At 41.1% G+C, this 144,179-nt stretch overlaps 1 protein-coding gene across 2 annotated transcripts; it reads right to left on the minus strand.

Moving 5' to 3' along the window:
* Window positions 1-49,649: 49,649 nt before the first annotated feature.
* ALKAL1 (ALK and LTK ligand 1) lies at window positions 49,650-103,562 on the minus strand. Of its 2 annotated transcripts, XM_030549563.1 has the most exons (6): window positions 103,364-103,562; window positions 101,436-101,786; window positions 62,536-62,589; window positions 55,122-55,202; window positions 53,412-53,488; window positions 49,650-50,268 (listed from the first exon to the last, which is right to left on the minus strand). In XM_030549563.1, exons 2-5 carry the CDS (start codon window positions 101,773-101,775, stop codon window positions 53,424-53,426), a joined length of 540 nt encoding a protein of 179 aa, XP_030405423.1. In that variant the 5' UTR covers window positions 101,776-101,786; window positions 103,364-103,562; the 3' UTR covers window positions 49,650-50,268; window positions 53,412-53,423. The 2 variants fall into 2 exon arrangements, with proteins under 2 accessions (XP_030405423.1, XP_030405422.1); XM_030549562.1 differs by lacking the exon at window positions 103,364-103,562 and having other exon boundaries at window positions 101,436-102,017.
* Between the last annotated feature and the right edge of the window lie 40,617 nt (window positions 103,563-144,179).

Genomic DNA, 144,179 nt, shown 5'->3' on the forward strand with positions numbered 1-144,179 from the left:
CTTCAGTCACTGCTCATCATCTCAAGCCTGCATTGCAATGTAATTTCACCAGTCAGTGCTCATTTCTCAGGCCCAGAAGTGGCACTCCACCATTTGCAGCTGCTCTGTGCACACACCGCCAACCTTGTATTGGTTCTTGCTGTGTCCCACAGCCATCTGTCCTCCAAGATATTATCATGTTCCCTTCTGATTCAGTTCTTCGTGTGGTTCTACAAATACCAGAAGATCGTGCATCAGAGATGGCGGACAGTGATAAGGGCTGTGTGAGTTTGTGGGATTTTTAAAAAACGTGAAAATTATGGGATATAGATATAGATGATAATATGGGATGGAAACACTTGCACACCTGGAAGTTGACCCTTGCTCCCAGTCTCCCCTGTGTAACTCATTTCTGCCCTACCATGCATTGGCAAAACTTCAAGAGACAGTGTGTTGGAAGGTGGTGGGTTGCACAGTGGGATAACTACAAGTGGTGCACCACACTGTGCATCAATACAAGCATTCCTGGTGAGTACATGCACCATCAACAGAAGGTGCCAAGTGTGCATGCACACAAGCAATATACTATCTGCAGTGGCTTTATGCTGATGTAATTTTGCCTCAGCCAAAGTTGGTAGTGTAGACATGGCCTTAGATCCCTGGACTCACCTCCACGGAGACAATGAGTTTGCCCTCTACAGACTGTGAAGGCTTGCAAGCCATCCACATAACATCAGGCAGCAGCTGCCTTCCTTCACTGATTTTCAGGGGGTGGCAGATGGCCATTCTACCCATCAGCTGTTTTCAGGAACCACCAAATCTGTTTATCTACATTTTATACCACATTCATGTTAGCATTTATTTTATGTGTTTTCTGCCTGCGGTGAACCCAAAATCCTGAGAAGATTCTTCTTTGCAAGCTGCCCATACTGCAACAGGAGCAAGAGATCTTCCTGTTATCTTTCCACTGCTTTAGCAAGTTATCAAGAGCCAAATATTTTCCAGTTATTTGGATAATCTTAGCTCCCTCAGATAGTCTTATGTAAGGGCCTTTCGGGAATGATATTTTCTCAGAATTCATATCACTACTAGATATTCTGTCATACTCTAGATGCCAGAATATATTCAGGATAGGACATTCATGAAATCTAAAGGTTTGAAATGCCTGTGAGTAAGGCTGCAATTTAGTCACGGACGTCACGGATTCTGTGACTTCCAAAGACCTCTGTGACTTAAGCCAGTGCCAGCTGAAAGCTGCAAGGTCCCCTGCCATCTGCACAGTCAGTCCACAGTACCCAGGGTCCTCATTTTGTCACAGATATTTTTAGTAAAAGTCAGGGGCAGATCATGGTGTCACAATCCTGTGGAACCCTCCCTCAGGGTGTCCACTGAGCAGTCAGATCGGCATTTTATGTTGCTAACGCTGTTGCAAGCATAGCAAAGCATTTTGGGAAGGGTTAGAGGGTTAAAAGTGTGAGTGTGGAGTAGAAGATTCCTTTGCAAGTTGCAAGAGGCCAAAAGGGGAGGAAGAGAGAGGAGCACGGGGGACAGAGGTCCCTGAATGAAACGCCCCCAAATACCCCAGAACTTAATACTCTCCTGGGAGGTGAAGCAAGTCAGAGATCAACAGCGGACCCTGGACGGCCTGTGCACAGGACAGAACTCTCGTCCACCCTTCCCCCTCTTCTTCTTACGTTACACTCAGGCTTGGCCAGCATCGTATTCTGTGTGTATGAGTATGAAAGTGAGTTAGGGTACTGGTACTAATGCTTTTTCCTTCCCCTGACTGATGGGGGGAGCACCCAGCACCCACCGCTATTATTTTATTAATAAAGCTTTAAAACTTGAACCCATGGTGTGCTCCTTCATATCCTTCCCTAATGATCCTGCGGCCTCAGCCTGAGCACCTGATGCCTCAGACAGATTGGTGACAGAAATCTGTCACAATGGGCTTCCATGAATTTTTCATTATTGCCATGACCTGTTCATGACTTTTATTAAAAATATCTGTGACAAAATCTCCATGCGAATGTGGGCTTCTTCCCTAAAGTGCACACTTGAGGGTTTTGTTTTTTAAGAGTATTATTAGTCTCAATTAATATCCATACCTATTATAAACCACTAAAAATCCACCATACAAAGAAGAGTAGGAGGGTTATTCTAAAATGTACTACAAGATTCTGCCATTAGAGTAACCCTGCCTAAAGCTACATTAAATGCATTTGACTATCTGGGAAGTTAACTCAAGGTTACATAGCCATGGAAGTAAAACTTTCACAGCTTCTGAACTTTGCATTTGGCTGTTGCTGAGCTTTCCAGATAAACATGTCTGCAAAATAAGTTCTGTGTTTAACTTACATACATGCATTATAGAGGCCCTATTAATCCTTTGGCCCCTCTTTGCTGCCCTAGCCGTAAAACTAGAGGATACCACCACCAGTAAATATACCTGCTGTGGGGCAATTCTCATGGTAATATCTCTATGTGACCTCCTCTCATATCCCTCAGCACTTGAAACATGGCAAAGAAGAAGCAGCAGTGGTGGGAATTGACTCTTCTTAGCTGTCAGAATGTCTCATTAAGGCAGCTGAGCTTAATTTAGAAGAACCCTGAGAGCAGAGCAGGCTCCTAGCCAGTTATGTGACTTGGCATTTTTAAGGGCCAGATTCACAAAACTTGCAGAGGAAGACATGGTGCTGCTCCTCCTTACACCCAATATTTCAGTGGGGAGGTCCCTCTGGATCAGGAGCTTGAACACAGCTGTCCCACATCGCAGGCAAGCTCCCTAACTCCCAGGCTAATGAGTAATCTGAGGCATGGAGACCCCTCAATCTCTCCTTTTGAAACTGTTTCACTCCATATGAAATATCTGAAGAGTCACTGGGCCAAAGAACAAGCCCAGTGTGAATGACTGTATAGCCTGGTGGTTAAGGTACTCCCTTAAAAGGAAGAAAGACCTACCATCAAGTCCTGGCTCAGCTGTGAGGATTTGAACCGGAGTCTCCCCTAGCCCCAGTGAGTGCCCTGGATACGGCATTTAAGTTTCCTGCAAATCTAGTGTCTCCGCCTTTTTCCCCCAAAGCTATTCTCCAAATTCACAAATAGTTGCAAGTGACCTGAAACTGCATTTTTCAGTGAATAAACTATTAGTCTGAAAATGTTTGCCCATTTATAATGGCCAGGCACCTAAGTGAAATAAAGTCACATTTGTCCCCACTACTCAGTTCCCGCACTGAGCAAAGCTCATCCAGAAGTGAAAAACCAGGCCTCACTCTAGAGTGACCAAATGTCCCGATTTTATAGGGACAGTCCCGATATTTGGGGCTGTGTCTTATATAGGTGCCTATTACCCTCAACCCCTCCCCAATTTTTCACACTTCCTGTCTGGTCACCCTACCCCACTTGCTACTTAAGGCACATGATAGACACAAACATACTTATTCCAGCTATCTAATCCAGAACAGGCTGCCACCTTATGTTTTTATTGTACACAACTCTGCCTGCGAAGAGCTGTAGTTAGTACATGAGGAGTAAACAATAACCGTCTGAAGTCAAAAACATCTTCTCTGGGAGATTATTTCACTTTCTAATAGATCTAGAAATAAAGAGTGTATCTACTGTGCTATAGATTTATGGCCCAGCTTGTTGTGCATAAACTCTCCGTGTAAACAAGCCCATGACATTTAACCAAAATTTTTTATTTTCTTAATTCTGATTACCCCTACTTGCATCCTCAGATATTATTTCCAGTAATTCCTCTTGATCCTTGATATTTACTAGAAATGGTTAAAAAACAAAAATTGAAAAGCTTTGCCCAAGATAGGGTTGGGGAGGTGGAAAGGAGAGAATAAATTTGTCATGTAAGTATGTCCCAAATTGGAGCAGCTCTCGTGATTACATCTTTCAAATACTTACAGATTGTTCTGTCCCTTCAACAGCTGTCACTTAGTCAACAAAATGCATTTAATTCTTTTACTGATTTAGGGTGGGATTTTTCAAAAGAACCCAGCTGGCCTAACTTCACTCTGATTTCAGTCAATGGGAGCAAAAATTAGACTACGCATTCTTGAAAATTCCAGTGTATGACTTTGAATTTAAGAATTCCATGCAAAAGCTAAAGATACACATGCAAAAGTGAGGTTGTACTTCCCATGCAACTTTGGATGTGTACCGCTTCCAAGGCATCTCAGTGTTGGTATATATGTACCACTTGTGTTACTGTGTATATACAATAATTGCAGACAAACATCTTATAGGACCCAATCAGTTAGAATCAGCAATAAATTTGCCAGGATGTTATTTAATTGGTTGCTAATGATTTGTCATTACACTTACTTAGGTTGACCAGATAGCAAATGTGAAAAATCGGGATGGGGGTGGGGGTAATAGGAGCCTATATAAGAAAAAGACCCAAAAATGGAGGCTGTTCCTATAAAATCGGACATCTGGTCACCCTACACTTACTGCATTGGGTGGATTATCACTTTTTATTGCTCCTTGAAAACAGAACTGTGTTTTTGATTTTCTTCATTTTCTTCAGTGGTTGGGTTCTACTCACTTGTCTATTTTAATAAAAGTCAAGAGATTAGATATACTATTTGCTTTTGTGGATTCTAGATTCATCCAGCTAAGTTATGAAAGGAATTAGATGAAAGCTTGCCAACTGTCTATCATGGTTTTCCTTGTGACACATGGATTCTTTTTAGATCGGACAGTAAATTCCACATGTCACACTCTTTCCCATGACTACATGTTCTGTTTTTCCAGTGGCTGCTGGATTTTGCTGCTTTGAGTCATCCAAACTGCTCTACTGTTTATTAGATTCCTAAATTTTAATCTTTTGGAAAACAAAAAACAAACAGGCTCTGTATTTATAATGATTTCAGAAGTTCCATATAAATAAATAGAGAAAACATATGGTATCTGTTTGTGTGTTACTGCTTTGTTAGGCCCAGATTGTGACCTGTCCTGTGCATCTGAGCAGAGGAGTGAGGCTCTGTGCTGCTTACCCATATGATGGGTACCTATGAAAGGAGAAATGTCATCTCCACAAGTTTACATGGCCAGGAGGGAAGAGTGAAAGGACAGAGCCTTGTTTCCTTCAATAACATGCCAGCCCTCACTGCACCTATACCCTGGGGAATATGTGTGTGTGTGTGTGTGTGTGTGTGTGTGTGTAGGGGGGGCACACACTGCTTAGATACAGGGTTGGTGAAGGATACATCCCCACTCTGGAGCAGAAGGAAAATAGGGAGCAAATTATGACTGAGTCATAGCTTGCTTCTGGGCAGTGCAACTACATACTCACTCATACATGGGGCTTTCAGCAAAGCCACCCTTTGTACAGCATTATTCATGTATTTATGTTTTAATATGCATGCTCTGATTTATTTTTATGTGGATATCTTGTACTATTTACCTGGGAAATGGTAATGTCAAAAATTTATTAAAATCACCATCTTGAATGGTGACTAGTTGTTGTTTGACAGCCATGTTGGCTATCCATCTCTTTGAAACTTTGGTGCCCTTTTGTATGAGTTTGGCGCTCTTTTGTGGAAAGGTGGCAAAAGGACTAGTTAGGTGGTCCCTAATCTGCCTAGAGGATATAAAACCCCCACTCACAGGCTCTAGGGTGCTGTCCTCCCTAGCGGCAGCCCACACTCGCGTCATCAGATCTAGAACCACTGGAAGATCTCGGAGAGAAACCACCACAGCTACTTGCCTGAGAAGTAATCCTAATACTGATCCTGATCCTAATCCTGGTTCAGCAGTCAAAGGTCCGAGTCCCTCCTGTGCCACCTGTCATCCCCAAGCACAGTGGTAGGTCCAGATCATACATCTCAAAGCCGAGGCAGACAATCAGACAAACTTTGATCTGTAAAGTATAAACATCTTTGTCTGTCATTTGTAGAGGGAGAGGGTTCTGGGCTTCATGCCCATGCAAGCCACTGAGATAGTTTGTCCATATACTTTCCTTAGGTTAAAAAAGCACCTTTCTAGTTTACCTTTTTCTTGTCCCTTATCCTTGTTTGCACTGAGATCAATTAGGTGATAGATCCTAATTCAGGGGAGCCATACCTGAGACTTCTTAGCAGGGGTCCATAACGTCCTTAATTTCTTCTCCCACATTGATACATGGTAACACTTTGACCCCTTAAACAAATGCTTCTGACTTTGCCCATCCCAAAACTGGAGAGGCATAGCACCCTATCTTCCCCATGGAACAGGGAGCCAAGGATCAAACTGTGACTGAGTCATACTTCATTCCCTGGTCTGCTCCTGGAGCAGTGTAGCTACATGCTGGTCCTTACTTGGGGCTTATGGTATTGTGAGTCTCTAGCCCTTAGAAAAGTAATTGCTGCCAGGGAAGCAACACAGTCTACTGCTAGAGCATTGTTCTGGAATAAGGATAGCTGTACTGGACCCTAGCTCTGACAATGACTCATGTGCCAGTAGGCTAAGCATTTAACCTCTTTGTGTCTCAGCTTCCCCACTGGTAACATGGTGAAAATACCACCATATGGACTTGACAGGAGTATTAAGACACTTATTCAGTTAGTGTCTGTGACGCACTTGAAGATCCTCAGGTGGAAGGTAACACATAGGGCTAAATGTTAATATATTTTACACAATTGTATAGACAATCATTGAACTACCATATTTTAGTTAAACTAATTAAATGTTCGATTTTCTCTTTTTGCAGATTGGAAGAGATTGTTGACTTGAAACACAAGAAAAACAGCTTCCAACTAATTTGTGTATAATTACTGCATTTGTGTTATAAATATAGTACAGAACCAATCATTGGCAGAAATATATTTGGCACTCAGATACCATTCATACATAATGGACATGACATTTCCAAATGGATTCTGAACACACCACACAGACAGTGTTTTTTAAAAAATGAGAACCTTAAAAAACCCCAGAAACAAATGTGTACCATCCTAGTAACACAACTGACAGATGAAATGTTCAGTTGTTCTGCCTGTGATGGTACTTTCATTCTGAGCTTCCAATTTTAACTTGTCAATGACTAATTTCCTGTAAACATTAGAAAACTATTTGCTCACATCCTGGGGGCACTGATGAAAGCAAAGATTGATGCCTTCAGCCATCTGAGTAGTGCACTAATAGTTTACTAATTCATCCCTTGGCATTGCCTATTACTATTAGAAGATAATATAAACTTTCATCCGTTGGTAAGGAGCTGAATCTAAATTCCCAAGTGACCATCAGTACATATATTTACCATGCAATTCATCACCAAAAACTGTCATTCAATATCTATTTAAGTTGATAGGGGAACTTGTGGTAATATCAGTCAGATTTTTATGAAGAAGGGTACAGGGAGATACATGAATTTGGGGCCTACCAAATTCACAGCCATGAAAAACTCAATCATTGACCATGAAATCTGGTCTCCCCACCCCATGAAATCTGTGTGCTTTTACCCTGTACAATACAGATTTCACGGGGAGAGAGGCCAGCATGTGTCAAATTGCAGGTCCTGAACCAAAAGGGATTTGCTGGGGGAGCGGTCTCAAGGTTATCTTGCGGGGGGGTCATGGTATTCCCACCCTTATTTCTATGCTGCCTTCAGAGCAGGCAGCTGGAGAGCGGCGGCTGTTGGCCAGGCACCCAGTTCTGCAGGCAGTGCCCTGCCAGCAGTAGCACACAAGTAAGGGTGGCAATACCATGCCAGACTACCCTTACTTCTGCACTGCTGCCTTCAGAGCTGGGCGATCGGAGAGTGGTGGCTGCTGACTGAGGGCCCAGCATTGCAGGCAGCAGCACAGATGTAAGAATGGCAATACCATACCATGCCGTCCTTCTGCGCTGCTGCTGGTGGTAGTGGCGCTGCTTTCAGAGCTGGGTTACCGGCCAGCAGCTGCCACACTCCAGCTGCCCAGCTCTGAAGGTAGCACCACCGCCAGTAGCAGTGCAGAAGTAAAGGTAGCAGTGCTGCAACCCCCACCACAATAACCTTGTGATCCCTGAACTCCTTTTTGTATCAAGACCCCTACAATTACAACACTGAAATTTCAGATTTAAATAGCTGAAGTCATGAAATTTACAATTTTTTAAATCGTATGACCATGAAATTGACCAAAATAAACTGCAAATTTGGCAGGCCCGATACATGATCTAGTCTACTGGCGCTCAACCTTTCCAGATTATTGTTCCTCTTTCAGAAGTCTGATTTGTCTTGTGTACCTCGAAGTTTCACCTCACTTAAAAACTACTTGCTCACAAAATCTGACATAAAAATACAAAGGTGTCACAGCACACTATTACTGAAAAATTGCTTAAAGTTCTCATTTTTACCATATAATTATAAAATAAATCTTGGAATATAAATATTGTACTTACATTTCAGTGTATTGAGGCGTATAAACAAATCATTGTCTGTCTGAAATTTCAGTTTGTACTGACTTCACTAGTACTTTTTCAGTAGCCTATTGTAGAACTAGTCAAATATGTAGATGAGTTGGTGTGACCACTGGAAAACTTTTGCTTACCCTCGGGGGTGCACGTACTCATTTGAGAACCACTGATTTATTCCACAGAATGTTATGTAACTAAAAATTGTGAGTTGGGCAGAGAAAAACCTATAGGATTACAGTAGAAAGGCAAATTACTTCTACTGTAGAGACTAATGCAGCCTCTGCAGCCCCCATTAACTTCATGGAGTTTGTGGGCACTTCTGAAAAATCAGGTTCATTAATAAACTTATTGCTGAGGTTATCCCCTCACTATTCACAGTAAACTTTAAGATATCATTGGACATAGAGTACCATTTTCATATTTTGCATGTACTATGAGGTGCATAGATGAGCCAGGGAGATTTAGATTGCATATGCAATCTAACCATTCTGCACGCAAATAAATATGATTTCTCTCCCCTAGCTGATTGGGACATAGAAATTTTATAGTGACTAAGGTTGAGATTGCCTAACTCAGCTGGACTGCCTCCATTATATGTAGTATTTTATTGTGTGATGGTTATACATACAAGCACTGCATTTGTGTGTATTGTTTAGAGAGTTAATACTGAACAGCCTACTGCACAGAAGTTATTTTCGAGTGTCTATAGCTGCATGTCCAGGATACTATCTGAAAATGAAGTTATCTTTTAATTATCTGAGTGCAAAACTGGTGATAGTCATTGTTTCATTCTTTGATTGCACAAAAAAGCGACCAAAGAGAATTTTATAAAATATTGCATCTGTTTCCTTGGAGGGAAAGGGGGGTGGCAGAGGGAGCCAAAAAGGAGAGCGTAAATTCTGTGTTGAAGACAAGACTCTTAATTCAAAGGGGTGGCTACATTTAAGTTTAAAAAAAACAAACACACATGCTCTTGTAACAGAATTGCCTTCTCGGTGATAACTATTGTGTACTGATGTTATAATAGGGTATGTCTACACTACGGGATTATTCCGATTTTACAGAAACTGATTTTGTAAAACAGATTGTATAAAGTCGAGTGCACACGGTCCACTAAGCACATTAATTCGGTGGTGTGCGTCCATGTACCGAGGCTAGCGTTGATTTCTGGAGCGTTGCTATCCTGTAGCTATCCCATAGTTCCCACAGTCTCCCCCACCCACTGGAATTCTAGGTTGAGATCCCAATGCATGATGATGCAAAAACAGTATTGTGGGTGTGTCAAGGTTTTTTTCCCACTTTGAACTTTATTGGGGACCTGCATGATTACTTTTAAGCTTAATTACTAGCTTAAATTTGGTATGCTGCCACCAGCCAGAAGTTAGCATCTGGCACACTTTTTGTTCCCCCAAAACCTTCCCTGGGGAACCCAGGACCCAACCCCCTTGGGTCTTAAAACAAGGAGAAATTAACCATCCCCCTCCTTTTCCCCCCAGACTCTCCCTTCCCTGGGTTGCCTTGAGAGGTTTACACAGATCCAAACTCTTTGGATCTTAAAACAAAGAGGAATTAACCATCCCCCTTCTTTCCCCCCACCAATCCCTGGTGAGTTCAGACTCAATCCCTTGGATTTTAAAACAAGGAAAAATCAATCAAGTTCTTAAAAAGAAAGCTTTTAATTAAAGAAAGAAGAGGTAAAAATTATCTCTGTAAAATCAGGATGGAAAATGCTTTACAGGGTACTCAGATTCATATAGACTAGAGGGACCACCCCTAAGCCTGAGATTCAAAGTTACAGCAAACAGAGGTAAAAATCCTTCCAGCAAAAACACCATTTACAAGTTGAGGAACCAAACATAAGACTAATCCGCCTTGCTTGGCTATTACTTACTATTTTGAGACATGAAAGACTGATTCAGAAAGATTGAGAAAGCCTGGATGTACGTCTGGTCCTTCTTAACCTCAAGAGCAAACAACAAACAAAAAACAAAAAGCACAAACAAAGACTTCCCTCCACCAAGATTTGCAAGTATCTTGTCCCCCTATTGGTCCTGTGGTCAAGTGTCAGCCAGGTTCACTGAGCTTCTTAACCCTTTATAGGTAAAAGAGACATTAACCTTTAACTATCTGTTTATGACAGGGTGATTCTGGGTAAATGTCGTCATTCAATCCTTCCTCCATGAAAGCAACGGCAGACAAACATTTTGCACCCTTTTTCCCTGGATTTCCCTGGCATACGCCATAGCATGGCAACCATGGAGCCTGTTTTGCCTTTTGTCACTGTCACCGTATGTGTACAGAGGCGGTACTGCAGCAGTACAGAGCAGCATTCATTTGCCTTTGCAAGTTAACAGAGACAGTTACCATCCATATTGCACTGTCTGCCATTGTAAATTGGCAATGAGATGACAGTTATCAATTATTTTGTACCGTTTGCAATTGGAAATTGAAGATGATGGTTATCAATCATTTGGTACCATCTGCTTCTGTCATGGATGCTCCTGGCTCTCCTCGCTGAAGTTGGCCGGGGGCGCATGGACAAAAATGTTTTGTCTAAAAATAGAGTCAGTCCTGCTCAGAATATGGGGCAAGTCTACTAGAGAGCCAGAGAGCACAGCTGTTCCATGCCAGAGCCCCAGAGATCTTGCAGAAATGATGAGCTGCATACCATTCTAGGGGGTGCCCCTGCAGCAACCCCACCCGTTGCTTCCCTCCTACCCCAACCCTCCCGGGCTACCGTGGCAGTGTCCCCCCATTTTGTGTGATGAAGTAATAAAGAATGCAGGAATAAGGAACACTGACATTTTAGTGAGATAACATGAGGGGGAGGAAGCCTCCCACTGCTATTATAGTCCAGGGCAGTACAGAATCTTTTCTTTAGACATGAAAGGGGGGGGGCTGATAGAGCTCAGCCTCCAGTTGCTAGTCCAAGAGATACAGGAGGAGGTGGCTAGGCTGAGGAACATCCGTATCCATAAGCAATTCCTGGACAGTATCCATGTGGAGACAGCTGACCTAGCTGTCCCAGTTCACAGGACTACTGACACACGAATGGAGGAGGAGATGGCTCAGGGTGTATCTGACACACCAGTGGAGGAGGAGATGGCTCAGGGTGGACACTGGCAGATGGTTACTTCTGGCAGCAGGCATTGCTCCACCCCTGCTGCGAACCCTCCTGCTGTGGTAATAGATAACCATTATGCTCGTCTTGATACAGGAGAGAAGGAATCACCCCCAACAGTTAAGGAGGGGAAGCCTCGTAACCCTAAGGCTGGGAGGTCTGCTGCCACCACTGATAATAAGAAACATAGGGTAGTGGTGGTTGGAGACTCTCTGCTGAGGGGGACGGAGACACCCATCTGTCGCTCTGACCGTTCATCCCGGGAGGTATGCTGCCTGCCAGGGGCCCGTATCCGAGATGTTACAGAGGCATTGTCGAGGATTATCCGGCCTTCTGACTACTACCCCATGCTACTCATCCATGTGGGCACAAATGATACTGTGAGGTGTGACACTGAGCAGATCAAGAGTGACTACAGGGCTCTGGGAGTACGGGTTAAGGAGTTTGGAGCGCAGGTGGTATTCTCTTCAATTCTTCCTGTCAAAGGTAGGGGCCCGGGCAGAGACAGATGCATCGTGGAGGTGAATGCCTGGCTGCGAGGATGGTGTCGCCAGGAGGGCTTTGGCTTCCTCGACCACGGGATGCTATTCGAGGAAGGACTGCTAGGCACAGATGGCGCTCACCTTTCGAGGAGGGGAAAGGCCTTATTTGCTCACAGACTGGCTAACCTAGTAAGGAGGGCTTTAAACTAGGTTCGACGGGGACAGGTGAGCAAACCCCACAGGTAAGTGGGGAACAAGACCTGGGAGATGGGTTGGAAACAGGAGGGAGCATGGGCTATAATGGCAGAGAGAAAGGAGGGTCAGAACAAAGCTGGGAGGCAAGATCAAACCAGTATCTTAGATGCCTATATACAAATGCAAGAAGTATGGGTAATAAGCAGGAAGAACTGGAAGTGCTAATAAATAAATACAACTATGACATTGTTGGCATTACTGAAACTTGGTGCGATAATACACATGACTGGAATGTTGGTGTGGATGAGTATAGTTTGCTCAGGAAGGATAGACAGGGGAAAAAGGGAGGAGGTGTTGCCTTAAATATTAAAATGTACACACTTGGACTGAGGTGGAGATGGACATAGGAGATGGAAGTGTTGAGAGTCTCTGGGTTAGGCTAAAAGGGGTAAAAAACACGGGTGATGTCGTGCTGGGAGTCTACTACAGGCCACCTAATCAGGTGGAAGAGGTGGATGAGGCTTTTTTCAAATAACTAACAAAATCATCCAAAGCCCAAGATTTGGTGGTGATGGGGGACTTCAACTATCCAGATATATGTTGGGAAAATAACACCGCGGGGCACAGACTATCCAATAAGTTCCTGGACTGCACTGCAGACAACTTTTTATTTCAGAAAGTTGAAAAAGCTACTAGGGGGGAAGCTGTTCTAGACTTGATTTTAACAAATAGGGAGGAACTTGTTGAGAATTTGAAAGTAGAAGGAAGCTTGGGTGAAAGTGATCATGAAATCATAGAGTTTGCAATTCTAAGGAAGGGTAGAAGGAAGTACAGCAAAATAGAGACAATGGATTTCAGGAAGGCGGATTTTGGTAAGCTCAGAGAGCTGATAGGTAAGGTCCCATGGGAATCAAGACTGAGGGGAAAACAACTGAGGAGAGTTGGCAGTTTTTCAAAGGGATGCTATTAAGGGCCCAAAAGCAAGTTATTCCGATGGTTAGGAAAGATAGAAAATGTGGCAAAAGACCACCTTGGCTTAACCACAAGATCTTGCATGACGTACAAAATAAAAAGGCGTCATATAAAAAATGGAAACTAGGTCAGATCAAAAAGGACGAATATAGGCAAATAACACAGGAATGCAGAGGCAAGATTAGAAAGGCAAAGGCACAAAATGAGCTCAAACTAGCTATGGGAATAAAGGGAAACAAGAAGACTTTTTATCAATACATTAGAAGCAAGAGGAAGACTAAGGACAGGGTAGGCGCACTGCTCAGTGAGGAGGGGGAAACAGTAATGGGAGACTTGGAAATGGCAGAGATGCTTAATGACTTCTTTGTTTCGGTCTTCACTGAGAAGTCTGAAGGAATGTCTAGTATAGTGAATGCTTACGGGAAGAGGGTAGGTTTAGAAGATAAAATAAAAAAAGAGCAAGTAAAAAATCACTTAGAAAAGTTAGATGCCTGCAAGTCATGAGGGCCTGATGAAATGCATCCTAGAATACTCAAGGAGTTAATAGAGGAGGTATCTGAGCCTCTAGCTATTATCTTTGGGAAATCATGGGAGACGGGGGAGATTCCAGAAGACTGGAAGGGGGCAAATATAGTGCCCATCTATAAAAAGGGAAATAAAAACAACCCAGGAAACTACAGACCAGTTAGTTTAACTTCTGTGCCAGGGAAGATAATGGAGCAGGTAATTAAAGAAATCATCTGCAAACACTTGGAAGGTGGTAAGGTGATCGGGAATAGCCAGCATGGATTTGTAAAGAACAAATCGTGTCAAACTAATCTGATAACATTCTTTGATAGGATAACGAGCCTTGTGGATAAGGGAGAAGCGGTGGATGTGATATACCTAGACTTTAGTAAGGCATTTGATACGGTCTCGCATGATATCCTTATCGATAAACTAGGCAAATACAATTTAGATGGGGCTACTATAAGGTGGGTGCATAACTGACTGGATAACCATACTCAGAGAGTAGTTATTAATGGCTCCCAATCCTGCTGGAAAGATATAAGAAGTGGGGTTCCGCAGGGGTCTGTTTTGGGACCGGTTCTGTTCAATATCTTCATCAACGATTTACATGTTGGCATAGAAAGTACGCTTATTAAGTTTGCGGACGATACCAAACTGGGAGGGATTGCAACTGCTTTGGAGGACAGGGTCAAAATTCAAAATGATCTGGACAAATTGGAGAAATGGTCTGAGGTAAACAGGATGAAGTTCAATAACGATAAATGCAAAGTGCTCCACTTAGGAAGGAATAATCAGTTTCACACATACAGAATGGGAAGAGACTGTCTAGGAAGAGATCTAGGGGTCATAGTAGACCAGAGATAGCAGAAAGAGATCTAGGGGTCATAGTAGACCACAAGCTTAATATGAGTCAACAGTGTGATACTGTTGCAAAAAAAGCAAACGTGATTCTGGGATGCATTAACAGGTGTGTTGTAAACAAGACACGAGAAGTCATTCTTCCGCTTTACTCTGCGCTGGTTAGGCCTCAACTGGAGTATTGTGTCCAGTTCTGGGCACCGCATTTCAAGAAAGATGTGGAGAAATTGGAGAGGGTCCAGAGAAGAGCAACAAGAATGATTAAAGGTCTTGAGAACATGACCTATGAAGGAAGGCTGAAGGAACTGGGTTTGTTTAGTTTGGAAAAGAGAAGACTGAGAGGGGACATGATAGCAGTTTTCAGGTATCTAAAAGGGTGTCATCAGGAGGAGGGAGAAAACTTGTTCACCTTAGCCTCCAATGATAGAACAAGAAGCAATGGGCTTAAATTGCAGCAAGGCGGTGGGCCAACTCTTCTTCTGCTTGTTTCTTTCGGTGGGCCACCTCTTCTTCTTCTAGTTTTCTTTTGTGTGCTGTCTCTTTGGCTGCCTGTTCTCTTTGGTAGGCTGCCAATTTGATGCTTTCTTCCTTTTCTTTCAGCTCCATCTCTTTTTGTTTTATTTCTAGTTCCTGTTTGTGTTTTTCCATCTCTCGCCTGTGTTCAGCTTCTTTGATTTGTTCTTCGGCCTCAATTTTTGCCTTAGAAGTCATGGTTCCTGTTTTCTTGTGGTGGGGTGCCCTCCGGTGTTTATCTTCTGAACTGCAGGCTCTGTTGCCTCCTGGGGTCTGCCTAGCAACAGGGGTTTTGCCCTTTGTTTTCAATGTAAAGCAAACCAGAAAAACCACTTTATTTGCATGTATATAGTGCTGATAATGACTCTCAATGGGAGTGCTATTGTGTGACAAAAGACTCTTAATAGCACCTTAATGGTTTCTTGCTTATTATGCAAGCCACAAACTGCCAGAGAGAGCAGAAAAAAAATTCTCTCTGGTTCCCTTTTTAAAACCAAACTGTTTCTCTCTGCTAAAAAGCCCCTAGCAGAGAAAAGAAAAATAAAATATTTCTACTGGCTTCTGGATTCTGTCTATCCCGTAACCGCTGCACACCATGTCATAACTCTAGTCCCAGATTTGGACCTTAGTGTCCAAAATATGGGGGTTAGCATTAAAACCTCCAAGCTTAGTTACCAGCTTGGACCTGGTACTTGCTGCCACCACCCAAAAAATTAGAGTGTTTTGGGGCACTCTGGTCCCCCTGAAAAACCTTCCCTGGGGACCCCAAGACCCAAATCCCTTGAGTCTCACAACAAAGGGAAATAATCCTTTTTCCCTTCCCCCCTCCAGGTGCTCCTGGAGAGATACACAGACACAAGCTCTGTGAATCCAAACAGAGTGACTCCCCCTCTCCGTTCCCAGTCCTGGAAACAAAAGCACTTTCCTCTTCACCCAGAGGGAATGCAAAATCAGGCTAGCAAATCCAACACACACCGATCTCCCCCTGATTTCTTCCTCCCACCAATTCCCTGGTGAGTACAGACTCAATTTCCCTGAAATTTCCCAGAAAAGAAAACTCCAACAGGTCTCAAAAAGAAAGCTTTATATAAAAAAGAAAGAAAAATACATACAATGGTCTCTCTGTATTAAGGTGACAAAATACAGGGTCAATTGTTTAAAAGAAATATGAATAAACAGCCTTATTTAAAAAGAATACAAATTAAAGCACTCCAGCACTTATATTTATGCAAATACCAAAGAAAAGAAACCATATAACTTACTATCTGATCTTTTTGTTCTTACACTTAGAAACAGAAGATTAGAAAGCAGAAACTACTTTTCCAAAGCTCAGAGAAAGCAGGCAGACAGAAAACAAAGACCTCAGACACAAAATTCCCTCCACCCAAAGTTGAAAAAATCCGGTTTCCTGATTGGTCCTCTGGTCAGGTGCTTCAGGTGAAAGAGACATTAACCCTTAGCTATCTGTTTATGACAGGGAGATTTAGGTTGGACATTAGGAAAAAGTTCCTAACTGTCAGGATAGTTAAACACTGGAATAGATTGCCTAGGGAAGTTGTAGAATCTCCATCTCTGGAGATATTTAAGAGTAGGTTAGATAAATGTCTATTAGGGATGGTCTAGACAGTATTTGGTCCTGCCATGTGGGCAGGGGACTGGACTCGATGACCTCTCAAGGTCGCTTCCAGTCCTAGAGTCTATGAGTCTATGATGAGGATGGTTACCAGCCGTTCTGTACCATCTGCCGGGGATGACCAGAAGTCATTTCCATTCTTACCCAGGCACTCCCAGCCGACCTCACCGAGGCCAGCCAGGATCACTCACAGGATGATGACAGTTTTCCACCATTTTGTACCGCCTGCCATCAGGAAAAGAAGGGGAGGGGATGCTGCTGTTCAGTGCCACAGCACTGCGTCTACCAGCAGCATGCAGTGACATTGAAAAATGGCAAGAAACAATTTTTTTTCCCTTTTCTTTCACGGGGGAAGAAGGGGTGGTAAATTGACGAGATATACCCTGAACTACCCCGGACAATGTGTTTGACCCTTCAGGCATTGGGAGCTCAGCCAAGAATGCAAATGCTTTTTGGAGAATGCGGGGACTGTGGGATAGCTGGAGTCCTCAGTCCCCCCTCCCTCCCTCCATGAGCGTCCATTTGATTCTTTGGCTTTCCGTTACGCAGCACTGTGCTGAGTCCCTACTGTGGCCTCTTTCTATCATAGCCTGAAGATTTTTTCAAATGCTTTGTCATTTCGTCTTCTGTAATGGAGCTCTGATAGAACAGATTTGTCTCCCCATACAGCGATCAGATCCAGTATCTCCCGTACAGTCCATGCTGGGGCTCTTTTTGGATTTGGAACTGCCTCACCACCCGTGCTGATCAGAGTTCCATGCTGGGCAAACAGGAAATGAAAGTCAAACGTTTGCGGGGCTTTTCCTGTCTACCTGGCCAGTGCATACCGTCGATTTGTGGCCACACTAACCCTAATCTGACATGGCAATACCGATTTCAGCGCTACTCCTCTCGTCAGGGAGGAGTACAGAAACCAGTTTAAAGAGCCTTTTATATTGATATAAAGGGCCTCATTGTGTGGATGGGTGCAGGGTTAATTCGGTTTAATGCTACTGAATTCGGTTTAAACGCATAGTGTAAACCAGGCCATAGACTCAAAGAATCTGACCTAGCAAAATTGTAGTACCTCTTGGTACCCAAGCAGTACAGTTTTTCCATGTGGTGAAAAAAAACAGAATTAATATGGAAGGCAAATTGTATTTTAAATTTTAAAAATTGTATGATTTGCAGGTGGACAATATAAATGTTCAAATATTAAGGCTGGACAGTACAGCAGCAATGTTGTCCAATAAAGCAGTAAGACCCAGGTCAGAGGTTTTTCTTTAAAAATATGCCAAGATTTATTTTAAATAATAGTAATTCTAAAAATTACCTTCCATAACACAACTCCAGCATATCCAGATTCCTCCATGTGACTTTTCCTTCTGTGACTCTGACTCCATACTGGGCACTAGAGAGTTTTATAGAGTGTTATACCCAGAATCCTTTGCAGGGAAGAAAAATCCCTCTTCTGTCTAACTAGGTGATTGATAGCCAATTAGTTCTCTTTCCCTCACTCCTGGTACACACAACTGTATATAATATAAAAATCAGATACATTAATATTTAGCTTGAAAAAATAATGTAATATGGCCCAGTTTTGAGCTTGATTACATCGGTGCAAATCCAAATCACTTCTCTAAAATAAAGCAGTTTAAATGAAACCAGCTTCTAGTCCCAAGTTCTTAATACTGACTAGAAAATGTTCTAAATATCTTCACACTGTACAATGTAAGGCTGAACAGTAATGATATTTTAAAATATATAAAAAACTAAATAATTACAATATCTGGAAATTAGCTCAAAATAGATCAATATGACATTGATGTAACCAAAACTGACAAGATAAATAGAAATAGCTAATTAGTTTTTCTAATAACATTTTACTATTTATCAGGTTTTCCAAATGTAGCTTTGTCATAGGTTTCACCTCCACTCAGAACTTTAGGGTACAGATGTGAGGACCTGCATAAGAACCCTTAAGCTTAATTACCAGCTTAGGTCTGGTTGCTGCCACCACCCAGATCATTTAAAACAGCTGTTTATGAGTCATTTGGGAAACTCTGTCTTCCCACCCCCCCAAATCTCTCCCTCCCAGGTACTATAACCCTTCCCTGGGTAACCTTGAGAGACTTCTCCACCAATTTTCTGGTGAACACTGATCCAAACCCCTTGGATCTTAAAACAAGGGAAAAAATCAATCAGGTTCTTAAAAAGAAGACTTTTAATTAAAGAAAAGGGGTAAAAGAAATACCTCTGTGAGATTAGCATACAAGCTACTCTCACAGTCAACAGATTCAAAACACAGAAGATGTTCCCCTGGGCAAAAACCTTAGTTACACAAAAGAAAACCCAATTTGATTATCCCTCTAATGCAAAAAGACAAAGTCACAAAAGGAAACAAACATAAGCTAATTCATTCCTTCTCTAATACTCACTACTCTGTTAGGAGGCTGATTCCTAGCTCTTTTCTCTCCAGCACACAACTTAACAAACAGAACAAAGGAAGAACTTACCTCCTTCATCTTGAAAAAGCTTGTCCATGCATTAGTTCCTCTGGTCAGGTGTCATCTAGGATACCCTTTACCATCTGTTTATGACAACCTTAAAAGCAAAAATCTGTCAAGAAACAATGGGTGATATCCTGGCTCCACTGAAATCAATGGAAATTTTGTCATTGACTTTGGTGGGGTCAGAATTTCACCTTAGCCCTACAACAGTGATAATAAACAGTTACTGTATGCTTGATTCACCATACAGCCAAGTGAAATGAAGGTATTTGCTCTTCCTGGTCACATGCATGTCTATACATTTTAAATAGATGAACTAATTACAAACTGCTGGATAGCTAATTTTAACATTTCCACTGTTGATGTTTTGTTTCTCTCTGTCTCTCTCTCAATTTAAGTGTTAATTCTTACTGTCGCTTTTTAATAGTCCTTAATTATAGATGTGCTGCAAGGATTCCGAACACATTTTTCCTTAGTGACTTCATCTGATACAGGTCTTCTGCACAGTTGGTGCCCTTTAATTCACATATACCCCTCATAGAATCATAGAATAGCAGGGTTGGAAGGGACCTCAGGAGGTCATCTAGTCCAACCCCCTGCTCAAAGCAGGACCAATCCCCAACTTAAATAGTCATAGTTATGTTCCTGCTACTGAAAACTTTTCAATGCCATCTTACCCTTACTAGTCTATTGTAACATTTGTCATATCAACCATTTAAGATCTGGAGGATCTGTTTAATGCAAATCCAGTGGGCTCATTTGTAAAACCTTCTACTTTGTTGGCGAGTGGCTACTTACACATAGAGTCTGATGATTTCCACAATGGGGCACTAAAAGTTCTACATTAAAATGACCTGATTCATCAGCAAATTATCCCTAAGATTGCAAGAATTTAATGTGATGAACGATTCACAGTAGAAGAGTGATGGTAAAATGTTGTGGAAAAGCTTTCAATTTCAGAAACATAACTTTGTGTGGGTGTATGTGAAATGCAATAAATTGCTGGATCCTAAAAGATACTGAGTAATAAATACGAGTGCTGTAAAGACTTGATTTCTACTGCACCACATCTGTTCTGGGAATTGCTGTCTTACTGTTCCCAATTTCCCCATGCTGTCATCAGCTTAAAAGAGAAGGATAGATTTTAAATGAGAACAGGCTAATTTTGGAAGAGTGGGATGCAGCAACACTTTCATTTAGAGAGCATTTACTTGTTTCCATATATTTTAGAGTTTTATATTGCACTCACCACTACAGCTGGTTGGAACATTTTCAAGAAAATGAAATGTTATCATGGAGATGGATCAGTTTCAATAAAGTTTTCAGCCAGAAAATGTGTTGAGAGAAAGAGACTCCGTTCTATAGCCAGGTGGTTAGGGCACTAGTATCAGACGTGGGAGACCCACATACAAGTGGGTGAGCAAAGCCCACAGGTAAGTGGGGAACAAGACCTGGGAGATGGGTTGGAAACAGGAGGGAGCACGGGCTATAATGGCAGAGAGGAAGGAGGGTCAGGGCAAAGCTGGGAGGCAAGATCAAACCAGTATCTTAGATGCCTTTATACAAATGCAAGAAGTATGGGTAATAAGCAGGAAGAACTGGAAGTGCTAATAAATAAATACAACTATGACATTATTGGCATTACTGAAACTTGGTGGGATAATACACACGACTGGAATGTTGGTGTGGATGGGTATAGTTTGCTCAGGAAGGATAGACAGGGGAAAAAGGGAGGAGGTGTTGCCTTATATATTAAAAATGTACACACTTGGTCTGAGGTGGAGATGGACGTAGGAGACAGAAGGGTGGAGAGTCTCTGGGTTAGGCTAAAAGGGGTAAAAAACACCGGTGATGTCATGCTGGGAGTCTACTACAGGCCACCTAATCAGGTGGAAGAGGTGGATGAGGCTTTTTTCAAACAATTAACAAAATCATCCAAAGCCCAAGATTTGGTGGTGATGGGGGACTTCAACTACCCAGATATATGTTGGGAAAATAACACCGCGGGGCACAGACTATCCAATAAGTTCCTGGACTGCATTGCAGACAACTTTTTATTTCAGAAAGTTGAAAAAGCTACTAGGGGGGAAGCTGTTCTAGACTTGATCTTAACTAATAGGGAGGAACTTGTTGAGAATTTGAAAGTAGAAGGAAGCTTGGGTGAAAGTGATCATGAACTCATAGAATTTGCAATTCTAAGGAAAGGTAGAAGGGAGTACAGCAGAATAGAGACCATGGATTTCAAGAAGGCGGATTTTGGTAAGCTCAGAGAGCTGATAGGCAAGGTCCCATGGGAATTAAGACTGAGGGGAAAAACAACTGAGGAAAGTTGGCAGTTTTTCAAAGGGACGCTATTAAGGGCCCAAAAGCAAGTTATTCCGATGGTTAGGAAAGATAGAAAATGTGGCAAAAGACCACCTTGGCTTACCCTTGAGATCTTGCGTGACCTACAAAATAAAAAGGCGTCATATAAAAAATGGAAACTAGGTCAGATCACAAAGGATGAATATAGGCAAATAACACAGGAATGCAGAGGCAAGATTAGACAAGCAAAGGCACAAAATGAGCTCAAACTAGCTATGGGAATAAAGGGAAACAAGAAGACTTTTTATCAATACATTAGAAGCAAGAGGAAGACTAAGGACAGGGTAGGCCCACTGCTCAATGAGGAGGGGGTAACAGTAACGGGAGACTTGGAAATGGCAGAGATGCTTAATGACTTCTTTGTTTCGGTCTTCACGGAGAAGTCTGAAGGAATGTCTAGTATAGTGAATGCTTACGAGAAGAGGGTAGGTTTAGAAGAGAAAATAACGAAAGAGCAAGTAAAAAATCACTTAGAAAAGTTAGATGCCTGCAAGTCACCAGGGCCTGATGAAATGCATCCTAGAATACTCAAGGAGTTAATAGAAGAGGTATCTGAGCCTCTAGCTATTATCTTTGGGAAATCATGGGAGACGGGGGAGATTCCAGAAGACTGGAAGGGGGCAAATATAGTGCCCATCTATAAAAAGGGAAATAAAAACAACCCAGGAAACTACAGACCAGTTAGTTTAACTTCTGTGCCAGGGAAGATAATGGAGCAGGTAATCAAAGGCATCATCTGCAAACACTTGGAAGGTGGTAAGGTAATAGGGAATAGCCAGCATGGATTTGTAAAGAACAAATCGTGTCAAACTAATCTGATAGCGTTCTTTGATAGGATAACGAGCCTTGTGGATAAGGGAGAAGCGGTGGATGTGGTATACCTAGACTTTAGTAAGGCATTTGATACGGTCTCGCATGATATTCTTATAGATAAGCTAGGAAAGTACAATTTAGATGGGGCTACTATAAGGTGGGTGCATAACTGGCTGGATAACCGTACTCAGAGAGTAGTTGTTAATGGCTCCCAATCCTGCTGGAAAGGTATAACAAGTGGGGTTCCGCAGGGGTCTGTTTTGGGGCCGGTTCTGTTCAATATCTTCATCAATGATTTAGATGTTGGCATAGAAAGTACGCTTATTAAGTTTGCGGACGATACCAAACTGGGAGGGATTGCAACTGCTTTGGAGGACAGGGTCAAAATTCAAAATGATCTGGACAAGTTGGAGAAATGGTCTGAGGTAAACAGGATGAAGTTCAATAAAGATAAATGCAAAGTGCTCCACTTAGGAAGGAACAATCAGTTTCACACATACAGAATGGGAAGAGACTGTCTAGGAAGAAGTGTGGCAGAAAGAGATCTAGGGGTCATAGTGGACCACAAGCTTAATATGAGTCAACAGTGTGATACTGTTGCAAAAAAAGCAAACATGATTCTGGGATGCATAAACAGGTGTGTTGTAAACAAGACACGAGAAGTCATTCTTCCGCTTTACTCTGCGCTGGTTAGGCCTCAACTGGAGTATTGTGTCCAGTTCTGGGCACCGCATTTCAAGAAAGATGTGGAGAAATTGGAGAGGGTCCAGAGAAGAGCAACAAGAATGATTAAAGGTCTTGAGAACATGACCTATGAAGGAAGGCTGAAGGAATTGGGTTTGTTTAGTTTGGAAAAGAGAAGACTGAGAGGGGACATGATAGCAGTTTTCAGGTATCTAAAAGGGTGTCATCAGGAGGAGGGAGAAAACTTGTTCACCTTAGCCTCCAATGATAGAACAAGAAACAATGGGCTTAAACTGCAGCAAGGGAGATTTAGGTTGGACATTAGGAAAAAGTTCCTAACTGTCAGGGTAGTTAAACACTGGAATAGATTGCCTAGGGAAGTTGTGGAATCTCCATCGCTGGAGATATTTAAGAGTAAGTTAGATAAATGTCTATCAGGGATGGTCTAGACAGTAGTTGGTCCTGCCATGAGGGCAGGGGACTGGACTCGATGACCTCTCGAGGTCCCTTCCAGTCCTAGAGTCTATGAGTCTATGAGTCTGCCTGAGTAGAGAAAAGTTTTTAAACCTCCAATCTCTCTGAATCAGAATTGGACTTGAACCTGGGTCTCTCACATCTTAGGTCAGTGCCCAAATGGACAGTAGTTCACACACACAGTTTGATCCCAAAATGGACATTTCTACACAAGTCTCTTGTCGCAAAAATGTTCAAAAGGATTTGTTTTCTTTCCAATACTGAATGCAAACAAATTTGGAAACCTCAAAAGTTGTTGGAAAATGGAATTGTCATCCTCTAGTCAGCTCTACTCATCACTAAAGCTTTGAAATCAATGGAAATCAGGAACCTAGGTGCTTATGAAACTCTCACCAGCCACCTTACTTAGAGGCCTAAAGCTAAAAATCTTCACAAATCCAGCCCCAGGTGTGTCTAGAGAGACTGACACTAATGTCACCAAGTTCTAGCTCTCTAATGAAAATCAGGATTAAAACCATGAACCAACGACAGAAGCAGACAGTGAGCCCACTGTGGGACTGAAGCACAGGGGAAATAGGCTCACAACAGCCCATCCCATTATGGAGCCATTTGGCACAAACCTGAGCTTCTATATTGAAGCCACCTTCAGACATTGGCACAATGAGTTACAATAATTGAGTCTGGAGGTGCTGAATGTGTAAATTGCTGTGGCCAGAACCCTGTTAGGGAAGAAGGGACAAATCTCCTAGTAAGATAGAGGAAGAAGACGACATCTGTGTCACTGATGCGACATGGTGTCTATGTCACCTCACTGTGAATAGTATTTTTCTGAGAAGAGCAGCTGTGCTTTGCCACTTTCAAGGTCCTGTTGGATCAGAATGACAGGTCCTACTGTAATGCTATGCAGTCTCCTCCAGCTATGTGATGTAAGTGAACCAAAACAAAAACACCCTCTCACCTGTGGGATAACCCTTTTCACAAAGTGATCACTCTATATCTGACCTCTCAGTCCTCATCTTCAAAGGAAACCTGCACAATGTCTTCAAAAGATGAGCCTGGGAGCTTAAATTCATAACTCTGCCAGACACTAAAAATCATGGACTTAATGGAGACAGGATTTATGGCTTATTTCAACAGTCTGTAACCCACTAATCCCCTCTTTTTGTCCTATGACTAGAGGGGTATTAGTGGGCCACTCTACTTGAATGTGTGCTACTTATGCTAAACAGTCTCTTCCACCTTGCACTGAGCTGTGATGCTAGTCCTAAGCTGTTATCCACCTGTAGAGTTTCAGCACTTTTATGCTTTTCCCACTCCCTTCTCTCTCAGTTCCAAAAAGGTTGCTCTCATTTTGGTTCAATTATGTGCAGTTGGCTCCTTTGGATCACTCATGTGCTTCAGACTCTTTTGCCCCAGCTCATGGGACACCTGTTTTGAAGTTCACCTGATTTAAATGCAAATGATTCTGGATTGCTTCAGGAAAACAAAGATGGACACTGCAAAAACTGTAAGGGGAAAGACACCAGTAGGAGACTAACTGGAAAGAAGAGAGCAGTGAGTGATTTTTTTCCTCAAAAGGAGGCACCAAATCTTGTCTTTGCCTAGGGTTCAAACAAACATAGGGCTGTTCTAGCTACATATTCATTGTTTGTCTTCTTTTACTCTCACTATGTTTGCAAGAAGCATTTTACCAGGGATCTATGTACTCATGAGATGAAAAGGAAGCATGAAGTCTCCCAGTGGTTACTGACTGGCATTTGGAGAGTTCGTTGTTTGTAGGTTTGGTATCCCTGAAACCAAGTGATTCCTGGCTGCACTAATGGCCTCTCAGGGCCCTTGGAAACTGGTGCCATTTAAAATAGCTTTAACCCTGATCCAACTTGTGAGGAAAGGAGTGTGGGAAGGGAACAGACTAGTGCAGAGCTGTTCAGGGTCAGGGAAGGGCAAAGGGCATCTTTCTGCCTCTTTGATGACAGATACAGATCTGGCCTACTGTATTTATGAGCTTAATTTTGTCAGTCTTGTAGATTTCTCATTTAATCAAATTAAGCTCTGCAAGGGTTTGTGTGGACTTGGCGAGCTTATTAAACAAAAATGGAGACCTTGCTTGCCAACTGGGTTTTTCCAATTTCTCATAATAATATTTGTACCATCTGTCTGCAAATCATAAATATACTAATCATGAAATTTATCATTATAAACCCTAATCTCACAGCTCAGTGAGCTCATATTATCTTTAATTATTTTTCCAGACACTGTTTGCCACCTACTCATCAGCTGTTGTAAGACTTTGAGAGTGAGAGCATCCCCAAAAATAATCCTGAGACTTGACTTAGGTCATGTACTTAAAAGATTCTCTTTGAAACATTTGTTATTGGCAATTTGTCAATTCATTTTATACACACACTCAGAAAAAAGGCCCTCAAGCCATTGACAGGAGCACAAGTTCGGTGTGGTGACTAGATGCAGTATCAGAATCAGTGTCAATTGTGCAGGAGTAAATTTGTATGGGAGATATTGAGGGCAAAAATTGGCCCGTTGAAGTTAGAAATATAAGAGATCCATTGGTCATTAATCCATCTTCCTTCCTTTTAGGAATTATTCCTGCAATATATTTTTTCCTAGTGATTTGTGCAGTCAACTTTTAAATTTTCCACATGAAATGGCTTCTACCACATTCCTGGCAAGTTTTTTCCATAAAGGTCTTCTTGAAATTGAGATTTTTCTGATTTCAGTCTTCATTTGTCTTTTTCTTTTGTTAAATGTCATGGAATATCTCTGCCTCTAAAACTGCACCAGCAATTTCTATTACAAATTCTAAAATGCTTCTTGGGCAAGCACACCACCAGATTGCTTGAATATTACATATTTATAATGCTTTTAAACCTCTTTTCACTATAGCCCCCAATCAGCTTTTCACATTGTTAAGGTTTCTCCCCCACTTTGAACTTTAGGGTACAAAAAGTGGGGACCTGCATGAACACTTTTAAGCTTAATTACTAGATTAAATCTGGTACCCTGCCACCAGCCAGAATTTAGTGTCTGGCACACTTTCTGTTCCCCCAAAACCTTTCCTGGGGAACCCAGACCCAAACCCCTTGGGTCTTAAAACAAGGAGAAATTAACCATCCCCCTCCTTTTCCCCCCAGACTTTCCCCTCCCTGAGTTGCCTTGAGAGGCTTCACATCTATCCAAACTCCTTGGATCTTAAAACAAAGAGGAATTAACCATCTCCCTCCTTTTCCCCCAACCAATCCCTAGTAAGTTCAGGTCCAATTCCCTTGGTTCTTAAAACAAGGAAAAATCAATCAGGTTCTTAAAAAGAAAGCTCTTAATTAAAGAAAGAAAAGATAAAAATTATCTCTGTAAAATCAGGATGGAAAATGCTTTACAGGGTACTCAGATTCATATAGGCCAGAGGGACCTCCCCCCAGCCTTAGATTAAAAGTTACAGCAAACAGAGGTAAAAATCCTTCCAACAAAAAGACACATTCACAAGTTAAGAAAACAAACATAAGACTAATCCGCCTTACTTACAATTTTGAAACATAAAAGACTGATTCAGAAAGATTGGGAAAGCTTGGGTGTATGTCTGGTCCCTCTTAGACCTAAGAGCGAACAACGAACAAAAAACAAAAAGCACAAACAAAGACTTTCCTCCACCAAGATTTGAAAGTATCTTGTCCCCCTATTGGTCCTCTGGTCAGGTGTCAGCCAGGTTTACTGAGCTTCTTAACCCTTTACAGGTAAAAGAGATATTAACCCTTAACAATCTGTTTATGACACACATAACTGAGGAGTAGAGAAGGGTAAGATAAACAAGCCTCCTTGTGCCTGTAGTCTGGATTATATCCATTTTGCACAGGTGCAAAACAGGGGAAAATATGTTACATGAAGTGGAAATCTTGAAGATTGTTTAGAAGGAAGAGTTCAGCGGAGACAGAGAAACCGGAAAACTTGAGAAAAAGTGAAACCGGAAGGCTAGGGAAAGAATGGGCCAAGACCTAGAGCAGGTAGAATGTAGCTACATATCTGCATTCACCTCTTTGCAGATGTAAGCAGAGTCAGGATAAGCTCTACACTGACATCTGGTGAAAAGAAGTTCAGAGAGTGTATTTGCATAGGCACGCCCACCCTATCCCAGACTCCCAAGCTGTGGGATTGCTTGGTGACAAATTGCTCACCCTCAGTTGGGTGGTACTGGCTAGACATGGGACATGGGTTCCAAAACCGAGAGAATTGAGAGAGGTTGGGAACAGGTGTCTGTGCCTGGTGATGCAGTCTCCTTGTGGAGCTAGAAGCACCAATTGCACCCCCTCCTCTCTCCACTGTGGAATGTCAGAGTTGATTTTTTTTATTCTCTCAAAAATCTAAATACAGGTTACTGAGCTGAACTCCCTTTGGGCTAATGGTGCACTAGCACTGGGGCTCCTCCACTAAGAGCTGAGATCACTAAGAGTGGAAATCACAAAAAAGCTGAAATGACTGAGCTGAGCATTGTGCTAACTAGTGGGGGAGCCTGAAGATATGCTGTGGAACAGAGCAGCTGGTGGAGTGGAGCAGTTGCGGGGACGGCTGGTTGCAGCAGAGTGGAGTAACTATGGGATGGGTGGAAGCGGCCCACAGAGTGAGCAGAGCCGAGCAGTTTTGCAGAGCAGCTCATGGAGCAGAGCAGTTCCTGAGGATGGCTGGAGGAGCAGAGTGGAGCAGCTGGTAAAGCGGAGCAGTTTGTGGAGAAGGCGGAAGCAGAACCCATGGAGAGGCAGGGCAGTTGGCCCCGGACCACGTAAGGTGCCCCTTTCTACCCAGGCTGGGGGGGGGGACCTCTACAGATAGACTCTCGAACTCTGGGGTGGCATTGACCAGAGACTTTTGGGTTGTTGGACTTTGGGGTGATTGGACTTAAAACCCTAAGCAGAAAAAGGACAGTGGCAAACGTACTTGGAGGTGGGTTTTTGTTTATGGTTTGTGTTATAACCCTGTTTGTGGTGTTTCTCCAATGGGATGCCGCATTGATTCCTTCCTTTATTAAAAGAGATTTTGCTACACTCAGACTCCGTGCTTGCGAGAGGGGAAGTATTGCCTCCTAGAGGCGCCCAGGGGGGTGTGGTATGTGAGTGTCCCAGGTCACTGGGTGGGGGCTCGAGCCGGTTATGCATTGTGTTACTGAAACGGAACCCCTGGATACTGAACCCGGCCCTTGTTGCTGCCAACTAGAGGGGCAGAAGGGTTACACAGGTATAACCTTTGCAAAGAAACAATGTACGCACCATTCTTTGCCCAATTCACAGTGCAGCAACTATACACCTTTCAGTGACAGAGCATATTGATCACCTCCAAATTAGTCTGGAGACAAAAAAAAGTAAAGGTACTACAATACGGTGATTCACAATTTTTTTTGTTTTTTTAAATAAAGAAATTAACACCCCCGCACACACAAAAATAAAACCCCTCTGACCTGACAACAGTGCTCATTCACCTCGGAAGTGTGGTTTTATGTCAGCTTTCTTTTCCCAATCCTGGAGGCTGTAGGAGACCAACCCAACCTCTGGTGCAAAAGAGAACAGTCCCAGGGCTTCTTTAATGTGTGCTGGTGGCTAAGACCTCAGTATAAACATGGCAAAACTGAAGGATGTATAAGTGACTTGCCCACTGCTAAGTGTCTGTGGCAGAGAAAGGTAGATCATGTCCCTACTGTGTTGTTATACAGTAAATCTCTGAGTATATTTGTTTTGGGGACAACATTTTATTTGCATCTAAATGAACTGAAAGTTTTTAGTTAAAGCATGAAATAAATGACAAATACTGATTTTTAAACTTAAAGAGTGCAAGTATTTTCCTTCATGTAAGAAAAATAAACTCAGATTGGTTTTGCTTTTGAAATAAGACAAAACTTTCTTCATCTTCCATGCTGCTAACTTATTCCAAGAGAAAATATTTACTGTAATACCCTTTATCCCTTCAAATGTTCGGAAAGCCTACAGTAATGATAAAGTTTTGTATCCTTTCCATTATAGGCTAACTAGGACAAGATTTGTTGTAAATGCATGAAAGGGAAAAGAAAGCAGGAAACTATGTAACTGGTGGTTTAGCTCCCGGTGTTACATTATGTATATATGCTGTATCATGTATCAAAGTGATTATTGTTTTAGTTTAGGCGAATTTTAGTATTTTTGGTTCCCTGTGCTATTCCCTGCCACCCCCCACCACACTGTGAAAATAGATTCAAGACAATCAAACTTCAGCTTAAAACATTATCCTTTACTAATGAAATTGTAAGTGCTGAGCAATTTGGACCAAAATTATTCTTGCGATGAAATCAGATAAATTCCATTCAGCTTCCCTTGATGATACCTTCTAGCAAGTTTTTTTTAAAGTAAGAAGATCGTTTGTGCCCTTAATTATCCACATGTGGATTAAGTGGATCACAAGCTAAATATGAGTGAACAGTGTAACATTGTTGCAAAAAAAGCAAACATCATTCTGGGATGTATTAGCTGGAGTGTGGTAAGCAAGACGTGAGAAGAAATTCTTCCAGTCTACTCCATGCTGATTAGGCTTCAACTGGAGTATTGTGTCCAGTTCTGGGAGCCACATTTCAGGAAAGATGTGAACAAATTAGGGAAAGTTCAGAGAAGAGCAACAAAAATGATTAAAGTTCTAGAAAGCATGATCTATGAGGAAAGATAGAAAAAAATGGGTTTGTTTACTCTGGAGAAGAGGAGACTGAGAAGGGATATGATAACAGTTTTCAAGTACATAAAAGGTCGTTACAAGGAGGATGGAGAAAAATTGTTCTCCTTAACCTCTGAGGCTAGGACAAGAAGCAATGGGCTTAAATTGCAGCAAGGACAGTTTAGGTTGGACATCAGGAAAACTTCCTAGCAGTCAGAGTGATTAAAATTGCCTAGGGAGGTTGTGGAATCTCCATTGCTGGAGATTTTTCAGAGCAGGTTAGAAAAACATCTGTCAGGGATGGTCTACATCAGTGCTTCTCAAAGTCGGTCCACCGCTTGTTCAGGGAAAGCCCCTGGCAGGCTGGGCTGCTTCGTTTACCTGCCGCATCCACAGGTTCAGCCGACTGCGGCTCCCATTGGCTGCGGTTCACCGCTCCAGGCCAATGGGGGCTGCGGGAAGCAGTGCAGGCAGAGGGATGTGCTGGCCACCCTTCCTGCAGCCCCCATAGGGCTGGAGCGGTGAACCGCGGCCAGTGGGAGCCGCAATCAGCTGAACCTGTGTTTGCTCTTGCCCATGAGAGCTGGGATTGTGGAAGGAGTATTGGATGAGGCATGCACCAGATAACATGAGAACTCCAGAGCTGCTCAAGGCACTGGGTTGTGTTGTGGTTAAAAGCAGAATTTCAGAATAATGGTTTATTTAGCTTCTTTTAACACATCCATCACTGTGGTGTGTGAATGACACTCACTAGTGCATTAAATGAGTGACTATCAGTCATGTGTTTTTCTTTCTTCCTTTCCCTATCACCAAAGGGCAAATTTGTGTGTATTTTTTTAAATGCTTATTACTGATAATATCTGTGGGTAGGTGGAGGAACACCAGGGAGGGCCCTATTTTAATCCCAGAAGTTGGAATTGAACCCAGGCCTCACAAACCCTGTATGAGTGCTCTAATTACTGAGCGGGCCACAGCCACCTCCTCCTCTGGTGGCATTGTTTGTGAAGTGACTGATCTGTCAGGTGGCCTCTGACAATACTTATCAGATTGTGCCCACAGATGAGATAGGCAGGAGAACACCCTAGTTTGAGCACTCCACCGAGAGAGGTGCTTACTGCTCATGCTTACTGGCAGAAACTTAGGTGCCTACGGTAATTTAATGCTGGAAATGTAGGCATCTATAGCTTTAGGTGGCATCTGAGCAGAGAGTTTGAGGATCTTAGTGATATTTAAATGTCGGCCTTAGGTACCTAAACTGGCAATTTTTCCTTTTGTGAATCTAGCCACTCCTGTCTCTGTGCCTCAGATCTGTAAACCTGGGATTATAGTACTTCCAGCTGGTGTGGTGAGGCTAACTATAGCAAAGTTTATGAGACAGTCAGGTGTTATGGTAATGGAGGCCATCAGAGTACCTAAGATAAATAGAAGATGGAAGAACTCCATCAGGTAGTAACTATAGGAGACAACAATACTGAATCAGAGGATGCTGAACACATGTATAGACAGTGCGTAATTTGAGACCCAGTGTCTCTAGGCTTGGCAATTCATAGCTCCGGTATTTCTGGGCTTGCTGTATCAGTTATGAATGTAAAAAATGTTGCTTGAGCCCCAGCACCTAATAGCTTGAGCCATGACACTCTTTCATTACAAATTAAGCACTGTCTATAGATTATATATGGTGGAGTGAGGCAGAGTGGCCTCCCTCCAGACTGAATAGTGAGGGATCAATCCTCTCCCCCTGATGGGCAGAGCCAACCCTACTCCATCCCCCCTCACTGGAAGTTCCAGGGCAGGACGGGAAGTATAAGAGGAGAGCCCTGGAGCTTAGTTTGTGCTAGACCACCGAAGGCAGCAGTCATCTCTTCCTGGGAGCTGAAGAATCCCAGACTGAGCCAAACAGCGCCCTACTGAACAGAGGATGCAGAGAAGTGGCTGAAGTGGCCATTGCCCAGCTGTTAGATGGAGCCCCCATTCAAACTAAGTGGGATAGGAAGTAGCCCAGGGGAACCAGACTTCAGTCCAGTTGTGCTGCTGGGAAACAAGGCAGCATATTTCAGTGATTTCTCCGCTGACCCCATGGCAGGACTTAGAGTGACCAGAAGCAAGTGTGAAAAATTGGGACAGGGGTGGGGGATAATAGGATTCTATATAAGAAAAAGCCTCAAATATCTGGACTGTCCCTATAAAATTGGGTCATCTTGTCACCATGATAGGGCCTTGGGCTGGGACCCAGTGAAGCAGGGTGAACCCAAGTCTCCCCATGCCCTGCTGCCAACCACACTCCTGGGTTGGCGGCCTACTCACCTGAGGCCAGAAGGCCGTACTATAGACTGTTATATTGCTGTCTGCCCTATCCAGAAGGCTTGGGCTAAAGCTCATTTCTCTGCCCAGCCCAGAGGGCTAGAGTCCTAGACGGTTGCTTGTTGTCAGCCCTAGTCAGGAGATTCAGGGTTAACAATTACTTATTGATCTGTCCTGCCCAGGGGTCAGAGTTCCAGACTGTTAATTGCGGTTTGCCCTGCCAGGAGGCTGCAAACCATAGACTGCTGATTGCTAGGCCCTGACCAGCAGAGTATGAGCCCCAATATCATTGCCTGACACATTGAGGAGGAGTGGCCTCCCTCCCCACTGGATAGCGAGAGACCACTATGTACGGCCTGTCAGAACTGCAAGAAAATTGGATTCTGTTTCCAGCTCTTCAGTGACTTATCTGTGATCTTGGACAGGTCACCTCAGGTTTCATTTTTTTTTCATCTGAAAAACTGAGATTGTGGTAAATACTGTTATGTGTAGAGTGCTTTAATATAAACAAGTGAAAAATCCTGGTATACTAACTCATTAATTAGTATTATACTCCTGCCTTCCATTCCAGCTCATTCAGAAACACTAGAAACCTGAATAAACAAGTTCTTTGAAGCAGAAAATGTTGCATAAACCCATAAAGAATCCAAGGAGACTGTTGGTGAAATGACTGCAATGAGATAAATTTACTAAAAACTTCTGAAGAGCAGATCTCAAGAATAGAATGCCAAATCCAGATGCAAAAAACATCTTCTGAATGTGACCAGTATAAAACTAGGAAATAAAGTCTTTAGGACTGTGTTTGTTAGCAACTGTGCTTTTGATAAGAATAAGGAGGAGAAGGCTACAGAGGTTTGTGTTCATTAGTCCTTGAACAGTTTGTGTAGCACTGAGGGAGGGGTGTAGTAACACGTCTATTTGAAAGAGAGGCAGGATTATCTAGTGGTTAGGGTGGCAGCCTGGGAGCTGGGATCTTGATTCAGATCCCTGTTCTGCGACAAGCTTCCTGTGACATTTTGGGCAAGGTCCCAATCTCTCTTTGCCTCAATCCCCCAACTGTAAAATGGGGATAATAGCACTGCCCTACCCTGGGGAAGTTGTGATGATAAATACGTTAAAGATTCTGAAGTGATCAGGTACTATGATAAAGGGGCCATAGATGTATGTAAAGGTTTTAAGACCACTATTGTAATCTGAAATGCCCAGTAGTACTGGATTTGGATTTGGTCTAGTATGTGGGCGTTAATGGGGCAGAGCACATTGTTAATAAGAAGAGCATTAACCCTGTGCCTGGGTATGTGCTTGAATTTACATCCACAAGGCACTACACAAAGTGCCCCGAGGGACATGAAAACTGTGAATAGAAATAAAAAATAAAGTTTAAAATGATCTTGAGTTTTTCCCATACAGCCAATGACTATTGTATCAAATAATGAAACCTGGATTTCCAGAAATCTTTAAAGATTTTCCTTAAGGAAAACTTGGGATCATTTCTCACATAAGAGATACTGGTGTTCATTAGTAATTATTATGGAGGCCAAGCAAATAGGAAAGTCTGTAAACAGGGAGGTGTGTGACCAGAGCAGCAAGGTTATACAAGAGGTAAGGCTGGCCAATCTACCCCTCCCGCCCGAAGATATATTACAATGCTAAGCTGAAATTCAGCATAAGAGAGTTACTTAATGCTCTTGTCACTTATAATTCTATGTTTCAGGTAACTAACGCATGTCTTTCAGCTAAGGGCTTCCATGCCTCTAAAAGATTCCCGATGCAAAGCAAACAGTAGGCAGCCGAAAGCCCTGCATGCTGTGGAGCCATATTTCTGCAGGAACAACACTGATCCTACCATAAACTAGCAACTTCAGGTGGAGGCTGAGGATTCCATCACTCAGCTCTGAGCTTTTCTATGCATATTCTTATTTTTAGAATTTAATGCTTCCAGAATTTGAATGTTGTGCTTCTAATATGCTGTGCATTTGGTGTATAACATTGCACAAGGGGTGATTCTGAGGAGAGTTAAAAATTTTGTACTTGTGTTATTTCAACAGAGGCCATTTTTAAAACATTTTTAGTTCTAAAAGTAAAATCTGAGGAATGTTGAAAATAAGTTTAATATTTGCTATATAAATAACTCAAGCTGCTGTTACCCAAATCTAACACAAACCATTTGTTTTTAACTAGTTTCACTGAAACCTACTGTATTTTGTAGTAAACAAAAGACAGCCACTAAACTAGCCTTTGAGGTTTGTTTTCATTTTAAAATATACATAACTATAGATTTTAAACAAGTGGTGATAGCTATGCCTAAATAAAACATTAAAAAAAATTTAACAGTGTAATAAAATAACAAGAATAAAACTATAAGAGTCCAGGTCCTAGATTCTATTTATCTTGAGATCCATGGCAAAATTCTCACTGACGTGGGTGGATCCATCTTTTGGTTACATAGCATCGTTACTACTATAGGAACTTAAGAGGTTCTTTCCTTCTGTTTTCCAACAGGAAATTGTCCAGTCTTCACTGGTTATAAAAGACGAAAAAGTTTTTAAGAAGGGGTTATGTCCTATATTTACATTAATAAAGTTCTTTATGTCTCCTAGGAAGAAGAGTTTAAATGACTTTTCTTATATTAGAATAGGGTTACAAGGGACAGCAAGGATCATCTAGCCTAACCCCCTGATGAGATGCAGGATTTGTTGTGTCTGAATCATTCAAAACAGAAAGTTATCAAGTCTCTTTTTGAAATCCTCCAGTGAAAGAGCTTTTCTATGCATAATCATATGCATATTGATAATGTTAAACCAGAAATTCCAATAAACCACTAGTAAAATAAATAAACTGATGACTTTTTGCTCTTAAAGATGATTGAAAGGAAATTAACTATCTGTGTAAAGTTGTTGAGCACGGAGAAGATACTTCCCTTTGCCCCATCAGTGTCTTCAGTGACCTTTCCTCCAGTGAGGAGGAGGTTCCCTACTGAGCCTAGAAAAGCAATGTCTTCGTTCTGCCAGGGGTTGCCTTTATAGTGATATGAAACGTTCTCCTTCAGTGGGTCAAAGTGCTATCTTTTGACTAACCATCCTGAGAGCTATGGCAAAGATTTCAGAATTAGTGCATGATGCTGTCACTAGGCCACAGGGTCGATCTCCAATAGAGCATCTTTCAAAGATTATGGGAGCGCTATTATTTGTATTGTAATAGCATCTTGAAATCTCCATTGACACTGGATTCCCACTGAGCTAAGAGCTGTGCATATAACAGCTTGTCTACACTTAAAACTCTACAGTGGCACCACTGCATTTGTGACACTGCGGCACTTCAGTGTAGACACTAAATACATAAAACCAAAAATCAAGGCCTGACTCATTGATCTCAGTTCCATTTTAAATATTTCACTGTGCTGCCAGTGGTGCCATTGGACAGAAGTTGTAGACTTCCAAATAGATTACAGTCTTCGAGTTAAAAGGCAGCGTAGACAACTTTAAGACAGACCCTCTTGTCATGTTATTCCCTACAGCAGATTCTGGTCATAATTAAGTGTGAAATAAAACAGAACCACATCCTTCAAACATATCAGTTTATTCATATCCAAGAATTATTTGAAAGTAACTAAGTTTTGACTCAGAGAAGCAAACATTGGACAGATAGCTTTGCTAAAGTGCAGGAATGATCATTTGAAGAAACTTAAATGACTGTTTATTTTAAGGGAGGCATCAGACAGACAGCCACACACATAATGTAAACACAGATTAGCATCTCACTGTTTTGTCAGTGGAATCCACCAGGTGTCAGCAAAGTTTATGGCTGAATTTTTAGCATACACAAGCTATGCGCTACAACAAAATTAACCAGATGGTTGGGCAGCAGTCACCTGAATCGGCTGCACTTGGACCACAAACCAAAATAGCATAAGGTCTCCTCATGCAACTATGCTTGGCTATTAGAGGAACCAAAACAATTTTTGCTGTGATTTTCATGTCCCTTACCTACCTATATGTTGGTTTTCAGCTACTTGCTCATAGGATACCATTTTAACTTAAGTAAGTCTATATTCAAATATTTCCCAAATTTTCATTCCCATTTTACCAGTTGTTCTAGTACTTATCGATATTATTACTGGCTGTTACAGTACAGCAAAATGTTATCTTATGAAACTACCTCTAGGTGTCAGTAGTGAACTTTTCACTCAGTGGAAAGATAAATCAAAGGTGTGGCTAAAGCTAGCTATTCATTTTCTGGGTTGTTCCCCTACAAGTGTTTAGAGTGCTTTTCCAGCATCACTAGAGGGGTAGGAACCCAGTTACAGAATATCCCTACTGCCTCAAAATGGAGGAACTCCCTTCATAACAATGAATTAAATCAGGAAACCTGCACTCTGTTGAAACACAGCTTTAGGGGCAAGGACAAAAAGATCATGAACTGGAAAGAACCCTTCATTCAAACTTGGTAAGTAACATCTAGTTTAAAAAAGGAATAGTTTATTTTTAAATTATTAAAATAAAACAATATTCAGTTCTGTGTAACTACTTTTGGTACACTTGTTAGTATACATAAAAAAGGTGTGTTACACACAGATCAAGTCTGTGTAGCCATTATTTAAAGCAATTGGGTAATGGGCTATTGCAGCCTGCTCAAATCAAGACAGTTTTATGCTGTATGTTACATTTCCCAAAAACTTATTGACAGCTGTCATGTGACACGGGAATTTGGGTCAGAGCTCTAATCCAAGCTGTGCCGAGGACCTAGCTTTGAAATGTGGTTCTTGTTTGCACACCTGTGTCAGATCCCTATATCAGATGATACCAGCGAGTGACCCTCAGGCCACAAATGATCTACAGACCATAGCTGGGAGATACTTAGTGAGCTGGATGTATGTTTCATAGAAGATGGCACTGTGTATCAGTTAACTGGATTGTCCAGTTTAGCTTCTGTAGAGGTAGTTGTTGGCCTTGATGTAGGGGAAAAATATGGTTGGCATGAATCCATTTCAAATATAGTGGTTAAAAACGGGAAAAAGTGGCATTGCACATAGAACAAGCAGTACCTGTAAAAATGATGGTAGTACGCTTGAACAGAAATAATATGTAAAGTGTTCACCCATCAGTATAAAAGGCTTTGATCTAAAAACTGTAACTCCAAATGTAATATCAGTTGCGGGGTTAGTTTTGGATTTAACACTGTTGCCCCTGTACAAGGGAGCTGTAAATCTAGAAACTCTTTCCCCCAGCTGGATCAGCAACACTCAGGTCTGAGGGGCAGGCAAAAGACTTTGAAAAATGAGTTCTGCTTTCTCACTGATCTGAAGAGATGCACAAGAAATGGGGTTACTCTCATAGCTCAGTGAGTGTAGTTATTTTTGATCAACCACTAATGTGTTTCATTTACAGTGGAAAATGAACCATAAACCAATTTACCTCAAATGAAGATATTTCTAATCTGACACTGTACAACAGACATGTATATATCTTAAAATTATCTCTACAGTATTTCTTGTTATAATATCACATAAGAAATGATCATTCTGTTGAAAAGCATTTCTAAACAACCAATAAATATTGCTGGAGGGAGATAGGAAAGTCCTTTTCGTGGAAGATTTCAGAATTTGTGTCCTGATTAGGAACAAATCTGCTCACACCCCCATCCTCCATTGAAATCTTTCATGCTAGTACATTTCAGGGGGGAAATGTTTGGGGTTGACCTGCTTATTTTGACTTTGATATTTTTAATATCATTGTGATGGGGTAGACTCCCCACACTAGCCCAGAAAGAGCTGAATTAGGACAGTTGGGCCCAATCAGCTAATTAGGCTGCAAGCAGGGAAGATTTAGTTTGGAGGCAGCTAATTAAGGACAAGCTTACCAGTGCAAGAACAGGCAGACCATGTATAAAGCCAGGTAAGTAAGCTGTAGACATCTCTTCAGTGGAGGGTGTTGAATGCTGGCAAACCCAGAGAGTGAGGAAGCCAAATATGTAGGAAGAAGCCCAGGGAAACAGCAGCAAGTGGAAGGACTATATAGGGACTGGGGCTGCTTGTTATAGGGTCCCTGAGCTAGAACCTAGAGTAGTTAATGGGCCTGGGTTCCCCTACTAGCCACTGGGGAGTGGCAAGGGCATTGGAGGTGCCAGACAGACAGCAGGTCTGGAAAGACTGTTGAATTCCCCAGAAGGGGAGGACTTTAGTGACCTGGCTGTAGGGCCAAGAACATAGAGAGGAAGCTGCAGACCTGGGAGTGAACAGGGCAGCAGAGCAGGACAAGATGGGAGAAGACAACATCAGAGGGAGAGCACAAGCTGGAAGAGCTGATCCTCAGGATGGCCAGCAGGAGGTGCTGCTCCCGGAAAGTGAACCCCATGACAATAATAAAAAATAACATTTCAGAACAACAAAAACCCCTTTTGAAAGGAAATACTGAAATGTTGTTCCAAAAAAATATCAAAACTGTACACTTCAATGGGGTCAGAAACTTCCTTGACCCCCAAATTTCAGCAAACTTCACAAAGCATTCTGATTTCAGTGGAGCTGCATTTTGACAGAAAATGATTCCAACAAAATGTTTCCAACGAGCTCTACCAGTAACACTCATCCCAGTATGTTCACAATTATCAGGCACAAATAATGTCGTTCGACCATTAGTTTCACTGAGAAAGCAACAGCAAGGCTAAGATTCATAAATTCAGAAATGACCATTAGACATATAGTCTGAAATTCTCTATCATAAGCCATTAAGCTTCACCCACTAACTTCTTTTTGGCTAAAGCATATCTTCCAGAAAGGCACCTAGGCTTGATCTGAAGACATCAAGAGATGGAGAATCCATTACTTCCCTGGTTAACTGGTTCCAAAGGTTAATCACCCTAACTTTAAAAAAAAAAAAAAAGTTGTGCCTTATTTGTCTGGTTTCAACTTCCAGTCACTGGTTTTCATTATGCCATTCTCTGCTAGATTGAAGAGCTCTTTAATATCCAGTATTTCCTCTCCTTGAAGGTAACTGGACACTAATCAAGTCACCTCTCAGTCTGCTTTTACAGCTCAATCTGTTTAGTTTATTCAAAGTCTTTCACTATAAGGCATTTTTCTCTAGCTCTTTTCTGCATCTGCTCCAATTTTATACCAGAATTGTATGCAATATTCCAATGTCAGTCTCACCAATGCCATATTCTGAAGTCAAAATCACTTCTCTACTTCTGTTCCCCTGGTTTATATAGCTGTGAATCACATTAGCCCTTTTTTGCCACAGCACTGTACTGTATAACATATTTGAGTTGCTTTCCAATATGGCCCCTAAATCCTTCTCAGAGTCACTGTTTTCCAAGATATAGTTCCTCATTCTGTGGGTGTGGCCTGCATTCCCTATTCATCATGTTTTGGGGAATGATTGTTTTACTAGTCGATCTCATAACGGCTAAATTAAAAGAGAAAGATGCATAGTACATCTTTTTCCAGCCAGAGCTGGCTGAATTCACTCAACTCACCATTGTAGATTCTAGTGGGCCAAAGCAGAAGGCAGCTGAATCCTTCACTCTGCCAGCTTCAGGGGATCAGTGATGTCTAAAAATGGGAGTGTTATAGCACCGAATATGCTGATTTGATGCATTGCCACTGCAGGTGGGGATTCTATAGAAGTCTCACTGGAACTTGTGACAGAGTGCATCTTTAAGCAGATTCCCTGAGGGATGGCTGTCCTGGAGGCACCACTTGCCTTCCCTCCTCTGGGTGCATTTCTTAAAAAGTCAGCTAGCACCAGGGCCGGCTCCAGGCACCAGCACAGGAAGCTGGTGCTTGGGGCAGCCAATTGAAAGGGGCAGCATGTCCGGGTCTTTGGCAGGAATTCAGCGGCGGGTCCCTCATTCCCTCTCTTCCTCTTTGAGCTGCCGCCGAATTGCTGCCAAAGATGAAGAGAGGGAGGACCCACCGCCAAAGTGCTACCACTCGTCTTTTTTTCTTAACACTTGAGGCCACAGAAAAGCTGAAGCTGGCCCTGGCTAGCACCAGTGGGGTGAATTTGGCCTAGTTGCTTTAAATGATCAGGTAATAGGTCTTATGCCACAGCCTCTTATATAGAAGTAAACTTCCTTTCTGCACTGTTGTCTGCGCTGCTCTGTGACTTTATCTCATCATCCAGTTTGCTTGTGTGTGTGAGAAAGATCTGTTTTGTCTGGGCAATTTAGAATTTAAGCTTCTTGAAACCAAGATTGTGTCTTTCTCTGTTTTGTACGTCAGTGGTGCTCAATTAAAAATAGTGGTAACCATTTTTTTTTTCAGATGGATTCGTCCGGAATTCCTGCTTGTGACATCTAATTTCAGAAAGATATAATCTGAGCATAAACAGGATTAAACCGTAGAGATGGAGAAACTTAATCCTTCAAATTGAAGATTATTCTAGCTTTCCTAAATAAAAGAAAGCAGTTACTTTAACAAACTTGTGTAAGATATCATGTTTCTAGGGGTTAGAAATCTTTTAAAGTGCAGATAATTCTTAATGTATTGCAAAGATCTATCTTTTAAATGATCTGTAAAAAAGATGTCCATGGATCAGTGAAAATATACCAGTTTAATAAATTGCATCTCTCTCTCTCACACACATGAAGTATTGCCCTTTGTGACTTAGTTTTATTGCATGTTTAATGCAATAGTATTCTTGAGATGCTGAAATGTATTCATCAGTACAGTATGTAAAAAGACTTAGATAACATGAATACTCCATCAATTGTCTTAAGTATTTGCAGTTTACAGAAATATAGTGTAAAGTAATTTAAGAAGTATGACCAGCCTATTTTCTTGTAAGGAGCAACGTAGTTTTGACTATGTACATCACTGTAACATTCATAGGAGTATATTCTGATCTTAATTCATGAACAAGCTCACGAGGGGCAGGGGGATCATGGTCCATGATTAGGGCTCCTAGGCACTACTGTAATACAAATTTGTAACTATAATGTAATTATTAAGTCATCCTAATGTATACTGTAGACTTTGTCAAAAGCATCATGTAAAATATTATGGCATTCTGACCAGTGGAAAAAAGGCTTCTGCATTCTTAAAGCGGCAAGAATACTAATACATTTGCATGTACAGTGCCTCTGGGAAGATAGAGAACACCTTGTGGAAGCGGGAATCAACAATAAGATTCCAGGTGTACGTGGAGGGACAATGAGAGGATGTTGCACCCAGCTATAGTAAAACTTCCCAGTAAACATTAGAGCCTACAGCTTCAATAAACGTAAACAAACATTTGTGTACGCCAGAGAGATTTTTTGAGGCTGTAGCACATGTTGTGGTAAAGTATTATAGTGTTTCCCAGCCTGGGCAGAGCACCAGCTGGACTGATGCCTTGCTGTATGCACCCACTAATCCACAAAGGAATAAGGGGCCTACTGAAAAGCATGTTATTCTTCTCTTCCCCCTAAAAAAGTGAAGTGATTTTGTAATTATTTTTTCTTGTTGTTCCCTGTCACTGTGGGCCAGAAGCACATTTTTGGCACTAAACAAATAAATGATGATGATACTAATGCTTTTCTGTTTCCTGCTGGGCAACATTAAGTTCAAAGGTGAAAAAAGAAGAAAACAGTCTTGAATTACAAAGAAAAAGCAGCCTTTTTTTTTTTCTTGGCCAAAATAGAATTGTCAAAAAGCCAAGATACAGCAGTCAATCGCTGGGCCAAGAGGGTTTCTCACAGTTCATGTGTTGACTAACATTCATTTTCTGGGGAAAAAAATATTACATTCTACGTATTTTATCCCTTTAATAGATCTTATGGAGCTGCAGTTTTCTTGAGGCCTTTCCTGGATCTATTAACCATGACATCAGGTTCCATCTGGGCCACTGGCCCCTACCTTTAATTTAAAATAGTTTTGTTAATGTTTTCCAGTCTTTGCTGGCACTCCCAGCAGAATTCTAGGATGGATTCCATCTGAACCTGATGTCTGGCTAGTCTTCAGATGTTCCGTTCCCTTGTTCCCCTCTTCTGGTAAGAATGCGATTGTCTTCAGGTTTTTCCCATCTCTCCCTTTTCTGAAATACTTTCCCCCCCTCTGGAATCTGCATTTCATCTTTCTTTATTAATCTAAAAGTAAATAATTAAATTTAATTAAAGACTCCTAGGAATAGTCAGTGATCTGCTTAAAAACCAGAACCAGCCTGGACTTCATTATTTTTCTTTAAATATATATTTTTACAATACTAAAAGATATCTTTAACTTCAGTTTTCCCTTCCTGCAAAACACATCTTATTTTATTTCACTCTATGGTTTGCAGTCTCTCTTGGCCAGAACCAGCTCAGTACTAGTTCAGACAGCCTAACCGTCCTGCATAAGCTACTGTTATGTCTCTTGCAAACAAGGTATTAAACTCATTGTGTCTGTTACTGCATGTTTGTACTGTGATTAACAGTATGGGGCCCTGTCCCAGCCTTTACGCAATACTTAATTCAAATAAAGAGTTATAATAAAAAAGAGCAGTATGTCACAACCCTTGACTTAACTGTCAAGTTAACTATAGATTCCAGGCACCCATCCAACCAATTCAATATTGCATTTTTAAAATGTATAGATCGGAACCAATGTCAAAGAGGTGCACATCACTGAGATGAAAAAGACTGGGAATAGCATGTGATGTTTTACTGATAAGTGACCACATGAAACTTCAATTCACAGCCTGCCTGACCCTCTCCATCACTGCAGATTTGTTTGATCTCCCCCAACATCAATGTAACAAGAGTGTAGACCAGGGTGACCAGATAGCAAGTTTGAAAAATCAGGCCAGAGAGTGGGGGGTAAGAGGCATTTTTATAATACAAAGCCTGGAATATCAGATCTGACCCTATAAAATTGGGACATTTGGTCACCCTAGTGCAGACTAGCCTGACCTGGTGGCTAGGCAAACTGTGTCATCTGGATAATCAGTCAGAATCATAAGCTTTAAGGCCAGAAGGGACCACTGTGTTCCTAAACAGATCTCCTGTGTAACAGAGGGCACAGGATTTCATCCAGTACTCCTGTATTGAGCCCATGAGAGTGTGTTTAGCTAAACACAATCAGTGACAGAAATGGCAGTTTCTTGAAATATCTTTTGGATATTACTCTATTAAGTTCACATATCATTGTGGGCCAGGGATTGCATGTAATTCCATGTATCAGGGTGACCACAGTTCTTCAGAACCTAAGAAGTGAGAGAGAGAGAGAGAGAGAGAGAGAGAGAGAGTGCGGTGGGGAGGGAGATTGGGCAAATTATTTCAGGTCGTAACCCCTTCAGAGAAGTATCACCACTTGAAGAGTCTTGCATATACTACTTCAACAAACAAGGAATGGACTTTCGGATAAATAGCCCGAGTTTAGACTGTCTCAGGACCTTATATCCAAGGGGGGTGGGCTCCAACATTTCTTGGGAAGGGTAGGAAAGACCTTGGTCTACTTAAGCCCCATAAGGCTGGTGGGTGACCTCTGGTAAGCTTTTGGCACACATATAGGAACTTTTATTTTCTCTGTAATACTTTCACCTTAAGAATAAATGTGCTTTCTTAGAAAGAGCTGTGTGCTGACTTGTGACTGCTGGCAATTACAGGTGTTCATAGCCTTCAAAGAGAAACCAAAGTGCAGATGCTGGCCCATTTAGGCAGTATGGCCTGCTGGGGATATCACAGTATAGGCAGGGAACTGTGTAGCCTAGAAAAAACACTTTCAGCAATCAGAGAGATATAGATCTCTGCCCAAGAGAGGTATTGATAAAGGAGCCAGGAACAGCAAGTGGGTGTCCTTGAGGGTCCACAGATGGGGAATACAGGTGCAGTTGTCCTGAACTGTGAAAGACATCCAGTCTGGTTTGAAGACATGAAAAGATGGAGAATCCACCACTTCTCTAGTTTCCTCCAATGATTAATCATCTTTCCCGTTAAAAAATTGTGCCTTTAAAGCCTACCCTAGATCTTTGCCACCTAGAAAAGTGAGTGTATTTGGTGTGCAAAAACAGCTGCAAAATTCATGAGCAAATGGCAAAAATTAATCTCACTCAGGGCATGAATCTGGCAGAGACACTAGTAATGAGCAACTCCAGCAAGTTTAAGACCCCCCCACCGTGTGGCCAGCCTCATCCTAAATTGCCCATACTTCCATTCATTACCTCTATCCAGACTCCACAGACTTGTTTGGATGGTGCCTGTATCTATGCCCCAATCTCATGTAGACATTGAATTATTTATTCTAATGCTGCAGCTGGGGCATATGCAATGGAAATGTGGAGCAGGGTGTTTCCAGCATGATGAATACACGACAGCTTTTATCACCTGGCTAACTGATTCAATGGCCTCATACACATGTGCAATAGGAGAGTTAACAGAACAGATACCACCATAGTGTCTGAGAATGCACTTGGGGCAGGAAAGCAATTGCCCAACACTACGCTCCAGACCTTTTCACAAAGATAGCAACTGAGCCATGCAAGAACAATGTTTGCCAGGGCTCTGAATTGCTGTTGCTCCCATTGCTTTTACCCACTGCAAGGAAGCGAAGGAACTTTGCCACTGTCTGTGCCCCGTGCTCAGGAATAACAACAAATCCTCTACTCCTGCTCCAGCAGCCTCGCCCCACTGACCTGCTCCTTGTAGGGTGCTAAGGACCTACAGCCACTCTCCCTCTTTCCTGGTTCTGTTCCTTTAACTTTTTGTGCATCAGATTTTGGGGGAGGGGGGAAAGGGGGAAACATATACACTTAGCTGTAATTCACAACTCATGTATATAACAGAAACTCTGGCCATGTGTGACTTTCTATCAGGGCCAGCTCCAGGCACCAGCTTATCAAGCAGGTGCTTGAGGTGGCCACTCCGGAGTGGGATGGCACTTCCAGGTATTCGGCAGCAATTCGGTGGAGGGTCCCTCACTGCCGCTCGGAGCGAAGGACCTCATGCTGAATTGCCACAGATCGCGATCGTGGCTTCTTTTTTTTTTTTTTTTTTTTTTTGGCTGCTTGGGGCAGCAAAACCCTTGGAGACAGCCCTGCTTTCTATGAAGTTTTTATTGCTTTAAGTTCATGATGACTGTTGTACTTGCAAGAGGCAGAACCACAAATTCCAGTTTTTCTCAATATATGGCAATAAAATGTTATTGAATGCTATATTATATTTTTTAATGCTTCATATTTTTCATTCAGTGTCAGTTTTTACTGCTTTACTTCTTGAATTCCTTTTGGATCAAGGAGTTTTAATCCTTAAATGAAAGGATCTGAGCAAGTGCAACCAATTATTTTTCATTAGAAGTAGCAGTGGCAATCATCGATTAGAAAGTTTCTGTCAATTTTATTGTATTTTCATGGCACACTAAGGAGTTTCCAACTTTAAACTTTTAGAACTTTTAAATACAAATGCATGTTGAAGTTATAGCAATGATCTAAACTATAGCTTTTGCTAATCTGCTGTAGGAGTGGCTTAGCAGTTTAAGCTGTTTGTAGATTTAAAGTGTTTAAACTGCTCTGCGAGTGAGATTCACCCAATCTAGAGCACTCTCTGAGAGGCCCTATTCACCTATTAAGATCTGCTTCAAAGTTGTGAGTAGCTATTAAATAGGTTTAACATGGGGTTTAGTCTTTGTGTGGCATATTGGAGTGAATATAAAAAAAACCCAAAGCTATTTCTGTTGTAAGATGGACTTCATGTAATTGGAAAGAAGAAACATTTCCCTAGACTCCCAGATTTACAGCACCATTAATTTTTGTTTTGCCTGTATTCTGTACGTTTGTTCAGGAGTCAGGATGAGTCATGGAAACACTTACTTATGCAAAAAGGTTAATTGATCACTTATGTGAAGTGGGTCTTATGTGAATAATGGATCATAAAATGAGATCCATAGAGTGGAATACAGTAGCTATATACTTACAACACATGCATTTCAACCATGTTATCTACCTTGTTGTTTTCCCACCATAGGATGTAATGATTAAACACAAGGGGTTGTCATGAGAGCATTGTGGCAAGATTTTTTTCAGAATTCCCTTGCCTTTCTAGACTGTTATAGCCTCACCATCACTTTGCCATATTATTTGATAGCTTTGTAATTCATATACCACTGGCATTCATCAAGGTCAAGGTGGCCCCTGCTGTGAAGTGAATATATATACTTGTTATTAAGCAGCCAACACACATTACTGTAACCTTTGGGTTATAGTCCCATCCATACTTGAACTGTAGGCTTTTCTTTCTGCATTGTAAAGAAACAAGAAAGTTAAAAAGACAAAAAAAATCTCTATTGGTACTAAGTGCTCTTATAGACTGTTGACCTCTGGGGCCGTGGTAGTGGAGAAAAAGCATTAGCCATGTCCACTAATGGATATTGATACTATCCCCTGCAAGGTACAAATGCTGTCCCCTGAACATTCCAGTGCTTTGTTTCAGCAGTTCTCTTGGCAAATAAATGCCTGATCTCCATTTCAGCCTCTGGTAATTTTTTCTTGCTCGCTCTGCCTCATAACAGTTATCTGTGCCATCACCATGAAAGCTGACTGCTCCACCAAATGTTGGCTCCTCGATACACTCAAGGCAGGGATTAAAAGTGGGTGGTATCAAGCTCCAGGCGATAGAGAGAGCCTCCACACAAGAGACCGAAGCAAAAAGGAGGGCTAATGTCTGGTTGCCCCACTGTTGAAAGTCCCAACTCCAGGTAGTTGATGGAACCATGTGAATCCCAGAAAGACTGTAGCAATTAAGGGCCAAACTTAAAAAGGAATGATGTCTAAATAGTATCTATAAAATATATACATGTGGTTAGTTGTTTGTATTTGCAGGCACAACCGAGACTCCTGTGGTCTTGAAAGTGTGGCCCAGGAACAAATTTTACCATCATCAATATTTGAAAAATGATGCATATAAATACTTCTGGGGTGCCCTTCATGCACTAGAATATGAGTTCAGATTTCTACTCTGAGCTGTTTACAGGGCCGGCACTTCCATTTAGGTGACCTAGGCGGTCGCCTAGAGGGCCAGTATTTGGGAGGGTGGCAGTTTGCTGCCCGCGGTGGCAATTTAGCCGTGGGGGGCCCTTCTGCACTCTGGGTCGTCGTCGGCAATTCTGCGGCAAGTCCTTCATTCACTCCAGGACCCGCTGCCGAAGTGCCCCGAAGACCAGGAGCATGGAAGGACACTCCACCCCACCGCAGAATTGCCGCCAACGACTGGGAGCATGGAAGGACACCCGCCTAGGGCGCCAAAAACCCTGGCACCGCTCCTGGCTTAGGCTTGTATCTGACAATTGGGCTGAAGGAATGTGGTCACATGGGGAAGTCAAACAGTAGGTGTGTGATTCATAGCCTGGGAAAGGCTGGTTTTAACTCCAGCTCATCACAATATAGCAGGCTCTAAGAGTCCTGGCCCTTCAAAGGCTAACCAGAAAAAGTAAATCTCTCCCCACCCAAGGTTCCCAGCAAAACATGACTTACCTCAGCCAAGGCACCAGAAGAAAGCTGAAAGGCTGATTCTTAGGTTTAGTTTCTTCCTGATCTCAGTCCTGAGGGCTCACAAGCTTATGTTTCTTCCCCCATTCAGTTCACTCACATCCTTTTTCTCTCAGCCCCAGCATTTGAGGGGTGAGAAGGAGGGACTTCCCTTCTCCACATATGTTTCTATCCTCTCTTGACTATCCCTGCACTGAGAGAAGATAGCTGTGCCCTTTCCTACGGAAAGACAATTAACCATTTCCCTGACAGTCAAGGACAAGGGTCTTTACCTCCTATCATGGGGCGACAAAGCTTATGATTTAGTTACAGACCTTCAGATTACTATATTATTATAGATTAGCCAAGAATTACATTAAATAGCCCAGATCAGGCTTCTTCAGCCTGAAAATAAGAAATTGCATGGGATTTTCTTTTAAATTGTGTGTGTGTCCACATGTTTGAAATGACCTTGGATATTATGCATCCAGCAGGGGTTTGGCAAGGTTTTCCTGCAGTGACTCTTCCTACTCATGGCTATGATGCAGAAACTCATGTCTTTTCTCTTTTGGTCTCACGGCTTTCAGCCATATGGAGCCACTGAAAAGGAGAAAAAGGCAACCTATGGACCTTGCTGGTAGGCAGGTAAACAGAACAGTATGAATGCATGGAAGCTCTCTGAGAACTGACTGGAGTGGGGAAAGGTATCCCCCATGAGCCTCTGATCCTCTCTTATTCTTTGACCCCAGAACTCTTGGGATCACCCAGTTTCCCTCCCATCCTGCCTCATTGCTCCTTGGAAAACTAGGAGATCATGGTCCAATTTCAGTAGTAGTCTTTCTACTACTAGAGAAGGTATGTGCACAGAAGGAAGCCCATCTGTCTCACTGAAATATCTCAGGGAAAACCTCCTAGAATTTTATAGTTCAGTACTTCGTTAATAAGAATATTGTCTCCATTATACAACAGGTCAGGGCCTGATCTCTTCTTCACTTTGAGAAAAGTGGAATGTGATGGTAAAAAGTTTGAGAAACAACAATAACATGAATTTATAAAGGAAGAGCAAATGTTACTTAATTGCTGGAGCTGCTCAATCATCAAAGAAAGATGTGGTAGTTCAAATATTTTAGAAAAAATCTCTGAACTTGTCATATTATTGTCCAAGTTCTTATACTATGTACAAGAGGCTTCAGAGCAGCAGCAGAAACATATATATGCAGTGTGGTATACTCTGTGTAATACAAATCGTGCTTTTCTAGGGCAGGATGGCGTATTGAACTGGCCTAGTGCACTGTCCTTACTTCAGCTTGCTGTGGTGCCTTGCACTTGTTTTGGGTGGCTGCCAGCTGGGTTTGTACCTCCTTAGCATGTCCCTTGTAGCACATGCATATTGATCTCTGACATTACTTTTGTGAAAATGTTTTTACTGTTGTGGACCATCTCTTTAGCCCTCTACTAGGTGCTGTGTTCACTGTGCACTATAGATGCATTCTGTACTCACATTCACATCTTTAATCAGCTGCAAACTGAATGCGTGGGCAAAATTTAGCTCTTAGGAAGCAAACTTTGTGAAAGTCCTATGCTATGTGAAATCAAGGGTTAGATCTCTTAACAGAATGTTATTTCAAGTTCTCCAGCATTACATTAGTGTTCCGTTACTATAGAGATAACATAATACTTTAGATGTAAGTTCCAACTCCATCCAAGGTGTCAGTAAAAACAACTTAGAGACAGGTTATTTTTATATTCTTTATTCCACCAAAACTGCATTGCAGTCTTCCAGTCTTTTATAGTATTTACATTATTTGCAACTCTTTCCATAAGTGCCAGTACAAATGTAACTGATGATCATCCAGAATAGCTATACAAATGTTCCTGAAAGCAAGGTGCATTTCTGGGAATTATTTTCTTATGCGCAATAATATATAATGTATATATATTAACAAAGCTTCAGAATATACAATATCTTCCACTGAAAGTAGAACATCCCACTTACAGCTTATTCAGATTTCAGTTACATAGACTTTTGCATTTCAAGTTAGTGCAAATAATGAAAGTAAGAGCCTGAGCAAAATGGTGTAAATACAATGAAACAAGATAACCAACGGCAAAAACTAGCCAACTCTCTGCATATGATAATATTTAATTAGTATATTATTATTCTTTATATACAATATATTTAAATAATTGGCTTATTTGAGCTATAGGCAACAAATTTACAAATTAAAATAAAATAATGTTTTCTTCACACAAATATGGAATGTCCAACATATGAAAATAAAATGCATCTAGTAATAAAACAATGCTTGTAAATCAAAAAGATACAAGATGTCTTTTCTATTATCTTGGGGAAGATTTCAAGGCACTTTCTCAGCAAATCAGAGTTCTCTGGTAGTAGAAAGGACTGCAAGAAGAAGAAGCATACCTAGTTTTAGAGCTGTGCAACACTAATGCAGTCCACTTAATCCAAATCTGTTTACAAATTACAAATTTTGTGTGAACTAAAGAAACCTCTAGATTTGAAGAAACCTTTAGATTAACTCTGTGGTGCCGGTGGGTCTTGCCCCCCTGCTGTGCACACTAATGAGTTTTGCATCTGCAAATCCTGACTAATGGTGTGAGGAGGTTTACAAGTTAGTGGGGCATACTGGACCTTTCAAGAAAGTTTCCCATGCATATAGTACAAATGAATTTCTATACATTGGCTTCCATTAAAAATCTTTAGTATTGCCACTCCCAAGTACCATTGTGTCTTACCCATTCTGCAACAAACCACAGTAACTTTAATTAGACAAAACTATAAAGATTGTAATTGCAACCACGTGAGCATCCTTCATATAAACTGTGTTCCTAAATGTCTCACAGTGTTGTTATTTTTCTAACCAAGCTAGCAGGTCACCTAGCAGGCAATCTACACATATTGTATCAGGTCACTAGACTTCTCCATGGTCCTGAAATGGAAGCAGAGGAAACCCTTGTACATCCCTTCCTGGAACAGTTGGTGTAGTACACCTTTGGAAAGAAAGCTTGGGATTTCCAAAGGAAAACTTGAACCATAACGTACAAATACCATTCCACCCTTTTCTCCCAGGGCACGTAAAGAGGGGGAAGAACAAGCTTCCCCTGTATCACAGTTGCTGTTTTGGTTAAATAAAATTATCAAGGTCACTTACATCCTAAAATGGGCCTATTTTTATATTAGGAGGTGGAAAGGTACTTAAATATCTAGGTGAGGTTTGGACCTGCTGTTGATGCCATGAAGGAACCCAAAAGGGCTCTCTCAGATGTAACACAAGGAACAGGTCCTACAAGGGAGACAGGAACAATAATAATTTTGGTGCTCTGTCAGCTGCTCCAGAGAGCACTACCTCTGATCTTATTGAGCCAACAGAAGGGGAAGAATCAATCATGCCAATTAAATTCTCAACTAATGGGGTAAGGAGAAGCACCAGTCCTGCCCACTGCTGCCAAGACAGATGGCGAGGGAGCAAACAAAGACTCTGCCCATTGCATAATGGGTAGCAAGTAGGGTAGAGAAAGGTAGGTCAAACATACCTCTTGCCCCCTCCAAGAGAAAAGCCTCAGCTGCTGTAAAATATTAGGGTTGAAAAAAGGGGCGCACATAGCAGGCACTCAGGCTCTTATCTCCCCTGCAGGAGGATAGAACATGGGAGAGGAGAGGGAGGCAAGGAGGACTCAGACCATGTTTCTACTGCCTTCCTGTATTACTTTTTTCCTCTGACCTTTACTTTGTTGTTTTTTTTTAAAGAAAGCCCAAATGCATGTTAAAGAGAACATGATGAGTGGGAAGCTGCTCACATTGCCTGCCCTTCCAACCTCCAAATCAGCTCTTCATTTTCTATCCATTTGGCAAGTGAATTAGAACAGCTGGGTCCGTAAATCAGGAGCCACTTCTGATCTCCTTACCCTGATTTTTAGGACAAAGCAGAAGGCAGTAAACTTCCTGGGGAATAGAACTTCATTGAGGCTACAGCAAATGTCTTCAGCTCTTCCAGTTGGAAGAGCATGTGAAGAGAAAAATGGGAACATAGAACTGTCTGTGGGAATCCTACAGAGTGAGCTGGAGGGGTAAAAAATGATGTGGAGGAGGGAAGATGAGGCAGAGAAGAGGAAGGAGAGGGAGGAAAATAGACCAATGAGACATAGTGTAAGAGACAAGGAGCAGGAAACAAAAGAAAAATAGAATTGCGAAGAGGGGAAGATAAATATTGTAGAAACACACAGGAAGAAAATAAAAAATAGAGATACACAGAAGAGAGATGTTAGGAAAGACACCTGCTTGAAGTCACAGTGAGGAGACAATGCGCTAAAATCAGTGGTGTGCTGTGGCAGTGGTGCAAAGCATCTCGAGACAGCGATGACTCTGGTTTAAATGAAGAAAATAAAAAATACAGGGATAAAAGAAAGAGTTGTCTCATTTCTTCACTAAAATATTGCTATATTTTTCTAAGCTTCCCCCCCCCTCGCTGCTGGGCACCTTGGATCTTCCCATCTTCACTTGGGAATCAAATCAGCTGTTTTTTATCCTGCTCTTCTTTCCTTGTTCCCTTTCCATTTGAACTGAGGTCTTGATACCAAAAAAAGACACCGTTTCTTAACTCTTAAGGCTATCACTACAGTTTTAAGGGAAAATGTTTTCAGAAATCATGCTACCCTGTGTTAACTTCTTTGCAAGCATTATTTGGGTGTAGTAAGAAGTTAACACCAGCAGAAGATATTTAAATAAACAAATATCCCAGCTTTTGACATTTATTAGCTATGATAACTCTAGAGTTTTTTTTAACAATCAGCATGAAAAGTCTGAACATTCTAAACATCCAGTCTTTAGGCCTGGTACACTGGGGGAGGGGGATCGATCTAAGATACTTAACTTCAGCTCCGAGAATAGCATATTATGTTTTCTATGCTCCCCTAACACCTCCACTTCCACAAAGTCCACCTCCTTCATGGCTGTTCCCAGGGGCAGATTTTGGGGTTATAGATGGCCCTGGATCTGGTGCTAAGGCATAGGACATTTTGCACTGTACCTTTAAGGGATTCTATCCCACCTGAGATCTTCACAGACATTAGGGCAATTGTGAGTTGGAAATTGTTTGTTTTTTCCATGGAGGAGCAAACCCTGCCACATTGAAGGAAGAATCTAGAAAAAATACTATGAGGGAACTTCACAGATTCCCTGCCCTCTCCCACTTTTCCAGATTCCTTCTCAGATATTTTTATGGAAGTGGGTCATCTCAGCCATAATTCTTTAGTGCCAGAAACATCATGTGGAGCCACGAGCTAATGTAAGAATACTACATCAGAGCATGCATAACAGATGCAGGACAAGTCTGTATATTAATGTGCTACCTCCAGTAGGTGAAAAATTCAAAGTGTGGCACAAAAATAGAGTACATTAATAACAAAGCAGCAGGTTATAAACACTACCACATTTCTGTTTGTTTTCTAGATAACAGGTGAAAGGTATCAAGCAAATTACCAGGTCATAAAGTAAGCAAGGATCAGATGAAGAAAAAGGATACTTACACAGCAAATTTTCTAGGATTGTGTACATAAAGGGCTCATTGCCAACCTTGTTAGTAATCTTGCACACCTTTTGTAATCTATAAAATAAAATAATTCACAATAATAATAAACAATTGGAATTGCCATGTATTCTGGGTGAACAACATTAATATTCAGAGTGGGAACCAGGTTTATGCGAACTACACAATGAAAAATTTTCTGTTAGAAATACATGAAATGATTTGTGCTGGTTGCAAAATTAGACCAGTAGCTTATCACAATTTTGCTTTTCATCACACACCTATGATACATGATTGTATTAAAGAAGAGGAAAGATTTTGTCTTTTGCTCCTTACAAAATCTATATAATATGAAGGACCACATGGCTCTGTGAATCCAAATACTTTTACATAATAAATATACATAACGTGCAACATCATATATAAACCCTATTTTGGCAGGGTTTTAGTGTCTTATGAGACAGAAGATAGTGAGGTCACATACCAATTAAAGGGATATTATTCAATTCCTATACGCTACAGGAAAGAGGAAGTAATTCTATTACAACGAACAAACTTATTATTTATTCTTTACAGGATCAGGCCTGGATTTCTATGTTCCCACTTCTACTCAGCATAAGGATTGGAGAACTAGGGCCTAGTATTACTGCATCACGTTGGGACTTGGCTGCTCTGTCCTGTTTGAAGGTCAGATTCTGTGAGGGGCTAATGTTCGATGGGACTTGAGCTGTCAACACCTCACAAAAAGTGTTCTCTACTTTGCAGAATGATGTCATATGTCTGGATGTGAGAGGTTTTGCATGACTAATAGATTTAACTGATGTAGACAAACAGTGCTATTGATTGCCAGTCAGCTTCCATTTTTTCCCCCTTTTAGTACATTATTTATATAAAAAAATTCTTAAACAATGCTTTCACACAGATTTCGCAGCTGGCCTTGAAGTCCTTATTCAGGTAAAAGACCCATTGACTTGAAATGGGAATTTTAGCTCCGTAAGGACTGTAGGACTGGACCTGTAATCTGTCAACAGTAAAAGTAATGGTTCTCTTTTTGCTGGAATTATTTTTATTTGCAAAAACCAATTGAAAATTGGCAGTTGATTGGCTTTCATTCTTTAAGGTGTGTATGTAATTACAGAAAATTATTCTAAAAAATTGGCATTTTATTGCTACAATGTATCCATTCTCCAGAGGCCTGGTTCTCTTCTCACTTACATTAGTCTTATTTAGGAGCATCTTCACAGAAGTTAATGGAATTACACAAGTTTAAAACCAATGAAAGAGAGAGACAAATCAGACCCATTGTATTTTCCATGGAGTGAGGACTGAGTATAAGGAAAGGTCATGATCAGGCCTAGAATGGCACACATTTAGGCCTGGTTATGTCAGTTATATCAGCATAGCTACACTGGTCAGGGAGTTGAAAAACACACATCCCAATTAATGTAGCTATGCCGACATAACCCCCAGTGTAGACGCAACTATGTTAACAGAAGAGGCCATCCATCAATACAACTAACTTCATTTGGGGAGATGGTGTTCCTGTACCAACAGAACACACATTTCTGTTGGTTTCAGCTGCATCTACACTACAGAGATATGCTAGCATAGTCTACATAGTGAAGATATGCCCTTAGAAGGCAAAACAAGCATATTTATAAATGGAAAAAAACTGCTGTTAGAGCTAAAAATCATTTCATCTGTTACTTACATGCTGGTGTCGAACAGTCCCTTGTGTTGTGATAGAGTCGATGGAAATGCTTGCTACACTCAGCTGAGAATGAGACTGGCCCTGTTTGATAACAAACAGGAGTTAGCAACAAAAGAAAATGTTTGAGTATTTCAAAGCCTGTGTGATAGCCGGTTCACGTGTATATAAATCCCCCTGCTCCAACATTCTTCTGGATGAAACACAATCTTCAGAAACAGATCTGTGTATGCCTGAGACATTACAGGTAGAAAAAAGCAAGTCTAAGCCATCCCACAACTGCTAATGTTTTACAGCCTTAATATAATTATGCTTAAGCTGTTAATACAATTTAAACAATTACATTGTAATCTGATTATGATGCCACAAGATAACAGAAAGAGAGCTATCTATAAATTGGTGTGGAGATGGTAAGAAATTTTAAATTCCAAAGTCAATATATTTTTATCATTCCTTTTCCCCTTATTTCCTTTTTTTTTCTGTTTAACACACTATCTCTTTAGTCACTGTTATGAAGTGCTATCATATGTTCTTTCACTGATATGATCATGTTCTATGTGTCTGGAATGCAGTTCTTTGAAAGTGAAACAACTCTTTGTCTTGAAGTCCCAGAAATAAGTCCAAAGCCAGGAGTAAAATTTCCAATGAAGTAAAAAATCAAATTGTGTAGCTACCACAGTGGCCACTTAGCTCAATATACAGTAGTCTAACGCAAAAGGAATACATATGATGTAGTTTATTGTTTGGCTGCTATAATTTTTATCTCTAAAGAGCAGCATTTTAAACAAATAAAGTTCCCAAGTCCAGCAAAGCTAAAGTAATTAGTCTACAATTTCAATTTGCTCTAGATGCTGCATGGAGACTTTTTTATTTTATTTAAGGATTTGTTTTATTAAACTGTTTTAATAAGATAGCAACTTGCAGGATTGGCCACTAAGTGCCTCTTGCAAAGTATTATGCATCCTCAACCGCCCACTATGTTTCAGAGTTAGGCCCAAAGGAAAGTAACTGGTTTGCCTCTGCTATTTTGGATCCATGACATCATCCTAGCTGTGCTTCCTAGTCTGGGCATACAGTCAGTGTCTTCTGTTTGCATGGCACAAATATGCTGAAACTGAGGAGGACTTCAGCACTTGGCTCAAGAGTTAGCGAAAATGAATCAAAATAGCCCCAAAGTAACTAATAGGCAAGGAAGTCAGATGAGGGTGGTAGGAATACCTGAAAAAATGGTTATCCACCCCCCCACACACACACACACATGTGGGATGAAACAAAAGTAAAGTTTTTAAAATTGATTGTTATATTAGGGAACATCTGGGGTTTTAAATTAAACCCTTATTTTATTTAATGTGTTTATTGGCCAAGAATCTTACTTACAGTACTTATTCAACATTTAAACTGAGTATAATTTCCTGGCATATTTGATGTATAGAATATTTTTCTTAATTTGGAAGCATATGGACTATGAAAAAAATGTTGATTATTTTTCCGCATGCCCTAAAACTAACAATGAATATGTCTGTACAATGGCTCATGTTATTTACGGTGATGCAAACAGGATTATAATTTGGAATAATAGGATGAAATTAAGATATTGAAAATTTAGACAATTTCAAGACAAATTTACTGATGGTGAGATCTACTAACGTTGTGGAATGGTCTTTCAAGGGAAGTAGCCCCATTACTTGAGACCTTTAAAATGTAAATTGGGAACATTACAAAATATACCACAGAGAATAATCCTGGATTATGTGGATAGACTACGTGTTCTATGGGCTAATCCATCTTTCCCTATTCATGCAAGGAATTCTTACTGAGGTAAGTAGTCTCACTAATTTCAATGAGACTACTCATATAGAAACGGACTCAAGTGATTAAGGGATTCGGGATCAGGCCTTATTTAGGTCTTTATCCATCGCTAACTTCTGTATTCTGGTCATATGTTCTGTAGTATTCATGGATATTTTTCACTACCGTTTTTGACCAATGTACTCTGTTTTAGGTATGATTTCTATTTCATCTAAGTTCTTATACTGTATTTGAGCAGTTAATGTTAAACAATATGACTAACATCAGTCAAGTGACATTTTTCTTTTTTCCCTCTCCAAAAAAGAACTCTTATGAGTATTTTTAGTTCTTATTGTTTTAAAATAAATAAAACGGGTGTGTTAGGCACTGCTACACAGGAAAGCAAAGTCGAAGACTTTTGCTGGTGATGGTTTTATGCGTGTTTGTTTTTGGTTTTTTAATGTGTACTGGACAGCAGTAAGGTTTGCATTCACTCTTAGTTTCTTCAACAGTGAATTCCAAAACTGGGTACTAGAAAATCCTTCTCTCCTCTCACACTTGCTTCACTCAAAGTAGACAATTCTACCATTCCTGAGAAGAGTGAAAAGTGAAGGAGATTCCACAGCGTGAGACAATACTTTATGTAACCTGAGCCCCATCATTTAGAACCTTAAAAATATGGACCAAGACCTTCGATTTGACCCATTGTTCTATAGGAAACTAGTGAAGTACAGGATCATGTGCTGATTCCAGTCTGTATTTCTGAGATGTGCTACTATATTCCACACCATTTGTAATTTTATCAGGGCTCATGTTTTAAAGCCCAGGTACACAGCCTTGCAATAAACCAGTTAGGAAGTAATAACAGTGTGTATGATCAAAGCCATGTCTTTATTAGTTTCTAAGGCCTCAGGTGATAGAGCACATTCTGTGCAGATGCAATTTTGCAAAATTCCACAATCATCAAGAACTCTAGAATTACCCTTAAACTATGCTTAGCTTGAAGATTTGTGAACATTTGTCCCTGAGTGAAGGAGACAGTACTGAGGTAGCAAGCTCTATGAAGCATTGCCTTTTGCCTCTAAATATCGGTATGAAATATCCAGTAAAAATATGTTCAAAACCAATTTTAATTTGTAAAGAAATCTCGCAATGATGTAGAAAGAGGTGAATTTACAGAGGCATATGAAAGAGTTAGAAGGAAAGGCTGAATGGTTAGGGAAGATTGTGCTGAATTTTGCTGTTAATCCATTGGTAGAAGAACTTCAGAATCTGAAGACATTTTAATAGATGGAAATGGATTTCCAGTGAAAAAGGGTGGACTTTGGCACAGTGGAACAGAATAAGATAAAACAAAGTCATTTTATTAAACTAACTCTGAAGGTGATTAAGGCAGCTTGAAATGACTGAAAGTTTAAAGGGTTAAAGAGAAGAGGAAGAGAAGGAGAGAAAGAAGGAGCTTTCTGCTTCTCAGAGTTATTATTTTATTTACAAATAAAAAATAACTTGATTTGTATGTAACTGTGTTTTGAGTATATGCATTTTAAGTCATTCAGGCCACCCTACTTTTTTTTTTATTTGTTCTTATCTTTGCAAACACCACCCATGATACACCAAGGCAACTCACTTATCATAGAATCATAGAATATCAGGGTTGGAAGGGACCTCAGATGGTCATCTAGCCCAACCACCTGCTCAAAGTAGGACCAGTTCCCAAGTAAATCATCCCTGCCAGGGTTTTGTCAAGCCTGACCTTAAAAACCTCTAAGGAAGGACATTCCACCACCTCTCTAGATAACCCATTCCAGTGCTTCACCATCCTCCTAGTGAAAAGGTTTTTTCCTAATATCCAACCTAAACCTCCCGCACTGCAACTTGAGACCATTACTACTTGTTCTGTCATCTGCTACCACTGAGAACAGTCTAGATGCATCCTCTTTGGAAACCTCTTTCAGATAGTTGAAAGCAGCTATCAAATCCTCCCTCATTCTTCTCTTCTGCAGACAAAACAATCCCAGTTCCCTCAGCCTCTCCTCATAAATCATGTGCTCCAGCCCCCTAATCATTTTTGTTGCCCTCTGCTGGACTCTTTCCAATTTTTCCACACCCTTCTTATAGTGTGGGGCCCAAAACTGGACACAATACTCCAGGTGAGGCCTCACCATTGTTGAATAGAAGGGAGTGATCATATCCCTCGATCTGCTGGCAATGCCCCTACTTATACAGCCCAAAATGTCGTTAGCCTTCTTGGCAATAAGGGCACACTGTTGACTCATATCCAGCTTCTCATGCACTGTAACTCCTACGTCCTTTTCTGCAGAAATGCTGCCTAGCCATTCAGTCCCTAGTCTGTAACAGTGAATGGGATTCTTCAGTCTTAAGTGCAGGACTCTGCACTTATCCTTGTTGAACCTCATCAGGTTTTTTTTGGCCCAGTCCTCTACTTTGTCTAGGTCCCTCTGTATCCTATCCCTACCCTCCAGTGTATCTACCACTCCTCCCAGTTTAGTGTCATCTGCAAACTTGCTGAGAGTGCAGTCCACGCCATCTTCCAGATCATTGATGAAGATATTGAACAAAACCAGCCCCAGGACCGACCCTTGGGGCACTCTGCTTGAAACCGGCTGCCAACCAGACATGCAGCCATTGATCACTACCCATTGAGCCCAATGATCTAGCCAGCTTTCTATCCACCTTATAGTCCATTCATCCAGTTCATACTTCTTTAACTTGCTGGCAAGAATACTGTGGGAGACCGTATCAAAAGCTTTGCTAAAGTCAAGGAATAACACATCCACTGTTTTCCCTTCATCCCAGTTATCTCCTCATAGAAAGCAATTAGGTTAGTCAGGCATGACTTGCCCTTGGTGAATGCATGCTGACTGTTCCTGATCACTTTCCTCTCCTCTAAATGCTTCAGAATTGATTCCTTGAGGACCTGCTCCATGACTTTTCCAGAGACTGAGGTGAGGCTGACTGGCCTGTAGTTCCCAGGTTTCTCCTTCTTCCCTTTTTTAAGGATGGGCACTATATATGCTTTTTTCTAGTTATCCGGGACCTCCCCCAATCACCATGAGTTTTCAAAGATAATGGCCAATGGCTCTGCAATCACATCCACCAACTCCATTAGCACCTTCGGATGCAGCGCATCCAGCCACATGGACTTGTGCTCATCCAGTTTTTCTAAATAGTCCCAAACCACTTCTTTCTCCACACAGGGCTGGTCACCTCCTCCCCATACTGTGCTTCCCAGTGCAGCAGTCTGGGAGATGACCTTGTTCGTGAAGACAGAGGCAAAAAAAGCATTGAGTACATTAGCTTTTTCCACATCCTCTATCACTAGGTTGCCTCCCTCACTCAGTAAGGGGCCCACACTTTCCTTGACTTTCTTCTTGTTGCTAACATACCTGAAGAAACCCTTCTTGTTACTCTTAACATCTCTTGCTAGCTGCAATTCCAAGTGTGATTTAGCCTTCCTGACTTCACTCCTGCATGCCTGAGCAATATTTTTATACTCCTCCTTGGTCATCTGTCCACTCTTCCACTTCTTGTAAGCTTCTTTTTTGCATTTAAGATCAGCAAGGATTTCACTGTTAAGCCAAGCTGGTCACCTGCCATATTTACTATGCTTTCTACACATTGGGATGGTTTGTTCCTGCAACGTAAATAAGGATTCTTTAAAATACAGCCAGCTTCTCAACATCAGTAGTATCCAGAACAATACAAGAGACACTGAAAATTAAAGCTGCTGGTGGCAGGCCCTGTCCAGCAGGGGTAAAATTGTAATCTGACTCAACTAAATCTTTCAACAAAGAAGTAGATATAGGTTTTTAATTTAAGAACAACTAAGGAAGAATTAGTCTAAGAGGATTTGGTTATCAGTTGAATGTACATTTTTCTATTCAGCCAAAAAAAGTGTAGAACAGCTGGATTCCTTTACAACATGATAGTGGCACTTGGGAACTACAGGACTTTGAATTCATTATGTTTCCCTTTGTCTCTTCTCCTACTCTTCCCCCTCCTTTCTCCCATATTCTCAGTCCATCCTGCTGCCCCTCTACTTCCTTCTACCCTTGCAAAGAATCCTCTATATCACCTAGTTGAGTCACCTACATCTCATCTCTCTGCTACCTGGAGTCATATCTCCTGCTCCTCCTTACCCTCCAGGACTTCCTCATCTCCCAGTATCCTCTCCAGCCGCCTCTTTGCAGCTCATTCCTGTCCTAAGCTGCATCTTGTTCTCCTCTCCACAGGCCTGGGGTTTCTCTCCAAATTCATTTGGTTGCTGTTATTTCCCCTCCAACCTCCTGTTCCTCTCTTTTGTTCCATTTCTCTTGTTCTGAAGTCCACTGTGCCCCATAATGTTCACGAGCACTCCTCTACAGGTCTCTCACCATCACCACTCATCTGATATTCTCCTACCCCGTAATTCCTGAACATTTGTGGGGGTGGGGGAGGGAGAGGGAAATGGGAAACAGGAATGAAGGGGACAGAAACATGTTGTTATCAGGCAGTTCTTTTTGTTTATATTCAGAGGGTACGGTATCTTTCACTGAGAAATTGCATTCTATAGTACTTATTTTTGCTCTTCAAAATAAACTTTGATATTTACATATCAATCATGGTCATGTGTGTGATTGAACATAAGAAGAACAGAGATAAGAGGCACTTAACTTTTAGGCTGATACGTGACATAGAATTGCCTATAAATAAACTTGGCAGAATTCAATTTTTTAAATTTTGACAGATAATATTGATATTTATTTTAAGTTATTTTAAGCATTTTTTTAGATTTGTATTGATTAAATGCTCAGTTACATAAAATTATGGTGTGGTCACAATTATGTAATGACTGAAATTCAAAACATTTAAGCTTTATAATCTGTTAAAACACAAATTGTCAACATCACATGTCAAAATTTACACACTTAAATCTTCAAACCAACAAATCATACTTGTTTTTACTACTCATTTGCTAGTTCTTTTGTAATAAACCTAATTCAAAAGGTTAAATCACTGCATTTTGACTCTAATAAGTTCTCAGGTAGCATTTTCCCTATTTTTCCTATTTGCAATTCAATTATCATTGATGGAAATATTTTGTCATCGGTTTGTGTGTATAGTGAAATTGATGTTTACTAACATTTAATCAATAAAAAATAAAGCTTTCTGAGCCTACCTATCAATAATAAACATAGTTCAGAAACAGCCATAATACTAATGAAGTTGAAAATAAGAACAGTAAGATAGCTCTGACATAATTGGTCAAAGACAGAATAGGGTAAAATTAGAGATGAACTCAAGGTGACTTTTCAAAATATTATCAAGAGAAAGCAGATATGATTTTCATTCATGTATACCTCATTTTCCTCATATCAGATTGCAAATATATATATATATTTTGCAGTATATGGATATATTCAGTTCATCAATAGCACTGGCAAGTTGTTCATTTAAATCCAGTGAAATATGCGGACTGAACTTTCTCTTTTGAAAATTCCAGCCTCAATTTAATTTCACAGGTGTTAAATTCAGAACCAGACATGAAGAATATTAGCTATGTAACTAGTTTTTCATGCCTGTTTAGAATATACTCATGTACACAAATTAAGGAAAGGGTTGTCCTTACCTGTAAAGTGTTTTATGAACTTGTCTTTTAAATTGGAATCTCTTGGAAATATTTCTGAAGAAAAAAATTATACACATGATACTTTTATTATAATGAACTGAGAATAATGTGCACACAAATATGCTGTACATGCACACAATAACCTCCCATATTAGTAAGCATTCTCAGTTTCATAGATATCATATAGTTTATTAAATTAGCTTCAATATTTTTTCCAAATAATTCATAGGTTGATAGATTAAGAGACCATTACAATCTTCTAGTATGACCTCCTGCATAAAACAGGTCATAGAATTTCACCCAGTATAATAATAATAATAGAAATTGGAGATATACCTATCTCCTAGAACTGGAAGGTCATGGAGTCCAGCCCCCTGCCTTCACTAGCAGGACCAAGTACTGATTTTTGCCCTGGATCCCTAAGTGGCCTCCTCAAGGATTGAATTTACAACCCTGGGTTTAGCAAGTCAATGCTCAGACCATTGAGCTAATTCCTGTATTAATTAAAGCCATATCTTTTAGTAGAGTTAAACCATACTTTTTTAGAAAGACCACAATCTAAACACAGGAATGCTGTGCTACACCATAAGTACTCAGGTACCACAGTGACTGGGGCCATATAAAAAACTAGATAGATACAAGCCAAATATAGTATCTTGTTCTTCAGATACCTAGAACTTGTGGCTTTGGAGGAAGGGGGAAAACACTCCATAATGCACCTAGAACATGATTAAATTCCCATCAAAGTAAATGGAGCTTTCCCCCTGATGTCAGTAGGGGTTAGATCTTGCCCCTTCTCCATCGTGCATTCCTTATACCTCTACATCACTCAATTTACATTTTAAATATCATTGTATCAGATAGTAAATACTTGGATCATAAAATGCATGCTAATAAGTAGACAAATTAGGAATTAACATTATGGACTTGTCACTAAACATGTCGAGGCACTATAAGCTGTTTCTTTCTTGTTTATATAGTGTTAAAGTCTCTGTATTCTTATGCTACTCTCTACCCAGTTCCCACAGACAAACAACAGGAAATGGCTCTACCTGAGTTTTGTTATATTATCAGCAATGAATCCAGATCTGATCTGAATTAACTCCTATTAAACTAATGACAGAAAGCAAGTTTCCTTTAATTGATTGGAAGGTGGCAGCAATCTGCCAAAATAAATTGTTAGTGACTCTGGTTAGGGATTTTGGTTTGGGGGTTTTTTTGGCTGAAGGGGAGCAGAGGTGAGGAGGGACTCTATTTTTAGGTTGTGATTTTCAAAGGAATTTATATCCCCTAATCCTACTGAATTTTAATGAGACTTAGGCATCTAACTGCCATAGATGCCTTGGAAAATCCCAGCCTGATCTGACATGGATTTCATTGGTTGGCCAATTCATTTCTCCCTAAGTGCACTGAGGTTATTTTCATGAAATTTCAGGGGGGTTAAAATTACTCTCAGTGAAATGTGAAAAAGGCCTTCACTTTCATTTCACTAGAACAGGAATCGGCTGCCTTTCAGAAGTGTTGTGCCGAATCTTCATTTATTCACTCTAATTTAAGGTTTTGCATGCCAGTAATACATTTTAACGTTGTTAGGTCTCTTTCTATAAGTTGATAATATATAACTATACTATTATTGTGTGTAAAGTAAATAAGGCTTTAAGAATGTTTAAGAAGCTTCATTTAAAATTAAATTAAAATGCAGAGCGTCCCGGACTGGTGGCCAGGACCTGGGCAGTGTGAGTGCCACTGAAAATCAGCTTGCTTGCCACCTTTGGCACCCGTGCCATAGTTTGCCTACCCCTGCACTAGAATATTCACAGAAAGTGAACACCCACACATACACACGGCACAAGCACAGCTGAAATTAATTTGTATTAAACATGTGAATAGTCTCGGGTTTTTTTGGTAGCATTTTCCCAACTGCACCTGCTAACATCAGCAACTCTACCTGAAACTAACTGGTAGCACTAAAGGAGCAACAGTAACTTATACTCTGCAACAGTTCTCAATTTTAAAGCAGCATGACCAGACTATGAGGCTAACAATGAGAGTCAGCACGATGATACTATTGTTAAGAGAGTTAATTCCCATCTTTTTAGTCAAGTCTTCTCAGTTTTAAAAGCAGGCATGTTTTCAAAATTCCCAACACCAAAGATCAGCAAATTCCACCAGGATTTAAAGGACCAAAAACCAAACAAACAAACCAAAACCCCACCATATTCCCAAAGGACTTTAAATTAAATTAAATTAAGCTCTTGCTTGATAGACTGTATACTATGGACCCAACAACTGAAGCCGAAGCAGAATCCTGACAAGAGGTAAGCTTCCAAAAGTTGGTGTAAAATTCCCAAGACAAGATCTCTGGGCTAGTTTAGCCAGGCTTGCAACCAGCTGTTTTTAACAGTTTTAGTAACATTTCACATGATATGCATCACCTTTTAAAGGATGCTCATGTAGCAAGATAAATACCTTAGATGCATATTCATTTCATGAAGAGGAAACAGCATTGTGTAGTAGAAATGATCTGTATTTGCAAAGTTTTGCTTAAATTATGCTTACTATGGAGCTGCACTAGGCTCAGCTACAGCAGAATAGTATCCTATGGGTGGAAGATGTAAATGAAAATTGTATATGGGTAAGCAGCATATATATTTTACTCTGAACATAAAGAGAATGTGGAATAGGGAGGTCAAATACAATCAAAGTACTATTTAAACATCACATATATATGGGTATAGGATACTAAGCCATTTATGTTCAGATATAGAACATACATGATGCAATATTTTGTGCATAGATTTATAATCTTGCATTTCTCCTTTATATTGATAGACAAAGTTACAAATGAATTATAATGACATGTACTTGTATTATATAAGCAAGAGTTCCATCTCTAGTATAATCTCAATTAATAATCATAAGAAATCTTCTTTACTTAGGGATTTCTTTCTTGGTTTCAGTGGGATCTCTCATCTTGGATATCTAATCCCCTTTAGATAATTAATCATGATGGGGAAATCCTGCCCCTCTTTTCCCCCTCCACAGGTGGCAATTGTCATGAAAATTACTAAGGCTGAAGTAGTGGTGCTAGAACTGTTCTACAATTGCTCTGATGCCTGGGGCAGGAATGATGATTTTGTGGTTAAAGTACCAGACGGGAATTGAGAGCTAGGCTTTTCTTCAGCTCTACTCCACAGATTTTGTGCATGACTGCTTCTGTCTCCCTTCTCATTTTTTGTCTTATGAGCTCAGGAGGTCATGAACTGTTTTCTACTCTGTTTGAACTGTACTTAGCATAATGGTGCCCTGGGCCTTGGTTGGGCTTCTCCGTGCTACTTTAATATAGATAATAAATAACAGTAATAACCATGGTTAAGCAGCAAAGAATCCTGTGGCACCTTATAGACTAACAGACGTTTTGGAGCATGAGCTTTCGTGGGCGAATACCCACTTCCTCAGATGCATGTAATGGAAATATCCAGGGGCAGGTATATATGTGTGTGCTAGCAAGCAAGCTAGAGATAACGAGGTCAGTTCAATCAGGGAGGATGAGGCCCTGTTCTAGCAGTTGAGGTGTGAAAACCAAGAGAGGAGAAACTGGTTCTGTAATTGGCAAGCCATTCACAGTCTTTGTTCAATCCTGAGCTGATGGTATCAAATTTGCAGATGAACTGAAGCTCAGCAGTTTCTCTTTGAAGTCTGGTCCTGAAGTTTTTGTGCTGCAGGATGGCCACCTTAAGGTCTGCTATAGTGTGGCCAGGGAGGTTGAAGTGCTCTCCTACAGGTTTTTGTATATTGCCATTCCTAATGTCTGATTTGTGTCCATTTATCCTTTTCCGTAGAGACTGTCCAGTTTGGCCGATGTACATAGCAGAGGGGCATTGCTGGCATATGATGGCGTATATTACATTGGTGGATGTGCAGGTGAACGAACCAGTGATGGTGTGGCCGATCTGGTTAGGTCCTGTGATGGTGTTGCTGGTGTAGATATGTGGGCAGAGTTGGCATCGAGGTTTGTTGCATGGATTGGTGCCTGAGATAGAGTTATTATGGTGTGGTGTGCAGTTACTGGTGAGAATATGTTTCAGGTTGGCAGGTTGTCTGTGGGCAAGGATTGGCCTGCCACCCAAGGCCTGTGAAAGTGTGGGATCATTGTCCAGGATGGGTTGTAGATCCTTGATGATGCGTTGGAGGGGTTTTAGCTGGGGGCTGTATGTGATGGCCAGTGGAGTCCTGTTGGTTTCTCTCTTGGGTTTGTCTTGCAGTAGGAGGCTTCTGGGTACACGTCTGGCTCTGTTGATCTGTTTCCTTATTTCCTCGTGCGGGTATTGTAGTTTTGAGAATGCTTGGTGGAGATTTTGTAGGTGTTGGTCTCTGTCTGAGGGGTTAGAGCAGATGCGGTTGTACCTCAGTGCTTGGCTGTAGACAAGGGATCGTGTGATGTGCCCGGGATGGAAGCTGGAGGCATGAAGGTAGGCATAGAGGTCGGTGGGTTTTCGATAAAGGGTGGTGTTAATGTGACCATCACTTATTTGCACCGTGGTGTCAAGAAAGTGGACCTCCCGTGTAGATTGGTCCAGGCTGAGGTTGATGGTGGGGTGGAAGCTGTTGAAATCATGGTGGAATTTTTCCAGAGTCTCCTTCCCATGGGTCCAGATGATGAAGATGTCATCAATGTAGCGTAGATAGAGAAGGGGTGTGAGTGGACGAGAGCTGAGGAAGCGTTGTTCCAGGTCGGCCATGAAGATATTGGCATATTGTGGGGCCATGCAGCGACACCATCACAGGACCTAACCAGATCAGCCACACCATCACTGGTTCGTTCACCTGCACATCCACCAATGTAATATACGCCATCATATGCCAGCAATGCCCCTCTGCTATGTACATCGGCCAAACTGGACAGTCTCTACGGAAAAGGATAAATGGACACAAATCAGACATTAGGAATGGCAATATACAAAAACCTGTAGGAGAGCACTTCAACCTCCCTGGCCACACTATAGCAGACCTTAAGGTGGCCATCCTGCAGCAAAAAAACTTCAGGACCAGACTTCAAAGAGAAACTGCTGAGCTTCAGTTCATCTGCAAATTTGATACCATCAGCTCAGGATTGAACAAAGACTGTGAATGGCTTGCCAATTACAGAACCAGTTTCTCCTCTCTTGGTTTTCACACCTCAACTGCTAGAACAGGGCCTCATCCTCCCTGATTGAACTGACCTCGTTATCTCTAGCTTGCTTGCTAGCACACACATATATACCTGCCCCTGGATATTTCCATTACATGCATCTGAGGAAGTGGGTATTCGCCCACGAAAGCTCATGCTCCAAAACGTCTGTTAGTCTATAAGGTGCCACAGGATTCTTTGCTGCTTTTACAGATCCAGACTAACACGGCTACCCTCTGATACTTGCAACCATGGTTAAGGCATTGAACTAAGATTCCAGACATTAGAGTCCAATTCCCAGCTCTACCACAGTAGTCTTAAATAAATTGTTATTCAAACAGAAAGCAAGGGATATTTCACTCTGCTTATATAACCAAACATTTTCATGTAAAGCTGTTTTGTTTCATCCTATTTCTCAGGAGAAATGCCTGAGAAGGTGGTTTTTATTTTGTGGTTCTATTGAAGCCAAATTAATTCTATTACTAAGGAATAGTTTGGAACAGATCCTGCACTAGTGTTTCAGGAGTATTTTTTCTATTAATCTAGTTTAGAGGCACCTAGACTTCGTGTAACCGACTGAGGCAATGACAACTTGTCATGAGCCCAATGGATACACCTACCTTGCTTATAGGAACATATTTTTTATGGATTTTACACAAATTCCCAGAATCATCATTTCTGTCTTTGAATCCCTCCATTGAAATATTTAGCATTGTCTCTGCTTACTCCTCTGTGAATGGTAATCTTACAAAAATATAAATTTAAGAATATCTGCCTTAAAAAATAACCAAATGTTTACAAGCACTGGATTTATTTCCACATATTTGGACTTCAAAGTCTGTTACAACTATGGTATTTTAAGCTCTATGTAACCTCTTTTTTGTGTATTTTCCTGGCACCAGTATTGCAGCTAGAGAATGAGAATCTGTCTCTTCCGCTATAAACCTTGATGCTCAATCATCTCAAATCACATTTTGGCATGTAGCAACATTTTCTCCAAAGGATTATTTCAATTCATGATACTGTTTAGTATGTTGTATTTGTTGTTATTGTTTAACTATAAAAAGGGGGGTGTAAAAAAGATTTTGCAAAGCTCTTATCCTTAATGTGGAGTGAGCTTGTTTGTTGGTTTAGGAATAAAAATTTAAAATGGCCAAGATATTCTGATTTGAAACATACTATAACATGCGCAACAGTTAAAATTCAGTAACATTCTTTGTCACAACAGAAATTCACCATTCATTTGTATGGGGCTTTTCTTCAGCAAAACCATCTCATAATGTCTAGAGAGCCCAAAGATAGCCAATTAAGACAACATTACAATGTCAAAATGAAACAAAGTTATTGTAAGATTGTCTAGATCTTGCTACACCAAATTTAAACAAATTTATGTAAATAGAAAGAGTTACAATGCTAAAAGCAATTACAAAATATTGCCAGTGCAAGTTAATTAGTCAAATCATTAACTGTGACAATTTAGAGGAATATTTCCTCATTCATTATTTTGGAAATGCTGCAGACTCTCTCAGATGGTGACCAAAGGGAAATGCATAGTCCAGTCCTAGCTGGACTCTATTCAGCCCTATGTGCCAAAACCCAGTTCCGACATCATATTTAGCCTGGAAAGTTCTGGCAGGATATCATAAATTGTGGGAACCTCACCTTTTAGTTCCTGACACAATGGCTATGGAGGGCCTTAGTTTGCCTCACAGATTAATGCATAGTTTATTCAGGCAGTATTGGTATCTTGCAACTCTAGGATACACCTCTTTGCACATTCTTGCATTCCCTGCAGACTGTTGCTAGGATTGTATTTTGAGTTTGTTACTGAGAAATTATATTTACATACTAGGTGCATTGTGCACTCATTGTACAATACCCAGGGGTGAAAGTAATTTACAGGACTTACCGGTACTGCCAGAGTCCTGAGGGGGGTGTGGCCTCATCCAGTAGAGGCGTGGCATCTCAAGATTTAAAGGCCCTGAGGCACCAGCTGTGGCTGGGAGACCGAGGGCCTTTAAATCAACCAGGGGTTCCCAGCTGAAGAGGTTGCTGGGAGCCCCCCGGGGCTCAGGGGCAAATTAAAGGCCCCGGGGCTTCGGCTACTGGCGGGAACCCCGAGCTTTGCGGGGCTGGGGCAGGGATTTAAAGGGCCTAGAGCTCCTGCCACTGAGGGGAGCCCCAAGCCCTTTAAATCCTGGCCCCAGCCCGGCCTCCGGCCAGGATTTAAAGGGCTCTGGGCTGCCCGCAGCCGCAGGGAGCTTTGAGCCCTTGGCCCCTGCCTGGCCACCGGAGCCGTGGCTGGGATTCAAAGGGCTCTGGGATGCCCGCAGCCCAGAGTCCTTTCAATCCCCGCCGTGGAAGCCCATGCGGTCCAGCATGGTGTACTGGCTCTTGCCAGTAGACCGGACCAGACCGGCTTACTCTCACCTCTGACAATCATCACAGTGTTCACTTTCCTTAATGACAGTTTCAGGCTCTAGTTCACTCTGGGGAATCATGTTGCCCAGGGTCCCACATTTGTAAATGGCCTGAAATCCTCTTCCTGGAGCAAGTGTACATGAAGGCATAGAACTCCCTGAAATATGATGGCTGCTAAATGAGGAAATATTCATCTCAACTGTCTAGTTCAATACTTGTAAATCAATCCATCCATGTTGCCTCCCAGATCTATTTCAGTCTTTGTTCTATTTTTGAGCTTCTCTCTTTCTTTCTCCAGATACTCACAATCTAAAACCTTCGTGCAACTAATAAATGCATAGTTAACTTAGTAGATTTCCTGCCTCTCCCCCACAACGTACACACACACACCCCTAGTATATACATCATTGTTTCCATCAGCCTAAGTGAAATATCTATTTTTGTTTAAGAGGAGGCACTGTATATATCTTGTGTTAAGAAACGTGCACAACTCTCATTGACTGAAGGGTTATTTTGAAGGTTTGGTGTGTGTATTATGTTTTATGGAGGATAAATGGGAAATGATTCGACACTCAGCAGGGATAATGTTACACCCAGAGAAGATCTCCTTCCCATGAGTACTACAAATCTGTTTGAAATTCAAAATGATAATGCACTGGATTGTAGCGTAATGAAGATTTAAGGAAGTTAACTAATGTCTTATCATTTTCTAAGGGTGGTCTATTACTGGTGACACCACAAGTGAGAATGGATTGGCTGCTTTCGTCTTAGTATATGACTCAGAATAAATCAATAATAAAACAAAACAAAACAAAAAGCACTGTCTGCTCAATAGAATATCATGAACTTATATACCACTGCCCTCTACTGAATGGAATATACCAGTCATGCTCATGCATATCATTCCTCTCTGCTCTTTGAGCTAACTGAGCTGTTAATTTAATTCACCAAGTAAAGGCCTCTCCTATAGCTCTCCAAATAAAAGTCTGTTTGGGAGGATGAAAGCTGTGAGTCAAGTGTAGTGACTAATTCACAATGAAGCATTTGACTAATTTATTTTCCTCTTCTACTTACGCAATGTCTTTGAACACAGCACCAACCTGGTGGGTTTATTTGCTGTATAATAAATCTGTATTCAGTATATTTACTCCAGGTATAGAGAATATTCAAAATGTAAACTGTGATAATTGGTTGTGATTTGTCAGCCAAGCCACATGGCATTGTTGTTGTTCCCTTATTAGATGAATGCATTTATGTCCTGCCTATTTGTTTATCCACATTTTGCTTCTGCATATACTCAAGCTAGTGAATTCACTTTTTGTGATTTTTTTCTGAGTAAAATTTTCTGATGTTCATAGGAAGCGAGCATCAAAGGGCATATGAACATGGCCAAGAAAATTCTAATAATATTGAAGGAAGGACACTATTCTCCCAGCTCTAGTTAGGAGAGCTATTACATGAACACACACATGTGCACACACACACGCGCATATATAGTACCAGAATGTCTTTATTCAGTAACGAGTCATTAAAAAGCCAAAGACTAGAAAAGTAGGGGCATGATGTGAGTCAAGATTGGAGTGTAATAGTGTATGCAAAGCTTGACAATGCTTTCCTGCACTATGGCTGATTCATGCTAGTAATATCAATCACCGCTGACATGAGCACTATATATATATAGGGCAACCAGACAGCAAATGTGAATAATTGGGACAGAGGGTGAGGGGTAATAAGAGCTTATATAAAAAAAGACCCCAAAACCAGGACTGTCCCTATAAAATCAGGACGTCTGGTCACCCTATTTATATATAAATACCATCCTTGTATATTTTTAGAGGCAGTGCAAGAGGGTGCAGAGGGAGCACCAGTTTCTTCAATCTTCATCCTTAACTTCCATCACCTGAACTTCCATCACACACACCCCTGCAGCACAGGGTTCCAGCCATTTGCACCAATGCTAGGTTCTGCAAAGGCCCCAAAAATGGCAGAGGAAAGTAGTGGAGGTATTGTCACAGTTTTTCTTTTTTTCCCCTTTCCACCTGAATACTAGGTGGTAAAATGAGGGTTCTGCAAGGTTATGGATGTGGAGGGAAGGAGAGGAGGGTTCATATGAGGCATATCCTGATCTGCTGAGAAATTCACACTACTTCCAGCAATTTCCCACTGAATGTTATTGCCATTCAGAGCAGCATTCACTCTTAATTAGCAGGAGCCCCACAAGGAGCAAAGCCACTTGTGGACAAGTGATGCTGTTTAGAGAGGATTGAGATGGGATAAAGAACAGAGGGCCACTCTCTCTGCGGGGATATCTCCAGTTTCCTCTTGGACATGAGGCCATATCCTGATTCCCACTGTACAGCCCCAAATTCTTCCCCGACAGGGTTTGGTGCCTTAGAATCTTCACATGGGGAACTAGTTCTGAGTTTATGGAATTAATTTCCTCCTCCCACGATCTTTATGCAGAAGGGGACACTATACCCATTGTTTAAAAGAGTTACTTATCGTTTTTTTCAGTTACCTAACTAGGGATATTTTCTGAATTAATCAGTGTTATTTGTTGCTAATGTGTTAAGATGCAATAAAAAAAAATTGACTAGAGCTGCATAATAATCACATGAGATTAAACTTGAAATGCCCCAAATAACACTTTCTCCCAATGTGCCATAGCCCGTGTTTGTTTCATAAGCAGCACTTGGCTAAATCATCTGTTTTTTAGGATGTTCTTTGTGGATATGTTTTACAACTCCAGATGATTGATCGTTATTAACATAGCAAGCCATTAGCCCCAGGCACATAGAATTCTTCCCTCTCTAACATTAAATAAGTTTGTTGAAGAAGACTTTCTTCAGTTTCCTACAGGAGAGAGGAGCGCATGAGTGCTGCTTTTACAGCATGTATATGCAACTATTTGTGCGAGAAATTACACTTAACATGGTGCCCCATATTCTACTATGCCAGTTGTTCCCACATAGTGGAGTTCCAAGTCCTAGAGTTCTGATTTGTGGAGTTTCCTCTTTGTTCTTCTGTTGGAGGGGTGTGTGAGAAAGTTGGATTTCCCCTCCTGTCCAAGAGGTAGGGACTTCAGTCCCTTTAACTTGCTTCCATTAGGAGGCCCCTTACCTCTGCATTGCTATTCTCGAATCAGTTCCCTTTAAGAGCATACTTCAGGTCTGCTGCCTACCAATGCTCTCGCTATTTCTGTTGCCTTCCCAAGCCCAGATTTCCGATGTTTAGCTCCCCTCTCTCATGCAAGCAGGGGACACACAAGGTCTGTTGAAATTTGTAGAGAAATTAGTCACTCAACAGTGGCTTTCACAGTCAGGAAAGCTAGAAGAGAACAGACAAGGAAAATGCAAACTGACTTTACTTGCATTTCTCTTTTCCATTTGCTATTACTGCTACCTGTGTGGATAATTTATAACCCAGTTTTCTGACTTGGTGTCCATGAAGCAAAAGTTGTAATCCTGTCTTTGTGACATGATAACAGCGAGTGCTGTCCAGATTTCAGCACATATAACTTCCCTGAGGAATCAGCCAAGAAAAATAACATAGGATGTTTGTATGATAAACTTTTCTTTAAACAAAAATGTTATTGGTTATTAGCAATAGTCATATGCTAAATTTAAAAAAAAAAAGCCAACACTAAACAAAGGAATGTAATATCAAAATAAATGTGAAAGTATTTTCCCCAAATTAAGGTGCTTTTTAAATAAGCATAGCGTACAAATATCGCATTTCACTCTGTTCAGCTGAAAAAAAAATCAGGAATTCTAAACAGGTTAACATTACAAGCATAGAGGTTTAATTGTAGGACAATGTATTATATTGAGTGGGTACACTTAGTCGCAAACTAATACGCCAGATTCATCCCTGAGGTAAATCTGCTGAAATCAATGGAGTTGCACCAGAGATGAATTTGACCCATTATGTCACTCTGTGAGACCAACACATGTACACAGCACTAAAGTGAATCTGATCTGAGAAGTTACTTAAGTATGCCTGTGCATACTTTTTTGACTGCATTTTATTTTGTGTTCCACAGTTACTCATTTCAAATCAGAATGGTAGAATTCTACACTCACTTTGCACCAGTGCAAATAACTACGTAAGGTGAAAGGCAAAATTGAATAATATCTAGAGTAGCACTTCAGTAATCTCTAGATGAATTCTTCAAAAATGCTGAGACAAGCAAAATGTCCCTCCCTCCTTCTCAGCAAGAAGAAATTTTGGTTGGACCAGAGGTGGAATGGCCAACTCCTGGGAAGGGGACAGGAGAGAAATTTGTGCCTTAAATTGCACCTGGGGATGTGCCTGAGAGGAAGGGATTCTTTGCCTTTGGTTAGTCAGGGGGTGTTGAGGGAAGCTTATTGGCTCTCATGCACCTCCCTCCCTCCATTTAAACCCCTGCTATGTGTCTGGTGGCCATCTTAACACTGTTGCTGGCCTGATCTCCTTCCCTATAGTTGAAGTATCCTGGAGCTGTGCTTCCAGGATGCTGCAGATCTGACCAATCACTTCTTTTTTGGGGATCAGGAAGGAATTTACATTTGTTGGCCCAAAATGGCAAGCATCTGGAGGGTTTTTTCCCTTCCTGGCAGCATTATGGAGGCCCACTTCAGGTAAAAAGGAATAAGGTTAGGAATTCAAATGTTAGGCGGTAATAAAGGAATGTTTAGTTTGTTGCAACTTGTGGCTGGTGACCAGTGAGCATAAAGACTAAAAGGACCAGCTCTCTGAGGTAAACGGGCACTAGGATATGACTGGTGGACTTCTTGCCATAAAGAGAAAGGGGAGACTTCTTGCCATAAAGAGAAAGGGGAGACTTGGTATCCATGAGTCCTCAGCCTTCTCAGGTCATGGCTCTATGGACTGGAAAAGTTTGTAGGTGAACCTCTGACTGCCTTCCACTTTCACCAGCCTGACCTGGCTCCTCTGCTCAGCCAGAAAACTCTCACCTTTCCTTTCTTCAGGGGCATCCCCATGCTCAAGTTCTCAGTCCAGCTCTGCTCTGCAATTCCTTTGAGCTCTCTTTACCCTCAGGACATTGGACTCTCTCTCTTTCTAGCCTCTGGGTTTTAAACTCACCCTCTAAACTTTCTCAGGATTCTAGCCTCCCCTCTCAGCTTTCTGAACTCTCATTTATAATTCCCAGGGGCAACCCCACCCTCCTCATTACACGAAAGTAGGGTGCACCTGAACTAGAACAGAAGCACTGAGCCCAATTTCATTTAAGGGCCAGCTCTCCTATTATACTGATGAACAGTACAAAGGAAAATAAAAGCTGTCTGAAGACAGCACCTATGAATTTCTCTTACTATTTTGGATATTTCCCCCCACTGTTTTCCAAACACCTCTAGAAACGTGCCACTATATTAAGTCAATTCTAGATATTCAGCTCATTTACATTATGAACAATTACATACCATATCTATATACATTTACCTTCCAGTCAGAATTTATACCAATATATGTTAATCTATAAATTGACTATAGATCTTCTCAAATATTTTCCTCTTGTCATCTGTCAGCTTGCATTTCACTCTGAGTCAGTACTGCCTTGTCTAGCTATGCAGCAGAAAAATATTTTCAATTACACATGTGAAAGCTTCACCCACTCTCTCTCCCTCCTTATCAAACAAATCTAGAGTAAATGTAATTCTAGTTATGCCTAAATGATCTTTTCAAGTTTCCAGTTACTACTCTCTTTCTCCTGATTGTTAACTTATTGCAGCAGAAACTCCATGATTAAATGTTTTTATTTAATTAAGATGTTAAAATGCCAAAAGAAACACGTAACAACAGTGGCTAATTTTATAAAAGGAAATTTGCTTTAAATCTTTCGTTTTCAAGCGAAAATACCATTTCTGATGAATATATTAAGGGGGAAAAGATCAAACATTTTTACTGAAATGTAATCAAAGAAAAACAAATCAAGAGAATTACTCAAGTTATCTATAAAACACTAAACTCTTTCATTTAGGACCCAAGTGTCATTTTTATTCCATCAGAGTTAAGATGAGAATTTTATTCCATCACATTTAAGATAAGAATGTGTTGAGAAAAGGAAAATGTTGCTAATATCACAATGGATACCTTCTAAATATTATTGATTATCTATGATCATAAAACTGGAAATTGAAATTGAGGTTCATATTATGATACTTAGAATCACTCATGTCATTATTAGAAATCTCATATCATCAAACTATAAAAAGGCTTTGTATAAAATCACAACCAAACAATGACGGACAAAAAAAATACACTGTTTTAGATAACTGCAAAGCATCAGTTGCAGTTGTGTGGGGTGTCTGATAGGTATATTTCCTAAAGATGTAATATTCACATGTGATACAGTTGTGGCTGCTGAAAGACAGTACTGTAGTAGCAGATTTAGGGATTGATCCTGCTCCCTTTGACTTCAGTGGAAACAAGAACAGGTCCCTAATCTGTGTGTAATTCAAATGATCTACTTAGCAAAACAATTAAGTCAGAGCTCTAACAGCTGATATTTATTTTAATTTAGTTGAGCCAGATTCTCTTCTTCAGTCTGGCCTTTTTTTCCTCTACTCTGGTGGCACAAAGGACATAATACCAGTACATTTTCCCAGCTGGAGATTCCCCCAGAATGAGTGAGTTTCCAGGTTTGTATAGTCATTTTCTATGTTATATTCCCTCCCTCTGGCCCCTTCAGTCCTTGGCATAGAAAGGGGCATGACTAGCATCCTACTGTACTCTAGTTATTCTCAGCTTGTGTACGGGTCTCTTGAGACTTTAGAGTAGCCTTGAGACTGTTTTAAACTAAGATAAGGCCAGATATGATCAGGGAGCTGCAACTGGCTGTTTTGGTTCAACACCGCAGCTCTGTCCAGCAAGATACGAGGTACAACTGAGAATCTAAAAATTATATCTGCATATCCCCATGCCCAGCAAATAAGAAGGTATCCAATAAGAGCACAACCAAAGGAATCTATGCTTCTACTTTTTAGCACCCATTCTAAGAAAGAGCTGAATTTTTCAGAGGCTGCTCAAGATACCAACCACCATGTTGAAAGACTATGTCATAACACTTGTAACCCCAAATAAACAACCTCCCAAGAGGTTGCATTGAGAGGAGCCTGAAGGTAGATTTTATACTCGCCAGTCATGATCCTAATCCCACACATTTGAAGAAAATCCACAATTCAATAGCACTGGCATATCTCAGAACATTCAAATGGATCCAAATGATTACTCACTGACCATGCCTTGGGGCAGGTCTTGTGGTTAACTGTTCTCCATACATCAGCTTGGGAGGCACTCCTAACAGAAAGATCTACAAAGAGAGTGGTTTAAAGGAAACAAAATGGGCCCACAATCTGCTCCATTGCTGCTTTTTTTTTTAATTTTAGTTTGACAAATGACATGTAGACTTGAGTATCCCTGCTGTGAAATGCTAGTGTAGAGTATGGAATGAAATTTGGAAATTTGCAGAGAAACTCACTTATTAAGCTTCTGAAAGCATGTGAACTGTGCTAAGCACCAGTCACTTGAGAAAGATAATCAGTCTTTTTTGTTTTCTTAATAATTCAAGAGCTACTCAGTTCAGACACAACTGAAAGAAACCAGGCCCCAATCAAATATCTGAGGGGGGAATGACACCAAGAACACTAGTCAGACAAACAGAACGGTGGAGCAATGAGGGGACAGTGAGTTTCAACTAGCCTTTAATGACCTTCTGAAGACAGGAGAATCTGATCTTGGGTCTCTTACTTGGCCACCATCTTTACCTCGCCACTTGTGACTCTCTACTTGGCCCCATACTTGGACTCCTATCCTCCTTTGTGATCCCCATGTGCATCATTACAGAGGAGGGATCATTGCCCACCTCAGGCTGATTGAATTTTTATATTTATTTCTATATATACCAACCAATTCTGTTCTCTGGGACATGCACTGCTGCTCCATGTAGTAGCCCAGCAAATGAAGCCCATAACTACATGGGCCATGAACTCTCACTTGCCAAGGAATTTTGATTCCTTTGCCAGTGAATGAGTTAACTTAGCAGATAAATAAAAATCATTGAAGAATAATATTCAAAATACAATGGTCTCTTCTAAGCCAATGTGTTCTAATCAGCTGCTTTTTAATCATTCATTAATACTTGACTTAGAGAGTCTGAAATGTCAGCTGCTTCTTCAGCCTCAACCACAATGAAATTATCAGGATACATTTACAAGGCTAATTGTCTTTGAGCACAAAAAACACCTATAGCAATGCTTATTAATGATTCTTCTGTGGTCTCTCTCTCATAAAGCATATTTGTGTGAGTTAACTCTAGCCTGTAGCAATTTCAAGGTTTCGCTTAACAAAAAACCATTAAGAAACATGATTTCTCTTTCTTTTCCATTATAAGCTTCTGCTTCAATCCATCAGTTTTGCAGGAGAGTTAAATAAACCAAACTTACTACACACACACACACACACACACACACACACACACACACACACACACACACACACACACACACACACACTTTTTCCCCACTTTATGCTAGATTGGCCTTCCCAGCAAGCTGTTTAAAAATATTCCAATGGAAGTAAATTTAGATGTATGCAGTTTTGCAGGTTTTTTATTAAAGAAAATGAAGAAAAAATATTTTAGTGACCATAGTTTTTATCATGATTGTACTTATACCAAACAATGAATTTGAATTTAAGCATAATTTGGATGCCAATCTAAAACTCCCTCATAAACTATTCCTCTTTCTCCTGTGTCAGAGTTGCAAATGCAGATATGTGCTTAAAAAGCCCTCTTATAAGCATATGCCTGGTTTTTACATTTAAAAAAGGCATTAAGACAATTATATATACAACACACAAATTAAATTGAGTGAAAGAATTATGTTATGTTAATCTATTAGATGCTATATTAATCTGAGCACAATCTGAGAGCATTAGTGAGAGATTTCATTAAATAAAAAAACAAAAAAGGATAGGATACTACCCTAGCTGTTTATGAGAAAAAGTAGCAGGCACACCTGACTGTGGAACAAAAATTATTTATTACATTTTGAACAAACCCTGATTGACTATAAACATTAACTGCTTATAAAGCTTTAAAAGGACAAGTTATTTAAAGTAATGAGACATATTAGGCTTCAGTTTACTTGCAGTGTAGATGGTAATGTTTTAGTGTACTTGACATTTCCTATGCTTATTTTAGAAATGTTTCTATTTCTTCTTTGAATTAGAACAGTAATGGGGCAGATAGAGTAATTAGTAATCCAGACTGAATATCTAAATAAAGGACATACCAGTCTATAAGGAATTCTTACACTTAAAGCTTAGGGCCAGATTCTCATTTGCACCTTTAGACTGCTCTGTTAGCCTAAAAGTACTTCAAAGTGAACACAAATTACATTTGCACCCATATTAAGGACACTTTACATTGCCAGAGTGGTATAAAATAATAATTAGACTCAAAGTATTTGCATATCCAGTGTGTTAAGTCCAAAAGAATTAGTAACAGCCATGACTATTATCTACTTGATTGTACTTGACCAATAAAAATGGTCCAGATCCTGCTTCTGGTTCAGTCGCTTTTTTTCCTGGATCACTGGGCAACAGCCCTAAAGTCTGCAGAGTCAGCCATAGATGGATCACCCCAGTAGATCAAATGCCACCCATAACCTATGCTACTGGAGTAGGGGCATGCTGAGAAAAGGCAGCAGGGCCAGGGATTCCTTAAACTTTTTTGATCCTGGCTGCTCAATCACCCCTTTAGAGCCTTTGGCAGTCAGAGTACACAAGCAACATTCCAGCCAGCAGCTAGCATAATACCAGCTGCACTATGCAGTTCTTGGCCCGAGTTAAAGATCAGGACAATTAATCTCACCTCAAGGTGCAAGGGTTTAGGCAAACGCTGTAACTTCCAACATCAGATGCTTTGAATACAATGATTATTATTAAATATTATTATTAAATGATTTTATTTATAATGTGTTTTTAAGCTTCAGTTTGATATATTCTAAAGGTAAAGAAATAGAGAACTATGGCTTTTGACTAGAAATTCATCCCTCTACCAAACACCACATAATTGAAGTGCCAAAATTGCATTGTGGGGAGAAAGGTGGCATGCTGGAGTGAGGATTAGGTTTAGGAGCAGCAGCTCTGTATAGCATGTTCTCTTCCAAACATGATAAATAAAAGATTGGATTTGCAGACAAATCCATATGAGAGTTAATGCTACTCCCATCAGCATTAAACTCCTCCTCCAAGCTTTGGGGATCTAGGAAAACAGAACAAATTACTGCATGGCTTCTCAGCGGGTTTTGCTACGAAGGCCAAAAATGTGCAAACTTCCATAATCTGCAAGGTTGAAGCCCTGTTTCCCCATGGACTCTGGCATTTAGGAGTTGTACCGTGAGGCTGTAGACCTCTTCCCTGAGAGCAAAATGGCTTTCAAATGCTTTCCCCTGGCCTTGTAGGTTTTCCATTGAAAGATATTACACTTTTTTAAATAGCAATTATTGAAAACATTTGTTTTACAAACAGTGGTGGTCATGATTTTTCAGTAGTTAAAGTCTAGTCTGGGACATAATAAAACCATAGTTCTATTCCCTTCTCTATTCCACACCTTCTCTGTCATCCTGGCAAGTCACTTTTTATCTTTGTCTTGTATCCCTATGTGCAAAATGGGGATAATCTTCCCTAACTTGGGGGGGGGCGCTGTGAGGATAAATACATTAAAGATTATGAGGTGTTCATACACTATGGTAATGAGGACCATATATGAATCATGGAAAGATAAACCAAAGGGAAAAATGTGAAAATCTCACATTCAAATGGGCCAAAGTTTGGGAGACAAAGAGTGTTGACCTTAAATAGAGCCCATCTAGTCCCCTACAAATAATCTCCATATACTACGTCCCTGTTTTTTCCATGTTTGGTTTCTTTTATGCCATGCCTATCACTGTAATTCTGTAATTTAAGTATGTGTGTGTGCGCACACATACATACGTACACAGCTGGGGAGAAAGGGAACTGGGCCAGCAATGATATCATTATCCACAAAACCCAAGAGGATTTTTCTAGGCAAGATAAATCTGACCTTGGTAATATTATTTTATGCTCAGTACTGTTCGTGACACCACTCTCTGCCCCTAAAGGAATGAAGAGCTGTTTTAGGCAGAAGTGAGGAGCCAGTGGAAACAAGTTTAGCATGAAGTTAGTGAGGAGCAGAGTCCCTGGGTCTCAGTGTAGATGTGCCAACCTTCTGCAGATTCTCCTGTGATCCGTGAGCTTTCCCTGCAGATCTCAGGACATCCTCATGTTAGTACGGCTATCTATAAACCTCACCTTTCTGTGACATGATGTGAAAGTAACTGCAAGATTTAATTTGCAGAGTATCCCAATTCTGCTGTGGGTTTTCCAATATTTGGCCCTGAATACTAAGATCTATTGCTTACTATAAAAAGCTTGACAAGGCTAATTATGATGTTCATTTGGAAATGGCACTTTGAAGCATTACCAAATGAAGGAGTTATACTTTGCTTCTGAATCCGTAGGAAGGAGTTTTCACAGCATTTTTTTTTTCTACCAAACATTGAACTGTGACTTTTTCTGGTCTCCTAAATTACATTATTCAGTGCAGAAATAGCCACAGCTATCTGAAAGCTAAACACTTTAGATCGCATGAGCACAAGGGCATTGAATTTAGTAAGAATAGTGAATAGAGTTGTTGCTACAATGAAATCTATTGCAATTTGTCCAGGGAATACTGAGGGGCCACTTAAGATGAGGACAAGATTGTACAATGCCTGATGTAGGTTCTCTGCAATTTACTAGAATGAGTACAGTAAGATATATTAGATTTGTAATGACTTAATTTGCTTGATTGTGGCACAAGCAGCTGGACGCTCAAGTAGTTAATTACATTTCTAAGCCACCAAGTAATCCTTCTATGGGGGTTGTGGAATAGTCACTGATGACAGGAAACCAGTTGGAAACCAACATAAGCTCATACTCACATCAGTTTTCCAGTCATACAAAGTTCAGTGAATGATTAGCAGTAGGGTGGTCAGGAGTTTCGCTGCATTGAAAAAGTATCATGCTGTTATTGCCACAAAGGGCTTACTACATCTTGTCAAAGCAGGTAAGAATTATAAAGTACATTGGTTATACTAGAAGGGGTGTGGTGGAAAAAGGACCAGAGGCCATTTTTCTGAAACCTTTCACTAGCATTATATGCAAGAAAGAATATTCTGTGGTTTCATGGTTATTACAATCTGGTGATGTAGTTGAAGCCATATCAAATAATTTTAAGAAGATGTAAATGGATATAAACAAACCATACTATATACAATACAAGACAAAAATCCCTAGGAAATTATTAAAACTTGTTTGACAAACTAGATGTCTATTGTTGTAAATAATACTTTTCAGCAGTGGATCTCATAGCACTTTACAAGGAAGATCAATATCATTAGCTCTATTCTATAGATGGGGAAACGAAGGCACAGAGCAGCAACATAACTTGCCCAAGGTCACCCAGCAGACCAGTGGCAGTGTCACTAATAGAGCCCAGGTCTTCTGAGAAGCGACCCAATACTCTATCCACTATCTGAGGAAGTGGGTATTCACCCACGAAAGCTCATGCTCCAAAACGTCTGTTAGTCTATAAGGTGCCACAGGATTCTTTGCTGCTCTATCCACTATGATACACTTCCCGTACATTAGTTATGATATGTCATTAACAGACAAAGAAGGAGTAACTACTTTATCAAAGCTATTCTAACAACATCACAGCTAACTCTTTGGCTATTTTAATCCCAGGATTTAATAGGTTTGCCAATCTACTGTACTTATCTAGTGCTGCCACATTTATCCATTGCTGCTGCCACATGCACCGTTAAGTATGCACAGCTTACTAACACTATTTCTTTAAAGGTATTTTCCACTGAAATACCCAACCCTGGTCCATAAATAGTGAAGGGGTGAGAAACGGTGCACTTAAGGATTTAATAGGATTGTGAGCCACATTTCAGGAGCCTTGTATTAGTTATTTTTATTTTGAAGGAACACTGTGCTTTATAAGGCAAATTTATCATTGTGTCATAGTATCCCTAATCTTGTAATAAATCTTAAAGCTGACGATAGCTGCAGTAAGTGGTGGTGCAGTTTAACATTTTTTTTTCAATCACCATCCCCAGACACTTAGGTTCCAAACTGTGTCATAATGGAATATTTGCTAAAATGAAATTTAACTACTATAGCTGAACACACCAAGAAAAGAACTAAGACTACAATTGTTACAGCTGATTTCAATTTTGGAACAAAAACTAGCTTTTTTCTCAAATGAAATGTTTCACAAACAATTGTTGACATTGTTTAAATGTTTCATTTGTGAGATAAATTGTGCCATTTCCCCCATTATTTTTAAAACATTGAAAAAATTATTGAACGTAACCATTTTATTAACAGTTTCAAAAACAAAAAATTAAGACAAAAAATCACATATTTCAAAAATAAAAAAAGATTGATTTCTAACACTTCAAAATAAAAAAATTCAGATTTTCATTTTTTTCCTAATAGGGTCTCATTTTCAATCAGCTCTAATGTTTGCATTATACACACTTTTCTTCCTTAGATGAGACAATTCACCTTTTGTAAGAGTAAGCATAGGTTTATGGAAATCAGTAGAGTTAAACCCACTTACACAGCACTGAATTTTATCCATTAGGCATAATAAAATATAGTATGAATAAAATGATATAAAAGATGTCAGTAGCCTGGCAAATGGTGTATTCTTAATGTCTCTGATTCAGTTCTTATCAGTTTTGTGCATACTGTACAAATGAACAATCACACGATAGCAAACCAACGTTTTCACTAGAACAACCATGTTTCAACCAATTGATATTAAACATGTCCTAGACATGAATAAATAGCCTATAAAAAGGTCATTGAAGCAACAACCAGTAATAACCTCTGTGTCATACACAAACATAATCAAGATCTCTCTGGCATCAGGCTGCAATTCTGAGTCCTAATCCACTGGACCCATGCGCTTTAAGCTTCCCTTTAGCTGAGGTGACTCCAGACGTTTCTGTGGCCTCTCTGTGACATTTTCAACCAGGTGTTCTTTCTGTTATCCCTTTACAGAAACGAGCAATTCTGCTACCCATGGCCACCAGGACCAGTACTGACCCCTCAAGATTTCCCCATACCTAAGCACACCTTTTCCTGGGACTCCAACAATCTGGGCGCTTTGGGTTTACAGTTTAGCTCTTCATTGAACCACAGATAGACACACAAGTAGATTTGCATGGGATTCTAAAGGCAAATACTCTTTACTTAGCTAGCACAAGAGAAACACAGATCTAGAAAAATGACAAATACTAATACTCATTTCCCTGCCTCAGTTTCCTCATCATTCTGGAGCATTTTTGGGAATTAGTACAGAGTCCTCTGGGGTGTCCATGATACTCTCTCTCTAGATCAGCTAGCTTCCTTCTTTCTCAGCTGCTCACACAATTAAACAGGACCCCTCCCACCCCCACTACAAAAGCATAGAATAGAAATGTGTGGTTAGAGAAGACCTCAAGAGGTCACCTAGATCGCTCCCCCATGCTGAAGAAGAACCAAGTATAGCATCTCTGACAGCTGTTGCCTCTTCCTATCTCTTCTTCTTTCCTGCCCAAAGCTTCCTGTGTGTTTCTCTGAGTCTCCTCTGACTCACCCAGTCTCTGTGGTTTTTAAAGGCTAGCAAGCATCAACACTTTGATTTATTTGTTCTGCATCTGGGGATCTTGCGCTCTCCAGACCCCTTCCCTGTGGACAGACTGGGTCAAACTGTTTTCCCAAGGCTTCAGCCATCCCACTATCCTAAGCTGATCATTAAGGTATTAGAACTAAACACTGTACCTTGTCTGACAAACTCCAGTCAATTTATGGCTGACTCACTATGCACTGAGACATTCCATGAGGCATCAATTTCATAATATCAGCTTGAATTCATAAGTTGTGTGCAGACAAATTTCCAAAATCATCACCAGCCCTAACGTAATAATGATGACTAATAAAAGTATGTATTCTGAAAGAAATATTTATTAGCTTATTAGCTACTGTAATGGTCACTTTAGAAAGTAAAACTCACTTCCAGGCAGTTCTGTGTCATGTATCAGACAGATTTCGTAAGTGGACTAGACACAAAGCCCACTGAAGTCAATGGAAGTTCTTCCATTCTCTTCAGTGGGCTCCTCCACAGAGTGTCCAGCTAGGTATTTCTCTCCTAGAATCATAGAATCATAGAATATCAGGGTTGGAAGGGACCTCAGGAGGTCATCTAGTCCAACCCCCTGCTCAAAGCAGGACCAACCCCAACTAAATCCTAGTACACATTAGTCATTTTTAGAGATTTGGTAAAGTATAGTTAGACATTGCTGATTTTCCTCCAGAGTAATTGGAGGAATTATTTTCATGCATATGGAATTTATACTATTGCTTAAAAACTTATGTTATTATAAAAGCCACAAGTAATCAGTTGAAAAGATGTCTGAATAGAAAATATTATCTCACTGTGTACATGAATGTGTGTATATATGTCCACTAACACCATACCCTTTTCTAACAACCCATGGTCAATTCCTACCTCATAACCAAAAGCAAACCTACTCAAAGCACGAACATCAAAATATTACTCAGGAAATTATATCTTTCAGTACAATCTCAATCAAGTACTTCTTCTACAGAAGAAAACATTTGTGATATGTTTATATAAGTGTAATTCTTTCAAATAATGATATATTGAGAAAATATATTAAAACATATTTTAAACGGCACTGTTTAAGAAAAACACAAAATGTGTTATTATTTTAGTAAATTTATTTGTGAAAACTGCTAGATAAAGAATGCTGAAGATTAAATCCTCTACAACACAGATGCAGCACAGGCATACTTTTACCCTGGCAAACTCCTTCAACTCTCACTTGGAAAGAACATCTGTAAAAATAAAAAATCAACCTCTGGCCTCTGCTGAAACTGGCAACAAGGCTTCCAGAAACTGCTAACTGTGATGTGGACACTTTTTGACAGAAACTGGACTATGGCAAACTGAATCAGTTTCCATCCTACCTCTCCAGTCACTGTATTACTAGATGGCCCCTCATTTTCATCTTACATACTTCCCACTCTCATCCAATGTCTCTCAGAGCCCCTTCACTACCTCCCTCCTCTTCTCACTTTTTTGTGGTATAAACGGGTGATCCCACCAACTCTCACTGATTCAGTTATCACCCCTAAGCTGATGATACACAAATCTACCTCAGCAATTCTGACCTCTCTCATTCTATCTGGCCCTGCTTCTTTTAAATGGGAAATATCTCTCAAATGTCCAGTCATCAACTTAAATTCAAAGTGAAAAGGAAATCAGGAACTCCTTATTTTTCCTTCCTCAAAAAAAAAATCCTCTCTCCTTCTCAGTCACTGTCAACAACTTCACCATCTCTAATGACACCAAGGTTCACAGCCGTAGAGTAATCTAAAGACACTCTTTTTTCTTTCCTCCACCACATATAGGGCTTGTCTACATGAACAATTAGTTTGTGGCAAACTAGAGTGTGAATCTACCCTGGACTAGCACCTCATATTAATTGTTCACATGAACTCTGCTGCATTAACAGTTTGTTAATGCACTTTGACTTGTCCCCTTTCAAAGAGGACTAGGTCAAAGCGTATTAAAAAACTGTTAATGCACATTAACAGGGTCCACACAGACAGTTAATCTATGGTAGGCTAGTGTGAAGTAGAGTCACACTCCAGCCTGCTGGAAACAAATTGTTGGTGTAGACAAGTCCCTAGGCCATTGTTAAATCCTATCTGTTCTCCACTTAGAGTTTCTCTAAAATTCATCCCTTCCTCTACGTTCCTATTACTCTGGTCCAGTTGACTCCTGAAACCTCCTCTCACTGGCCTCCCCAAATTTCACAGTATATCCTTCAAACTTATCTGCATCTTCTTTGTCTGCTGCTTTTGAACATGTCAGTCTTCCTGAATGTTTGCACTGGCTTCCAGTTTACCCCAATATCATATTCAAACTCCTTATCCTCACCTTTTGCACCCTGCCTATATATCATTTCTTTTCTACTCTGCTTCATGTGCCCTATATTCTGCCACTTATGCACTTTTGAGAATCCCACACTGTATTTCTAATGCAACTATTACTGTAGTACTCCAAAACCATGATATCACACAACTTCATTCTCTGCCTGAAAAACCCTCTAGAAAACCCACTTCTTTCACAAAGATTTTCCCCATTTTCCTCCACCCTGACTCTCATTCCAGACATAGTCCCAAACATTTAAAATTAATTTAAAACTAAATCCAAAGAAGAATAAGTTTAGGCCCACAGATAGATTTTTTTTTTTACATATATCAAGAATGAAAGGAATCCTAACAATGGCAATGAGTAGAATTCTATATTTGGAGAAAAAAACTGTATTCATATCATATGATGACATGATGATGAAATACTTTCCATTCCAACAGAAACTAAGGATGTTATTAAATAGCAACTATTAAAGTTAAACATTTTTAATTAGCAGGTCTAGATAACTTGCATCCAAGAGCTTATAAGATCCGATCAAGGATCTCTCTGGACTGTTCATACTGATTTTCAGTAAGTTTTGTAGTAAAGGGGAAGTTCCAGAGAACTGAAAGAAAGTTAATGATGTTCCAATATTTTAAAAATTAAATGGGATGACCCAGGTAACTACAAACCTGGTAGCGTGACATCAGTTCCAGGAAAAATCTTGTAATGGCTGATAAGGGACTTGATTCATAAAGAATTAAAGGAGAGTAACATAATAATGCCAATCAATATATGTTTCTGGAAAATAGATCTTGTCAAACTAATTTCATATCAATTTTTGATGAGATTACAAGTTTGGTTAATAAAGGTTATAGTGCTGATATAATATACTTGGACTTCTGTAAAGGCATTTGACTTAGTACCACCCGACATCTTGATTAATAAACTAGAATGATACAAATTTAACATGGCATACATTAATTAAAAATTAGTGAAATGTTAGGTCTCAAAATGTAATTATGAGGGATTCATTGTCAATGGAATGTGTTTTTAAAGAGATCTCAGCAGAATATGTTCCTGGCATCTTTATCAATGATTTGGAAGGAAAAAAACATAAAATAATGAGGGATACAATTTTCAGATAATGCAAAGATTCAGGGGGACTGGCTGATACACAGCAATCTGGATATCTTGGGTAAGCTGACTGCAAGAAAACAGTATGTGTTTCAGTATAATAAAGTCACACTTTTTCATACAAAGAATGCTGGTCATAAAGACAAGATGGAGGACTCTATCCTGAGAAGCAGTGACTCTGAAAAAAAACTTGAAGGTCATGGTGGATAATCAGCTGAAAATGAGCTCCAAGTGTGATTCTGTGGCCAAAAGAGCTAATGTGATCCTTGGATATATAAGTAGGGGAATATCAACTAGGGGTAGAAAAAGTATGTTTCCTCTGTATCTGGCACTGGTACAATCACTGCTGGAAATCTGTGTTCATTCTGGTATCCACAATTCAAGAAGCATATTGATAAATTAGAGAGGGTTCAGAGAAGAGCCACAAGGATGATTAAAAGATTGGAAAACATGCCTTATAGTGAAAGATTCAAAGAGCTCAATCTAGAGGAAGACTTGAGCAGTGGGGAAAGGCTCGGCCACACCTGCTACCTCTCCCCCACCAGAGCCCTGCTGAAGCCTTTTCCCACTGCCTCACCTCTGCCAGAGTCTTTCACAGCATCCACACTGCTGTCTGTAGCTACAGGTACTCTACATGCTGCTGAATAGATGCCTATGTAACAATAAACATATCCCATAGTCTTACCCTATTGTAACTCTTGTTCATCCAGATCATCACCCACCACCTTTGGCTGATTGCTATGCCCCTGCTGGGTTAACAAGTAATTGGATAATAGTACAGAATAAAGTAAATAACTTATTGATTCATGTCATTCAACAGTTTGGTCACAGACTCATTAACAAGCTAAGCTGAGTCACATAGCTGGCATAGAGGTAAAAATTCACATCCCATTATTGATCCTGTGAACCATCCAGTCCTCACCACAGATTATTTTGAAGCTAATTTATTTTACCTATTATTTGCTTCCTTCTGTATTGGGTAAAATCTTGGCCCTATTAAAGTCCATGGGAATTTTGCCATTGATTTCAATGGAGCCAAAATTTAACCCATTATTTATTGGGGCTCATTTGTCATGCTAAATACAGTTATACAATACAAACAGGATTCCAGACGCATCAGAAGATTTTCCCTTGTTTAGTAAGGGAGACATCACTGGGTTTTTTTTGTTTGTTTGTTTGTTTTTAACCTTTCCTAACACCCAGCATCCAAAGAGGGTTCCTGGCTGTAAATCACTAGCAGAGGCAGGGACCTCCCTGCAGTCCAGAAGTAAGTGTTTAGCTCTGAGAGAGGAGTGGAGCTTAGCATATACCCCTCTAGTTGGCAATCCCATTAGCTAGCTTTGGCAGCTTCCTGACTAGCATGCTGACTTTTGTGAATCACAGTGCAGCATCTCTCTCTTCTCGTTCATTCTACAGGGAGCCTAGGCACCTAATTTGGCTTGGTGAATCGTAATGTGCTCCTGTGATTTTCTAGGCACCTAAAAGTTAGGTGCTGTGACTCTCAGAGTCACAGTGCCTAAGTCCTTTTGTGGATCCAGGCCCGAAGTGCTGCGCAGAGCCTGCACTAGGCATAAGATGACTAAGGAATTGCTTAAAGCCCTGAGCAGCTCAAGGGGGTCCCCAACTAATTATTAGTATGTGTTGTGTGCGAGGGGCTCCAAAAATATTGCGGCTTAGCGCCCTCAATGGGCACTGCTGCTGAGCACCTTACTGGGTCAGGCCCCTACTAATATTAATAAGATTTTTTTTTAAAGTTACTTGCCTCTCAAAACTTGAACATCTAAAGCATTAAGCTGTATACAAATTGCTTTAAACAACTACATGATTATATATTTATATATTTACTATGCTGATTCTAGATTTGCATAAGGTAAAAATACAGTAATGAGCAATTTTTTAAAATATATTTTTACAAATTTAAAATATAACCTTCTCAGAAGACAACATGGTTGATTAGTGTACAGTTAAAAAGTAACATATTTTATGGTGGATCCTTAGAGCGTGTTGTATGAAACCAGGATTCCAGTTCACTGTGAACTGATTACAGATCACGTGTTTATGGTTAAAAAAATCGTGCTGGTAAGGTGTTTTTATTTGTCTTCCTTTACTTAGGTCTTATACTGAATTAAACTGTAGGTTCTTCAGGGCATTGATAGTGAAACAGATTCTAGACTATATCAAAACTCTGCACAATGGCAGTGGGGGGGAATTGCTGAGACAGCGCCATGTACAGCTCTTTGAGCCTCACTTACACAGACCCAGCTCACGTTTCAGCTGTGGGAAATAGCTCAAACTTATGCCAGAGAGGTATCAGGCTTAGTAAAGTGCTATTCTACCACACTCCCCCTTCACCCATCCACCCCCTTCATCCTCTTCTACGGTGGGAGTGGGTAGTGCAGGTGTTACAGGAGGTGGCTGATCGGCATCTGCCAGGTTTCCATCTGTGGTGAGTTCCCCTGCACAGAGGAGATTCTCCACTGGCTCTGTCTGGCCATTTTAAGTCAATTTGTGGACTTAGCAAACCAGAGAAACCAGCCCACTGTCAATGTATATGGTTGTACTGTACCTAGCACAGGCCCTTGACCCTGATTGGACCCTTTGGATGTTACTGGAATACAGTAAATAACAAGTCCATGAGAAAGCACAGAAAAGAGGGAATCCCATACAGATAGCTATCACCTTGCATTGGACCAAACCCCAGTACACAGGGAGCCACAAGAATTTGAAATGTCAGCTGTATTGTACTAAGAGCAAAATAGGATTTCAAGAAAACTGGGCCTGAGCTACAAAACCACTACACCTAGCAGGGAGTAGCTAATGCCCATATGGGTATTCAAAACACATTCTATAATCACACCCATAATGCCTTCATAACCATGAAAAGGTGTGAGCCCAATATCTGTCAGCATTTACTTATAGGATGGGACAAACCATCATTAATCAGGGTAACAGAAGAAGAGATACTAGAGTGGTATATAAAGTCAGTAACAAAAGGGAGAGAGACATGAACTCAGAAAAAACACTGCCTCATGCAAAATATGTGAGCAGCCATCCAGGTTACAGATTGGAGAGAAGTTTTCAAAGCCATCTATGGAGGTCTGGATGCATAATTTTTAATAATTTGAATCCTTTATGCAGCACTGAATATCTCAGCCTAGATGGTAAAAGTTGGCTTCTAACTTTATCTAGTCTTTATCTAGGTTCCTAAGTAAGTGACCTGATTTTCAAAAGTGCTGAGCATCCAACAGTTTTCACTGAAGTGCTCAAGATATTTGAAAATCACATCACTTAATTAGATCCCGAGGCATGGATTTAGGAACCTAACCTTAGGCCCCTTTTAAAAAAAATCTTGGCCTAAAACAGTGGTCCCCAAACTTTTTAAGTCACACCCCCCTTGCCCCTAATATAATCTGTCTGTGCCCCCCCCTCCCTGCCGACAGCTGTGGTTGGGAGCCATGGCCAGGAGAGGGGCCGGGGGCTGAGGCCAGGACATGAGCTGGGGCCAGGACCGAACGGGAGGTGGGGGCAGAGCAGAGCTAGGTGACACTCCTTCTTCCACCCTGGTCCCACCACACACCCTTGAACATTCCTCTGTGCCCCCCTGGGAGGGAGTGCCCCACAGTTTGGGGACCACTGATTTTAAAGGACACACAAGTTGAGGGTTTGAAAACACTTAAGTGGCTTAGGAACACAATTCTTACTGAATTTCAGTGGGACTTGTACTCCTAAATCACTTAGGTGTTTTTCAACATCCTATACAATGTGTCTTGTCTGGCTTCCATTTGTAAAAAGATATGTACGTGTCACTATAACTTATCTAATAATTTTTATTTGATGGAGTTCATTATATTTTTAAAAAGCAATATAGTTGTACTTCTAACTGTTCACACAGAAGCTGGGCCAGTGGCCTGTAGGCTTGACCCCATACAGAATGGGTTTGAGGACTATTGGCACAACATAGGTTGAAACAGCTGTCCATATGAGAGTCCATATCCCTTTACAGCAATGTCAAACCATGTTTGGCAGGCACACACATAGTGATTTCAAAATGTAAGTGTGATACTTTGCGCAATAGTCCTGAGGGAAGAGCCATCAGGCAAGAAACTGTATCAGCAGGATTCTAATCCACTGATGCATCAGTAAATTCAATGACAATCCAACCTTTTAACACTTGCCCTGTGCTTGGGGCTCAGGGAACACACATTCCTATTGTGTGTGGGGGGATTATTTAAATTAAGAGCCAAGATAAAGATGACCGATATTGAGAAACACTCATATCAGACAAAGACATAGGGTTCTGACACCAGAGTCGGCTCCATCTTTTTTGCTGCCCCAAGTGGCGAAGGAAAAAAAAAAGACAAACCCAATTAATTTGCCACTGACGTGCCACTGAAGAGGATCAGAGGGACTGAAGGACTTGCCACTGAATTGCCGCCAAAGACCCCAACATGCCGCCCCAGCAACAGATGGACTGCCTCCCCTTTCTATTGGCTGCCTCAGGCAGCTGCTTCCTTCGCTAGTGCCTGGAGCCGGCACTGTTTGACACAGTTCCACATGTCATTCTTATAAGCAAACTAGGGAAATGTGGTCTAGGCTAAATTACTTTAAGGTGAGTGCACAACTAGTTGAAAGGCCATACTCAAAGAGTAGTTATCAATGGTGTTCTGTCAGACTCGGAGGGTGTATCTAGCGAAGTCCCGCCAGGATTAGTCCTGGACCTGGTACTATTCAATATGTTCATTAAGACTCAGATAATGAAGTGTAGAGAATGCTTATAAAATTTGCAGATGATACCAAGTTGGAAGAGGTTGCAGGGTCCTTGGAGGACAGGATTAGAAATCAAAAGATCTTGACGAATTTTGGAGAATTAGTCAGAATTCAATGCAGACAAGTGCAAAGTACTTACTTAGTAAGGAAAAATCTGCTGCACTACTACAAAATGGGGAATAACTGGTTGTAGTATCACTGAAAAGGATCAGGGGTTATGGTGGAACACAAATTGAATGTGAGATGATGCAATTGCGAGAAAAGATAATATCATTTGGGGCTGTATTAACAGGAGTTTTGTATGTAACACACACGAGGTAATTGTCCCACTCTGCTTGGCACTGGTAAGGCCTCATCTGGAGTACTATGTCCAATTCTGAGTCCCACACTTTAAGAAAGATGTGGACAAATTGAAAAAAGTCCAGAGGAGAGCAACAAAATCGATAAAAGGTTTAGAAAATCTGAACTCTGATGAAAAGTTAAAAAACCTGGGCTTGTTTGAGGGGGATCTGATAACAGTCTTCAAATATGTTAGGATTGTTATAAAGAGGACTGTAGGGATAAATTGTTCTCCAAGTCCACTGAAGGTAGGACAAGATATAATGGGCTTAATCTGCATCAAGGGAGATTTAGGTTAGATATTAGGAAAAACCTTCTAACTATAAAAAGTAGTTAAACTCTAGAATAGGCTTCCAAGGGAGGCTGTAGAATCTCCATCAGTTGAGGATTTTAAGAATAGATTGGACAAAAACCTATTATGGATGGTCTAGGTTTACTTGATCCTTCCTCAGCACAGGGGGGCTAGACTTGATGACTTCTCAAGGTCCCTTCTAGCCCTACATTTCTATGATTCATTGTCAGTGGTAATACAAAAGTAACATTGCATCTGGTAGGAAAAGGTGGGTCTGAAATGGCTCCTGAACAGGAGGAGGGAACAGCTTGAGATCACAGAGGTGCGTTCCAAGGAGGGGAGTGGGGACAGAGAAACAGGATGTCAGATAAAGGAATAAAATGAAATAAAACAAAAATGCATGTTCAATAGGACAAATGTTAAACACTTGATCAGGAAAAAAAAGATGACTAATAGGATCTTCTCTGTGAGAGCTTATAAGGGAAAAATATACAGGGCAAAATAATAGTACAATTAAATAATAAAAATGTTATCCTTTCTCTCCCTACAAAATGTACTCCTACAGCATTAACAGAAACCTATTTCACATCTCTTACTGTTCATGTAGGGCTCAGTGCTAAACTTAGTACCAGCGTAGATAATGCATATGACTGTTAGCCCCATTGAACTCAATAGGAATACTCAAGGTTGTAAGTGTTACACTTTCTATTATTCATTTGCCGGACTGGACCCTCTGCCACTGCCTGTAAAGTTTAAAATGGAAATTAGCCTTAAGAATCAACATGTGATGCAGATTGTCATAAAATGGAGGGCAAATTAGGCCTGAATTATAGCACCAAACAAATCAAAACTGTAACTGAAAGGCTCTGTATTAATAACACTGATACTGGTTAGCGTGACCAGATGTCCTGATAAAATTGGGACTGTCCTGATATTTAACCCTTTTGTCCTGCATCCCGATCAATGTACGATTGGGGTGCCATTTGTCCCGATATTCAGGTAAGGAGGCACGCAGGAGGGAGACACCGACTCCATGAGGAAAAATTGCAGCCAAGCTCCCCCCTCCTCGCCTCTTTCTCCCTCCAGCCCCAGTGTGCTGTGTCCCCGCTCCTCCCCCCTCCCAGCATTTCCCGCCACCAAACAGCTGTTTGGCGGCACTTAGTGCTTTCCAGAAGGGAGGGGGGAAGAGTGGGGATACCTCGTACTCAGGAGAGGAGGAGGAGAAGAGGCAGGGCAGGAGCAGAGACTTAAAGGAAGGGGATGGAATGGGGGCAGAGCAAGGGCAGATGGTTGGGCGGGAAGAGGCGGGGTGGGCAAATGCCCACCTGGCAGACGGAAAGTCAGCACCACAGGGGTGAGTGGTGGGCAGGGGGATGAAGAGGCAAGTGGCAAGTGGGGAGGGTGAAGAGGCAAGCAAGCGGCAGATGTGGATGGGCAATGGGGGTGGGGAGGCGAGCAGTGGGTGGGGAGACTGATGAAGGATGCAGCAAGCCAGCAGGGGGTCAGGGGATGAGGAAGGGTCGGGGAGCGAGCAGGGAGGGGGCAGGACCTGGGGCAGAGTGAGAGCAGAGCCTGGGAGAAGCAGGGGTGGACAGTGGGCGGGGCTGATGGCACCACAATGTGTCCCGATATTTTAGTGTTGTGATCTGGTCACCCTAATATTGGTTGAATTTGGTCTGCCATCACATTGTTCATCCAAGCCATCTGCTTGGATGTTCTATTCCTTCCCCTACCCTTTGTCTGTCTTGCCTTTTTCATTGGTAAGCTCTTCGGGGCAAAAACCACCCTCCATCCTGTGTTTGTACAGTGCCTAGCACAACGAGGCTCCGTTCTTGATTGGCTCTTAAGCACTACCGTAATAAACACAATATTATTAGATTCCCCTCAAGACAGAAGAAAACACAAAGAGCTAGTTGAGTTACAAAGCACATGGTATAACACTGTGCTAAATATAATCTTCCTTCCAGAATAACTATACAAAATACACATTAGTCATTACAAAATAATAGCGAACTGTAAAATGTCTGAAACCTGATGATACAAACACTGTCCAGAAATTCTGCTGAAATATCCCTTGATAATTATTTCAACGAGAAGACAATCAGAAGAGCTAAACTTGCTATGGTTTGTTTACTCCATAAAAATTAATTTGCTGTCTATTAGCTACTAGATTTTGTATACACACACAATTATAATTTTGCTTATATATCAATTCATTTCCTTCAAAACACCAAAACTACTAATCCTTAATCATGGATTAAGTGACTGGAAGCTGCTCACAGAAGGACTTGCTCACCAAGCTTCCAATAAAAATGATTGACTTACAAATTGTAGATTTGGAACCACAAGATTAACTAAGGAAGTCAAATAAAAATATTAGACTTCTTAACTTAATAAAATAGAATTACTTATAAAGTGGCTCCATCTGTTACTTTAGCTAATCTTTAGGGGCTTGTCCGTCTGGTGGACATGTTATTCTGGAAAATGGAAAGTTTTGACTACTGTTATTTCCTTTTCTCCCAATATCCAGAAATCTTTACCTTCATACTATAGGTAGGAAAAAGTTATTTGAATATTGAAAATAAATAAATAATAATAATAATTAATTAATTGAGATGGCATAGGCACTGCCTGGAATATCCCATGTGCATCATGACAGAACATGCTAATTATTATAAAAATAATAGGAAATTAAAAAGTAAGTTTCTATTCTTCATCAGCCTCAATTCCGTTCTCCATTACATCCTTTAAAATCTTGTCTGTTTAATTTAAAAGTTTCTGTTGAATTTACACTGGTGTAACTGAGAACAGAACCTGGCTTTGTGACCTAAAATCCTGGGAAAAAATCAACTGATATCTTTTAAAATAATATCCTCCCATAACAAAGGCAAAATTTGAGCCACCTAGCTGTTGTGAATTTAGATAACTCTTTCCTCTACATAAAGGAAGAATAGTGAATATATACGGTCTTTTAATTTTTAGGACTACTTTAGCATAATAAGGTACACCAAAGCTGTTCCTGTTTTGCAGAAAGTATTTGGATAAAAGGCAGCTAAGAAAATCTCATGAAATTAATGAAATATTCATGTTTACCCAAACATTCAATTAGAAGATAACTTGAGGACCACCGTATCTTTGTGTAAAATACTACTTTAATTTTCAGATGAAAAGACAGAATTGGAAACTCATGTATTCAGAGTAATGACGATTAGGAAACCATAGTTACATATAGGGAATAGGGAGAAAATGTCAGTCGTGGTTCAGAAAAGAGGGACCCATAACAACTTTTCAAAGCAAAAAATATACTTCTTAATATGACTAGTTCTCAGGCTTATAGAGGCTCAAAGTATGGATGTTGCAGTAGCAAATTTAACTCCATTAGGGATAACACACTATTCAAAGGAACACTGTATTTCTAGTCACATTCTAGAAGACATCCTAGCAGAAGATTGTCTTTTGGTTGCTAGATATTACTTTGTCTGAATATCTCTCTGGGGAATAAATGCTCACTTTTCTTAATCAAAATGACAAGTGTAACTTGGAAGGATCTGGGCGATGGAGGTTCCTGTGACTTGGGTTCTGAGTGGAGAGAGAGAGAAAGTGATGAAGAAGCTGTCATCTTCACTGGATCTGGAAATAAGGGTCTCCATGCACAATATGAGAGGATTAGTATAATCTAAGACCTCTTTCTCCAAATCTATTGAATGGCTCCTAGGAGAAGAGGGAAAGGAAGGACACATAAAATAGGTGTTTCTCCTACTGTACCATAACTCCATGTACCTTTTGTTTTTGAAAGAAGAAACAGAAAGGGGTACTGAATTGTCATTTGACACAAAATGATCATTTTAAAAAATGAACATAAGTGATGAGCCAAATAAGGAGCTCTATCTGCATCCTGATCTGAGTGAACCAGCCTTCTGAGAGATCCATTTATCAATCCAGTTCAATAGACACTTTGTGACCATCTGAAACAAAAGTTGTAACCATGCCATTGACATAAATTAAAAGAGTTGATAGCTAAATCCAGTTTCAAGTAGATGGGTAGCCACCTCAAAAACCTCAGCCATGAAAATAGGTGTAATTGGAACCCTCGCTGTCTACTGTATCAGTAAATCCAGAAGCTGAATAAGCATGAAAATTTCTAAACTCTAGAGAAGATCTCTCTAGGTCAGGGAGGAAGCTTGCTCGGAGCTTAACCATGTTGTATCTGTTCTATGGATAACTGGAGTCTGCAGTTTCCAAGATTATTAGTCCTGCATTCTTCACAAGCACTACATTCTCTAAAACTAAGTATTTAAAGAGAAAGAAATCATGCTGTGTGAACTGCACTCAAAAGTATTTCTCTGTCCATCAGAAAAGATTCTAAAAAATAGATATTTATAAGGGTAATGAAGAGTCACTGTTACATTAGATATTATATATATATATATATATTATATGCCTTTAACTTTTTTATTTCAGTGCATAAGAAACTTCCTCTATGGTAGGTATTTTATAATTATGCCTTCCTTTAAAGCATCTGATATTAGCAACTGTTAGTGACAGGATACAGGATTTGATGCCCCACTAGTCTTTTCTGGTATGTCAATACCTATGTTCCCTGCTATCACCCTTCTTCTCAGCACATGAATCTGTGGGGATATTATCTGAATATGTTTTCTAATAGACTTTTTTTTATAACTCCCAGAGTTAGTCTGGCTGCTCTCAACACTAAGAGGTTTATGCTTCTTTTGCATCTATCATGCTTTTTAAAAAAATAGCACTTCCCAGCCTGAGGATTTATATACATAGACCAGGGAGTGCAATTATTCTGTCCTTCTACCATCCAGTCATGAGAATAAATTACTTATGGTGGAACTTGGTCAAACATCCTGCATGTTGCCTTGAAAGGGGGACCTGTGAAAAATCAGACATATTGCAGTTGTCTCACATGTAGTCAAAGCCAGGATAGTGATATATCATGCATCATGGGCACCTCTCTTTTTAGTAAACTAGTGGTCTAAGCACTGGGGGAAAATGTTGGCAGGTTCATTAAAGATACTCTCCTTCCTGGGACTGTATTCACTAATGGCATCTTCCTGCACCTTTGAAATGTAAAGGTCAAGGACTGTGTATAGAAGAGGCACAATACTGAAAGGCCAAACTTTATTTGTTTTTGCCATATCAACTTTTCTCATGTGTCTTTTCTCATTGCTCGGCATCATCAGGAGGAAATAGCAGTGAGCTTGATGGAAAACACCAGTGGGCTACAGCCACGATATATTCACGCTTTAATCTCCTTTTTGTAAATCTTATAATGCTACTTTCATGCAAAAATACCAGTTATGTAGAATGTACATAGCCTAACCACATAGACAAAAGACTGTGTGTCTTACGTATACACTTATCTATTAAAGAATTCTGCAGATAACTAATCACTGTAACTCAGTGTTTTGACATCATTACTGGATACAAGACGTTATCACAATAAGACCTTAGTACCTGATATGTTCTAGACACAATTATGTTGATCACAATTGACTTTTATGCCTAAACCCACAATTCATTTCCCTGCCATACTTTATTGCTTAACGGGAGGAATGTTTCTGACCTACTCTGACCTTCTTCACACAAAAAGAACAAAAGGTAAACTGCATTTCCCCCAGGCAGACTCATGAAAGTTGCTAGCATTTATTTAATATATGGACCAAATGGTGCTGTTAGTATCAATAAAACAAGACATCTTGAATTAACAAATCCAGAGCTAAATGTAACATCAGTTATTTTCTCTGTGCTTAATTCCAGGAATAAAAGAACTGCCAGTGCAGAATGTGGGTAGGAATTCATTTTCATGAGAATTGTTTCTGTGCTGACCCAAGGAGAGAACAAAACAATGTAAATATGAAGAGGGAGGGGCTTGATTTAAAACCACTGCTCATTGGTTTTGTTTTTCCAAAAAATATGAAGCTCGACTTTTGCAGCCAAAGTGACAATCACATGACACCAGTAAACTCGATTCCCCCTCTCACACCTCCAGATAAGGACAGCATAATTTGTTAGGTTTGGTGTAACTTTAGCCTCCACCACACACACACACACACACGCACGCACGCACGCGCGCGCTGAACTCTTAGTCTGGGGAATGGAGCCAAAGCAGAAGCCGCAGGATAATAAATTGCTTCCTATATTTGCTTGCTAGTTGTTTAAAAAGTACAGGTCTGAGAGGAGTCCCCTTCAGGGTGCTGCTGAGGGAAGGGGTAGGAGAGTTCAATCCTTGAGGGGGCCATTTAGGGACTTGGGGAAAAAAATCTGCCTGGGGATTAGTCCTGCTTTGAGCAGGGGGTTGGACTAGATGGGGTAGGCAACCTATGGTAGGGGTGGTGAAGGCAGCACTCAAGCTGATTTTCAGTGTAATCATACTGCCCAGGTCCTGCTCACTGGTCCAGGGGGGCTCTGCATCTTAATTTAATTGTAAATGAAGCTTCTTAAACATTTTTAAAACCTTATTTACTTTGCATACAACAATAGTTTAGTTATACATTACAGACTTATAGAAAGAGACCTTCTAAAAACGTTGACATATACTACTGGCACGTGAAACCTTAAATCAGAGTGAATAAATAAAGACTTGGCACAGCACTTCTGAAAGGTTGCCAACCCCCTGGACTAGATGACCTCCTGAGCTCCCTTCCCAAGCCTGATATTATATTCTATGATCCACCAGGTCTCGGATGTGCTGAGTCTCCTGGCTGCCCCGGGAGGGACACAAAGGCAGAAACAAATCCAGGGGCTGCCGAGAGCCTGGAAACGACGGCGAAGTGATAAAGAAGAAAAGCTCCCCTGGAGCAGCCCCTGGCCCCTGTTCTGTAAGAGGCTCCCCGTACTGCAGCGGATCGCCCCCGCCCCCAGCGGCTCTCCCTACCCAGCGCTGTGCTTTCCGCTGCCCCAGCCCATCATCCGACCTCCTGCGCCCTGCCTGCGGGTGTGTAAGGGAGAGGGACAGCAGCTCACGGGGTAAACTCAGGCTCTTAGCCTTGGGAGACCTGCAGCACTTAAAGGCTAACGAGGCACCCAAGGACCTGAAAGTGAATGGGAATCGCTTAGGTAGAAACTTTAAGGACAAGGTGGGGAAAGTTCTGCAGCTCACAGCAGCAGCCAATCCAGGGCATCGGGCCACGAGCTCTGCTCCAGTCAAAACATCCGCGCGCTGCTCCCGCTCCTGCCTGCACCGAAAGTTTGCAGCTTTCGCGCTGCGGTGGCTGCCACGGGAGCCGAGCAGCAGCGACAAGGACACCAGGGCAGAGGGGGAAGGAAGCGGAGAAGCAGATTTCTAGAAGCTCGCTCTCTGCTTCTGTGTTTCTACAAGGCTGAGGCCAGCTCCTCTGCGCGGCTGGGATCCACGTGCAAGCGGCAGATCTCAGACGAGCCAGGAGGACGGTCAACTTGGCTCCCGCTGGCTCTAAAGCCATCAACATGTCCCGCTCCCGCACATAGAGGGGTGGGGAAGAAACACGGATCCCCACGGAGCACGACAAAACACGCGTGATTGCCCTCGCGGGAGCTGGGGAGACGCGCCCTTCCTCCCGGCCTAGGTGTGACAAGTACCACAGCTGCTGAGGACAAGTTTCCTCTGCCAGGCCAGGGATGGGGAGAGAGGCTGAGCGGTCCCCCGCCTGCTGGGATCGGGGGCGCGGAGGGGAAAAGGAGAGGGGAAGGGACGCTGCTCTTACCTACATGCCTGGAGCTGGTGAAGAGCCGGGGCACCTGCCCAGCTGCTCGCTCCTTGGAGGCGGAGGAAGTCACCCGGAGGTCTTGTTCCACAGCGGCAGAGTAAAGGGCGCTGCCGCTGTAGCGCCTGGAGATCACCCTGTCCCCCCTCGGGGGGTGGTGAGGCTGGTGGCTCTGGCTGTCCCCGACAGCTTGCAAGAGGAGATCGAGCAGAGTCCTCCTGTCCCCTCCTGGCGCCTCCAGGTCCCTGTTGCTGCCCTCGACCCCCGGCGGCGCAGGGGCTGAAGTGAGCAGCAGGAAGAAGATGGCAGGCAGAGCGTGACATCTCTTTGCCCCTCGCATCTCTCTGGCTCCTGGGAGAAGAGAGAGCAGACCACGGTTAGCTCCTGGCCGTGCCCGCACCCAGCCCTCTCCTCATGCTGGGGCCGGCTCCTGTCCCACTGGGTGGGGAAAGCGAGCGAAGCCAATGGGCCGGCTGCAGGGCGCTGGGTAGAAGAGCGCTGCTGGGACCAGACTGGCTGGAGCGCAGCGGAGGCGCGTGTTGCTGGGCGCGCAGGGAGCCGGGTGGGCGCAAGGGCGCTGGGCTCAGCACACCCCTCTCCTCTCCTGCGCCTACACTGCGCGCTGCCGGGCTGGGGACCTTGCTAGTGCCAGCCCCGCTGCGCTGGCGTGGGGGGGCGGCGGGGGAGAAGGAGGGCTCTCCGGATGGCCTGGCCGCGCCACACTTCCCCGCCCACCGCGGCAAGCGCTGCAGTTTCATCTCAGATCCCTTTAGGACTCATTTATAGACACAGATTAGGACAAGAGTATTAACCGAGCAGCACATATTACAATCCAGGGCTTTACTGGGGCTTTGCCTGGCTTTCTTCTCCCAGTGTGATCACTCCTGAAGCTTTAGTCTTTCAGCGGAATTACAACCACTTTTAACTTTCAGCTGGACACAGATAACCAAGACAGAGACTTTTTTTTTAATGGGGAAGGAAGGAGAAATGTTCTCAGGATTTTTAAGCCATAGAACTAGAAATCCCCACACTATTCTGGCATTGCCCTAGCTTCTCATACTGATATACATTATATAAAATACACTCTCGCTGTCTTTCCACTTAGAATGACAATTTCCCCCAGTTCTAGTTATGTGCTTGACTTTCATCTCTGGGAAGCTACTAGGCACATTCATTGATCGAACTCCTGGCTTTCGGGTGGGTTAATGATTTTGCCAGGTGACTGGTAAGAGAATTTAGGCGCTTTGTTTTTCAATGTAGCCAGTGCTCCGACAGGAATACATTTTAAAAGCCCAAACCTTTAGTATGTTTTACTGTATCAGTGTGAGAGTTCAAAGCCCTCCTACATCCACGCGAGCACATTACACACATGGAGATACTACAGCCAAGATACTTCCATAAGTATTTTAGGAAAACGGAGGCGGGGATGTTTCATTATTTTGGAGCGGAGACAAATATGAAGGGCGGTTTAAAAGGCAAACACAAAAATGACGGGCTGAGACTCCTACCAGAGAACTTAATACATGTAGTAAGCTATTCTAAATATAGCAAACAATTAGGATTACAAAAGAGGGGAATAATTTAGTTATTTACAAACCGATTTATGTTTGCATCACTTGCAACTCCCTTTTGTCAAAAGAGCTAAAAAGATCTCGCAGCAAGCGAACTGCCCCCAAAATAGTTCGAGGTTTCCAACCCTCCGCCAGAAGCTATTGCATAGGTCTAGCTCTAGGAATGAATTAGGAACGGATTTAGCCTTTCATTCATTGATGCGGCGAGCGGATCCTGATTATTCTAAGTGGTGACACAACCCCTGGAATAATTAAAGAAATCGCTAAACCCCAGCCACCATATCTTGACTACAAAGAGAATTGCAGCAGCCTGGCAAAATGTCTCTCTCTCTAAACAGGATAAGAGGGAGCGCTTACCTTGAAGTAGAGTCAAATTTTGCTCAACTCTGGTATTTCTAAGTTGCTAAGAGACTTTCCTTCCTCTTTCTCCCAGTGAAGACTTACTTCTTTGGTTAGAGAGTGAATGAGGAGCGATCGGTTCTAAACCCAAAACAGTAGGATGCGCCTTTAGCAGCCATTCGCTTGTCTTATATAGTTCACTATCGGCGTGTTCATTTGAGTACTATCGACTGTAGGTGGGTGGCAGTCAATGAAGACATCTTTGGTAATCATTCTTCGCCTCAGCGAAAGTGTTTCTGACAAACTTCCTCCTCCCTTATCGTCCCCCAGTGGATAGCAATTGAAAGCCATCAATTGAAGTGGCTCGGATCTATTTGTGAAATTAGATTTCTCTGTAGATTAGGAAATGCTTGCTAATAAACCTACACGTAGGAGAGAGGAGAATACTTTTGAACGTTGTGGAATTCCCTTGTACAGCTATTAATACATTGGGAGAAAGTAAAATTAATTTCTCTCATATTGGAAAAAAAGAAGCCATCAGAAAGGAACAGTGTGTATAAATTGCACACATCCAGGTTTGTCATGCTTTGAGGGCAGGTAGGGAGAGAAAGTTTTTAATGAACCAATAAAGTAAAGCACATTACAAGTTAATACTTTTCTTTAAAAAATAATTTCAGAACATGGGAAGCAAAACATAAAATGGCAAAATAGTTACCACTGCCTTAGCAAAATCATTAATTCCAAAATGTTTGTAAATTTGCCTTAAAGATTCATAAAGATGGAAAGGAAGCTTTGAAATCATTGGAAATTGGACCTCTGCACTGGAAGAACAGTCAGGCACAGAAGGTGCTGTAGTAAATTGAAAAGCAGCACATTTAAAAATGATGTGAGGAAATACTTCTTCACAACAGCACAGAATTAACCCATCAAGTCCTTTGTCACAAGTCACCTGAGGCCAAAGTTTAACAGGATTTAAAAAAGAATTGGACATTTATATGGAGTAACCAAAGTTCTAAGAGTAAGGGTTTTTTTTAAGAAGAGTCTTGTAGGAGATATAAATCTTCATGCTTAGACAACATATAAGCCAAACTTTAACTAATAGGGGAGCTAGGAAGAAACTTTCCCTTGGTCAGATTATCCCATAATTGGCCATCTCGGGGTTGTTTGTATCATCCTTAGAAGTATTGGGGACTGGTCCTTGTCAGACAGCATGCTGTGCTACATGGAGTGACCTGGTATGGCAATCATTGTGATCCTAAAGTAATCTTCCCAATCTCAGGTCTCAAAACCATAGTAAGGAGCAGGTATTTTGAAAGCTTCCCTAGTCAGCTCTGCAAATGCAGCTGAATCTTGTTCAGTAACATCTTGGGGATCCTGATCTGGATGCCTGAGCATCTCTTGAGCAAAACCTACTATTCATGCCATCCAAATTCTGTGGTGGTTCTGGGAAGCGGATGTTGGCTAGGAATGAGTATAAAACCAGCAAATTTTGTTGTACATAGTCATAACTTATTCCTTGACACGTATGATCAATAATCTATAGTTATATACTGCAAAACTCTGTATTACACTTTCATTTTATTTGATTGTCATTCATTGAATACCTTGTAGAGCACCCAACTTCTTCCTTTCTCTTTTATTCCTGCTACCAGTTCTTTCTCTCTTTCCAGTGACCTGCACCCTAACATTTTTGGATTAACAATACACTGGTATTCCCACCTAAAAAAACCAATAAAGACCTTCAATTAAATAAATAAATATAAAAACAACAACCCAGGTTTCCAAAGGTGAAAGCCCAATGCTCTATCCCATCTTTTACATTTTTTTAAATGTATTCCTCCTCTGTTCTCAAGAGAGTAAACAAGAAACCAAGGGAGTAAGAGAGTAAGCATAACAGATAGTAGGGCTGATCTAGCTTCCATTAAAGTCACTGTAAAGATTCTCATTGACTGCAATGGGAGTTGGATCAAGCTCTAAAATAATGACAAGAACTAATTAGGGCAACATGATTCCTGAATCTCTACTTTTAAGTAGCTTTTCCTATTTAGTTAAAAAAAAGTAAGCAAGAACCTCAGAGACAATGTGTTGGTTTTTTTTTAGAGATTTATCTTCTATTATTGCGCAAAGCCTTACTTCTGCGTATGTTGTTTGGGAATGTGCATTCTTCAGAAAGTATTTCAAAGAAGGAGACGTGGGCAGCAGCTAGGGGGAGAAGACTGCTTTACTAATCTCAGGCAATTTTAATAGATTGAAAACCTATTCTCAGGCCAAGACTGCAGCAGGGCTATCTAGCGGTGGCCATGAAGAGCCCTACATCAGTATTCTTGGAAAGAATCCCAGTGTGATTTTTAAAGCGAAAGTACTTGGAAAACAGCAAACAGAGTAATTCTTAATTCTAAAGGATTTAGAGTTGACACGACCCTTATTTAGGATATATGTAAAGAACATGACCACAATAGCCATAAATTGTTTGAGATATTTACTTGCTATCTGAACTATAAATCACTGGTTAGTTACTGCATTGATTAGTTGTACTTTCTTTTTCTTCTCTGACATCCCTCAGTAACAAGTGTGTGTTTAGCTGGGCTGAAATTAAAGTCATACCGACAAAATCATTTGGGCTCAGTGAGACACTCTTGAATTTTCACTTTATCCTTGGTCAACATATGCTCAATTGCAAGTGGGTGACCTGCTTGCCAGTGTTGCTTTAGTGATGAGGTTTCTAGGTACTAAAATACACAAACTACTCAAGTTTACCCTCAAATTATCCATATAACTGAAAGCAGATAAAGTGAAGATTCAAAGGTCTTGAGCTTGGAGAGACCCTCAGTAGAGCCCCAGTAGCACACCTTGTGCATATAGAAGGTTTGCTGGTTGTTGGCTAGACAAATGTGAGTCTTGACTACCCAGTGGCAGCTGAGTCCTATAGGAGAAGTCTGTATGTCTCTTTGTGTCGCTGATTGCAGACCTCAGAGGAGAAGATTCTTTGTTCTATGATGGACAGAATGTATTTCTAAACAGATAGAACTTGTGTTTAAAGTGCTCGTAGTATCAGAGTCAGTACTGATGTTGGTAGATTTTTTCAGCACCAATGAAGGACCTTGTTCAGTCTGAGTCTCATGCCCCAATGGGATCGACGCAGAGAGGAACATTGTCAGAGTCTGTTGCATTAATGTCATGCAAAGTTTGTAGGGTTTCTCTCCAGAGGCTTTGCTGTGACTCTCCTCATGGGAGGACACTGAGGTCTTTCTTGAACTTCTGCCTTGGTGCTTGGAGCAACTTCTTTCGGTGCTCTACTTTGACGCTGGAGGTGTTGCTGTAGGCTTCAATATTTAAGCTGACTTTAGTGCCAGTGCCAATATCTATACCAGATCTTTCCTCAGTGCTTTCTCCTCCATGCTGGTCTCATATGTCACCCCCCGCTTGATAGTATGCTTAATGATGCTGGCTTGTCCACCAGTAAGATTCTGGAGCTTGTTTCCACAGGGTCCGATGAGATCTGCCTGGACTGTTCCAGAGAGTGGAGTCTCTGCCTCTCATATCAAGACTGGATAAGAATACCAAGCATCAGCTCAGAAGGTGATTGCCCCAGGCAAAAGACAAATCTACTCTGCCTGCCCTTTAGTAGAATTAATCTATCACGGGATGGACAGAATTGGAAGCCGGCAGGTTTGAGTCTGACATTTTGAAGAGCCCTGTGTGGGTTGGGAGGTGGGGGGAACGGTCTAACTAGAAAAGTTTGGTCCAGATGGTTGAAATCAGATCATGATGAGGGAAACAGGAGATCAGAAGTGATTCTGAAGATTCTGAAGATTAGCCTGAGCTAAGAACTAATGGATCAGACAGTCTCCAGATTCTGTCTCATTGCTGAGGCCAGTAAGAGGGAACTAAGAGAAGACTGTGGCCACCCCACCCTTTGTCCTTTATACAGGAGCATGAGGAGTCACAGGGCCTATGAATAGTCATGACAGACACTGTTATTAACAACCCTCCAGAAAAACCATAGTCTCACACAGGAAGCACATGCTCGTCTGCAGTGGGCTACACACTGACACATACTTGAAGAATAACATAACTGGCTGTGGCCAAAAGGGCTGAAGTTATCTTTGGAAGTATAAACAATACAAGTCGGAGTACAAAGGTAATAGTATCACTTCATTTGGCACTGGTTTGACCACTACTGGAATACTGTATCAAGTTCTGATGTCCACAATTCAAGAAGGATTTTAATAAATTGAAGAGGTGTCACAGAAGACACACAAGAATGTTTAAAGGATTAGAAAACATGCCTTATAGTGAAAGAGTCAAGGAGCTCAATCTATTTAGTTTATCAAAGAGAAGGTTATGAGGTGACTTGATCACAATCTATAAGTATCTACAAAGGAACAGAAATGTGATAATAAAGTGCTCTTCAGTCTAGCAGACAAAGTATAACAAGACCCAATCATTGAAGATGAAGCTAGAAAAATATAGACTAGAAATACAATGCACATTTTTAACAGGGAGGATAATTAACCATTAAATTTTCACTTCCTATTTGGAATCACATAATCTCTTGGCCCCAAGTGTATTTTATTGTGAAGAATTTCAGAGGCAAATTATGGATTATTTAGTGATATGGGTTTTTCTTATCAATTAAAAAAAATTGTATTTCACTTTCAGTTAATTTCCCCTTTTCATGTATTATGATATTGGATGCATCAACACACCTATCTTCAAAAGCTTAAATATAATGAAATCACTAATTCTTTATAGTTTTGTTACCTTTCTGACCCTTTTCCCTCTTTTCCCACCCTCTGCTTCCTGCCTTCTGTCATGGTATCCTCTGCAATGGTCTCTGTGCCTCTACTCCAGGTGCCCCTATTTCCTCCTTTAAGTCCTTCCTGCCATTGCTCAGTCCTTCCTCACCCATCTCTTCCATCTATCCATGTATCCACCCCCTCACAGAAAAATCTCTCATCCCTTATATTTCCTTTTAATTTAGAAACACACACACACACACACACACACTGCAGTTGCAAGATCAAACACTGGGAAATTCCAAGAGTTAAGGCTTCAATGTTATACTTCCCATATATTTTAATAACAGAGAGCAATATTTTAAGATGTACATTTAACATGAGAAAATGCTGAATATGTGTAATCTATCGGTCATATCATGCTCTTCACTGTGGCATCTGAGTTGTGCCCAAGTTATTGTTGAGGCAACCTTAACATTTTTAGTTCCCTAACTTTTAATGGTCCTGCAATTGTAATGTTACACTATCATTTTTGTTAGTTCCATAGGTATTTTTAAGGGAAGAAAAGAAGAAAAATTGTAAGAGAAAATCAGGAAGTGATCACTGTGAATGAGATATGCTCTTCTGTTGTAGGCTTTTTCTCAGTTTAACTGAAATGGAGGTTAATTTATGCTGAGTTGTACATTTCTCAATCCACACCTGTTCATCTCCTTTCACCACAGGTATTTGCCATGTACAAGAATTAAAAAATGCATATCTAATTGGGGCCCAATAAAATCCTTGGGACCCACACTTGAAGAGTACCGTCCACATGGAATAATGGGTCACACAACTATCTCTGCATCAACGTCTTCCTTTTTCTGGTACCTCATGGAGAGCTCTGCACTGAAAACATAGACCTGCACATAGGGAGAAAGACTGGCCAGGTGCATAAAGGGCAGAGTGGAACTGAAAAGAATGTATGTCATCCCCCCTCAAGCCTGAGGGAATCAATACAAAATATAACATGAAGCCAGACTGTACTGCATTTGGGTGAAGTCTGGTTGGGAATTCCTTTTTAAGAGGGTTTTGTGGGCAGCTAAGGTCTCCAAAGGAGCTACCCAGCCCGGAGTGAAAGAGACCCCAAACCCAGCATAGACACACCAGGCCTTCCCCATGAATAGTCCCAGCCTTCTCTTGGTTCCCCAAGATCAAATCAGTATCTTAGATGTCTGTATACTAATACGAGAAGTATGGGGAATAAGCAGGAAGAACGTGAAATGCTAGTAAATAAACACAAACATGACAGTTGGCATTACAGAGACCTGGTGGGTTAATATGCATAACTGGAATATTGATATAGAAGGGTACAGCTTGCTCAGGCAGGGGAAAAAGGAAGGAGGTTATGCCTTATATATTAAAAATGTATACACTTGGACTGAGGTTGAGATGGAAACAGGAGACAGACTTGTTGAAAGTCTCTTGGTAAGGATAAAAGGGTAAAAAACAAGGGTGATGTCATGGTTGGGTCTACTACAGACTACCTAGCCAGGAAGAAGAAGTGGATGAGGCTTTTTTTAAACAACTAATAAAATCATCCAAAGCACAGGACTTGGTGGTGATGGGGGACTTCAACTACTCAGACATCTTTTGGGAAAATAACACAGCAAGGCACAGATTATCCAACAAGTTATTGGAATATATTGGAGACAATTTTTTTATTTCAGAAGATGAAGAAAGCTACTAAGAGAGAGGCTGTTCTAGATTTGATTTTGCGAATAGGGAGGAACTGTTTGAGAATTTGAAAGTGGAAGGCATCTTGGGTGAAAGCGATCATGAAATGATAGAGTTCACGATTCTAAGGAATGGTAGGAGGGAGAACAGCAAAATAAAGATAATGGATTTCAAGAAGGCAGATTTTAGCAAACTCATGGAGTTGGTAGGTAAGATCCCATGGGAAGCAAGTCTAAGAGGAAAAACAACTGAAGAAAGCTGGCACTTCTTCAAAGAGACATTATTAAGGGCACAAGAGCAAACTATCCCACTGTGTAGGAAAGATAGAAGTATGGGAAGAGACCACCTTGGCTAAACCAGGAGATCTTCAACGATCTAAAAATCAAAAACAAATCCTACAAAAAGTAGAAAATAGGTCAAATTACAAAGGATGAATACTGTATAAACTAATACAATTATGTAGGGACAAAATTAGAAAGGCCAAGTTGCAAAATGAGATGAAACTAGCTAGACATATAAAGGGTAACAAGAAAACATTCTACCAATACATGAGAAGCAAGAGGAAGACCAAGGACAGGGTAGGCTCATTACTCGGTGGGGGATGGGGGGAAGGGAGAATAATAACAGAAAATGTGGAAATGGCAGAAGTACTTAGGGAAAAAACAAGTTTAAAATGATGTAGATAAATTAGATGTCTTCAAGTCACCAGGGCCTGATGAAATGCATCCTAGAATATTCAAGGAACTTACTGAGGAGATATCATCAGCGATTATCTTAGAAAAATCATGGAAGACTGGAGAGATCCCAGAAGACTGGAAAAGGGCAAATGTAGTGCCAATTTATGTAAAGAGAAATAAGGGCAACCCAGGGAATTACAGACCAGGCAGTTTAACTTCTGTACCCAGAAAAATAATGGAGCAAATAATTAAGCAATCAATTTGAAAACATCTAGACCAGTGGTTCTCAAAGCCAGTCTGCTGCTTGTTCAAGGAAAGCCCCCGGTGGGTCAGGTCTCTTTGATTACCTGCTGCGTCCGCAGGTTTGGCTGATCACAACTCCCACTGGCTACGATTTGCCGCTCCAGGCCAATGGGGGCTGAGGGAAGCGGCGAGTCTGAGGGATGTGCTGGCCACCCTTCCCGCAGACCCCCATTGGCCTGAAGCAGCGAACTGCGGCCAGTGGGAGCCATGATCAGCCAAACCTGTGGACATGGCAGGTAAACAAACCGGCCTGGCTCGCTGGGGACTTTCCCTGAACAAGCAGCGGACCAGCTTTGAGAACTACTGATCTAGAAGATAATAAGGTGATAAGTGATGGCCTGGATTTGTCAAAAACAAATCATGTCAAACCAACCTGATAGGTTTCATTGACAGGGTAACAAGCCTTGTGGATGGAGGAAAGCGGTAGATGTGGTAGATCTTAACTTTAGTAAAGCTTTTGATACTGACTCGCATGACGTTCTGATAAACAAACTGGGGAAATGCAACCTATATGGAGCTACTGTAAGGTGGGTGCAAAACTGGTTGGAAAACCATTCCCAGAGAGTAGTTGTCAGTATTTCACAGTCATGCTGGAAGGACATGATGAGTGGGGTCCCGCAGGGATCAGTTCTGGGTCCAGTTCTGTTCAATATCTTCATCAATGATTTAGATAATGGCATAGAGAGTACATTTATAAAGTTTGAGGATAATACCAAGTTCAGAGGGTAGCAAATGCTTTAGAGGATAGGATTAAAATGCAAAATGATCTGGACAAAGTGGAGAAATGATCTGAAGTAAATAGAATGAAATTCAATAAGGACAAAGTATTGCACTTTGGAAGGAACAATCAGTTGCATACATACGAAGTGGGAAATGACTGCCTAGGAGGGAGTATTGTAGAAAGGGATATGGGAGTCATGGTGGATCACAAGCTAAATATGAGTCAACAATGTAACACTATTGCAAGAAAAGCAAACTTCATTTTGGGATGTATTAGCAGGAGCGTTGTAAGCAAGATACGAGAAGTAATTATTCTGCTCTACTCTGTGCTGATTAGGCCTTAACTGGGGTATTGTGTCCAGTTCTGGGCACCACATTTCAGGAAGGATGTGGACAATTTAAAGAGAATCCAGAGAAAAGCGACAAAAAAGATATAGAAAACATGACCTATGAGGGAAGATTGAAAAAATTTGGTTTGTTTAGTCTGGAAAAGAGAAGACTGAACATGAGTCTATGAGTCTATGACAACAGTTTTCAAGTACATAAAAGATTTTTATAAGGAGAGGGAGAAAAATTATTTGTCTTAGCTTCTGAGGATAGGACAAGAAGCAATGGGCTTAAATTGCAGCAAGAGAGGTTAAGGTTGGACATTAGGAAAAACTTGCTAACTGTCAGGGTGGTTAAGCACTGGAATAAATTGCCTAGGGAGGTTGTGGAATCTCCATGCTTGGAGATTTTTAAGAGCAGATTAGACAAACACCTGTTAGGGATGGTGGTCTAGATAATACTTAGTCCTGCCTTGAGTGCAGGGGACTGGATCCACAGGGTCAATAACTGCTGCTCAAGGGCATGTTTGCAGAATTTTCCTCCCTACAGATTAGTTCCCAAGGATATTTCCATTGGAGGGAGTGTTTCAGGCTTAGCTGTGTACTTTTATGCTATGGGTTGTGGATGAAGGTTTCAGAGAGCAGCAATAAGCACAGTGATTTGTTACCTGCAATTTAATACAGTGAAGTAATTTGAGGGGAGAGCCATGCTGTAAGATCACTGTGCTGAATATGTGTTTGACGTGCTGGGCTTGAGACAATGTTTCCAGTGACCCTTCAGAAGCATTTCTAATCACAGCTAGGACTCATGACCACAGGCACTGACTTTCAGTTTTTCCAAGGGGTCCTCCATCCCTCCTCTGCCCCAAGGCCCCGCCGAGCATCCACTATTTTTTTCTATGGGTGCTTCAGCCCTGGAGCACCCACAGAGGCAGTGCATATGCTCATGCCTGCCCTTGCTTTTCCTTTAATATCAGGGTTGGAAGGGATCTCAGGAGGTCATCTAGTCCAACCCTCTGCTCAAAGCAGGACCAATCCCAGACAGATTTTTACCTCAGATCCCTAAACGGTCCCCTTATGGATTGAACTCACAACCCTGGGTTTAGCAGGCCAATGATCAAAGCACTGAGCTATCCCCTCCTTCCTCTCTTCCTTAAAATGCAGTTCCTAAGCATAGTTGAGTAAGCCTGGCTGGCAAGAGGAGTTACCAGAAATCTCTAAAAATGGCTGCTTTGCATGTCAGGCTCCATCCTCTTCTCACTGAAGTCAATGGGAAAATTCCTACTGACTAGCTGGAAGGAGGACTGGTCCCATTATTGCACTCACAGGCTGCATTTAAAACACCAATGCCCTTTCTATGCCTCTTCTGTATCATGACCAGGTATACTCCTCAACAATGCTCTTTTCATCATGGACAGGGACATTTCTGTGCATTATTTGGAAGCCACTCTGCACCCATTCTAATGCCAAGCACACAGCAATGTCACGTCAACCTTAAACACAGATCGGAGCCATGGCATTCTAGGAGAGTTCTAAAAGATAGAAGAAATCATAGATCAGAAAGTAATGTGCACATACATTGTGACCTTGCTTTTTCTCACTCTCTTAGTTTGACTAACAAACATTCTTTGATTACGTTTGATTATTGACTATCAATACTGACTAAGCAGCAAAGAATCCTGTGGCACCTTATAGACTAACAGACGTTTTGGAGCATGACAATCAATACTGACTAATTGTACAAACCAAGAGCTTTACTCAGAGGTTTAAGAAACAGGGGACAAAACTGTAACAGGACCCTCCACCCCAGCTGAAAGGAGGGAGATTCCATCAGCCACTAAGGCTGCTTTAGAAGTGCTATAAGAACCAGTGAAAAATCCATTACCAAAGCTCATGGGTCTGGGATAAATAGATGTTCTCATCCTAGACAAAGGAATTTATCTATTTCAAGAGAAAAAAATAAGAGTAGGGCTAACCTTTGACAGGGTCAAGCAAAGAGCATTCATTAAGAGCCTCAGACTGGCTGCACCATATGGCCTTTTATTAAATCTAACTTGATCAGGTTACTTATATGAGCCTAAGCCTTTCTAGACAGTTGGAGAGTAATTAAACTTAAACAAATCAACTGAGAGAGATAAGATTATCATAGTGTCATCTTCAGTGTTTCTGTAAAGCACAAAAGTAATAATTGCATAATATGGATATGTCTACACTTCAAGCTGGGCATGTTATTCTCAGTTTGAGGAGACATATCTGTGCTAGCTCTGAGGGAACTAGCATGATAAAAATAGATTGTAGCTACAGCAGCACGAAAAACAGGAAGGGTTAGCTGCCCACAATACAGCCCTGACTGGAACCCTATGTATAGGCTAGGGGAAGTTAGCTCCTCCACCACTGTGGCTACATTCTAATTTTAGTGTGCTGTCTCAATCAGTGGCTTGAAGTATAGGCATTCCCTAAGTGCCAGATGGCCAACCTCAAGGATTCCATCATAAGGATTTTATTTTAAACATAAAATAAAATTTTGATTATTCAATGTGTTAGAGTTTTGAGGGTTGATAATCAATTAATGGAACACAAACTTTGAATTATTTCTGTAAAAGAAGGAGAGAGAAAGGAGGGTACAAAAGTCACTGGTACCACCAACACAATACCTCTACCACTCATTTTTAAATTGTCTCTTCAAAATGTACTTCAAGAGACCTTTAAACCCTGTGTCCCTGATTGCCTGCTGTCTGGCTTGTTAACTGGCCTTTTAGCCAGCTGAACAGCTGGGGAACTGTGGAGCTGACTGAGAAACCAGGCAGCCCAGCAAACTGAAAAGTTCCATCTAAATTCTGCCAAAACAGATTTTATTTTTTTTATTTTTTTTATTTTCATTCCCACAAAAAATGACAAGTTTTTGACTTCCTGATTCGGAACAAAACATTTCTCAAAAACAAAAAAAATTCACAGGAAGGAAAATTATTTTTCTAACCACACATCATTTCCTGGTCTGAAGAGCTTTCAGTATAAGTAGAAAATACAGCCAACAAGTGTGAAGCTAAACAGAGGCACAGAGAGATTTTATGATTTACCCAATGTTACACAGAAAAGTAAGGTCTCTTGATCCCTACTCCAGTGCCCTAGCCACTTGGCCATGCCACCTCCCTTATCTTAAACAAACAAGCAAACTAAAAATCTCTGAAGCCTGTTGTCTCTCTAATTACTGTTCCATTACCTCAATTATCCAGACTCCTTATTTTGATAGATTCTATTTTCACTCTTAGATTTCCTCTCTTTAGTAGAGTTGTTTTGGAATTTGTTAATATTTTTGGGAGCGGGAGGTGTCAGGAAATGCCAATTTGTCAAAACCAAAACTTTTTGCAGAAGTATATAATTTTTAACACAACATTCACTGGGAAGGCTTTTCAGGTCTAGGACTGAATCTCTGGTCAAAATGGAGAGAGAACGTTTAACTCCTCCCCACCAACAAAGGCCATTAGTTAGGACATTCACCTGGGATGTGAGCAATCTAGGTTCAGGTCCCTGCTCTGAACCAGGCAGAGCAGGGAGATAAACCTCAGTCTCCGACAGCTCAGGTGAGCACCCTAACACTGGTCTATTGGCTATTCTGGGGGAGTGGTGTCTTTCTCTTGTGTGATTTTTACACACACACACACACACACACACACACACACACACACACACACACACACACACACACACACACACACACACACACAAATTCAAAAGATCTCAGTTTTATTCTGAAGTGGAATAAAAACAAATTTTGAAACCTCAAAATGTTTCTTCTTTTCTGGCCAGCCCTACTTCAGCTCTGAAACATGATAGAGTGACTCACTCCCCTACTGCAGTCAGCCAGGTTTTTTCCTATTCATGACAAGAAAGCAAAATAATGAACATACTCAGAAAGTAGAAAATCTCCTCAGTTTAAGGTTCAGTTCTGGTCTATGACTCCTGGCTGTGGAACGTGAAAACACTCTTTCCACTTTGTTTCCCAAGCACCCTTACCTGACACCTGTGCAAGGGAAGGGAGGAGCTGAGCTCAAGTTACCCACCTGTCACCAAGGACAAGATAGCATCTTGAGTCCTGTCATAGCCTCCAATCTGATGTTTGCTCCCCTTCATCACATAAAAAACACTCTTACTAATTAACATCACCAATGCCCACCTCCTAACTAATTTCAACTTCTTCACTGTTCTAATTCTTCTTCCCTTTCTGTGACCTTTGAGAAGTTAGTTAGTCCTTTTTCCTTCACTGCCTCCTTGCCTTGGGCTTCCAAAATTTATTACTCTCCTGATTATCTTCTTATCTTTCTGACTGCACCTTCATTGACTCTTTCAGAGACTTCACAGCCTCTTCCCTCTGCCTTTCTGTGCTAGTCCCTAAGAACTCTCCTAGGTCCTCTTCTGATCTCACTTAAACAAATATTTATGTCTCACTGGAATGCTTAAAGATAAGCACGAACTTAAATAATTTGCTGAATCACGGCCTGTAAGAGGGCAAGTTTTCCAGCAATGTGATGGGCAATGAACTTATGCCTTATGATTTCCTATGAAAACATATTTCATGCTGACATTAGCAACATTTCAGCTGATTGTTTCATGTGTTAGGTTACTAAAGAACTTGCAAACTGCATTATTAAGATTTTTTCAAGTAAACAGAAAGGCAACAATGAGAAAATATGACAGTTTGTTGACTTTTTGGAATAATTTCTAAAACTTTATTTATTATATCTCACTGGATTAAAGAACATTTTCTGAAACAAGGAATGAGCCCGAACTAAACTAAGCAATATCACATTTCTTCTTATAGTGTTAGTGAAATGCTTCTTCTCTTTTCTTTTTTTAAACAATACCAAATCTAATGTTTCAAGTATAGAGATAATATAATAGGGACTGAGACTTTCAAAATAAATACAGGTTTCAGAGTGGTAGTCATGTTAGTCTGTATCAGCAAAAGGAATGAGGAGTACTTATGGCACCTTGTTAGTCTCTAAGGTGTCACAAGCACTCCTAAAATAAATACAGTTATTAATGCCAAAATTATCTACTTAACATTAGCAGGACACAAAACTTACCATTCTAGAGGTTTTTCTAATAATAAATAAAATAATAATCCTTTTGGATAAAAAGGCCACAATTTCATTAAAATATTCTTTTACAACAATAGAAACAGTTTTAACCTTGACAGATGTTACGCAAATAATTACTCACCAATGGGAGTAAGGCGTTCACTATCTAGTCCATAATAAGAGGACACTAAACCAGGTGCTGTGTAAAACCAAATGATTCTACACCACTCTCAGCTTCCTACATGCTCATATACACACAATCATCCATTCATTTTCCTAGGGTGACATCTCAGTGGACAAGTAGCTCTTAACAACACAAATATTCACTTTGATTTCAGTGGATCTGTTCTTCCAGAATCCTTATTTAACCACTGCATCAGCATGCTCCAGTGCTGGAAGCTTACAGGTAAAATCCTGGCCCTATTGAAGTCAATAGCAAAATGCTTTTTATTTCAATAGGGCAAGGTTTTCCTCCTAGGTCCTGATTTCCATGGGACAAGGTCATAAATACCTAGCCCTGTTCCACAACTGGTGTACATTAGCAGTCATTGAGTCTTGAAAAAAAATAAAAGACATAAAAAAACAAAAAATAATATCTGATATGCCCAAAATATGTGGAAATAGTAACATCAGATGAGCTTTATATAGTTTTTAAGATCTGCTTTTGTGCTACAACTAAATTAAATATTTAATAATTTTCCATATGGCCTAATGTTTGCAGCTCCTAAATTGTTTCAGTAACCCTTATTTTTCTAGACTTTTCAATTTCCTGCTTCATTATCATTTTAGAATAGCAAGATCATAATTAAGGTTGCATCAGAATTTTCTGTTTTACTGGGTCTGTATGTCAGTGTCTCATCTTTTTAATTCTGTTTTGTAAACATGCCATGGGGAATTTGAAGCAAATTTCAGTGACTAATTAGTATTAGGTTTTTTTCCCAGATAGTCACTTATGCATGTAATTAAAGGCTGTATCATAATGCATATGCACAAAGGGACTGAATTTAGGTTGCATGGGTAACATTCTAACATTTTCCAACTTGTTAGTGCTCAACTTTGCAACCTTTTAATTCTTTTTAATCACTAATTTTTTATTTTCTAATTTTTTTATGGTTCAGTTTATCGAGTAGAGCAACCTTAACTAAAGTTAAATGAAATTTTGGGTTTCTGAATATATATATTTTTAGCTCATGTGGTTGAGAAGACCTCAATTACAATTGGTTAAAGTCTTCAAGATTTTCTTCACAACCATGAGGATTACAGAGATACAGTTTTACAGATTACAGATACAGTTTTGTTTGTTTATTTTGAGTGAAAGTTGAGATTCTGGGATATTCATTTGACTTAAAGTCTGTTTTTACATAACTTTAATATCTACCGTATTTTGCTGGTGAATCTAGATTACATTATGATGAATTTTAGAAAGGACTTTGTTATTTCAAGTTCCACTCTGTAGTCTATGTTTGAGATACTTTGGGTGAAATTTGAAGCCTATGAAATTTGCTTATTAAGTTAGTGGGATATGCAAAGATATCTGAAAAGGTATGCTTTACAAAGAGATCATTCTTATCTAATCTTTTATGGCAAAAATTGCACAGAAAATTCATTTTTCTCTTCAAGAATTCTTATGCTATGCAAAGGGTGCCCCTGGACTGTTTATGTGAACAGGGATGGCCCAAGAATCCACCATGGAGATCTCCAGGAAACTTTCATGGAACTACTCTGCAATCCTTTTCAAAAGTTTTGCCTTATTTCTTCCACCACTCCACTATTAACTCTGACAACATCACTGCAATACACAGCATAGCAGCCTGAGGACTAGGTCTGTACCCAGATGCTTGCAGAATCTGCTCCCTTCCCATCTCTGTTACCCTCAGGAGACTATCACATAGGGTCACCTAGGGGAGATGGAGGAAGTTTTCATTACTAGACTCATACCACAAACAATAGAGTATGTGATCCCCCACTATGGTGATTTCTGGGTCCCTCAACCATGGTTTCACTAACGTTTGGATGGCAGGGATCAACACTGACCTCAGAATCTACAAGCCCAGGACAACTGTGAGCAGCGTTAAGGGAAGGGCAGCGCGGCTTCTTACGTTCCCTTCTGGCCGCACACACACATCCCTTCCCCCAGAACTACCTCAGACAAAGACCACAATTTTGGAGGTAAACCCTGGTCCCTGGTCTCTAGGCAAGATCCATGTTGATAGGGGGAGGGGGGATTGTTCACTTGTGCTCCCAGTGTGGGTTTCCCACAAGTTGCATCACAAGGCATGTCACCCCATGCTGCTAGGGCGTACTCACCATGGCTGGAACAGCAAACCAGTTTGTTAAATAGCTAGGGATTCTGATTTTGTGCTGGCTTTCACCTGAGAGTAATAAGGGGAGTGTTTTTTAAATAGCAACCTTGTACCAGACCCAGGGTATGTGCTGACAATGGTTGCCTTGTGCTTTGAGTGCCTTACAGTGGAAAACTTGGCCTTCAGCACATCCTCCACACCAGTGGAGAGGCTACAGCAGATTAGATTAGAGGACAGAAAGAGAATTTATGATGACATGTTCAACGAGCTAACAAATGTCTCAGGGACAGCTGATATGGACCTCAGAGCCTGGAGGACGTGAAGAGTAGAAAACCATCCCAGGAGCATGAGCATGCCATGCAGGATGAGATGCTATGGATTATGAAGGACCAATCAGACATGTTGAGGCAATTGCATATCATGAAAAACAACTTGAAGCTAGGCTCCTTCTGCAACCGCTGCACAATGGCCTGAAAACATCAGCCTGTTCCCAATTCCCCTCACCCAAACATTCCACAAGGCGGGATTGGGAAGGTACAACATCTCTTCCATTCAACACCAGGGTAGGGTACTAAGAACAAAAGGCAGCCATTTGAAGACCTTTGATGGGCAAGACTTCTGTGCTTTCACAGACAAGCTGACTTGGTTTCTCCCCTCTGAGTTTTATCATACCATTTGCCCAAGGTTAAATTATTTTCCTGTTCTTTTGGTCTCTTTATGTTTGTGCAATAAAAGTCAATGTTTTAAGAATGAAATACTCTTTATTTATTCTAAGCATGTGGGTTTGGAGGGGTGAAGGGGAAGTACCGGGAAACTGATGCAACAGAGAGGATGATATGGGAAGGCACAATGCAGATAAACGGAGCATGTTGCTGTGGCTCATTACTGAAACGGGTTTTCAAAGCCTCCCAGAGATGCAGAGATCCTATTGTACTGGCGTCCGGCCCTCAAAATTAGCTGCCAGGTGATTTGTCACAACCCAGCACCCCGGCAGAAACTTTTCTTGCTTTGTTTCACAAATATTTTGGAACACACAGCAGGCAGCAATAACAATGGTGATATTGCTTTCACTGTGGCCTAAACTACTATGCTAACTGTGCCAGTGACCATTTAAACATCCAAAGGCACATTCCTCTACCATTCTGCACTTGCTCAGCCTATTGTCGAACTACTCATTACTGGTGTCCATGTGGCCAGTGTACGGCTTCATGCTCCATTGGAGAAGGGGTAAACTGGGTGTCCTAAGATCACGATTGGCATTTCAAGATCATCAGTGGTTAGTTTGCAAACTGGAAAGAAAGTCTCTGATAGCAGCTTTCTGAACAGACCTGTGTTCCTAAAGATGTGCACGTCATGCACCTTTCCTGATCATCCCAAATTGATGTAAGTGAAATGCCGCCTGTGATCCATCGGTACTTGCAATACCATTGAAAATTATCTCTTTCAGTTTATGTTTTCTTTGGCAAGGCCGTCTGGTGCTAAGATGGGGATATGTGTTCCGTCTGTCGCCCCACTGTAGTTAGGGAACCCCATTGCGGCAAAAACATCCACGATATCCTGCACGTTGCCCAAAGTCGCTATTCCTCTTAGCAAAAGTTGATTAATGGCCTTCCACACTTGGATCACAACAGTTCCCACAGTGGATTTACCAATTCTGAATTGCCCACTGATGGTAGCGGTCTGGCATTGCAGGTCTCATTTTAGTGTTGCTGCACTTCAGGGCTGGGGAAAGCTCTGCACAAAGTTCCTGGAAAGTGGCCTTCCCACATTCAAAAGTTCTGTAGCCACTGCTCATCATCCCATAGCTGCATAACAATGCAATCTCACCAGTCAGTGCTTGTTTCCCAGGATCAGAAACGGCGCTCAACCATGTTCAGTTGCTGAATGACTTTTCCAGCTGCTAGGAATTTTTTCATTCTATGGCTTGCAGTAGGGCTGCTTGAATGACATTGCAATATTCCATGCTCCTGTCTTGACTCCGGAAATACTGTGGGATAAGGCACAAGGTGTTTGTAATGCTCTCAACAAGAATGCACAGCTGAGTGGTGTCCATGCTTCTTAGACTATGTCATACGCATGACTAAGCCAGGTTTTTGAAAAAAGGCACACAAAAATCATGAGTTGTTTGCCACTGATATCAGGGAAGGGAGGAAGGAAACTGCCATGCTCCCATGCCTCTTTGTGACAATGTTTTTGTCCTGGAAGGCATTGCAAGCCCATCCCAAAACTCCTTGCGACCAGTTGCACTGTGGGATACTACCCAGGGTGCACTGCTCTGTGCATTGATGCAAGAGCTGCTAGTGAAGATGCAATCCACTGACACAATGAGTGTGGTGTGAACATGCCCAAGTGATTTCATTCCTGTGGTATCTGGCTGTCTACTTAAATTAAGTGAACTTAACTTTGTAGTGCAGTCATGGCCTTAGAAGAGATGTTCTGCTTTTGAGAAAATTGAGTGGGGTCTTATACAACATATGCCATAAAAAAATTAAATGTTAGAACAGACAAAACATTGAGAGAATATAAAGGGAAGAAATTTATCAAGAAAAAACATGTACTGCACATATTCGGTGTTATAGTTTTCTTTTATAAAGAAAAATAAATCCTTGTGACACCAAGTGGAGTGACAGTATATATAATCATCCTTATTATAACAATATAACATGACAATTCTTAGGAAAATGCAGTAGCTTCTACTTACATTGGTGGGAAGGTAATGTTCATCTGTTATCTCGTCTACCAACAGATGGCAGCAATCACTCATTTTCTTGAAGACATAACATTGTTGCATTGAACAATAGTCAGGTACACTCAAATGGACCACTGCACATACACATCTTTCTACTCTGTATTTTGACAGACCATTTCTATGGTTTCATGTGTGCAGGTGTCAGGCCACCTAACCCTCTCAGATGACTAGAACCTATTTTGATGCTGTGCCCTACAGCACTGTTGTCTCCAGTTTGGTTTTTGATGGCTTGGAGTTTTCATTACTGAACGATTTATTCCTTCAGTAGCTTAGTTGATCTGTATAATTTCTTTCTGTCCATTGCCATTGAGTAAGTGGCTCCGATGCATCTCATCCCTTTTCTTTGTTCCCTTCTTTCTCAGCCCCAGGAGTTGAAGAAGTTAGGAAGAAGAAGAAAAGAATCCTGTGGCACTTTATAGACTAACAGAAGACTGGAGTATGGCTGAACAATGACTTATTCTGAGGCCATTCACAGACTCTGTTTGGAGAGTCTGGGTCTGGGCTGATGGCCAGATAAAATTTGGGGGACAAGAATGTGGAATTCCCTGGTGAAACTAACCTGTGCTGCTGTTAGTCTGGTGAATTCTTCTCACCTGTGTCTATGACAGATTCAGCATTTTCTTGTTTTGTTTTTCCCTTTCATTCTTTGATAAGAGGATCAAGCAGAATAGACGTAGGATAGCTTTACTATGCTATCAATGTCATAGGAACATAAGAACACCCATACTGGGTCAGACCAAAGGTCCATCTAGCCCAGTATCCTGTCTTCTGACAGTGGCCAATGCCAGATGCCCCAGAGGGAACGAATAAAACAGGTAATCATCAAGTGATCCATCCCCTTTCACCTATTCCCAACTCCTGATGTCAGAGCAGGAAGAGAGCGACAAACAGCAAGTCGGCCCTGGCTGGGTTCCAGGCTGTCTTTCTCTCAGAAACACATGGTGCTTGGTGGACTCAAGCACACCACCTACAGTGTGGATACTGGTTTTTTTCTCCCCACTCTCTAGCTTAAGTTCCCTCAACCACACCCCAAGTCTTCAGGAGACATTGAGTGGCTAGTCACTCAGAAACTAAGGACTGCTCTACACTACCGCAGTAAGTTGACCTAAGTTTTGGAACTATGTGAATAATGTAACTGAAGTTGACATACCTTAGGTCGACTTACCATGCTGTTTACACTGCACTGTGTCAATGCGAGATGCTCTCCCACTGACTTACCTTACTCTTCTTGGGGAGCTGGAGCTGGAGTACTGGAGTCATCCAGAGAGTGCTCTGCCATTGACTTCACCAGACCCACTAAATAGACACCGATGCATAAGTGTAGATATGACCTAAGAAGCAGCAAGGAAGGAGCCACTTTCCCCAGTTCCATACAAGAATATTCTAGAATTACAAGACATGCCTGCCCCCAAAATTGGAGCACTGGGAGCGGGGAAACATGTCTGTACTCACTGTCAGCTGAATCTTTGCTTAGCCAGTTATGGAGACACACCATAATTTCTAGTGCAATTGACCCTGTTTGGGTCATCAGCAGAGTTTGAACCTAGGGCTTTTGCACTAGAAGCATGAACCTTATCTAATGGGCAGCTGCAGCAAACTCATTAGCCTGTTCTAGCCAAAAGAGAGGTTGAAAATCTCACATCTAGAGTCACTGAGTCAGTGACCAAGGCCAGAAAGGACTACTAGATCATCTAGTCTGACCTCCTGAATATCACAGGCCACCAGCACACATAAGCCAACAACCAAAATTATACCAAAGTAACACAGTCCATAAGAGACTAGAATTTTATGTGCCACAGGGAGAGAATAGGCAGGACCGAGGTGCACCAGTGCCCAAGGCCCCCAGAGTGACAGGAAAATGATTAAGTGAGATATACTCAGCTAATCCTGGCAAGTGTCCCACATCCACATGCTGCAGAGGAAGGTGAAAAAAAAAACCAAGGTCACTGCCAATCTTAGCTGAGAGAAAATCCCTTCTCAACTCCACATTTGGAAATCCATTAGACTGCAAGCCTGTGAGCAATGTCCAGAAAGCAGCAAGCCAAGCACATGAGAAAAAGAATACTCACTGCCTCGTCAGAGCACTGGTCCATCCCATCTCATCTCCAGCTATGGCCATCCCTGATGCGTCAGAGGAAGGAGATAAAAACAACAAGAAAACACATAGAATAGATTTTTTGGTGGGGGGGGGAATACCTTCCTGACATCTGCAGTTGTCCAGCTGAAGCCATGAAGACTGGAAGTAAGCCCCTGGGGCTGCTGAGCCCTATCCCCACCATCACAAGCAACCCCACCATACAATCATTCTCATAAATTTGTCCAGCTCTCTCTTAAAACGAATTAAGTTGCTTTTTCCCCACAACTCCCATTTGGAGGCTCTTCTAGAGCCTCACTCTTCTGATGGTTAGAATTCTTCTTCTAATTTCACCCTTCACTTTATTTGTTCTTGTGTCAAAATGGTCTTTTAGTTTAAATAGCTCTTCACATTCCCTGGTGTTTATCCCTACACCTCCCAGTGTATTTACAGAGAGAAATTATATACCCTCTCAGCCTTCTTTCTGTTAAGCTAAAACAGCCAAGCTCTTCCAGTCTCATCTCATAAGATAGGCCCTCCATTCCCCTAATCATCCTAGTAACTGCACCAGTTTGCTGCACCAGTTCCAGTTTGAATTAAACTTCTTGAACATGAGTGACCAGAATTCTAAACAGTATTCCAAATGATGTCTTACCAATGGCTTGTACGATGGTAATACTTCTCTGGAAATATCTTGCCTGATAAATCCCAGGATTGCATTTGCCTTTTTCATAGCCACCTCACACTGATGGCTCATAGACCTTCTGATCACCCCACACACCCAGGTATTGCTCCTCCTTTGTTGCTTCCAACTGATGAGACCTCAGCTTGTAGCAGCAATTCTTATTATTAGACACTAATCGCATGATCTTGCTGTTTGTACTGTTGAAATTCATCCCATTTCTGTTACTCCAGTCTTCAAGGTCACCTAGATCTTATGGTATCATATTCTGATCCTCTTCTGTATTGATGGTGCCTCCCAATTTTGTACCATCAGTAAATTTCATTAGCACACTTGTATTTCTTGTGACAAGGTCATTACTTAAAAAATATTGTCTAAGATTAGTCCCAAATCTGATCCTTGACAAACTCCACTAGTAATGTCCCTGAGTCTGATAGCTGTCCTTTCAGCTTAACCAGATGCCTTCTCCTCTTAAGTCAGCGCCTTATTCACCTTACAATTCTTGTATTTATTCCCATCTTCTCCAGCATGGCTTATATTATGTGGGGCACAGTCAAGGTTTCTGAGCTAGTGTTCTCTAGGACATAAAGGGCTTCCCTTATCTGGCAAAATTACATGATACCTCCCCACACTTGCCTCAATAAGAAGCTGGTCAGTAGAATGAGTGTTTCAGCTGGATCAGAAATACCACAAGGACAGCCTGTCATGCTTTTTCAGCATTTACACTTCTGGTCCAAGCTAACACCTGAAAATGTAAGCAAAAATAAACAAAAATTAGGTTTAGTTAAGTTTGAGTTTTGAAAGGTTTGAATCATTTCTATTTTCCCCAAACCAGTGTGCCTGTCCATATGTAACATATGAATGAATTCTCTAGCAAAGATCCTTATTTTTTATTATTTGTATTTGTGTTGTTTTGGAGCCCAGCAAGAGATTCTGTCACTGCCTGCCATGTATATTTGGGTGCCTTAACGCTAAGCCTCTATAGATCAGAGTCCTGACAACAGTAGTCCACGACCATAAAGCTGTTACCCTGGCTTCCACCAACCTAGTTACTCCTTCCAGGGAGACCCCAACAGCCCTTCTGGTCCTGAGTCTCTACAAATCCATCTATCCCTGTCATAAACAGATAGCTAAGGGTTAATGTCTCTTTCACCTGGAAAGAAGTAACCTGAAACACCTGACCAGAGGACCAATCAGGAAACAAGACTTTTTCAAATCTGGGTGGAGGGAAGTTTGTGTCTGAGTTCCTTTCTTCTTCGTCTTGTGCCTGTCTCTCTCTCAGCTATGAGAGGATTTCTGTCTCTTGCTTTCTAATCTTCTGTTTCCAAGTTGAAAGTACAAATATAGTAAGGCAGTAAGGTTTATATTTTTTTCTTTTGTATTTACATGTATGTAGTTGCTGGAGTGTTTGGAATTGTGTTCTTTTCAATAAGGCTGTTTATTCATTTTTCTTTTAAGCAATTGACCATTTTTATGTATTTTTTCTTTCTTTTTACATAAAGCTTTCTTTTAAGACCTGTTGGAGTTTTTCTTTAGTGGGGAACTCCAGGGAATTGAGTCTGTGCTCACCAGGGAATTGGTGGGAGGAAGAAGTCAGGGAGAAATCTGTGTGTGTTAGATTTACTAGCCTGACTTTGCATTCCCTCTGGGTGAAGAGGGAAGTACTTCTGTTTCCAGGACTGGAAATAGAGAGGGAACACCTGGAGGGGGGAAGGGAAATGGTTTATTCCCCTTTGTTGTGAGACTCAAGGAATGTGGGTCTTGGGGTCCCCAGGGAAAGTTTTTGGAGGGACCGGAGTGCCCCAAAACACTCTAATTTTTTGGGTGGTGGCAGCTTTACCAGGTCCAAGCTGGTAACTAAGCTTGGAGGTTTTCATGCTAACCCCCATATTTTGGACGCTAAGGTCCAAATCTGGGAATAAGTTATGACAATCCCAAGTACTTACCTACCAGACACACAAACATTTTTCCTTTTGGTTCATCAGCCCAAAGGTGTGAGAACAGACCTCAGTTGTCAGTTCAGTTTGGCACACATACACCACACAGTTCTGCAGTTCTTATACTGGGGAATGTTTTACCTGTAGAGTGAGTTAAGAATTTGGACCATGCTGTTCCTCATGGAACATTTTGTATGTACTGCTACTTTTACTAGTGAAGCCTCCATAAAAAGTTTATGATAATATGTATTTCATGTTCTGCATCTTGTAGCAAATGACCTTCAAATTTGGCAGTCCCAATCTTCAGCTCTCAGAACACAAACATTTTGCACCTACAGCATAATTTCCAGTGAAACAAAATGTCAATCAAACAAGCAAACTGACCAACAAAAAACCTGTGTATAGTGCAATACTTTTGCTTAAAACAGAAGAAGGAAATATATGTGAGGCAATCTGAAACATGTTAAACCTGTTGGCAGTTGTTATTTAATATTTACGCTGTAGTAGATCAGGTTTGATGCCTCATGTGTTGTACTATATAAATACATCTAAAGACATAGTACCTGCCCAGAAAGCTAACACTGTAAGAGGGCAAGTGATCTACACAAGATGGTGGATGGAAGGGATACAAATCACATTACTTCCAGCTAACGGAGGTTTTCTTTTAGTCAAGAGATAGAGGACTAGGTTTTTGGAGATGAAGGTTTTATGTTCTAATTTTATATGACTTATGTGGCTTGGCCCATGACTAGTTACGTATGTTTATAGTTTCTGCATTTGTTACAGCTTTAGAGAGGATTCTGGTCTCTTCCAGAAATGTGTTTTTCTTAAATAGGTTCCTTATATTATGCTGGTACCCCCTGCAAAAGGAAGAATTACCTTGTGGCTAAGGCACAGGATGGGGACTCAGGAGACCTGGGTTCAATTCCTGGCTCTAATTTCAATTCTATTACATTATTTTTATAAACAGAGAAAGTTTCTTCATGTGCCCTTCATAAAAAGCCATCACCAATTAGCAGATTTCTTATAGTGCCTCTGCAGAAGTGGAGCTTGAATTGGGATTTAAAGGAAGAGAGGGTAGAAGGCAGAGACACATCTGTGAGAGAAACTGACAAACCCACTAGCATTTATTGATGGAATGGAGGAGGCAGTGTGTGTGCATGGGCATCAGACACAGTAAGAAATAAAAATAAACAGAGTACTATAGGGCCTTGAAGGTGAGAATAAGAAGCTTGAACTGAGTGCAGTGAAACTGAGGAAGCCACTAAAGGGATTCAGAGAGGCTGGAGAGGGGGTTATCCATTCAGAATATGCGTAATGAAAATGACATTAGTAGCTATGTTTTCTATAGCCTGAAGAATATAGTGTATCTGTCAGAGAGGCCATAAAGGAAGATGTTGCGGTATTCAATATGGGGGATGATTAAAGCTTGGACAAAATTTTTGGCTATCTAGACAGAATAAAAAGGATGGATCTTAGAAATATTATGAGGGAAGAAGCAACCTGATTTGAACTCAGCGTGGATGTGAGAGGCAAAAAAGTTGAAGGAGTTAAATCTAGGTTATGGGCTTAGAAACTGGAAGGATGTGTGTGCTGGCAACAGTGACAAAGAATGATAGGACTGGTGACCATTTCTGAGATAAGAGAAGGAGCTAATGTTAAGTTCAAGTTAACAAGATAACCAGAATCTGTCAGAGAAAAAAACTAAAATGTGGAATTAAATGGAGGGAGACAGGTCAGAAGTTGAAAGACAGATCTGGGAGATATTGACATAACAGAAGTTGAAAACTGGGTGAGGAGATGATCTCATCCAGATAGAGGCTTCTTTTATAAGGTAACTGCTAACATTGCATTATTAAGACTAGAATATTGTTCATTTTTCTGCTGGCCCTCTGCACAGGGGCGGATTTCATCCTTACTCCTTTGGCCTTTCTAATGAGACTTCCAAACCAGGCTACCAATTATGGCAATGGTGGTGATGGCAGTAGGGTTTTCTGTGTGTGTGTTGTTAGTGGACACTGAAGTAATTTCTACACTAGGAACACAACCAAAACCTCCAAAACATGTTGTATAGGCCACTCAGCCTTCAGGTAGTAATGAATTTTACTCATCACCAACTGCGTTCAAACTAGAGACTTAGAAATCAGTGACAGAAAATCAAGAATTTGCAGCTGTGCATTACACCTGTTGTTTTCCCTCCTCAAGCATCAGTGCAAGACAATAGAAGGTCTGGAATGCTGTTTGCGCCTGGGTGACACCTTACATGCTCTGTGTAATGTCTTCAGACAAAGTTGATAGCATGTGGGTTCACTCTGAGGGAACAGTCTCTGAATTGCACAGTACAGTTGAGATGCTGGGATGTTGGTAAACTAAAAACTGACTACACTGGTACTAACAAGTACTGGGCAGTGGCTAACAAGGTCCGCTTCTGATATAGATCCCGAGACTGTTATTTCAATTGGCCTGTGTTCTGTTACACACATAAATTTCCTGTGGTAATGAATGGAAAGATTTTATATTTTGTACCGGTTTTTATAATATAACTAAAATAGAAGCAAAGTTAAAATTACAGAAGGCTATGCCAAAGGCAGACCAAGCTTATTATGTGGAATTACACCCTGATGGGCTATATCAGAAGATGTGAGCATGTATCCCCTGCTTTGTACTTTGAGTCTAGTATTAATTATGGTTCAAATAATTACAACTACTATAGATTTGGGAATGTGTTGCTGAGTAGTGAACTTAAAAAGAAAGCACAGAAAGACTGGAATATAATGCAAAAAAAATGAATGCTCATATAAAAAAAATGGATGTGGGCCTGGCTTAACATGAATAACTGGACATGAGTGAGGCCTCTTTTCATGGGAGACAGGATTAAGGAGGTAAATAGATCAGCAGGCTGGAAACAGAATGTCTGTACTAGCTAAGCTATGGGGAAGCATATTAGTCTTTGCATATGTACTATAAAAACAGGCATGATTTTCTGTGGCTTAGTCTGTATTGTTATTGTCCCACCATCTCTCTATTTGCTCTTAAAAGCAAAATTGCCAAAAGTATCTGCCATGGTAATTTCATGTGAACATTTGGGATGGACATGTATAACTATGAAATTTTGAACCAAAAGTGAATGGTGGAAAGTGATCTTCCCAAGTTTTGGAGACCTCAAAATATGTTGAGGATTCAAAACATGTCTAGTAAATGACAATGTTCTGATTTTTTCCCCACCAGCCTTAATACAAATGGATATGGAATGAGGCAAGGTTAAATGTATGCACATAATCTTAACAGTTGTATTTCCCATTATCTGAGTGCTTAACTGTGTCAAAGTTGCATTAATGTAGATTTTCTTGCATGGAATGTCCTAATTTTGTTATATGGCAAAGAAATCATGGAATAAAACCACCATGTATAAAGCCAAACAACAACAAAGTAATAAGTACCAAACTGCACAACTTAGGAAAGAGATATCTGCTCAAAACTGCAGAGAATGGTCCCATTCCTGCTTTAGTCCATAAGCTCTTCCATGATTGCACTTGCTGTTCAATGTGGTAGATGAACAGGAGAAAATCATAGACATGGTCTTCTGCGTGTGAAGCTACCCTTCACAAAAATGTGCCCCACAGAAATGTCACTGTGACAGAGTACACCAGCCTTCCAAGTGCCAGTGTGCAAACAGGCTGACAATCTGGTGGATCTCTTCATTTAGAGATTCCTCCAGTGTGGAAGAGACCCCAGTGAGTATAAAGTCAGCATTTGACCAGCTCCTATGCATTCCCATTTGTACCCACTAGTGGAGGGGACTTGACTGGAGCACTACTGAACTCAGGCTATTCTTTGCTTATGAAATAGACCCTGGATGCCAATGCCAGTCAGTTAGAACTAGTCTCAGAATCCAGAGATCAAAACCAAACATCATGAAGTCTCCCATCACCCTTCCACACCTCGATTGCAGCTTGTAAGGTAAGCATCTGTACCAACATCTTTTTCATTTTATTATTAGCAGGGAGAAGAGGAAAGAATGACAAGGAAAGTGTTGAAGAGGAAATAGAAGAGGTAAAGAAAGTGTTTAATTTTCTCTGCCCTCCCACCTTTGCCCCTCCACTATCAAAGTGAAAGAAAATCTTTAACAATGAATATGCTTGTATGACTTTATTTCTCTGCAAATATTACTCTGTGTTTAATCTCTTCATTGGATTAGTTTTCTGGCTTGATACTAAAGAATTGGCTTAGACTCTAAAAGCATCATTTTTTTGGCATGCATTTCACAAGATTTCACTTAAGAGGCTGTCTCATCTGCCTCAGTTTGCTCTTGGCTCCCACTTCCTCAAGGAACATATTTCAGCATATATAATTTAAAAATAGTGGGATGGGAAGGAGGATTGTTTTTGCAGCGTAGCATTAGAATCCAGCCTGCTTTTTTAAAATCTACATCTGGCTAGGTGTTTACAACTACTTTTTTTTTTTCAGATGTTAACCCTCCCATAATAACCCAGGCCCTTTGACTTCTGGATTGCAGCAATTTCAATATACTATTCTTGGGCTAAACTTGAAGATCTCTTGAAGCTACAATTAGTGGAGAAGGTGATATTAGCCTGAACAAACACAGTGCTATTTTTCTAGGAGAGCTACTGGCTTCCCATTCACTTCTGGGTGCAGCTGAAGACACTGACATTGATCTTTAAAACCTTATATGGATTTTAAGTTACAGATCTTTGATAAATCACCTCTTTCCCCATCAGTGGCAGTAGCTGTTGATATCAGTTAGGACATCTAAGCAAATAGGCCCTAGATTTAAATGTCTGGGGGCTGAAAGCTGAATGTTGTCAGCAGCAGGCCCTCGGTTCTGGAATTTGTTCCCCACACTGAGCTGGATCTGCAGCTGTCTAGCACACCTCCTTGAGAGGATGTGAGGTAAAGGGAAAGAGAAGGAAACTGTGTTGATAATCTGATAAAGTCCTTTTTCTTCCATTTGATTTCTTGGGAAAGCAAAAATTGTTATTAGATTTTGGCCTGTGCCATGAGACGTGATTGAGTGCATTGTATAAATCAGATAAATAATATATCTGAATCAAAGAGACAAGATACGTGAGGTAATCTCTCTTTTAGGGATAACTTCTGAATAAAGGATATTATCTCACCCACTTTCTCTCTCGAATGTACTGGGACCAACATTGCTACAACAGCACTACAAATATAATATATAATCAAGCACTTTATTTCTAAATATTTTAAGCAGTCCTTCTCCCTGGTATCAACATTCTTAGATTCAGTGAACAAAGTCAACCGGAAGAACCTAACAACAACTTCATAATCCAACAAATAACTTGGTGTTAGAGCCAGCAATGCACACTCTTGCAGCTAGGGCCTGTGTCTAGTCTACAGAACTACTGAAGAGGAAGTCAAGGCAGAATTACTAATACATGGGTGTAGTGAGGTTGTGTGGATCCCTACTGCCCTGGAGAGAGACAAGCCCCTCTGGACACTAGAGTGGGTGGAGCCAGGGAGTTCTGAGCCTGCCCCCCCAGAAGGTCAGGCATTGCCTCAGAAGTATAAAGGCCAGACCTCAAGGCTTACTGGGGAAACAGCCACCAGGGAGGCCAGATGCATCCAGCCTAGCTTGTGATTGGGAAAGCCCAGAGCCGTGCGGAAAACCTGAGGACTGGCCTGACCTGCCAAGCACCAACTACCCTGAGGAACTGCCAAACCTACCCCATGCTAGTTACCTGGAGGAGCTGCCAAGCCTGCCCTGTGCCAGCTACCCAGAGGAGTTGCCAAGCCTGCCCCATGTCAGTTACCAGAAGGAGTTGCTGAATCCACCCTGGCCAGCTCTCCCCTGGAACCCATGGTGCTGGACCCCCCTGAGGACACCACCCTGACCCAGTTACTTCAAAAGGGGGAGTCTGGAAGTATCCCGGGGGCAGTTGACTCTAGGCTGGCTGCAGCATTGCCAGAACCCATGTCAGTGTGTTGCAGCCAGGATCCCCACTGACTCAGCAGGACACAGTGGAGTGGGAGGGCCTGCATTCCCCAGGCCACCCACAGTTTGCCCTTCTCCCAAGCCCTTTGGAACCTAGGGCCTGGGCCTACTGTTTATATACTGTTACTGTTCAGCTCCTGCTTGAGGGCCTGACTCACCATTGCCCCGCCCCGCCCCAGGGCCTGGGATTACCATTATTTACTGTTATTGCTCAGCCCCTGCTTGACAGCCTGAGTGCCTGACTCCCAATGCCACACCCTGACCCAGGGTCTGGGCTCACTGTGTTTATTTGCACCTTTAACTAAAGCTGTAGAGGAAGACTCCCGCAGCCGGTCTAATTCCCCGCAAGAGCTATTCCAAAAGGTAGCGAGGCAGTGTGGTTCCCTGCCACCCTGGAGAGAGACAAGCCCCAACTAGCCTCTCTACAATGGGATATAGTACCTTATACCTTAACTCACAAAATGTAGAGTAATCAAAGCAGACAAGAGAAGCAGCAATTCCACTGTTCGCTCTGTGGCTTTGACAAATGACAACTTCAGCTGGGTGAATTTTTTCATCCAAAATGTTTAACATTGAGATTAACCAGCTCTCCCCCTGAAAGAGCACCTCTTTCAGATTCAGCCCTTCCTGGGGCTGTGTGTTTCCAATCTTGGTTTCCCTGGCTTGTAGACGATCCCTTCAGGTTACAGGGTTTCTCAGCCCTCCTTCTTGGGGTTGTATCTTGGCTGAGTCCTTCTCCGTTCCAGCTTCTTCAGCAGCAACCTCATTTGACTGAGCTTGAAGCTCACCTGCCCAGCCAACTAATTACTCTTTTGATACTCCCCTGGTTTATCTAATAAACCCAAAGCTCTGTCTGTCCTGAATGAGAGAGAAGACTCTTGCCCTGCCTACTCTACAAGGTTCCTGGTTGTGGGCTTTTAAAGGAACAATGGTCTGGGATGGCCTTATACCTTCCCTTCCCCAGACATTAACTGCTCCCAGGGACCATCTTCTCTTCCAACAGCAGCTTAAGTTATTTTTCTGGGCTTCATCCGCTTTTCCTGGACACAGGGAGGAATATGGCAACTGGCTTCCCAACCTACCTCCTCTGGCCTTAAAGGTCAGTATCCTGTTACAGATGCCTTTTTTAGATCTTGACCATCCCGCTCCATAGATAAAGTGATGAGGCAGATAATGCCTTACAAAACAGCTATATATTCAGACACAGTGAATAAAATCATTACTGAAAATCATCCATTGGCAACTGCAGAACATATTGGTCTCCCAAGCTCACTAACACTGACCACAAATTAGTCTTTGCAAACTTCCATCTGAGGCTAAAATGCACAGGAAAAGAGATGTTTGGGTTTCCAAAATTTGAAAAGTCCAACCTAAACATTGACAGCATTTGAAAACCATTATGTAGTTGAAATCAAACAGGTTTGAGACCCTGACTGAATATATTGATGTGGAATCCATATGGATGGACTTCAGATCCCATATGATTGATATCACCAAAACCATTACTGGTTCCAAAAAAACAGCCAAGTAGTCCTGGATCTCCATTAATACCTTAACCAAAATTGAACAGTGCCACTTATCTCATCTGAGAGTTGATATGGTCACAAGTCATAAGTTAAATGGTAATTGTAATAAAGAAATACACATTGAATGCAAAGCTAATATGGAAGCGAAAGCTGTCAACATGCAAGAAAGTTTCGGCCAGGAACGATGTCACCTCCTTGTATACACTTCGGTCATCTCAGTGATGAGAAAGGTCACTCACTTGATGTGGTCTGTGCCCGTTCTGGTCAGCTAATCAATACAGAAGCAGAGTGTGTGCCACACTGTAGTGATCTTTTCAATCAGCTGTTAACTGAATCCTCAATTTCTTTGGACCCAAACATTAAGATGACTGCTGAATTGACACATTCTGCACAAAATGATTCTGGCAATTTACTACTGATGAAATCCAGAGATGTAAAGAAGCTTTAGGGAAATAAGGTGTCAGGAATCTGTGGATTTCCTGTGGAACTGGTAAAAAGCACTGGACCAGCTAGTCTTTTGTGGCTGCAGACTGTTCTATACCACCTTCAGATCAGAGCTGGTTCCATCTGACTGGCAAAAAAGTATTATTTTACCTCTCTGGAAACAAAGACAGCAAATGAGACTATCACCTGATAACTCTTTTATCCATCCCAGGGAAAGTTTTAGAAACAAAGAATGTCGGACATATTTACAAGATGAGGGACTTTGTCCTGGAAAACTGACTGTGAAAGTGTTGGAGATCATTGTGGATAATCAGCTGAACATGAGCTCCCAATTTGATGCTGTGAGCAAAAGAGGTAATGCGATTCTGGGATACATCAGCAGGGGAATCTCGAGTCGGAATAGAGAGGTTATTTTAACTCTGTATTTGGTATTGGCGTGACCCCTGCTGGAATACTGTGTCCAGTTCTGGTGCCCACAATTCAAGAAGGAGGTTGATAAATTGGAGAGGGTTCAGAGAGGAGCCACAAAAATGATTAAAAAATTAGAAAACGTGCCTTATAGTGATTAGATTCAAGGAGCTCAATTTCTTTATCTTAACAGAGAGAAGGTTAAGGGGTGACCTGATTACAGTCTATAAGTATCTACATGGGGAATAAATGTTTAATAATGGGCTCTTCAGTGTAGCAGACAAAAGTATAACATGATCCAATGGCTGGAAGTTGAAGCTAGACAAATTCAGACTGGAACTATGGCATAATTTTTTAACAGAGAAGGCAACTAAATCACTGGAACAATTTACCAAAGGGGAGGGCAGATTCTCCATCACTGACCATTTTTAAATCAAGGATTTTTTCCAAAAATATATGCTCTAAGAATTATTTTGGGAAAGTTCTATGGCCTGTGTTATACAGGACGTCAAAATAAAACATCACAGTGTTCCCTTCTGAATTAGAATCTATGACTTTAGGACTCTATTCTGGCCCATAGGACTGTCAAGATTGAAAAGAAGTTGGACACCACTCAGATGAACCACCAAATGATCAAAAACATCAAATGGAACAAATTCAAGTGGAATGAAGAGCTTTGTTTTCTAACTAAACAAAGTCCTACTTTCTCAGTCACCCAATGTTCTCCAATATGGTATAGTCAACTATTCCAAATGCCTCCCAACTTCTCTGCAAGAATCATCTTTGACCCATTGAAATCAGGATGGAAAAGACTCTCCAGAAGACCTAAAACATAATGTCAATAGCCACCTGTCCCTCACAGTCATCCTATCCTGCAATGTGCCAGATTCAGCTCAGGACAGCATATTATGGAGGTTCGTGAAGCATTAGTGTCTTCTATGCTGTCCAAGAGATAGCATGTAAACTAACTACCTTAACTTTCTAAGACTTAGTCCTGAGGCCTTCTTTCGGGCTAAGCTTACACTGACACCAGATTGAGCAAGGATTATATATATCAGTGTATGCACAATGTGCCCAGCCATTTGATGGCATCATCATCAGCCAGGTGGAGAGCCGGCAGCCCGCCATCAAAATAAGTCAGTGGGCACTCATCAAGGATATGCCACATAGTCTAATATTAACTGCAGCTACATTGTGGTCATTAGGAAAACAACATTTAAAGAGATTGGCCGCACAGTTGCCCTTTCCTGTTTGAGACCAGTTCAGAGATGACCACAAGTGCTTTGGCAGATCAAAACCTAGTGGACAGATAGTTGGGTCAGTGACAAAAAAATGGTTAATGACTGTTGTCGCTGACCACTTATTGTGCCAAGTAGATTTCACCGTCATGTCCTGTGGTGGCATAAATGACCATAAAGGGTGCCTAGGAAAACAGGCGAGCTGGTGGGTGGTTGAAGAAATCTGCATACAAAAGGCAGGTTGCTATTCTCATGGATCTTGGCCAGCAGCATAATATAGGCCTTCTCACGGCAAAAATAGGGCAGTGCTAAGTACTAAATATTGGTAGCCAGGACAACAAAGTTGCCTGTAAAGTCCTGGTAACAACATGCATAGCTTTGTTAAGCTCTACATCAACCAGCCTCATGTGAGACAAGTGACACCGAACAGGAGCACTGCACTCTGCTGTTGAATAGCAGAGGGCAAAGGCTGATATTCTAAGCGTTCAGGCACTCTCACCCCAGGTTGAACCTGCCGATTTTCTGAGCAGGTTGTTCTGAGTGCTGACTTGGGCTGCCACAGTCAGCAAGGATTTGAGGGCTTGGAGTAAACCCATTTAATTTACTGATAAGTCTTTAATGCATGCATCAATGCAAAGCCAATACAGCTATAGAACAGAAAGGTGCATTTTAATGTTTAAAACTGCTGTATATGTTCCATTCCAGGAATATCATCTTAGTGATAATATACAAATCAGAAAGAGCTCCGTTTTGCTTTCCAACTCCTATTCTTAGTATGTTTACTGCGTTAGTCTAAAAATCTCATTTGTGAAATCAGAACATTTTACACTGAAGGAGAAAATATACATAACTATTAAAATGTCATATGATTTCACAGTGAGAAGCCATTCCCAAACAAACTCCCATTCTCAAATTAAAAAATAGGAGATGAACTATAAAATGAGGAAACAGTGCCACTCTATACGGCATTAGTGTGCCTGAAGCTAGAGCCTGGTGGACAGTTCTGGTCTTCAAAGTTTAGAAAGGTCTGAAAAACTAGAGAAAATATAAAGAAAGGCAACCCAAATGATGCAAGAATTCACAATCAATAGGAGAGGGTGAAAGAGATAAGTGTATGGAATCTAAGAGGAAAAAGAAAACATTTGCAAGGGACTGAGCAAAGAGTATAAATACTATCGAGGTCAGGCTCTAAATGAATAAAAGGTATTGGTAACCATCTCTTATAATGTTAAGACAGAAAACAATTTCCAGAAGTTAATGAAGGAAAGGTTATTAAGAGAGTATGAGCAACCTGAGGCAAAGCTATAAGAGATTATCAAGGCACCAATGCTGCTAATACAGGCACATTAGAGATGTGTAACCCAATCACAAAAAAAAACCCCAAAACACTGAATGGCCACATGCCAACATTAACTCATGAATCCAAATGTTGGAGGGGCAGGGAAGGCTCTCTAAGTAGTCAATATGTACATCTCCTTCCAGAAACTGCCCCACTGAATCCCTCCCTTAGAACCCTACATGCCCTCCAACCAATGAGATCTCCCCTCTACTTGATCTGTGTTTTCAGTGGGGGAGGAGATGGGTTGGTGGCCTGCAATGCTCTCTGAATTCTGCTGGCTCATTTCCCTCTTCCATGGCTCTCCTAGGAAGGCTGCATGGTTACTCTTCCCAGCAGTTATCTTTAGGGAGCTCTCTAGCTTGGTTCAATACATGCTCCCAAAATTCAATAGTAGGAAAGGCTTACGATCCAATTAATAAACTGTCAAACTGCTAACTGAGATTCAGATACCATAAGCAGCTGGTATCTAAGAAAACCAAGGTGTAATCCTAGATACTGAATGACAAACACAAGGGAAAGGAACCCAAGGGGAAGGTGAGATTCAGATGAAATAAAACTTGAGACTCACAGTGGGTTCACACACCTCAATGAACTTTTCACTGGAGCTTTGGATTTCACTGAAGCTCTAGTCTATGCATGACATTGACCCTAGTTTATAGATCTTTATGGGCCGAAGACTCAACCATATGCCCACTGAAATCAATGGAAAGACCTCCACTGACATCCATGAACAACAGACTGGGTCCTGACGGATCAGTGACTTTCACTGAAGTGTAGGTGAGATGCCTTTACATTCTGGTTTTTGAAATACTGACACATGAATATAAATTGCACAAAACCACAGCATTATCATTAATTGTACATAGTTGTGGGAACACCAATTTTGCCATGCAGTGCATTATCCTGCTTCCTGTACTAGTTTAAAGATGACTGAAAAGAATCCTATTTACCCAAGTATTTTTGTTCAGTAACATGACTATGCTTGGTGAGACTTTCTTCCCAGTTTAACCTCCAGACCATTTCAGTCAAAAACCTGATCCTCGATGTGACATGACAAGTGAACATATTTTCATGGAACCTGGGAATTGACGTGTAGATATCTGGCACCCAGTGTGACATCTTTGATGTCCACTTAGGCAAGAAAAAAAAGAGAGAGAGAAGAATGTGTTGAAAAAGTCTGAGTCATTAAGGAGCCTACAAAATAATTTCCACATCTATTTATTTTTCTCTATACCAAAACACATACTCATTTCAAAAAGAAAGTATGTGCATCTGCTCTGGTTCCTTCTTATAGGAATTCCAGAAAAATGGTGATTTATATTTTTTCATTATGACTGGAAGAAAAACGCCAACATGGTGAGCCAGATTACATTCTGCTTTTTGTTAAACCCATGTGTCATGGTATAAATCCCTAATCTAAACCTTAGAGTCCAAAAGATGGGGTACTAGCATGAACTCCTCTAAGCTTAATTACCAGCTTAGATCTAATAGGCTGCCACCAACCAGGACTTACAGTGCCTGGTACACTCTGGTCTCCCCAAAACCTTCCCTGGAGACCCCAAGACCCAGATCCCCTAGATCTTGACACAAGGAAAGTAAACCTTTTCCCCCACCATTGCCTCTCCCAGGCTTCCCCTCCCTGGGTTACCCTGGAAGATCACTGTGATTCAAACTCCTTGAATTTTAAAACACAGAGGAATTCCACCTCCACCCCTCCTCTCTCCCACCAATTCCCTGGGTGAGTACCGACTCAACTTCCTTTGAGCCATAACAAGGGGAAAATCAATCAGGTCTTTTAAAAAGAAAACTTTTAATAAAAAAAAGAAAGTAAAGATCATCTTTGTAAATTTAAGATGGTATATTACAGAGTCTTTCAGCTTATAGACATTAGAGAGAAGCCTCCCCCCAGCAAAAATACAATTTAAAATACTTCCAGCAAAATACACATTTGCAAATACAGAAAACAATCAAAAGACTAAACTTGCCTTTTTCCTGGTACTTACTAAAATTAGAACAGAATAAATTTTTTCAGAAAGATTGGAGGAATCTGCTTACATGTCTGGTCCCTCTCAAAACCCAGAGAGAACATGGACAAAGAAAGAACACATAAACAAAGACTTCCCTCCACCGAGATTTGAAAGTATCTTGTCTCCTGATTGGTCCTCTGGTCAGATGTTCCAGGTTCACTGTTTGTTAACCCTTTACAGGTGAAAGAGACATTAACCCTTAACTATCTGTTTATGACACCATGCAATTGCTTCATTAGCATTATGCCAAGGATATATTTGTTCCTATATATATATATTGTGGTCTTACTGTGGTGGTCAATTGAGGTGATGGTGCCTTCTTGCATTACTAAAAAGCAATCTTAAAATGATAAATGATTCAGGCTAACAGTCTCAAATGTCTGAGAGCCCCCAAATGGCAATTTTGACAGCTGAAAGTATGTGGGGGGGGGAAGTGTGTCCATCTGGGTGTTCAAGGCATTTTCCAAGCCATATGTTAGTCTCATTCAAATACCTAGTGTGCCCTTGGTGCTGTGCACTGCCTGAGAGTGGACTGGAGCCTGGCTGAGATGTTGAGTGCTCATGTGACATTTCCAAAGCCCCCAGTGGTCCCCTAGCGTTCAGCAAGGTGCCTCTCAGATAGTCATGCCAGAGGCATGCCTAACTCAGCAGAGACAAGTTGAGACCCCCTAGCCAACCCATGCCAATTTCCTTATTTATGGTTGTCTTGAAAACATGAGGTCAATCACAAGGTCTAGTTCCTTTCTCCTTCCACTCCCCATCTCTGAAACAACCAGCCTTACAACAGAAAACAATAACTATTTTAAAATATTTGTAGAAATATTTAGGGGACTCATCTGCAAAATAAAATAAATGAATTACTCACCATGCAGACTAACACACACATTGGCCACCTGAAACCATTTACATTAATGGTGTTTGTCCACATGGCCTGACTCTATCTGGAGGAGAATCTGAAACAGGGAACACAGAAGAGGGACTTCCAGTGAGGACACACAAACACTGGACACCCACTGTAATGGATACCGAAGTGGCAGAGAGCCATGCCACCCTCATTGCTGGCCCTGCCACAGTGATGTTTGAGGGGGCAACCAAGGGAAGGACCTGTGGCTGGAATATAGCTATGCTATGACAGTCCCACTTGACAAAACAGTGACTTCAGCATAGGCACTGATTCCATGGGTGCTCCTGGGCTCGAGCATCCATGGGGAAAAAAAAGTGAGAGTTGCTCAGCACTCACCAGCTGCAGGGCCACAATCAGCTGTTCAGTGGCTGGCTGGAGGTGCTCAGGGAAGGGTGAAGGGCAGCGAGCAGCAGGTGAGGGGGCTTCAGGGAAGGGGATGGGACAGGGCTGGAAGAGGTGGAGCAAGGGTGGGATCTTGGGGGAAGAGGTAGAATGGGGGTGAAGCACGCACCAGGAAAAATAAAAGTCAGCGCCTGTGGCTTTCAGAGCCACCACCAGGCAGCACAAATTAGAGAAAGTTGCCATAAATTGAGCCGGTATCAAACCAACTTGCAGCTAGTCCCAGGATTAATGCGATGTAAAGGTGGTGCACAGCTATTTTCACTTTCCCTAACCTTCCCCAGCTGTGCCAAGAATGACTTTGCCAGAACTGAGGATTCAGACTGATGCATATAAGAGAAACCTGCCATCACATGAAAGAAAGCCAACAGAGAACAGAAAAAAATGAGTCAGAGTAATGAGAAAGACAGTGAGCAAATAAAAATAAATTGCAAGCATCTAGGATGTAAGATAGATATTAGGAAAGAAATAAGTAAATTTAGTCCTGTCACCCAACAGACATTACCTACCCTCTATGACTGACTGCAGTCCCATGACTACTAATTTGGGATAACCAACCATCAAAATTATACTTTAAAGATTACCTTTACCTACAACATTTTAATGTTTAACAGACATGTGACTAATGGAAATTATATGTATATTTGAGTGTAATAGTTTGGTTACTATTGTGGCAAATTGCCGGTACTGTTATGCTGGGTCTCACGCTTTCTCTTCTTTGGGGAAGGTTTAGGGCGCCATTGCTTGCCTCTGAACCGGTATTTTAATTACCCCACTAGTGTCCTTGAGGAGGGGAGTGGAGAGGGAGGGACCTGGGCCCTCCCTCTTCTCCAGGTCCCAACCCAGGCACCCTGAGGTTTGTGGTGAACCACTTGAACTAGCGGTTCCTTCCCCTGGGCTGCTTCCCTCTCCTGCCCTTCAGCTTGGGAAGGGGCTTCTTGCCCTCCTTCTACACAAGCCAGGTGCTCCTTACCTAGGGTTTCTTATGGATTTCTCAGCCCATGGCAGCACTCCTACAAACTTTCCTTTTGTCTCTCTTCAAAACTGTTCTCTTCTCCAGCTCCTTCAAACTGCTCTCTGCTCCAACCAAACCTTCCTGCTCCAACTCCCACACTATCTGACTGAAGCAGGGGTTTTTATCACATGACTGACTGCTGGTGCTCTAATTGGCTTTAGGTGGTCTAGTTAATCTATAGCAACCCTTCCTCCCCTTGCAGGGAATAAGGCTCCCTGCTAACACTCTCCTGCTGCCCTCTGGCCATGCTGTATCACTCTATGTAAATACATTTCTTGTGTTCTGCTTACAGAATATTCCTAAATTAACTAAATTAATGCTATACTCCCAAATATTACAATTCTTGATACCATAAATATACTCGGGATACTGTTAAAATGTTCCTTAAGAACATTAACTCGTTGAAAAAAAGCTTTGCTACATCAACTTACAATATTAGATACACAATTGTAACTATGCATTTTCCACTTGCTGATTATTTACCAATTTTGGCATTATTGTAATAATTGAAAGTAAGCTAGAGATTGTAATTAATTTTTACCCATTCAGATAGCATTCTTCTGATATGTCATGGTGCATCACTCGTCACGAATTTGCTGATTTGTCTCTATATGGCATTGAAACGGTTCCTGTTTCTTTTAGCAGCAGTGTTACTATATCTTTTTAAAGTGTTTGCATGTAAATAGTTTGACTTATTAAATTTGCTCTGAATTGTCTGTTTGGGAAGGACTACTTATTACTCAGTCTTAGAAGCCACCAATGCCAAAAATAACCAAATAACCCTCTACCTAGGAAGGCAGGACCCAGTTCCAGCTCCCTAATGGGGACCTCATGATTTGGACAATGAGGTGATCTGCTGCAATGTATTGAATGTAGATACTTTCCTCCTTTATATTGTGCCAAAAATACACAGAAAAAATATTTTTTAGAGCCAGTAGGACAAACATGATTTCCTTTGAATACGAAAGCTTCTAAAATAATAATTTTCCTCTTGATAAAAAAGATTTAACTTTATGTCAGGCATAAATCAGAGCATTATCTAGGCAGACATAAATGAGAGCACTGTCTAGACTGACAACATATTAGTCTTAGAGAAGCAATGTGGATGCTATCTCTCTTTGAGTCTTTGTCACCATGCATTTATTGAATGGTTTTTCACTGTTGAGCTAATTTCTGCTCTTACAACTTGGAGATTCATGACCTGGTAAACAAATTCTGAGAGATCTCAGGGTACCCAGGACTGAGAGCCACCTTTTCACCCCTTGCCTCCAGCATGAGGGAGTCTTGCTTGTGGTACCTGAGTGGTAGCTCCCCAACACCACCAGCCTTTTAGCCATTTGAGCACTCTCCTCCAGGCTATACTGGCTGTGCCTTTCAGGTTAGCAAAAGGTACACCCCATCCCCTCTTCAATCATTCCCTTGTGATATACAGCCCTTGACACAGGACATTCACAACAATCTCAGGTCTTCTGCCTGTGTGCAGATTTTAGAAACACAGCAATTCCACTACAAACAAGAAAGTGCAACGGAAACAGATAGTTTCACTATGAACAAACTCATCAAGTGCAAACTAGGTTTTCCACTCATTAATAGTGACCATTTTGATCTAATAAAGTTGGGTTTCCCCTCAAAGTTCAGTATATTGCAGAGCTGGATGGCTTCACAGAAACCAGGATCCAAACTTTAATTAAAAACACCACCTGCTCCACAAGTTGTCTCCTCAGTTACTTGATCCAAAGTGCCTCTCTCCCCTCTGTTACACTGAAACAGTCTTTTGTCTTTATTCATAGAGTGATCCCCTGTTTGCAGTTGTCTTTGATGGTTTTCCATTGAGTGTTCTGCAATGTGGCAATGGTATCCAATGAGCCTTGCATTACATCGCTATCTAACCAGGGAGGATGGCAACTCCCTCCTGCATGAATAGACCATCACCAACTAATATTACTCTCTGGTGACTCCTTTTGACCATAAGAACATAAACATCAATATAGTTACATTATTCCTTAAATATTACCTGTGCACATATCACACTATGATTATGAGAATCAATCAGTTGCAAACTTTCAGTGGACCTTACATATTACTTTATGGACAAATACTCTGTAAGCAAAGTATTTGATGTAGTGAGTTTGTCAGGTCTGAGACAAAAGTTGTTTGCAAAGAACAGGGGACCCTTGACCAAGAGGCCTATGTTTCGCACAAGCCCTTCAAGGTTCAGCATGGAGCTATCAGTTTAGATAAGTAGTTCTCAATGTG

This window comes from Gopherus evgoodei, chromosome 2 (assembly GCF_007399415.2).
Source record: "Gopherus evgoodei ecotype Sinaloan lineage chromosome 2, rGopEvg1_v1.p, whole genome shotgun sequence".
In the NCBI taxonomy this organism is placed as follows: domain Eukaryota; kingdom Metazoa; phylum Chordata; order Testudines; family Testudinidae; genus Gopherus; species Gopherus evgoodei.

Bases quoted from the DNA above. Each gene is read 5' to 3' on its own strand.
- ALKAL1 (XM_030549563.1), bottom strand. From the start codon at position 101,775: ATGCGAGGGGCAAAGAGATGTCACGCTCTGCCTGCCATCTTCTTCCTG. The intron at 62,590-101,435 runs GTAAGAGCAGCG...TTTTTTCTTCAG, and splicing joins CACCAGCTCCAGGCATGTAG to AAATATTTCCAAGAGATTCC. The intron at 53,489-55,121 runs GTAAGTAACAGA...TTTATTTTATAG, and splicing joins GGACTGTTCGACACCAGCAT to ATTACAAAAGGTGTGCAAGA.